The following is a 121,931-nucleotide window of genomic DNA, read 5'->3' as shown; positions in this document are numbered from 1 at the left end:
CATCTACCGCCCCAGGAACCAGCTTTCTTCCCACCACCGTTTTGCATCTATTGAGCCAGTTTGAATCCTCCCATCTGTTCGAACTAGAGCTTTTGGAGCTGATTATTCCAAATAAGTTTAAAGCTTTCAGAACGGGAACCAGAGCGATCTCTCCTACTCAGCCGTTAAAGCCTGCCTTGATTACTTTGATGTAACAACACTTGAAAGCTCCTATTCTTTGAAACTAATTTAAACACATTGAATTGTTGAAAGATTAAAAACCGCAGTCAGCTAATTACACTCACTCTCATCTCTTATTCAGCAAATGAATCACTTTTCATTACCACTTAGCTGAAGTACATGAATTTCTGCCTAATTAGAAATGTTGTAGATGGAGCATTAGCAAGGCTGGAGCGGGTCAGGATATCTTGCCTGCTTCATTTTTAATTCCTAACAGTAGAGCCAGATAGGAAAGGCTTCAGATAAGAAGTCATTAAACAATTTTAAATTATTTATAAAAATTACTTTGCCCAAATTATAATTATTTTTTTTCCCAAATGCTCTCATAAACGTCAAATGGGATGAAAGGAAAAGCAGCCCAACATTGATTTTAATGAACAGTTTAATGTTATGTATAACAGAACATTATGAATACAATGGAAACAAAGTTTTATCAATTTAATAATAAAAAAGAAATCCAACATAAGAAAAGGGAGGCAATAAATTTCATACCTATAGTATAGTGCTTGTTCTTAAGAATATTCCCAGCTTGTGAACAGAACAATGTCTTTGTATTCCAGATTCTAGAATCATGATTCATGTGAACTTAAATGCAGAATTACAGAAGGAAAAACAAAAAAAAAAACCCCAAAAACCTTAATTCGTTCTTTTGTTTTCAGTAAATCAGTAAAATCTTTGACTGCTACAGGTTTCCTTTATTAATATATATATATTTTTTACTCTATTGGATTCCACAGCTGCTAATGCCATATTTACACAAAAGAATCACCAAGTGTTGTATAAAAGCTAAGATCCAATGCTGTTGGATTAGGCAGAGTTATAGATTTAACATAATTTAAGTGTAATTCACCTTGTTATTTTTTGTAAAGATGCAAAAAATAAATATTTTTGCCTTCTGACTGCTGCCGATGCCATAAACCAGTGGCTCCGTAGGGATACTGGTGGTACAAAGGACGCTAACTGCCACTGTAAAAGAACTGCAGGAAAGTGCATTTTCTGGAGTTTTCTGAAAGGAAACCTTCCAGCAGTCTTGGCTAAAGCTTCTCCCAGACTTGCACTGGCTATCAGTTCTAACAACAGAAGCATGGAAAGACCCCAAAAATCTGTTGATCACCAAATTGCTGAGAGAGGATTTTTACAATAAAAATTTGAGCAATATAGCAGTGTGGCTGGAACATTAGCAAAAGTATATATACATTCCAGGTCCCTTTGAATTAGCCATAATCACATATGTAAGCCATTTTTGGACAAAAATATATATTCTTATAAAAAACTGATCATAGTACTTGAGTGACTTCAATTGTGGACTCAGTGGTAGTAAAAGGAATGATCCAATTATGACAAAGCGATCAGGGAGAGGGGGAAAAGAAAGTCAAGCTCTTCAAGAAAAAAGAAAAGTATAAAATTAGATTCAAACATTTTTACCCAACCCCCATTCCAGTCTTCCATCAAGTCTCAAAGTTAAAATTGATTCTTCTACGTAGGAAAGGTTTTTGGATGGTCTCAGTACAAATTATTTTGCAAAATCATCTAACGCATTCCTTAGAAGAACCTTTCACCTCTCCAGAATTTGAACACTAGTTATTTCAACATTTAGAAAATAGCTTTTGGTTCTTTATGTAGACAGTTTAACTGATAAAGAAAAAAAAAAAAGTATTGATCAGTGTTTTCCATCCCTTCCCCAGCTATATTTGTGCAGCTAAAAATCCTTCATTCAGTCTGCCCATTTATTTAATTTTTATTTCATTTTATTTATTTATTTTACAATCTTTATTTGCTAAAATTGGCAAAATTTGCAAAGGCATCTTGCTTGGGTTGTACAGTCCCAGGAGTCAGAGAGGTCATAGCGATATTGGGTACCCCCATTCCTATTGTGCCCGTCAAACCCATTCCTGTAGCTGGCACTCCCATGTTCATGTTCATTCCCATCATTCCCTGGTTCATCATAGGCGTGGGTCCCATGGAGGTCATTCCCATCGTACCTGACATCACACTGGGCATTCCCATCCCCACAGGAATGGGCCCTCCCATCAGCGGGCTTGTCTGGGGTCGAACAGGCATCATGTTCGGCTGAGGATTGAGGTTCACGGCTGCAAAGTTTTGAGTCATGACATTCACAGGTTGTTGCATATCTGCAAAAGAGAGACCAGGATGCAAATCATTAATCAGAATCTGATGCTGAAGGTGCTCATGTATTTTAAGAAACTTATGTGGTAACTGCTGTGAACAAAGAGATGATGGCCAAAACCAACTATTTCGCTCGTTTTCCTATTTTCTGTGTGAAGCCTCAAAAACTTGTATAGGTTTTAAATAGCATTTTATAGCAACACATGCTACTATGCACATTACAGAGATGTTCTAGAGATCAGGAAGCCTGAAATCAAGACACAGCAATGGTGCAAACTCTACAGTACAACCATGCACAGATACCAGCCTTCTACCACTTGTGTCAGCAACATTGCAGTAGTTTAAGAGACAATTACGACTAAACGTAGGAAAACAGTAACTGGCAGAATACTCCATCTCAAGGACAACCTACAAACATGTACAGGGCTCCGCGTGCGTGCTAAACAGTGCAATAATCACTTACTTTGTTGCTGCATCATAGTATTAAGTGATGGCTGCTGGGGTTTGGAAGGCTGCATCCCAGGTACTAAATTGTCCAAACTGATATTTACACTGGGATCTGACCAAGTTGAGGGTAGAGTTTTGCTTGCGTTCTTCTGGGCCATCTCTGTGCTTGCATTATAAAGAGGGTTAGGCTTCGGCATCATAGTGTTCAAGCTTTGCAGAGGCTAAAAAAGAAAAGTTTGTTGGGATTCACTTGAAACAATTTACCAAGACTAAACAAGAAGTGTAAATTTTTCAACAGAATGCAACGAAAAGGCAATGAGATTTTTAGCCGTGAACTTCCAAAGCAGTGTTGCCACGTGCCATTATGGGTTAAAAGAGTATTTTGTAAGCTAGCATCAAGCTCCCATATCAATATGTGGAATGACAGTGATCATCTGCAGTCAAGTTTTGAACTTAAAAATATCAACTTTTTTTCCTCCTAACTCCAAGTTAACCTGTTAAGGTTTCCAAAAACACTCTCCACTGAAGCGGGCACTTCTGTGTTTTGGAGAACATACCAGTCCTCATCCTCTATCTACTTGAGGCTGGAAACCTATAACATTCTGTGGAGGATGGCTTTAAGGTTTAAAATATCATCAACCTTGTCTTCCCCAACAAAGCAGCAACACTTCATAGAGCAATGGAGATCACCTCAGAGAAGACTAGCTTATAAAAGGAGGCTTTTCAAGAAAATTTGACACCTTTTCTTTTTAGGAGGCTATGCAAAATATTTTTGTACAAAACTTTCCCACAAAATGCTGAACACAGCATCAGAGTGACTAGGTATGAGCTCCAGGAGTGGAATGGATTAATTTTCAAAGTTGTGATTAAGGAGAAGGCAAAAGATTAATTGAGGAAGGTCATTAGCAAACTGTACAAATAGCAGCATACCTGTGACCTTGACATGGGTAAACTGATGCCCACGGCATTGGAGCTCATCATAGAGAAATTCATACTTTGTGAAGAGGTCATGGTTGCCTGAGAGGGGCCCATCAAATCAAAAAGATCAGTAGAATTTGAAGCAGTTGGAGGCTGGCCAGAAGCTGGCTGTGAGCTACTGAAGAGCTCTATAGCTGGCTGCTGTGCCGTGCTGCTGAAGAGGTCTCCAGGTGAAGCACTGGGACAAGGAGAAGCTTGGTTGAAGGCACTCCAGTCACCAAAGTCTCCATTTCCACTTGTTGCGGTACCTGAAGGAAAGGCAACAGTGCGTGAGGAAGGAAGACAGGGACAAGAAAGGCAGAAGACTTGGAGAAAGGCACTGAGCAAATGCCATATTCCATGAACTGAAACAAATGAGAGCTGATCTGTGTCCGTCCAGATTAACATCTGCAGGTAGAACCTCCATCTGGACATCATTCCCACTCATGAATATTCCAACAATTTTAACAAGGTAGCAAAGGAAATATGAAACACCCATGCACGGAAAGAAGGAGGATGTTTGATAACGTCACCTGTGGATGTGAGACAAGTAGGGACAGGTTTTCCTCAGTTGAAATATGACCGAAAGATAACTTAGGGGTAGATTGGAGGCTCTAGTCAAAACAACACCTAGAACTTTGATAACATTTATCAACTTTATATCTCAGTGCTCTGGTATTTGCTGAGAGAACAGTTGTCAAGAATGAGCCACTTGATAAAGCAAATTCCATCATGATAAAACAAAGACAACTACTTAAAAATTCGTTTATATACAATTAGTAGCTCTTAGTATAAAACAATGCTGAGGGGAATAAAAACCAGAACTCTGAAAGCAGGTTGCCAGGGAATTCTTATTTGAGGTGATAAGGAATAATTTCTTCCCATTCCATGAAATGCTCACATAAAACACATTAAGTTTTCTAAATTTGATTCCTGAACTAAATGCCTTGGCTTGAAGCAGAAATTCTATCTTGGATCTAACAATTCTCTCAGCAGAAGCTTTGTTGAACTCTTAGTTCATCACTTAAACTTTCTTTCACTTCAATATACCAGGGTTTTTGTAGACAAGCCTTTAAATCAAAACACAGCAACTTACAGCTCGCTCTGTATCTTACTGTGAAGAGCCTAACAGTATAAGCTGTTTGTAGCCAACTGCAAGGGTACCTATTTTGGGAGCACAGATGTCCAGAGACACAAACCAGTGAACTGAGAACATGTCATAACCTTTGAGTCAAATGGGAGATGTTATCTCCCTTAAAAACACATGTTTTTCTATTAACAAGAAAAGGGTTACTTCACAGGAGTGATAGGGGAAGAAAAGCTTACAAAAACATCTACAGGAGATGCTAAAAATAAAGCAACGCCATTTAAGCAGCTCTCGTTGTTACACAGTGACTCTTGGTCCAAGTCTGGGCCACCGTACAGGTCAGCTTTTTGATTACAGCACTGATGTACTTTCGGTACTTCACCTAAGTCCCAAGCAACGTCACTGCCATATGAAATGAACTTTCCGTTCTCATGAACAGCTAAAATCAACCCTTAAATTTCTTAAGATGAGCAAATGAAGACTCGAACATGTAAAGCTGGGGAAGATGAATCTAGTGCCAGTTTCCAATTGCTAACTTTTACCATGGCTAGTTCTCAAAAGGTAACTGCAGTAGTCTTTAACACTCTGTGTAAATATTTATCAACACGCACCTTCAGCCTTTGGTCATCCTCATCTTCACCAATGCATTAGAATTTAAGAATAGTAGGAGAGTAAATCTGTTCACAAAATCCAAGTATTGCCAACAACTTCAGTGCACAAAGTGGACAAATATTCATTAGCTTAGGGCCTTACTAGAACATTTGCTTTGATCTCCCTCACAAAGAGGGGCTATATTAGAATGTTTCAATTAGCATTACATATTAAAAATTAAAACCTACTTTAAATATTCCTGATAGATAAGTAAATGCTGAGTGTGCTGCTTCTATGTTCAGACCTGTGCACTGAGCACCAATAATGGAAGTGGGGGTAAAAGGGATAAGGTTTTGCTCCTTCAGTAGAACTTCAAAGATGATTAATCAAGAAGGAAAAGATTTCTAGAGGGGCTTACGCTGTTCAGGAATGATTAATCATTTCACAGGACTCCTTGTCCCTTGCATAATGGTGATTGGAATAGATTAATCATGTTAATGCAGATAAAGGGTTGTATCAATTTAGACTGTATTAACACACAAATTATTTGCATAGTAGGCGGCTTTGTGTTTGCAAAACAACTTGGTTTTGACTAAGAAAGCCTGTAAAAAAATTAGAGCAGTTCTTTCCTGCCAAGCAAATTAAAGGTGTATTAACTAATCCATGCCCAGCACAGTTTTCCCAACACAGCAAAATAAAGGAAGAGATATAAACACGCTGACTAAAAGCTGGCTCGCAGGTTGGTTTGCTGATCAACCTCTTTGCTATTGTTTTCTCATTCTGGACTTAATCCTAGACCCTTGTGAGAACCCCTCGTCACAAACACCGCTACTGCCCAAATTAACTTCGCAAGAGATGGCCAGCCAGCTCCCTCCACTCCATGTTTGTTTGCAGCACTGTCCTGTCTGGGTACCACTGTAGGCTCCCCAAAACACTCTACCAGAAGGAATTTGATTGCTTTAGGTGGCTTCCCAGCATATTTTTTTTTTTTTCCAGTCCAATTTTAAGGGAAACGTTTTTCAGGCCGTGGCCATGCCTATGGAATAGCTAGTATGTTTGCATGCAAAATGACTGCACGTGCACTGCGCCAACCGTATGGGCACACGGCAGCTCTAATGGCATGCCACGCAACCAGGCAGGAGCAAAACCAAGCGCTGTCCCAACAAGCATTGCTAAAATCTTGGCCTTGTGATTGGCAGGGACTTGTTCAGGCCTGACTTCAGTAAGATCTAGATATCTTTTATTTAATAGGCTTCTCCTAAAAGGGAAAAAGACTGTAACAAATTGTTATTTAGCCAAGCTAAAATAAAGCGTTGGTCAGCTTCATCCCACAAATGCATATATGCAACTTCAAAAGCCATCAGCGAGGTTATAACTCTGTATGGAAGACAAAACTTGACTAAATTCCCCTCCAACGTACAAGGCCTTCCAGTAGTAACCCAGACATCACTGGAAGCTTTGGAAAGAGCCTGTCTCAGGCTCCCCTCGTTACGCCATCTGACAAGGCCAACATAATTGTGTCTCTCTAAACAATTACAACTTTTTTTTCCCCCAAAAAAATCTTAGGAGACAGGTGAGAGCTGAGGACATCTTTAGGGACTCATTTTTCTAGCACAAGTGGGCTGCTATTTTCCATTGAGCATGGTCCAATCTTTTGGTTTTGTTCAACTTACCCATTTAATTTACTGTTCTGCCCATATTATTAAAGTTCTTAAGACCGATCTGAACCCTCTGCACATGTCTGGAAACTATAAACAGCAGCCTAAAACCCTTCTAACAACTTTTCAGTTCACAGCATTATCACGAGCAAGCAAACTAGACTATCGAGCACTTCATGCAAGTCTTTTTATCCCACCAGAGCAGCTAAGTTTTTTTTTTATTATAATTAATACCTACCTGTATCTGAAAAACTTGCAAACTGTTAGTTGAAATGTTAGAAAAATGACTGCTTTTTATTGCAAAGAAAATAGTTGAATAACCTTACGTAAGCCTCTGGGAAGACCATGATGATTAATAGTCTGAATGGTCCTATCACTACAGCCAATTTTCCAATCATTTTGGAAACAAACCCCGTCATCTTGAAGCATTCATCATTGTAGAACTCCAATTAAAATAGCTCCTTGCTCACAACTGCAGAAGTGGGATGTGCTGGGCTCTTTTTTTAATTGGTTAGTGAGCACTCTTCAGCCAGCATTCAGACCCAACACTTGGTTATTTCAGGTTTTACTTTTCCACTCCAGAAGTCACATCTTATTTCAGTGCATTTCAAAATTAGAGCTATGTTTTAAGTCTTATTATATGCTTATATTCTATTATTAGATGAACAGGGATATATTTGTAACTCCTACTACCATTTTTCTGAAATAAAGTTCATGAAAAGTTTCAGGTCCAATGAGACACGTGCTGTGCCAGACAGTCGCTGTCTTCTTCCTCACTCAGTATAGCACTCGTGGTCCAGTTAAATAAACAGTTTGCCCTGGAAAGGCAAGTGACTTTCAGTAATGCCACGTGGCCCCTCTTCTCCTCTTTCTGCCCTTAAACAGCATTTTAATCTGTAAATTAATCCTACCTTGCGATGATGGGAAACTTGCTGAAGCAGCAGCTGAACTAAAATCAGCAAATCCTCCAAACGGGTCGGTTGATCCACCTAGAAACAGAAGGAAGCCAACTGCCGTTACAGGATTGTGCAAAGATCCATTGCAACAACTGCACGCGGGATTTATGAAGAAAAGCTGTTCTGTATGTGGCAAGATGGATTTATTGATTCTGCTCCCTAAGTTGGCACCGGTTTTGCTGTTCATCACCATACTATATTTATACAAGCCTGAGCAACAATAAACTGGATTATTTCCAACTGCCTTGCAGAGCTTGCAATTTTGTTTTCCTAGGGAAGAGCTAAAAGACACAAGTTTTCACCATCTCTAAAAATAAATTTAGAGAGATTTAAAAGGTTAACAAGGTTTTAACTAGTGAGGGATGCTACTAGTTTGGCGGTTTGTACAATTAAAACTTTGGAAGTATAATATATAAAAGCCAAACATTCTTACTGTAAAAAAGTTAATTTATTATGCTTACTATGAAAAATTACACGTCGCCTTATATTTAGTTTTTGTGTTACTTAAAGCATGAATGATTCTGCAATGATCTTGAATTGGGGTTTCAAGGACAGAGCTTGCATTTGTGTTCATTTTTTTATAAGTTTGCTTCCTTTCTACCGCAGGAACATTAAGTTTCCCAACCAGACATTTGTATACAGCACATAAATTATTAACTTCTGAATACAGCATAGTAACAATTTTTCACTAAAAAAAATACAGCCAAGATATAAAACCAGAAGATTTAAGAACCATAATGGAAAGCTGCCTTTTTTTTTTTTTTTAATTAAAAAAAAAACCAGTTTATAAAAAAACCCATCAAATTATCCTTGCTATTGCTTTTAAGTAGGTATTCCACTGACCTCAGAAAGCTAAGAAGTTGACCTTATTTGTTTGTCCTCAAAGATTTCACCTCCAAGCAGTCCCACCCTTAGAAGAAGCTGCAGCGGTTCAATTATTTTGCTTTTAGTGTTATGCGTACATTATATAGGTTACATCACAGCTGCTTAGCCTGCAGTGCTTAGAAACTAGCCAGGTGGGACTGGAACATCTGTGCTGCACTCAAACACCACCAGGGACAGCTTCCAACATCTGGTGCCATTTCTGAATTGTCTTATCGCTGCAAGACATTCTGCCCCATCTGCTGCTCTCAACTGGGTTAATTAAACTAGAACCATCTCCTTTTTAATAAATGGCTAGCAGTAATAAAAGGAACCATTCACTTTCTAATACATGTGTACTTGTATTTCTTTTTAATGTTATTTTACTGTAGACATTGCCAGGAAGGCGACTGTTATTCCAAGGGGAAATGTCTTTTCTTGCCAAGTGTGTAGCGTATGATATAAAGCATGAGAAGGGAATGCAAGGATGGCCTCTCTGAATTTTCAGAAATACAGCACTACTGAAATCCTTTTACCACCTTTTCAAGAGGGAGAAGATTTCACACACAGTGAAGAAATTTCTCCAACGCAAATTCTGAAGTGATCTAATAAGCATCTTGCATATGTTTATGTACAAGTTTTATACTGACTGCAACCTGAGAATGACAAAAGGTAAGATGACCCAGTGAAGTATCAAGCTAAAAAACTGTTCTGAGCATGTTTACTCTGCCTACTGCAATGAACGTTTTCCAATCATTGTTTTCATCACGTGTCCTTAGAGAGTTCAGAGCAGGTTAATGGTTTGAGGGTTTATATCAGTATGAGCAACACAGATGGCGTACTCTTGACCACCTCCTCAAAAAAAAAAAAAAAATTAATGCTCTCATGCTACACCTATTATCCCTGGGCTGTTTGACAACGCACCTAGGGATTAATTTAATTTTAACAACAGAACTAGGTTCAAACCCAAAATAACCCCTTAACATTTTCAGTCAACTTTTTCTCCACCTCTATTGCCTGTTTTCAAATGAAACAGTTCCAGGGAGGCGGCAGAGCTTAAGCTGAATGCAGTAACTCTCTAAAGAAAGGTACCACCACCTAAGATTAAAGAACCTCATCTCCAGTAACACCAAAAAATTACTTCCAGCAGGTCTAACCGCAGATTCTACGTCTTCTCAAACAGATTGCTCCTTTATGGCAACCAACCACCCTCCTCACATACAAATTGTGTTGCTTTAGTAATGCGTAACCCCCCAAGCCTCACCAACCTTCTTCCACATCTCTGCACCTGAAAATACATAGATAAGCAAATTCCGAGTTCTCTGAATTCACGTGACTTCCCTGCCAGTTCCTTCACAGGACAGATCAAAGGCTGCATTTGACCCTTTCCCGGTGTCTTGCCTGACACTGGGAATGTTCCCACACCCTGTGCTGCAAGGAACAGTGGCCATAACAAGTGACCTGCACGTGAAGGACAGTGCTAATCTTCTCAACATGAGCTATCCTCAAAGATTCCCATGCGAGATCTGTCACTACAAATGAACCCTTTCCATCTGCCTTCCCAGGTCAGCAAAGAGGTTATTTAGCAGGACCAGCTGGTAATACGCCTCTTCTCAACACCGTTTCTAAATGCTGCTTTGGAAAAAAGAAGAAAAAAGGCGAAAAGAAAAAAGCCTTACTACAGCAAAGAACCAAACTGATGAAAGATTCAAACACACCTTAATATGGAAGCTGCCATAGTTCTGTTTGAAATACGGGAAGGCTCAATTAGAGGTGCAAACATCTAGTCTCAATGTGATTTTATGTTTATACATAAAAATAAAAACATACACATATGTACATAAATTAAACCAAAAAAGGCTCTAGTCTCTTTTCCCATAAGAACCGAATAGGAAAAGTTTCAGTATTGATTTGGGGTATTCATTCTGCTCCAGGATCTTAAAATTCCATGGAACTGTGGTGACTCCAATGCACACTGAACACCTTTGTATATGAAGTTAATAAAACAGAAAATAACACAAAATAAGTTGTTCCTTAAATTTGGGGGCATTGGTGCATAAAGGACCAGATGCATGAAACGAATTTTATTTCTTAACCATTAGGAATTAACACGTTTCAGAACATACATATAAACTTTATCTATTTTCCCAAAAATAAAAGTGTGCAAAGTTTCAAAGACCTACCAGAAATAAGGAAGAAGAGATTGAGATGGATCTCAGATACTAAATCACCATTACCATTTCCCTCTCCACCAATACAGTTTTGATGTATTTTATATTCTATTAAATACTTACAGAGCTAGCATTTTGGTAGCCCAGTGATGAAAAAGTGGGCCACACAGAGTGCTCATAATACTGGCTTTGCTCATGTATTATAATAAAAATACCTAATGTGCCATATTACAGGGGTTCCCGCTACGATACGCGCAGAAGCGGCCTAACTTCAGATAGAAGTGAGTAAAAGCAGTTGGCACACGTGCATGAATGCAGCCACCTTGTCCCACGCGTGGGCCTCCAGCCACTCTGGGCTGCCATTTTTGGGTAATTTCATGTGATTTTACACTGTCTTTAAAACAGACTGGAGCTGAGTATCTGTCATCCCCGAGATACACACATACACTTCTACAAACAATGTCAATATGACCCCATATATAATAAGAGAAGTTGCTTATCTGTAATGGAGATTAGTTACATGAAAGGTTTCTATCTACGAAAAGGCACATGCTCATATTTTATTTGCTATTCAAAGTGATCTTTAAACAAAAATTCTGCCCACAGTTAACTCTCTCCCAACTGTGCCATTAGACCACAAGTGCATGGAAATCCTTTTTCTATTCCATGCTAGCCATAATCAAAACTGTTGATATTAAGAACCTGTAAGCACCATAACAAGTCTTTAAAGTTTTAGATTTTGAAAAGCAAACCACCAAACCCCTGAGCTCCTCTATCAATCCTGAAATTTAACACACTCCTAAAAAGAAACTGCATTTTGAGAGCGGAAGGGTAAGTCCATATGAAGGTTAATGGAGTTAAAATTCAACTGCACATTTAGAGACTGAAGGGACGTGTTTTACAATGAATAATTTTACTTTTAGGCAGCCTTTTCTTTTTGGTGTTAGGGTTGGGATCAACCAAGTGCCAAGACAAAATAAGGAACAAGTTTGCCATATACTTTAGATGAAAGCCTAAATGAAGATCATCCATCTCCAGCTGCCTAGCCTTGAATTGCACTATGAGAAATGCTTGAATGTGAATGGATTGCACTGGCTTTTAGAGTTAATTATAAATAACTGCATTACAAACACAGTTTCTGACAGACTGATCTGGCAGTTAATGTTTGCGCTGCTAACATTTATTAGCCCCATGCAATAGCACATACAGTACCTTGCTGCAAAAGGCTCTAAGCAGCTCTAAATTTTTTGAGTATTCATTTTTCCATTTATCTACTACTCTATCTATATAACAACAAACAAGCTCATCTTCAGATATGGTTCAAAATATGCATTAATAAAACCAAAACGTGCCTACCTGTTGAGACTGGCTGGCTAGCTCCATCAAACAACAGATCAACCAGGTCATTAGACGACTTGCTGCCAGAGGGTACAGAAGCCTGAAGAAGAAATCACACAATAGATCTCATCTCATGATGTCATCACTCAAATGACACTGAGAAGTTCTCTGGGTTTTTTGGGTGCTTTGTTTTGTTTTGGAGAGATGGTAGATTTGTCTTTGAAGCCACCAATCACTGGAACCTGGCTAAATTTCAAGTCAAATAGTGAACAGCTAGTGGCTCAGGTTTTTTTTCTGATAACTGAAGAACTTGATAACTTGTCAATAAGTGTGCAGTTTCAGAGAATCCTTCACACTTCAGGCCAAGATTTTATCTTTGGCTTCCTGAAGAGAGTAAAACATGGTAATGACTACATTTAAAACAATTCTACATCTTAAAGCAATCACAGAAAAAGGCAGTCTGTAATCAAACTGTTCCATTGCCCTTGAAAACCCCCGTTAATCATTTTTGATAAAGCAGTTCCCTTGAAAGCTGCATAACAAAAATTCTACCCTAAACTAGAAATTGTCTCAGAGGTTAGAAGAAAACTGTTTCCAAAGTCACGTATTATCGTGTTCTGCTGTCTCACCTTTGCTGTTGGCTGTGCACTATGAGCAGCAACATTCTGTTCTGGACTTGCTTTCTCCCCTGTATAATGTGCTGCTGCTCCTAAGTCAATGGTTTTTGAAGGATTTGCTGTGCGTTTGTGTCTGGTGGTGGTAGTTGCTGTAGCTTCTGTAATATGAATGTGTTTCATTGTCACAGTCTCCTCTTCATCTTTAAATTCAGCTTTGGGAGATTTACCTCTTCTTGATTTTTCCTCATCACTGTCACTAGAAACACAAAAGCAATAGAATACCATTCGTCATGGACTTCTCAGTTACTTAAGTGGACATTTGGCTTCAGCCACAAGAGTTTTGGTTACTGTAGTTCCTTGCAGCGATGGTTCGTAACAAAAACACCACTTCTTCCAAGACTTGAGAAAGGAAATGTTTTACCCTTACATAATGCAACACAGCATTGCACCTATTGTACAAAAGCGATGAAGCAAGTTATTTTGTTAAACATTAACGTTGCAAGTCCACGGCAAAGGATAATAGGAAATCGGCATTTAAATCCAGTACATTTAATTACCTTCTGACAGGAACTCCCCCACACATTATGTAACACTTCAGCAACAAAAAGTTAAGTTGGCAGGTCTGCTCAGTACTTACACCAAGAGACAGAAAGCAGTGAACCAAATACAGGTACTATCTTTCAGATTTCAAGAATTCCATTCCTATTTCAACTCATTTCCCTTTCCAGAGAAACAGGCTTTTATATCCCTGAAAATGTGTGTGGAAAAAGAATGTTTACAGAAATATGCAATGCAACAATACTATTCGTTTTCTATCAGAGAACACACATTTATTCTTAAAATGTAAAAGAACAAAGGTGTCACCATTTTAGGCAAAAAGTTTAGATGTCACGGCCTAATATTTGTTTCATCTGTTACATTTTCTATTTTTCTATTTTAAGTCTCTCACAAACAAACCAATTGCCCCCCGACCAACGGTCACGTTGCCTGTTATCATCAAGGTAAGATTTGCACATAACAGGGAAAACCGCCATAGAGAAAGCTTAAATATATAGAAACATATTTTGAAATAATAATTCCCTTGTCAACATAGTTAAAAGTGGAAGGTTTTTGTATTTTAATAATGCATTAGAATACTAGAACTGCAAAATTTAAGAAAGGCTGCCCCTTTGTCAGTGGGAACATGACAGTAACTGCACTATACTCTGGAGGGTAGCCTTTGTTTTCTGTTAACAATAGTGGGCTTTTTGGAATACATTGCACGTGTCATTTCCTCGCTGCGTATTACCTGCTCACCACTGGGGATGGCTCAATTCGTTAACATCAGTGAATAGAAATCCTCACGTCCATTTTTTTTTAATTTTTTATTTTTAAAACAAAAATATTATAGGTGCTGGCCAACCTAGCGGCTACCGGCATTTGCTTGAGCCGGCCGTACACAGACAAGAGAGCTCAAATTGCATCACCTAACCTTATCCTTCCGAGGCACTGCCACCCTGCCCTGCAACAGCAGGCCCGCTGCTCCCGTCCTGGATTTCTGCAGCCAGCCCGCCTACATGCGCAAATACATCAGAGGGGACCACTAACCACATTTTCATTTGTGACACCAGGACTTTAATACAAGCCCCCAGAGAAGACTGATCTGCACATTAGCATGGTACACGTGGTACATCCATCCTAAAAGCCTTGGAGGAGCGTGGATGATGTTGCCTTTTAGAGGCATGTTAGAAGTATTTCAGACCAGGACCATCACAACTAAGGCTCAGTCTCTTAAAACCTGCTGCAGGGTACTTCTCATCACGACGGAGTCCGCCTAGTCCACGTGCACGTTCTGTGGGTTGAGCAAGTGACTGACAACCATCAAAGTCTGGTCAATGGAGCTATTGCTACAGAACTGGTAGAGATTAATCTCACTGATGTAAGAACGGAAAAAAGTGAGTCTTTGGTGATCTACAGCAAAAGAAGTGTCTAAAAGCTTTTGAAAAAATAAATTAAACATATATGCCAGAAAGCAGGACAAATATTACAATACTCAATTTTCTATGACAACCTGTACTGCTTCCAAACTGTCTCAGGAGATTTGTTTTTTATCTTTCTTTAATGGCCACATTAACAAAAAAAAGAAAAAACATTACAGATTAATGTTCCCTTTAAGTGTGTTTACTGTGCTCAGAATAGCAAAATTGCAGTGCTTCATCTGAGAATTCAGAATGAACTTACAAATAAAAACTGTAGCTAGCATTGTACCAAATAATTAAAAAAAACCAACCCAACTTCTGCAAAGGAAGGACATGGTTGCAACTTCCAGAAACCAAAGTATGGATACACATTCTTTTTCTTTGCCTTGAGGTCTTTGTGGTATGGGGTTTTTCGAACAACATTCTTTAACGCAATAAAACAGTTTACTGATAGTTTGAGACTATCTGAATTATACCCTATTACGAAAGTAATCCTTTACATGGAAGTTGCCTTTAAACGTGACGGTTGCATCCTTTTATAGGAGTACTAAAAGTTTTGCTTCCTTTCCACTGTTACCTGCATCGACCTTTCTGAATACTGGAGAAACAAGGATTGACAGAGTTTAAGAATTCTTATGAAAGAAGTGTCATGCTTCAGAAGAACATCTGTATATCGGCAGGTAATTTAGAAAATCAAACTTGGGCATACAACGCTAGACTCAGGGCGGCAACTGGTTTATTCGCCTAAGAGCTAACAAGCACTATGAAAGAAAACCGGAGGTTTTCCCACCCCATGGGGTATTGTTTCTGGTTTTCTCTACTTCCAAGGGGATATATTACTGGAAAAAAAAAAAACCAATTCCCCCACAGCAGTACTAACATTTTTCTTCTAAAGAAAAAAAAAAACAGACTAGGCTTCTCTGGAGTTAGCTGCGTGAACTGCAGTTTCACCGAAATCCACTGTAAACTCAAGCCAGCTATGTCACAGCTTAAAGTTCTTAGTTACTTCAAGCATTTTTTTTTTCTTCTATGCAAACTACAAGCTTTGCAAGTAGAGTCAGAAATCCAGAAGTTTGGCCAAGTTCTTCTGGTGCGTATATTGGCGGTAAAGACTGTGTCATCCAAATTCCATTAACCACTGAAGACGTGTAAGTCACGTGTAGTCTTTGTGCTTTAAGACCTTTATTGGCTTTGCAGTACTGAAGTAATAATGATTTATAAAGCTATTAAGATAGACACAATAGAACATACAACAGCAGATTTGCCAGCTGAGCGAGTATCACCATTTAGTCACTTTTCCAAGGGAAATGGCAATTTAATGCAATGTTGTGATATAGCAGGAGGCTACAAATAAGCTAGCAGATTTTTGGAGGCTTCTTTTTTGGTTTTAGAAAAAAATTTCCTGAAGTGTGAAAACACAGCAATGCATGGATTTCATGCAGCATTTACAAAAGAATGTTATGTTGTTGTGAGCTTAAGTCACATGATAATTAAAATTTCATGTTTCTATTCAGTTTCAATGTTTAACTTCCTACAGAATATAGCATTCTGTTAATATAACGTAAGGTTTGTATTTACAGTATCTTTAAGTATAAATAGACAGACATTGTATAACCTTGAGTTCAATCTTCTTAGACCCTTTGATGCCTTCTGTAGAAAAAAAATCCCTTCATATCAACACTCTGATAAAATACCTTCCAAAAGGAAATTTCAGGCTGGGAGCCGAAGCAACGTTCTAGAAGCCGTACTGCTGCAATCCGGATTCCTTCTTATGGCAGGATAACCAGCAACTACCAAATTGGTTTTGCTCATGTACATCACCCCCCAAAAATCCTCCTTTTATTTTGAGTCCCAAGTTTACTACTTTCATAAATTTCAAGACAAATATCACACCTGACATTTACCAAAAAATGGAAGAAAAATAAGAAAGGGACAAGGGTTAAAAGACCAAAACAAAAATGAAAAATGTAATACTAGCCAGAGAAAGAGATCAGTGTAACTTGGGGTAGAGATATACAGTGAAGTCCTCAAAATAAGCTGCTTTTTATAAAGATTAGACTGCAGAAAGGACTGTCTAAAACACTGGAAGGTGCAAGACTTTGTATCAACACAAGCAAGAGACCAGGGGCCATTCAGAAATAAAGCAGAGGAAATAAGATTTAAAAAAGCAGCTTAGTGTACATCCTCTACGTTAAATGTGGATAGTGAGCTTTACAGACATCCTGTGACAAGTTGCTTTTGAAAGGTAAGGACAGAAAAGCAGACAGCAATATACCACTGTTAAATTTGCAATTGTTTACTTTTCTTGTGATCCCTTCTCTTTGTAGTCTACTGATAGTAAGGTCTAAGAGGGAACCTTGATGTGTGCAAAGAATACCAATTTTTATGATTTATTAATGCCTTAGCAAGAGGACCATACTGCCTTTTTCTCAGAAATGCTACCATTATAATTATTTGTTTCTGTGCAAAATTGCTTGAATTTTGTAATATATACAAGTGTGTGCGTGTGCATGTGTATTTTTATACACACGTATTAAAAATGTGTGTGAATGTATCTGAAGATATTCTTGTAAAAAATATTAATCAAATCTCAGTGCAAATTTGAATTTTAAGTTGTTTCCCAAAAGGGAATTAATTCAATATACTTGAGCACTTTCTCCACAGCAATTTCAGATTCTGTTAAGTACGAATTTGATCTCCAGATAATAAAATTCAATGCCCCTGTTGAAGTGTGATGTATTTAAAGTTCTTTCTGCAGGCAAGAAGCAGGGTAGGGTTTTTTTTTCTTATTGGAAAAATTTAATGGCCAGATGTAAAATACAACAACAATTTTCTTGAGAAGGTTCAACTGAAATAGAATTATTTTTTTTTTTTTTAAATACTGGAATAAGTCACCTGCAGTCTGTTCTTCCTGACATCAGCTCAAAGAAGCAGCACTGCGTCAAGGCAGGTCTAAGCAATTTTACATCTCCTCCTTCTTTGGTACTTCAGCATTCAGAGTAACTAGCATTAAATGGCAGCCTCCAGTACACCGGCGCAAGGAAGACCACTGAATTGCTGAGACAAGGAAAAGCTTAGGAAATCTCAGCCAAATTCCCTGCTTTGCTAGCAGCTATCTAAGCTAGGGGCAGCAACGGAAGGCACCCAAGAGCAGTTAACCATTGGCAGAGCTAGATTCTTCCCCAAGACCAGTAAGAGCTGTGTAAGAAGTCCAGGAAGCAGGTATTGAACCCAAACGTGCCTCCATACAGACAAAAAAATGGCAGAGTGTCGTAACTAATAATCAGCAATGTCAAAGAGCTTTATAATAGCAATTTCACAGAATAAATTTGTGTTACAATAACTCTAGTACCTGCACCTCTCTGGAGAGTCTTCTCTATCTTTCCTTCGGAACTTGCTGATGGTATCATCAATCGTGCTTCCAATTTTGTCGCTTAGCTCACCTAACTTATCGCTGAATGGAAAAGCTGGTTTTTTATCCCATTCTTCATCCCATTTTGACTTGGGCTCAGGATCGTATCTTTCACCTGTGTAAGGCATTAAGATAAGAAATACTAAAGATAACAGGAAAAAAAAAATAAACGCCTGTGGTCTTTTTGGAATCACTCTCAAGCCCCCCTGCCCTACATACATAAACCTTACAAGTTTTCAAAGCAAACCGAAAGCTCCCACAGTGCTGAATCAACACTATTACAGCAAGGCACAGCACGTAACGCCAATCATTAAGTGGCAGGACTGCAGATTCAAAGACTTTTGTTTATGACAATGACAAAATCTTAATGCGCTGCACAGCACAGCACATCAGGACGCTGTTGGACTCCGCTGGAGAAGCACAAGAGGCACAATCAGTCCTGGCTGCATAAGCAGCTTATCAGAAATGGGATATGCCAGTTTTGTAAGTCACTCAGAATCATAGAATCGTCAAGGTTGGAAAAGACCCTGAAGATCATCGAGTCCATCCGTTAACCTAGCCCTGCCAAGTCCATCTATACCATGTCCTCGAGCACCACATCTACCCGTCTTTTAAATACCTCCAGGGATGGAGACTCAACCACTTCCCTGGGCAGCCTGTTCCAATGCTTGACCACCCTTTTGGTGAAGAAGTTTTTCCTGATATCTAACCTAAACCTCCCCTGGCGTAGCTTGAGGCCGTTTCCTCTCGTCCTATCACTCGTTACTAGGGAGAAGAGACCAACCCCCACCTCGCTACAACCTCCTTTCAGGCAGTTGTAGAGAGCAATAAGGTCTCCCCTCAGCCTCCTCTTCTCCAGACTAAACAACCCCAGCTCCCTCAGCCGCTCCTCATAAGACTAGGGCTCTAGACCCTTCACCGACTTCATTGCCCTCCTCTGGACACGCTCCAGCATGATATTCCATCCTTGGCCAAGCTGTGTGCTCAGAGGTAAATCAATGGTTTTTTTATACATTGACATTCATGAACACATAAAACCGTAGTACCAAAATACTGAAAGACACAAGTGTGCAATGCATGATAACCTTCTGTTCCTTCTTTTCCACACTCGGCGATTAAAAAAAACCTTTTAAAGAGATGAAAAAAGAAGAGGCAGTAAAGCAACTCACCTTTTCAGCAGCCACTGAGTACCTGAACATCTTTACTAAATACTAGTATCAAGAAATCAAAACTTTTTTTTTCCCCCTAGTCAAGTATTCAAGACCTTCATACTGGTATCTTAGCTTACAAACAGCTGACAGTTTTACTTGAAATAAGTACGTTTGCTGTACAATCTCATTAAGAAAGTTCAAAAAACTTAAGTCTGGGTTTATTTATACACACCCAGCCAACATGAGTTTAATTTAAAAGAAAAACCGACACTTACATTTTAACAAAGACTTAACTATCAGAAGCACAGCACGCTTTACTAACTTGTGATCTTGTATCAGACCTTCTGCTGAAAATATAGGTATATAAAACACCTCAATATAGCTCAGTTTCTAGACAAGACTTTTACACAAACATTTCATATTTTGGGTCATCACACACATGAAACAAGGCATTTTTTGGTACTGTTGAAAAATGTGAAAAACTAGTTAAATTTTTTTACTTAAGCCGAGTAAAATTGAGTAGCAGAAAGGAAGAATGGTGAAAAATTCATTACTTCCAGTTACATACAAATTATATTGTAGCTCAGGTAATGTTCAAGATGTATTCAATTAAGCCATTTTTAATAAAAAGAAAACGAGGGATTCCAGCACTACAAGGTGCAAAATTTGAGTTATATCTGTCCGATAATATCATATACCAGAGGATGTGTTTTCTTATTGAAGAGATAAGTGCAAGTCTCCAATGATATTTGTTTAGATCCACAAAGGATAGACAAAGTTTTTCAAAGTAGAGAACCTGTCATAAATCAGCAAGACAGTGAGATCTTTATCACCGAAAAAGGAGAAATTGCTAAGAAACGTCCTACTGTTAAATTTTGCAGGAGAATGAAATGGCCTTATTTCAGTTTATGTCAGACTCTCAAGCATTTTAACGTCGATTCCATTAGAAGGTTTCCTTGTGCGACAGGAATTTTAAAATAAATAACACACACACCCCCGAGAGCTTGGTATTTTCAGGACAAAAAGAACTAAGGAAAACTCTGAAAATGCATTTTATATTTAAATAACTAATAACTAGAATCTTTTAGGCTAGGAGTCTGATCTGGGATAAAGTTTGTTTGGTGCTGCTAGAAAGATTTTTTTTTTTTTTTTACTTTACTCAGCAAATGAAGGGATAATTAAAAATTCTGCACCATAAAAATGAAACAGAAGACAAAGGAAATAGTCCTTTAAGTTAAAAAACTTGAATGATAACTGAAGAGCATATGGAGAAAGACTTCTACCCAGCATACAGGGATAGATCACGACTCTGTACAGAGCAAGTCAAAAGATACGCTCGGTGAAAGAACAGAGGGACAGGTACTTTAAGCACAAATGCAGTGACTCATAAGTATTTCCTAAGTAGAGAATCACCAGAATTCCAAGCAGGTAGCAAGAGCCTAAAAGAATATAATAAACCAACTACATTTTTCAACTACACTGCATGTGAGGAAAAGGGAGAACAGAGGAACACAGAGGAGTAACCTGTCAAAACCAAAAGAGAGCAAATCTAAGTTTAAGGCTCACAGTGAAGAAGAGTAAAAAACATACATAGCACCAGAGAGGGACAGGTGAAGTTTAAGTCCTGCACAGTTACTACTCAGATCTTACACCAAACCTTCTCTCAAAGAAGTCACTGACTCCAGCAAACCAGAGCCTTGTGCCACTGTGACTTGGGGACTCATCCCCTAATAAAAGCAGCCAAGGATTTACTCAGGCCAAAGGAAACACACATAAACATCTCAAGACTGACAGCTGGATCATGGCCGGCACGCTGGGATACCTCAGGCTTAAAAGCCAGTTCACGCTCAGATCCCTGCTACACATTATGGCAGGGACTGGGGAGCAAGGAGGAAGGAAAACATCCTACTGGTCGTGTGCCTTTCTCTAACCAAGGCTGTCAGAGAAAACCGCGTCCTCCCTCAACGAAGACAAGCCGATGGCATTACATCCTCTAAGGCCAGGATCTTACAAACACACTGTGCTGAAGATGCAAATAGTCTGACAGAACTCATTGCGCACATGAAGAACATCAGTCGCCTCAGCAAAACGGGTGAATTTTTTTCCAGAAGCAAGGGTCCATCAGACTACCTGGCAACAGCATTCAGATGAGTTTTTTTACTGTGTGTTTTTTTGTTTGTTTGTTTGTTTTGTGTGTATATGTTTTTAAATAAAGGACCTTAGTAATGATGTCCTAGTGCAAGTACCAGACCCAAGCTGGATATAGGACTGGCACCCTGTGCAATGATGGCCGAGATTTGTGATGGCTGGATGCTTTAATTTTCAGAATTTTCATTTTTGAAAATCTGATGGCAGGTTTTCTCATTTTTTTATGAGGGAGCAGATGACCAAGTGAACTTTCACACACATCTTTTTAAAATATATAGTATACACATTTTAAATATATTATATATATATATATATATATTATTTTTTAAAAGATAAGCTTAGAATTTCCTTTCTGGTGTTAACTATGACATCTTCACTGGCAACTGCAATTCCCTAGGATTTAGGGATGAGCACTGGTACACCAAATTTCCAGCCTGCATACGGGTCTGCTGTGCCGTGCAACCAACATCCAGCTGCAAGCTTAGCATGTCTACACAAAGTAAATCTGGTATGACCCCTGGGAGCCCTCCTTCAAAAGGCACATGGGACCTAGAGCACTAATCAAACAAGATTTTAAAAAACACACAAACTGAGACAGTAACAACTGTATTGGTAAGCTCCCGACATACAAACTCCATCACTTACAAGGTACTTAGTGCATACATTCAAAGTCGGATCTGAGAGACATCAGAATCCATACAGATAATGCACGGATATCTTTCAAGTGTCCAAACGATATTATTTGGGAAACCAAGAAGTTTAATGGCATATAATATCTACATGGTTTCACCCACACAGTATTACTGCCCTAAAAGCCCTAACCCAAATTAACCACTGGTTCTAAAGGAGGTTGGCAGGAGTAGGTGAAGCAATTCTTGTGCTGTGGTGGGTGGAAAGTATCATCACTTTTTTTTTTTATTAAAGGCTAAGAAATTCTGACTTACAAGGGTATTTATTTATCTACTTCTGCTACAGCAGCATTCATTTCACAATGAGACTCTGCCCATGGATAAAAACAAGACAGGTAAGTTTTGGCTAAGCCAATGCATTAATGTCATCGTGTAAGTTTCTAGTTAGTTTACTAGCTAAAAAAGATTAACTTAAAGATTCTTGAAGTAAGTAATTTAAGTTTGTATCTGAGGGAAAATGTGCAAGATTTCTTTTAAAATAGTAACACTGGCAGTTAAAGAAATACAAAGAAAAAGCATCTAAAGGAGCATCTTAGAAATTCCTTAAATTATCTGTGTTATCTAAGCCAAGTTAAAAGTCGAGATAGTCAATCCTTGACCAAGAAAGCCTAGTACTCACTGTATCTGAACCCTCCAACACTGTCCGAAGAAACCCCAATGTATTTGTCTTTGTTCTTCTTTGCTTTCTTCCTCTCTTCCCGAAGCCGATCATCATCTTGAGCAAATTCAACCATTTCTTTTACCTTCTGGCGTATGTTTATACCTTGGTCTTTGCCATTTTCATCTGTACAAGTAATGCAGGATAGAGACGATGGATGGAAGAAGGGGGAAAAGGGAAGAAAAAATAAATCAAAGGCAGCAATACTGAACATGAAACTGATAAGAAAATTTAAATTATGAACACAGCAGTCAGAGAAAGATCTTATGACTACTAAGGTCCACTGCATTTGTTTAAAAGGGACCAGATATTTTGTTTCAACATAAATCTTCATCCTTAGGAAAACGACAGTTTTCACTGAATGGTGTATTTAGAAACATCTAACTGCTGCTGAAACATTGAAAAGATTAACAAAGACTGAGACAGAAATTATTATGTTCTCCATTTGGACAATTTTAACCCTTCAAAATAGAACCCCTCTTCCTCAGTCTTTTTAGTATAGTTTTTGCAAGTTTAATTGCAAGAACTCAGTCTTATTGCAAAACTGAATTTTTGAAAAATTGCTTTCAGTTGGGATGTACTACAAGCTAAATGTGCTCCTTTCCCAGCCTTTTTCACATTCAAAACACACACTGGCCTTGCTGCCTTTGCACTGTAAATATTATTTGGTGGGAGGAAAAAACCTCAGCTTCAAACAGATGTGTGTGTTTTGGAGCTCTAACCTTTTCTTCCCATATGATTAAAGCTATTCCTTTACGGACACCGCAGGGGACCAGTCTCTAGTGCATATTTTAATATAAACCCGAACACTCATGTTGTGTTGGTTCTGTTGTTATTAGCCAGTCTTTTCTGCAAGTTCTTGTCTTCACTAATTAATACTCTAGGGTCCCACGTCTTGGATTCTGCACTCTTCACACAACTGGCAACAGTCACATTCTAATTAGACTGGGGAAGCTTCTAAGCTGGTTCAGGTGACTGACAACTCCAACTACTGTTTTAATTTGCTTATAAGATTTTTCTATTGCTCACCTACAAAGTGGTAATTTTCCAGGGATCGCAAATCATAAATGTGTTCTCTGGCACTTGTAACAACACGCTCTGATCCATTCCTTATGAGGTAAGCTAGGAGCAGCAAAGACTATAAAAATACAAAGCACCTTATGATTGCATGAACAAAAGCTCTATCTTTTTTTTTTCTTTTTTTTTTTTAAAGAAAGCAACAGAAAACCAAACCTATCCCCTTCCCCAAATTAGTAAGTAGTAAGATTTTCCCCTTTTAAATAAATGCTTAGTATATGGGTTCACATAGAAAAAGCACAACGTTTTCCCCACATGCACCTTTTAGTCTTTAGAATATCAAAACTCTATTTGTGAATTTCTAATTTATTATTACTACATCACAAGTAGTTATCTTCATCAGCTACTGCTTATTTTAAATGATAGCACTAGCAATTTAAGAGAAAAAGTTAACTCTGCTAAATGAAGCATTTTCTTTTGCCTCTTTTGTTCACAATTTTCCAATGGTTTCCACTGAAAAGCAACTCCTACAGAAATGTAAGCCACCTTCTGCAGGATGCAATGGATATACAAAACTGCATTTCAGGACAATTTTAAGTAAGCAACAAAACAAATGAAGTTTAAATAGTACTTTTATTGCAATTTTTTATGTTGAAGATTTCTATCTAGAAAAAAAAAATTAATGCACTTTCTCCAAAGTAGTGCCTTTATCAGCTAAAACTATCATTATATTTCAACCTATCCAAACCTGGTAAGCAATTCCAAGCAGTCTTTATAACATTAAGTAGTTATGTGTGATAGCATTAAATATTAATTTATATTATACTTCAGGGAAAACAATTACTATGAATACAAAACATCAAGCACCTGTGAAAAGCACAAACCATGCCTTAGAATTAATTCTGTCTTGTTACAACCCTGGCATCAAGAAAAACAAAATATAAGCTAGTCTAATTCATCAATTCTAAAAAATGAGGTTATATTTGCATAATTCAGTGAACATTGAACACCACTTTAAGTGCAGCATGATATAATCTTAAGCAAAAAGTTTCTGTACCATGCTAATTAGCCAGAGACAAGAAAAATGCAAATGATTCCGTTCTTTTTCCAAAATGCAAGTAGGACATAAAAGCCTCATATGATAAGATCTGCAAGAAAATTTGGTCCACTCAAAGCTAAACTAAAATTTTTAGAGAATTATGAATTGGCAGAAAATTAAGATTAGTTCCCATTTTACTTCAGGTATTCTTGAATTCCTTCAAAAACATTTTCTTGATAGCACAATAACTTACGATCTACTTCTCACGGAGCACTGTAACAGCTCCTTTGGGTAGATTCAAAATGTGAATGCTACTCCAATACTTGAATATCAGCAAAATGTAATTGCTCTGTTATGTTCGTTAACCAGCATCTTAGACACACTTCTAAAACCAGAAATTTTGTTTTTTTTCATATACAGCATTTGAAAGACATCTTTGACTTCAGCAGCAGACTTATAAAAGACTATAGTTAGGAAAGAAATTGCAGGTTGCTAGTGGAGTAAGTGATATAGCAGTATCTAAACAAGACACTACATCAGGACACCACACTAGCAACAAGCATTAAGTCCGTCGTAGGCGAACACAGAGTCTTGAATCCTTCCAGTTCATATACATACACACCTTATAAACTCTCCTCCAGTTCTTTTTATTGTCTTTCAGCATTCGAGTCCAAAGCATGTTCATAAGTTCTGGAAACTGTTCATACATAAACGTAGCTCTAAAGAATTAGACAAAAGGAGTCAAGAAATTTTATTCTCTGTGGTTTGCCACAGTAGCTTGTTAAGACTGTGGGCTGACAGTAGATGGCAGGATTGATCTAAGCCCATTCACATTTGATGACATTACAAGGGAAAAAGATATCCCTGTTTAAGAAACTCATCTAGAAGTAATTTACATACCAGTACTACAAAAGAAAAAAAGTAATTCTAAATCTGAGGCAGTAAAAGAACCTTCAGTAATTTATAAAGAAGATAACGTTTAACATGAATACCCTAATAACCACTGCAACTAGTCAAACATGCAACTTCCAAACTCATTTTAACAAAGTTCAAAGAAGAATTTGACGTTTTGCTCTATTTGGAAAAGCCACAAGAAAGCAGCTTGAAATTGAATACTCAAAAAAGTCAGATATATTGAAAGAATTATGAGGCTACAGAAAAAAAATCAAGAATTTCAAAAGTACCTTGACTTCATTTTTTGTTTGACAGTTTTCAATACATAAGATTATGCATTAAAAAAATAAGACTTGATTTACAGCAACTTCCCAGCATTATCAGTCAGCATACCACAGAGTTGATTTAGCAGCAAATTTCACATTCCCATATAAAATGCACCTTTCTTTTCTTCATCACTGAGCCAAATTATCACTTACTTGGCAATCTCTCCCATGAGTTGCCCCGAAGGTCCCCATGGATCATCATTGGTTGCTTCTCGAACCTTAGACTCTATTTCTGAATAATTCATAACCACATTGGTGCTGCAAAGGAAAAAAAAATTAACACACATGAAGATTAGCATCAAAACTGAGAAACACATGAAAACTTAATAATGACACTACTGCGTATCTCACTTAATGAGATACCTCTACAGGGTGGGAAAGAAAACATCTTTAGTGCAGAAGTTACCCTGAGGACACTATACAACACATTTAAGTTATCTTTAAGAAGGTTTTACTATTCTATTAATCTTCAAGAATACAGATGAGAAAATAGGGATTACATTATAGCTGGATTCAGTCCAGTAAGAATGGCTTTTGGTCAAATTAAAATCCAAACCAAACCACTAAGGTCAAAGCTGATAGCTTCCCCAACTAGACATGGTTTGCTTACAGGTTTGTATGGTGTACAGTTATTTGCAAGAAGCTTTATAACTCAATCAGAAGAAGATTTTTTTTTTTTTAATGATGAGCACTACAAGAGAAACTCAAGAATATCTGTATCAAACAGGTTTTAGTTTAAAAAAAAAAAAATCACACAGAAGACTGAAGTAAGGGAGATAAGATTCACTAGGAAGGCTGTTTCCTAGCTTGAATTTACTTAATAAGGGAAAACAGTAAAAGAAGAAAAGCTGCAGAGCACTCTGTATTACAATTAAAACAATGCAAATACTGTAAGGAGCTCAGGCTGTCTCTATGAGAGTTCACAGAAAAACATAACTTAGAAAAAGGAAGCAATTTTTCCATATCAGTTATATTAAAGTAGTCAATATGTGATTTTTTTTTTTTAAATGAATCTCTCAAACTGGTAACATTCAACTATAAGCCCAGCAACCTTCTCTGTGCCCCTAAAAGCATCCAGATACATTTGATAACACAATGATTTTTCCTTATATTTTAAGGTGAGCAAGCAGGCCCAAATCATCATTTATACAGAGAATGTTTGAAAAGCAGCTCCCTAGTTACGGAGCAATATAGCACACAACAGTAATGAAACATCAGCAAATGGAAACCTGGGGGCCTCGGCCTTCCCTACATACTTTGCGATGTATTTGAAGCAACTTAGAAATTACATGTTTACACCTATTGTATCAGAAGTTTGAAAATTTACTTAACTGTTAACAGTACCTCATACAACTGGTTTCAGAAGCCAAAACAACCCCTGTAAGATGACTGCATTCAACATACAAACCATGCTGTACAGCCAAATCGATTAAACTGTAGGAGAGATGTAATGATCTTACAGTACAATGTGGAGAAGGTGTTTGCTGCTTAAAAACCTCCTCTGAACCCGAAAGGACTAGAAGAAAAATCAAGATGCTTAATAGTCATCCCTCTGGCCATGCAGGAGTTGGCACAAAGCAACGTTCAAGCAAGGCCTGTTCCATTTTATTTGGCATAAGAATAGCAAAGATCTTGAAACTGGGAGTTATAAACAGCAGAAACAAGAATGAGATCTAAAGTCTGAAAGGGGACACAGAAGGTAATTGTTAAAACAGAATAAAATTCCTGGACTTAATCTTGGATTCTCAGCATGAGAATTCCTGCTGTCAGATTCTGATGTACGATTTTATTCAACTTTGTGTCTAAGGAGAGCATAAGCTACACGACTGAATAAATAATAAGCAAGCTAACAGAACCTATCTATATAAAAAAAGCATGGAGGAACACAGCAGTAGCTAGGAACAACAGCAATTAAGGTTTTTACAAATTCGTTTATGCTAAATGCACCTCAAGCTTCTGTTTCTGACATTTTCTTTACCATACATACAAACGTAAACTAATACCATCTTTATGTCCCATATGCATGGGACATTAAAAAAAAACCCCAAGCCCCAAGCCCACAGCTACGGGCTTCAGCGCTTTGCGGCTTTCGGCACACACTGGTGCCCTTGTCCGGAGCAAGGAAAGGCAGGGAGCGGAATGGAAAGGTTCTGTTTGTTTTTATAACCCCTCCTCAAGCGCTTGTTTGAGAGACTTGACGGGGAGGCTGGGGGGGAAGCATAAAATGAAGCATTTCCTTCATTTCTTAGAGCAAAGAATTTAAGATTGGAAAAATGCTTGAAAAGATGCAAACTGACCGTAAAAAAAAAAATAAAAAATGCCAGCATTACCTATGGAAGAACTCAAAGCGCACAGCTAAAGCGGCATCGGGGTTGGAAGGGGGAAATGGAAGGAAAACAAGGGCAATTAAGTAATGCCAAAAGAAAGAAGAAGGTGCAGTTAAACCCCTCTGGGTACAGAAACACGCTCTGTTTCTAAAACCCTCCTGCAGTAAAGTTACTGTTCTCAGCAACTAGGAGAAAGCTCTTTTATAAATGCCAAGATGAGATCTAATAGGCACAAAGCATTCCAAAACAAAGTATCTTTAAGCCACATTTAATTCAGCAACAAATGTAAACTTCAAGGAAAAAAAAAAAAAAAACCAACAACTGTTGTATAGTTTGGCATCATTCCAGGTCACTTAAAAATAACCATTTCTAAAAAGGTGGAAATAGAGTTTTATTCTTCCTTTCCCATGTTTTCTATGGCCCTCATTCCATGCCCTACCCATGATTCCTGTGACCTTTGCAACAAAAAAAAATAATTTACGTCCAGATGTGAAGGGAAAAAGTGACTAGCTTGATTGCCAAGACTTCCTGTGATTGATATAAATTTAATATCCGAGGACACTTTCAGACACCAGGGGGGGCTCTCTGATTAGTTTATACTGGGCAGCTTCCAGGGAATTGTGCTGGATTGCACGGACGCAGTCTGCTTGGCAAACAAATGGACATACAACAGTCAAGACTGACAGAAAGTATCTTCGCAGTCAGTGTTTAAAACACCCTATTATGTGTGAGACTGCATTTGGATTTACCCCAAATCATTAACTGAAACCCTGCACAACTGGAATCTTGCGACAAGCCCATTTACAGAAACTTCTGACACGGACAAAGACATTAAACACCCGAAGCACATTTTGAAAGTTACATCCAAACTAAAGGCACACCAAATAAATACATAAATGGGTTGACATTAACATTACAAACTGTTGCATTCTTTTCTGTTTGTGTCTTGCATTTCTTTTCAGTCTATTAAATCATAGACTAGTGTCAACAGATGATTTTTAGTCTTTATTGTCCCCCTTAAAAATTATTTCAGTGTTGTTTCTTTTAAAAAGAACGAACTGTTCAGAAAAGCCAAGAGAGGGCACTGTCACATCTCTGTGAAACAATAAGCGCAGTGACGGTGAGCGAAATGCTAGCTTTTAATTTCTTGCAAGAGAACGCTCAGCGTTAAATGTTTGCATCTACAATTTATAGCAACACTGAATGCGCAGCTCAAGTCTGAGACTAAATTCCTCCACGTGAATAAATGGACATTGCTAGTGAAAAGCCAGTGGGTAATAGCTATAAATATCTGATCACCTCCGACTGCAGCAGCCAATAACATACACTTCCTCTTAAAATATATATATATATATATAGTTAAAAGTTTTGCATGCATTTCATAAACTACATTTTAACATATTTTGAAACTGAATAGATGTACCATAGATGAAATACCCCAAAAATACTACTTTGTCCACAATTGTGGCTGCATTTTTCAAAGAAAAATCTTACAAAGGATTCAACCAATTGTAAATAGCTTCAAATTTTGTTCTAAGTTACATTTTGAGATTTGTAGATTGAGATAAAGCTGTCATCTGGATCCAGGTGCTGTATCCTCTAGTGTGCTAAAACCCCAGAAAATAAGCAAGAGGGGGAGAGGAGAGGTATGAGAGGGGTGAGAAGAAGTATTGCACATACCTCAAATTATACATTTGAGGTAAAAATCATGTTTAGATGGTGTTAGGCAGAGCAAGCAGACAAGCAAGAGGGTACAAGAAGTTCTCTACCTACCCATACAAAGCTAAGGGGATCAGAGAAGCTACCAAGGTCCAGCTAAAAAGTTTACCAAGTATCTGCCACTTCAACCTTCACAGTTGCAACAGTCTAAAAAGCTCTTTAGCTTTCAGGCATAAGAGGATAAAAATCGTACAGGTCTGAGATCGTCCTCTGAGCGCTGTTCTTTGAAACATGGAAATGATAGATAGCTTGTGGATGGCCTGCTTGAAAATAAAGCCTTACAGACTGAAGGAAGCCTTCACAGGATGGCACACCTGAAGGCATGCTCTGCGAGGGGTCCCGTCCTCCCCTCCGTATCAGTGGATGCTGAACGTATCCCACAACGCGGACATCAATACACACAAACACTAGTGAGCAACAAATACATCTGCACAAAACTTCTATTTGTGTTTGATTTCAACATGCTCCACTACAAGGCTCTGACAGATGCATTTTGGCTACTCTGCTCTGGCTTCTGATCTTACATAGTAATACACGAATCAAGCTACTAATGCTCAGAAGGACAATGTTAGCGAGGATGAGGTGCACTCTGCTCTCACTAACGCATCAGCACTTCTTCAGTGTTTTTTCCATAAAATAGCCACAAAATAAATACTGAAAAAGAAAGCTTTCCTCTTCCAGACTAAGAAAAAATTTAAAAAAAAAAAATCACTTTTAAGCCAGGAAAGTAAAATCATTGTATTTCCACCCAACATCCTATTAAAAAATTAAATAATCACAACATCATAAATTGAAATGTTTGTTTCAGAGTGAAGATTTTTCATTTTTCAGGACCACAAGGTGTTCCCCACCGATTCATAGGCTGTAACTGAAGTCAGCTCAATTATCCGTTAGGAGATTATCATCACTTATAAAATATTACAGAACTTTAACTATACTGCTTATAGTAATAGCTTCCAATTGGTAACATCACAACCAGTTTTGTTGCGCCTGAACTAATTATCCTACATCAATCACTGCTGGTTCCACACTGAAAAAAACTAAACCCAACCCTAAATCTCTCTGTATTGTATCCCTTGAACCAGAACACTTTGGAAACATGGATGCAGAAACAAGAGGCTCTGAACGTAGTCCGCAACAGAAATGGAAGGAGTCTATCTTCTCAGCTAATCTCTACTCTAAAATTAAGCACCAAACTCTAAGGTTAACCCTCAAATAACATTTCATAACAATGATTTACATATACTACCAGCAAACCTGCTAAAGAAAAAGGTGCAACACTTTGTTCACTTGAATCAACACTTTGGTTCGAACCTTGGATGCAGCATATAGCGCTAGTAATAGCAAACAGTTCAACGCCCACGGTCTTCCCAAAAGAACGCCACGCAGTTAGATATTTCTACGTCGTGCTCCTCAGCATCTCTTGTAACTTCCAGACTTTTTCCACCGTCAATGGTGCTCTGTGCCCTCATCACCCTGACAAGACATTCAAGCGCATGAAACCACAACTCACAGGGAGCTACAGTTCACTGCTAGATTTTGGGAGCAATGTGCTTTTGAAGGAAGTAGTCCTAAGATAAGTGTTCATCAGGAAAGGAGTAGAGAGCTGTATCTCACAAAGTTTCAGATCTGCAAATGACATGTAAACTTAGCATTTTGTACTAATGCTCAAATAGCAGCAGAGTCTTAAACATGCAGAAACCTTTAAATAGCATGTGCATGGGAAACCTGCAATAGAGAAAACAAGTGGCATGAGAAAAGAAGGCATTCACCCATTACAGGTAATGAAAGACTAATAAATATCTATCCATCCATCCATCCAGAATGGAACTTACTTTAAAACATATTAAGGAATCAGAAAGCCTAACAGATCTTAGTCAATGTTTCTGCACAAACTTAAAAGCCTTGAATACGCCCTGGGGCAAGAGTCAGACCACTGCATTAAAAGCACCATTAGGATTAGAGCTGCTATTGATGTGGGTGGTGTCACTGAGGACACAAGTACAATTCTGGACATTAGATCCACAAAAGATTTGTGAAATGCCACATCTAATCTTGTGAAAACTAAACCAAACAGAAGTCACAGAGAAGGTACATTACAACAGTTTCTTTATAGCGATGATAAAGGTATTGGATCGGACAGGGTAAGCCTAATTAGAAACACTTCGCAAACCTCTGGGAAGCTGCCCACTGTGCTGAGGGACTGAGCAGCAGGAACAAGAAACCTGGTTACACAGTTAATTTTTTTTTTCAATGTATATTTCAAACCAATTACAATATCATGTATACATGGGACTCCTATGTGCATAATATTATGCCTTTAACTATTACTCCAAGGACATCGCTGGATTATGCACCTTCTGTTTTCCTTTTTTTAATTTTACAACTGGGAACACTAAAATACTAAAAGCTGAGATGAGAAACTTTCTACATTTTACCACCATTAACAGTTTCCAATGAGAGACCATTCTGCAAATATCTATTTAAAGACTAAGTGCAGAAGAAAAAAAAAATTCAAGCGTTACACACATGTATGTCTATCATACATCTAGTTTGAACATTAATGCTATTCAAACAGCAACACTAAAGAATTTCTACTTTTTAAAGAAAAAAATTAGTCTCTTAGAGGGGGAGGGATCTGGATGAACAGAGGACAAGAGAAGCTCTGTTACTGTACAGCACTATGTGGTGTGCTACCAGAGTCTTGAAAGAAACAAAAATTTTAACCTGTTGTTATTTAAGGTGCCAAAACAGACACAACATAATTTCATCTTTTAAATAATTATGTGTTTAGCATTACCCTTTCAACAGGCAGTCTCATACACTAGTACTTCAATCTCGTTCTTTCTGTAATTTTGTTAGCAGCTTCTTTATTTTCAGAAAGTCTTCTCCATGTTTCCTATGACTTTCACAGCGAATAAAAGCAAAGCAAACTTTAAATTTGGTCCACGACAGAACAGATGTTACTGACACAGATTAAAATCTCATCGCCTCGCTGGTGACATAGCAAAGGAGATCTTTACAGTAACAGTCTCTAAAGTCCACATGGACAAAACCCAGTAAGAACACACTCGCACAGCTCTCTGCTGTGCTGCTTGGATTTAAAAATGAATAGATTGCATTGCCCAACCAGAAAGGACCATAAATGGTATCTGAAAAATAAATAGTTAAGAAACCATTAAATTACAGCATAAGGAAAGTTTGCTTTAACTCTAACTGAATAAGGAAAAACATACCCAGCTGGTTCATTTATTCATCTTGCATATCTCCATCTAAACATCGCTACGGTTTTTATGGAAAGACACACGGATAAGGACAGGAGTGCTTTCTCATACGGATGGATTGTTACCAGCATGGTGGTAGCTTCAACGTAAACCTCTGAACAAAGGCAGCAGTAACTTACATCTGGAGGCTGAGCTAATGCTCTGCTCCTATAGCTGAAGTGCTGGCTTTGTCTTCCAGCAGCTTAATTCCTCCTAACAGTTGGGGTGCCTGCTCCCTTTCAGCTGAGAAGCTAGCAGTCTGCCACAACAAGACAGGGACCCACTAGCTATTGTTCATCTGATCCATGGTGCGTGTTTTAGGAATACTATCCAAACACAACAGCAGTGATTTATTTTCAAATTTCCCAGAAAACAGTACAGGACTTGACAACTTAATGCAAAAAAAAAAAAAAATGTATAATGTAGCTTTGCTTTTAGATGTTCGAGACTGCATCCATATTTGCTTTTTTAAAAAAGAATGAACAAATGCACTATAAAATGGTATAAGCAAAGTGAACATTCAACATCTGGAGAAGAGATAAGGCAGACCCCAGTAACATTTTCACAATACAGTTACCCAGAAGACCCCCACCCACAGATACGCATGCATTTAAGATGAAGCCTTTGGAGCAGAGGGAACCCGCCACCTTATCCCCACCATTCATCTTTGATGAGCCACACATCTAAACTATTTTTAGTATCTAGATTAAAAGGTTCCTGTAAAGCAGGAGTGGAAATAGATGGAAAGCTTTCTGAGAATGCTAAAAAGTTATTTTAATATGAAATGATCCATTTTTAAACTGTGTGCAGAAGTTAGTTTCAACTACTGAGAGTACACAGCAAATAAAAGAGCTATGCAACTCGTCCGAGTACAGGATACGTCTCCCCCACTCCCAGGTGTGGGAATCTTGGCATCTATTAAATTGTTAATTAGTTTCCAGAAACATTTTTTCCCATTAAAAAAATCATTTAATACTTATCCATCTGGGCATGAAACACTTTCAACAGAGCATTTGAATTGGTGAGCTAAAAAAGAAACGATCCCGATCCACACAGCACCACCTCCCAAAGCACTTGGGGCCAGCACACCGTGCAAGAAGCACCTCGCGAAAAGGAACATCGTGTATTAACTCCACTTATTTCTGTTAGCATCGCCTCCTTCAAGCTCTGAGGGATTAAAGCTGATCACTGGTCCAAAGTTGGGTTTCAAGAAACTGAAAGGACTTAAGACAAAGTCAAACTGAAGGATGCATTTCAGCACCAGATTTCACTGCCCCGTGACAGTCTGTCACTCCCTTAGAAAGCTCAACGTGCAGACTGGTTCACAGGCAGAGGACAGAAAGATAAGACACCATTTATCCACCTGTTGTCCCAGACAATATAATGGACATTGAGGAATTTATGTACCTAATGTTACTAACAGTTATTCAGAGATAAATATATTAATCGCCTTCAAACTAAAGATGGTGCTACTCTTCCCCTCAGTGAGCTCATATATTCAATCTCAGCCAGCATCTTTCTCCTTGCTTGGTGAAGACAAACTAACTAAAAAACATGTAACAAACTTAATGCATTTTCATTTTGCTCCTGTCAGTAATGTCACTTTTGTTATAAAACACGCCGCTTAGATTTAGAGCCTTACAGATGAAACATATGGATACCAAATATGAAGCCAGCAGTCCACATTCAACGAAGAAACAGATGGGTACCCATCTGCCAAAATGCCTGGTGAAATACCTCAGGTTACACAGAGGTAACAGCGCAACATTAGCTGACACTTGACCGTTTGAAGTTACTTATTTTTAAGTCACTCCTCAGAAGCATTACAAATATGACCCCAGTCAATTTAGTACATGAATACCAGGTATTATTACCGACCCACTATGCACGTTGCAATTATGCTCTTTCTGACCAACGCTACCATTTCATTACGGTACAGTAGGATCTGAAATACATTTTCAGCTTTTCAAGTTAACAGTTTCATAATTTATGTGGCAGATGTGCAAGGCAGACTGCACAGAAAGAGATAAGCCAAGAAAAACATCCTGATGGTCACAAATTAATTACGACTTGTGGGAGGAAGGAACTATAAAGCTATTTCCTCTGCCTTACAACTTCTAATCACAAAAGACTACCAAATAAACAAGATAACGCCAAAATCCACCACGCACACTTTCAAAAAGAAGAGTGACTTCAAGAATTAAATTGAAGCCTGTTAGAGAACTCAGAAGATCTCTCACTCATAGAAACCACCACTGCACACCGCTGAACTCTTCCCTTTCAAAGTTTCCCCCCCTCTCAAAAGTTACCCAATTGCAGCTTGCTGTATTCTTAATGTTTTTGTAATTGCTATGCTACAGCTGAAGTGGTTTTTACAGATGTTGGGAACATGAGGCGACTCATTACATGGTAGTTTTAAAGCATATTTGTACAAGGAACAAACGCTTCCCCCCCAAGTTGATTTAAGATTGATTACATCTCTCCTACTGCAGATTCCCTGCAGTATGTAAGTGTTAATACTTTCATATTCTTATATAAAACCATCCCTTGTGGTTTACACCAACAGATACACGGCTGCTTTAAATATCTTAATTGTGAACAATTGTAGAGCAGCAATATGTGGTGGTAAATAACTTCTCAAACTCACTGAGGATTTGCCATGTTAATACTATTGATTGTGGCTTTGTACCACCTTTCTAGAAAGTATTTCTTCCTCTAAAGCCCAGGCCCATTTCTTTATTTGCCCATTCTTTATGGGATGTTTTGGTTCCAAACATCCAGCCTAACGTTCTTCAGTTAGAATCCTCTAATCTTCAATGATTAGACTATCTTCACTTCAAATACACATTTCCACAGTTCCATTTTTAAAGGCTTAGTAAGTGTTGTCATTTTGCTTATTATACTTCATTCAAAAAACCTTCTTTAAAAGGTGACTTACCAAAATAAATGTTATACTCCAGGCAAGTAGAATGAATCAAAATGCTTCCTTTTAACTTACATTGTAAGAACACCACAATAGTATTACCATTGCTTTTCAGTATTAGTTTTTAGGTCACATTTTTTAGTTCAAATTTTAGCTGAAATTAGAGTTATTACACCTAAACCATTCTTGTGACAAATCCGATTAATCTTAAGCATGAAAACCGATTTTACAAACAAGTGGAAAAAAGCTGCCTTTCAGGCAACATGTGGCACTTTGGTGGGCTAGTTACACACTAGCAGAGCAGCTCTGGTTTTGATTCAGACAGAAAGGCGATGCTGTTACTGCCCTTTGCAAGTTTGCAGTCTCCTTGCACTCATGTGAGCAGACATCTGGCTTATCAGATTGAAGGCACTGCTTCGTAGCTCCTACTCCCGTGCATTTAGTTGCTTTCAAAGCTCAACACACCATGTTTAAACAATAGCAGCCATACAGTCAAAAAAGCAGTGGAATTGCAAAACTTGGATAACCTTTTGTAACTGCAGAACTAAAGAGATTTCCATATGTATGCTGTAATCACATGACTAGAGTTATTTTTGCTCAGTCCTCGGACTTGCTTTGCTACTCTGCTCCTTACACCTCGGATGTTTTCCTTCTGTAACAAAAAAGCTGCAACAATTTCAAAAATATTTTTGAGAGTGAACTACATGTCTTTACAGAATTCATTCAGGTTGCACTTCCTCCTTCAAGACTCAGCAAGAGCCTCTACGTATTTTCCGTCAAGGGCTGCATCTTTAATTTTTCCATATTTGTGATCCAGTCAGGTAATATGACTTATTCGGAAAATGAATGTTTAAACAAGTAGGACAAAGAGCAAGAGATCTAATTAAGAACACACTTTCTGTAGAGTGCTTTTGATATGAACAAAATACCAGCACAAAAAAGTCAATCCCCATAAACACTGCTAGACAATTATAACACAAAACTAAAATTTAAATACATTATTTTGGGAGAGAGAGACTGAAACACTCTGTACCATAGCTCACACCCTCCAATCAACTGCATTTCTCTGTACTTTGTTGCATTCATATAACTTCAAGAGTAACTTTCCCTGAAAACAAAAAGCTCGTTTCAGGTGTTCATGATGTGTTGCATAAACCGCCTTCTGAATAAGGGATCTGGTGCTACTTACTTCTTTGTATGCACAGGGTATTAAGATAGCGTATTCAAGGCCACAGCTCACGTATTTTAAGTGTGTACAGAAACCTTCAACAGGCAGAGACTCACAAGTACTCCCAGTCAGCTTTCAGGATGGGGACATAATACTTCAATGTTGCGAAAGAAGTAATTACAAGAAGAATGAGGTCTTACCCTTCTTTCAAAACAAGAAATAAAAGGGATAAAAGTTTTCAGAGGACAAGCAAGTTGTAGTTACACTCAACATGAGGCAACAGTAAGCTCTGAAGCTGTGTAACTTCAACCCACCTGTGTACCTCAGATTTCCTATTTTTTGACCATAAAAAAAAAATGTTGAGAATGACCTTGGATGGAGGAGGAAGATGGGGGTGGGGTGGGGTGGAGGGTAGGACACCAAAAAAACAACCTCACAGTAAAAAGAATACTCTGTCAGTAGCTATGGCGCTCCAAACCCTCCAGAAAGTTGCATAATGACCTCTTGTCCAGGATTCGGCTGGGACAGAGTTAATTTTCTTCCTAGTAGCTGGTATAGTGCTGTGTTTTGGATTTAGTATGAGAATAATGTTGAAAATACACAGATGTTTCAGTTGTTGCTAAGTCGTGCTTACACCAGTCAAGGGCTTTTTCAGCTTCCCATGCTCTGCCCGGTGCACAGGGAGCTGGGAGGGGGCACAGCCAGGACAGCTGACCCAGACTGGCCCAAGGGCTATTCCATACCGTATGGCATCATGCCCAGTATATAAACTGGGAGGAGTTGGCCACGGGATAGTGATCGCTGCTCTGGGACGGGCAGGGCGTCACCTGGCAGGTGGCGAGTGGTTGCATCACTTGTTTTTCCTGGGTTTTGTTCCTCTCTCTCTCGTGCGCGTTGTTTTCCTTCTCATTACAATTTATTATTATTATATTTCAATTATTAAACTGTCTCAACCCATGAGTTTTCTTACTTTTGCCCTTCTGATTCTCCCCCCCATCCCACCGGGGGGGCAAGGGAGTGACGAGCTTGTGTGGCTGTGTGGTGCTTGGCTGCCAGCCGACTGGGGCTAAACCACCACACCTCTCTACCTAAGACAACGTGTCTCCTACTCCCAGAACAAACCTCAAGTTTCCAGAGTGTCAGAAGAGCTGTGCCGTTAGTGCTTCAACACGATCCTCAAAAGATGCCACTCCTTTGATGAGCCCGCCCCACCTCTAAAGCTTCTGCAATTCTGCTCTCTCGCTATTCACGTGAAATGTGTTCACCAGAAAACTTCGTACTAGGGCTTTCTGACAGCATGAAGAGCATGTAACAGTTTTAAGTTCACAGTAATGCAACAACTGATCAAGGAAACCTCCTGATGCTATATATGCTTGAAGTATATTAGCTGAATAGTTACAGGTAAGAGATTTTACTCTGAAAAGCAGGGACACTGCCCGGTAGTTACTACACCTATGAATGGTGCAGATCTATTCAGTGTTACTAATCACACTGAATTCTAAATAATCCAAACCTTCCTTACGCAAAGAACGGTTTCAAATATTTGTCAACTGACAGAGTATTTGGTGTGGACAGAAGAATGCACATGCAATAATATGGAGTTTAATATTGCCAAAAACCACCCTCCCCCCAACATTAATGGACCAGATTTAATGATCCTTGTAGTTTCACCTAGCCCTTCATCGCAAGCCGAGTACCATTAGAACATGGCTCTAATTCCAAATTTATTACAAATTAAGCATTACTCTAAACACATGCTAGCTCTTCCACCAGGGAGGGCTGATTGAAGTTTAAACAATGCAGGCACTGAAGCTTTTAAGACACAAACTGATCATTCCCTGCTACTATATAATCACTGTGGCACTGTGACATCCCATGCACCCCTGTACTTTGCAATATCAGTCACCTTCTGCAGTCCTTTTGAGAGGAATAAACCTGAGTACAAGAACTCCTCTAAGCCAACAGTAAGCACCTGGTAGAAGCTCTTTGACCAGATCCACAGGCGAGGTACTGGTGAGGTTACCAGATCTGTCTGCCCTTGTTCCCTCCAGCCTGTCCGAGGGCTCTAATTCCTGCCAGCTCCTCTCCCTGCCCCTTCAGGCTCAAGGCACCCAGAGTCAGACAACAGCATCCCAACTGCACGTGTCAAGCACCCAACTTTTACAACACAAGCTGCACTCTCTCCGTAACACCCAGACCAGCTCTGAAGGGCTTGCTGCTTCCTTCTACCTTCAACTACAGAGCTATGACTCTGTACAGCTTCATCTTTCAGCTGTGACGTAGCAAAGTATTAACACCACATTACCTAAGAAAGCCCAAGACGTGTACCTCATCAACAACAGAATCTAGAAGTATGGTCCAAGTAGCAGGTGAAGCAACTAAACAAGAAAACCTTCAACTACTGTTTTAATCCAGCCTTGTGTCCTGGAAAATGTCTTAAGGCTGAGGCAGAAGCTGCACTGCGCTTCTCAGAGCAGGAGAAAGGAAGAGGAAGCAACAGTTTATGCAAAGTTAGCAAATTGCAGGCTCATAACCAGTTGTTTTCCTTCATTTGTTCAAGTGTCTTTCAGTGGAATGGCTACGCAGGAGGCACTCAGTAGGAGAGACGCACACTTGAGACCACTATCTTCATCTTTGTTTTTCTGAACTGCATTATCATTTACTGCTCTTATTTCTAAACACACTGGAATTAATTCTATAGTTGCTGTTGTTTGCAAAAACCCTACCACCTCAACATCAGATTTCAGGCCTTTTATTTCCTGAAAATAAGTAAAATAAAATCAGAAAATGAATACTGATATCACTACAGAGAAGCTGATCAGCTTCTCCTCACCTGCTAACAAGTAAGAACAAGAAATTCAACATCTTATAAATTAAAGTGCAATTAAGACTCCGCAGTCTCCCACTGAGTACTTTGTACTTCTTTAACATAAGCAGGGCTGTGCAAGGGGAAACCTTCTCAAAATTGATTCCTTACAGTCTGCTTCCTTACTCTTTGAAGCTGAAAGCAAGAACTATTCCACTATCCTATGCAGTGCTACAATACCTGCTACACTCAATAGCTCTAACGTGCCCGCAGCGTTTCCTTTCATATCCAATACTGAAATCAAATCCAGAAAAGACCATTACATCTGTCAGACAATTTAAGGAAAAGGCTGTCTTTAAGTAAGACTACATGGAGTATGTCTGGATGCAAGAACCTTCTTTCTTGACTCCACTATACACAGCCATAAGAGGAACACAATCAAGGCCCTTTAAACTTAGGTTTCAGTGTCTCCAAGAGCATCTCCCTTCTCCTAGGAAGGAAGCTATTAAAAAATTAAGCCTTTCCCTGCACCTCACCTTGCTAAGAAGTAAGAACAAGAAATTCAACATCTTATAAATTGCAATTAAGGCTGTGCAGTCTCCCAGTACTCTCTTCGTACTTCTTTAGCATAAGCAGGGCTGTGCAAGGGGAAACCTGTTCAGTATCCATCTCTGACTGTGTGAAAAGATGCCTATTATATCATATAAAAAAAAGTAAAGGCAAGTATGCAGTGATAATTCTGCAAAATAAGATGTGAGCATCCAACAGTTTAGGGTTAGAGGCAAAGAATTCAGGCGGATTTCCTGCTACGCCTTCACCTTTTGCCAGCGCTGCTTCAGCATCCAGTGGCCCTAAAGGTGCTCTCTGACTTCTTGCTTCCAATTTGTTTTCAACTAGGTTGTGTGCCTTTCACAAGTTGTTCTTCAAACGTGCTCTTGTCTGTCTGTTTTTACATGAGAATGGCCAGCAACTCTAAACTTTGCATTTTCTCCAAATGGACATTTCAGCTTTCTGAAACACATTTTTGCTTTGAATTATTGGCTTAACCCTCCTCTTCACCAATGTTTCTTTTTCATCACTGTCTTTGAGAAGTGATAACAGTTTCATTATGTGCCACCAATATAGCATTTTCATTATCTCCACATCACCTGCAAGGATTCCATTCGTGCCCTTGAAAGCTATTTTATTTTTTAAAACATCCTGGTTTTTATGTAAGCAACCTTTTTGAAAAATGCACCCATTTTTTTCTTTATGCTTCTATTGCTCACAAAGACTTTTAATCCAAGCGCTTTATGTTCACTATTACAGAATGGCTCTGAAAGTAATATCCTAAACCAGAATCAATGCGCAGCTCAGGACCAAGTCAAGGCTTCCCACTTCTGCCTTTTCCACTAGCTCTTCGGTGAACCAGTCGCGGATCATCTCAGCGTGTGTTGTTCTCGGTGCGAGATGCTGACGCAATGTCTATCTAACCCACATAGGATACATGAAGTCACCCATCGCTATCACGTTTCCTGCCCACATCGCCTCTCCGCCGTCCACGCGGGGTGGGAGGACATCAAGCAATACAGTCCTCTTCCTGTTCTCGCTCTGCCCTCGTGCCTTCGGTCCTGAATTTTCCGTTCATTGGGACTGACTGACTGACACAATTTGCTTGTTAATCTGGTCTGGAAAAGCTTTCTTCAGCATGTTGCTCATCTGTTCAGCCGTGCCTGTGTTATTTTGTGCTTGGCCTATAATGGAGTCCTGCTAACCACACTGTTTTAAAATGGGACACTGACAGAACAGATTTATCCAAAATTTTTTGGAAGAAAAATATTCCAGGTTCCACCTTATTCTTCAGTCTTCTAAAAATCGGTCTGAAGCGGAGACAGATATGCTTTGTAACCGATGTACATCTCGTACATTAGACCTATAAGAACTATTTTCCCTTCACCACCTGGAGGCCTTCCTCCCATTAAATTAGTTGGCATCTCCCGATCAAAATAATTTATTACAATCATAATAAAGTTATGCTGACAACCAGTTCTGACAATCGGATGTTTCCCCACTATTTCTTCTATAACATCTTATTACATGGGATAGGTACACCATATATAATGAAAAGCACATCAAAATAGTTCAGCTGATACAAGAATTACAGATGAGGCTCAGGGCACATGAAACAATAATGAAATACTACACAAGTGCTGCACAATGCACTTTGTGTCACTCATGGTACTTCCACTGGCAGAAAGAGCAAAGTTTTTTCACCCCAAAACCGCGTGTTAGGAAATACAAGGGCTGTTGTACCTTCTCAGTACACTTTCACTTGATGTATTCTGGCTGATCTTTATTTTAGTATTCTGTAAAGAGCTCTTACAGTTGCAGAGAGCTGAGTCAGAACCAGGGAACGGCGGAGGCTGGGAGGCAGCTCTTGTGATGCCCTAGCCCACCCACCCGGCTCCAGCAGGCTCGGCAGGAGCAGGTTGCCCAGGTCCATGTCCAGACAGGTTCTGAAGATCACCAAGGACGGAGCCCCCACAGCGCTTCTGGGCAACCTGCTCTGGTGTTTGACCACCCTCACGGCAAAAAAGTGTTTTCTTCTGTCCAGATGCAATTTGATGTGTTTTAATTTGTGCCCAGTGCCTCTTGCCCTGTCAAGTTTTATTACTATTTACTGTATCTTCTAGAACTATTACTGGGATATGATGCTTTAGTCTTGTTTGCCATAAACAAGTCTTTGATTTCAGGCGATTATTTAGAAAGACAAAACTGAAGTTTCTCACTAAACTATGTCAGAATAATTACCACAAGGAAAAGGAAAAATGTGCATAAGGAAAGCAAACATCACTGTTCCAAGAACACATTGGGAAAAAATACTTGCACAGAATTTAAATCAATTCAAATGCAGTTCCCAGGAATGGCACAATTACTTAATTTTCAGCTTCTTATACTGCAGCCAGTAAATTAACCAAAAAAATTGTTTAAAAAAAAAATCTAATCTTTTCCTACTTCGGACTGTTCATCCTTTAATAACCCTGAATTACTATGTTTCTATCCTGCTACAAGTGTATCTAAGAATAAAAAGCAGTCACCATAATCCTAAATAGACTAAATTAGCTTAATACCTATTTTCTTTTGTCATTCAATTTTCTATGAAGGTAGGTCACAACCTAGAAATCCTTCTACTGCCGTATTAAGCAGTTGGACAAAGTAACTTTGGCCAATAGCTAAAGGCAGAGTGTCCTTCTACAGCTATTCACAGCAGAGTATCCAAAAATGGGCACAAGCAGTAAGAACACACCATTCAGAATAAGTATTAGGATATCAGTGTTATGATATTAACATTCATTATTTCATTAAGATTTTCAGATTGGTATCTCACATTAAATAAAAAGGGTAGCTTGGCAAACTAAAAACCCACAAGTTCACAAACACGCATTTTTACTCGAAGCAAGCGTTCTTTTGCGGAACGAGTCTGGCAAATTACATACAAATTAACTTTCAAAATGCCAAGCCATGTTTATTTGTGGAGGATAATGATGTTTCCTCTCCTTTCATAGGTATCATTTGTTAAACCGGTTCCTGCAGGAGATCAAGTATCTCTTATGTCCTAAAAAGGTAACAAGAGCTGTTTCATTTGCCTCGGAGCCCCAGTTTCTAGTTCCTGTCCACATACAGATGATAATTTCAAGTTACACCGTGTATTTACAACAAAGCAATTTCACTATGGTTCAATACAGGAACTATTTATTTATTTACTCACTCATGGTAAGATTACTGGATTTTTATGATATGTCTGCAGCTACAGAAGAAAGTCACAGTTACCTTATCATTAACAAAAACCTGACACTGGCAGTTAAAAGGCTAAGAGACTCCAATTTCCAATTAGACGTCTGTTAGCACTAAGTTTTCAAGCTGTCTCAAGAAACGAAATCAACTGTTTGGTAGCAAGGAGAGATAAACCACTGTAATAGAAGTTGACTCATTTAGACAATAAACACCTTTGAACAGAGGGTTGTTTTTTTTTACTCCCACCTCCCTTTGTATGATCATATGGAAGAATGGTTAAAATAATTAAATAATCATCAAATCAAGAAATAATTAAAAGTGACAGCAATCATTAAAGTATCAGCTCTATTCGCAGATATAAGTTACCAGGAGGGTAATTTATTTTTCAGAAGATGCATCCACGCACTGCAACTCCAATAAAATTACCTAAGCTTATCAAAAGCCTTTTTCTTCTCTTTATATTCAAAACAGACTTAGAGAAACCTTCAACTGAGAAGTCTCATAGAACACAAACCACACACCTCCCAAGAATCACATAGGGACGTTAACTAAATATAAAGTCACGTCTTGAGAGGGAACACTGAACAGTCTGTAATGTACATTAGGATGCTTCCAAACAGCTTGACAGGATGGGGAGAGCAACCAACAAGAAAAACATTTAGTGTTATGACTCAGAATGGAGTGAACAAAAAAACCCATACTCCCTGACTCCCAACAGGCCTCATTATTATTACAACAGGTTAAAAAAACCACAGGTCAGTCTCATTAAACAAGTTGAATATACACTAATATTTCTCACTGTATCCCAAATGAACCAGTAAATATCTATTAAGCATGCAGTTAATATTTAAATGGTTAGGATAGGACACACGATTTGGATGAGGGGAGGGAAGAATACAACAGCTTTGAGGTAGTTTCTTTAAAACACCCAAATACACACTAACAATGCTGATTTTGTCACATTAGTTTCTTTTTTAGTGGCAAACCAAACACATCCAAAAAGATTTAATCTATTTAAAATAACAGTCTACAGAGAATACCACTCTCACCGCTCTATAATAACTGAAATATATACCACCAGTATTTTTAATATAATTATCTTCACTTTTAAATTGAATTGAAAGTGTCTCTCATATGAAGATCTCTTGGATCCCGAGATCACTTCCAGCCTGAATCATTTAAAGCAGCACCGTACGAGAGACACATCTATTCCAATCTATATCCTTTCTCCCAAATTTGGACCTGAAAGTGGAACCAGAAATATTAATGCATATCCCCCAGCACAACAGGGATACAAACGTAGAAAGGTTAGCTCAGGAGCTTGAAGTAGCGATATACAAAATAGAAGAGCGACCTTAAGAAATTTAAACTTAGGACTTAAATTTGTGAGCTTTTAGAGCAGTTTTGCAGCTAACAAACCACTAACAGTGCAGTTTCAAATAATAAAGTTAGGCAAAAATGTATCATCGTCGAAAAAGGGTCCCAGCCATCTTCCTGTCCTTTCACCTATCAACACAAGTGCTTGTGGTGCCATAAGCAGCTGCTTATGCAGCACGCTGCCAAACCAGTTATGAACCCTCAAAGCTTGGGGTTTTTGGGTTTTTTAGCTATATCAGCAAGATAGCACAAGCAAATACTGAACTACACAGCAGCAGCATAAGGAAGGCAAAGGCAGCAAACGGTCAGGTGCAAAAGTGAGACATTCTCTTTTAGTGGAAGAATAATTTTAGAGCTCCGCAACCTGTTTGTGAAACCACATGCGAAGGGTGTACTTCAAGCACTAAACCCGTACCTTGCCCTCCTTTGCCCCCAGCCACTTATTCTTCCCCACATACCATTCCTTTCTTTATGGTAGTACAAATATTTGTGTGACCATGGAGTTAACTATACCAGGGAACTGATCCAGTGGAGAATTACATTGGCAAAAACAACTGGTTAGTCTGAGAGAGAGATTCTCTCATCAAGCAGAAAGTATGCTAGTGCCAGCAAAAAGGAGAAAGAAGTCTGCAGTCTGTAGCAGACGGAAGGCTGTGAAACCTCTTTTACCATCAGCCTACGCTTACGCTGACTGTGAAACTACAACCCAAGATTTCATGGCTTAGGTTATGTTTTCATATGAGACCAAGGCAACTACAAGGGGAGACTCAGCCATGTGTTCCCGTGTCCTCTGCTTACGCTAGCTTTAACTGTCTCTCTCCTCTCCCCTTCCCTCCCGTCCCCTCTCAACACTGCGTCCTCAGAGGTGCGACACAAACGCTTGTGCAGTTGTATGGCAAACGAGTCTAAGGAACTAACCTAACTTAAAACGAAATAACCTACAAAGTCCTTTTGGGAGAGAGACAAAGGAAGAGAGAAAGCTTCCCGTTGGATCTGTTCCTCTATCCAGTTCACTGCACCGCAACCCAAACCACCATACTTACACAGCACACAACACGGGAATAAATAAGTAATGAATACTTTTTCTAACGCTGTTATTGAAAAAAATACTCAGAGAACCATAGCCTACACAGCTTTCTGTAAAGATGTGAACTACTTGTAACAATTTCACATGACCTTAACAGACACTTGTACCTCAAAAAATAAAGTGCACCCCAGTTAGAATCAGATCTTATTTTTCAGAGAGGCAGACGAGTGGGACTCTTTTGTCATGAGGGAGTTACGCTCTCCTACACAAGTGCTCTTTCTAAAGAGACTACCAAACATCCTTAAAAAAAAGTGTTAGCTATACTACAGCTGTTTATTCCAAATGGAACAGGTAAATAAAGCTCATGCTCCAAAGTGAAAGATGAGAGCAGCTGTCAATCCTTATCTATAACTGGGCCCTTATTTGTCCCATGCCAGTAAGATCCAGCACACTGTAAGGAGCTGGAAAAAGACCAATCGCAAAACTGAATACTTTATTCATTTGGTACATTTGCGACTAATTTAGTTTTTTGTTTTCTTGCCCTGTGTTACTTTTGCCTTATGAATAAAAAAAAATTTGAGATAAGCATTTAAACAGTCTGTAAAACAGTCAACTTTAAACAGGAATTTATGCTATTGTACATCTTTGGTTTAGTAATAAGCAATTAAAGGGAGTAGCTCTCCTACTTCTTCCAAAACCAAGGAGTCTCAATTTCCCCCCCCCTTCCTAAAATACTGTCTTAATATTAGTTCGGAGCACACGGGGTAGTTTGGAAGTTGAAGTTTCACATCAAGCACATGGCAAAGTATTTGAAACATACTTGAAGCAATAGGTCGTGTTCTGCATGTCAGAGATGAGTCTCCCAGCTTCAAATGGAACTTCTTGTATTATGACTCGAGGACACGCTGTATCCCAAACTTCGGAATAAACCAATGAGAGAAATTCCAAAAGCTCCAAGACAAAGCATACAACTCAAGATCAACACATTTTTGTGTTCTGAATCTACCATCCTACGAGATAATGCTTCGCTCATTCTCCAACATCTCGTCTTTCTGTTTTTACAAAAGCTTATCATTTTCACATAAATACAGAAATTCATTTAAAATTTGAAATTAATGGAGGCAGATAGGAGATACAAGATTGCATTTTAGGACCACTGCAATCTTTAGAGTTGCACCTTGAAATAGGCAAGCCTGAAGAAAGAAAGCAGTAGTGTGTTCCACATTTGCACAATACTTTGGAATTAATTATACCTTGTATATGAAATAATTACGCAAACCAGCTAATATTTTATAATACACTAGCAACACAACCAAGAGGAATTAGCACAGAACTGAGTTAAGCACCTTGATCCTTTTGACCACAGTTGCACACAGTGATGTAGGTAAGGCTCTTATCTTTGACCAGCTTCATTTACCTCCCAAGCAGAAGCCTACTCTTATTTCTGGCAAGGCGATGCAAAGCCATGTTTTAAAAATACTTCAAGGACCCACAAGCTGTCACACATACACACATCATTTAGATTCCCTGAAAATACATAAGGCCAACACATTAGCTAGCCTTATGCAGCGTAATACAAACGCTTGTTAGCTTCCATAGGGTGTAAAATGGCAACAATACATTTGAAAGAGCACTAACAAAAGCACCGCTTGAAGGTGTGTGTTGATTCAACTTGTGTGTTTGGTCACAACCACCTTTCGCTAACTTTTAATATATACTTCAGCTTGTGATATTTGCCTACTTTTCATTACTCCACTAGTTGAATAGTCAAACAGGAGAATGACATATCTATGTACGTAAGATAACAGAGCATACTACTTTCCAAGATGCTTATCGCCAAAACTAAATTACATGGCCCAAAGACTATGACCATTTCTATTCCTTATTAAAAACAGCAACTCTTTGGAAGTTTTTAAAGGAAAGAGGAAAGCACTAGGAAATAAGTGCTGTGACAAGTGCTTGGCAGACACAGCCACACACAGCTGCAGAGCCAAATGATACTTTCACACACAGTCTTCCTTTGCATTGCCAAGACTCTCACACTCTGGTAACCAGGCAGAGGACAAGTCCTTATAGGGCTGGAGATAATAATCATCACCTTGCTTGTAATAATGATACAAAATGCTGTTTTTAAAGCAGTTATCAGCAGGACATCTCTTAAGCAGCAATAGGAGGATAACTCATGCAGTGAGGGTTAACTGTCCCTTACATAAAACGATGGAAGCGTTCACTGCTCTGAAGATCTTGCTTATCCAAACCAAAATAAATCTTAAATATAAAGAAAACTAAATGATCCTGGAACAGGAGCAAGGGAGTTTACGGGAAGGTCAGATAGCAATGGACTAGTATTAGACAGTTATTTACCCTTTCACTGGACGTATCATATGATGGATCATTTACCGTAATACCCGCTATTACTAAACCAGCAAATGGCACTTCATTACAGAAGAGCTCAGTAGTCTGGGTGGACAAATCCATGAACCATACGAAAATCGCCTGTAAACAAGAACAATTACAGGCACATTAAAAAAAAAGAAAGTAGCTAGGCAAGAGGATTTAAAACCCCCAGCTGAGTATAAGCAGGATCCTGCTTATATGTTGGTCAAACGTGAGCATACTACAGGCAATAAGCAACTGAAAGTTAATGGTAAGCCATGTAATTGTAGAGTAAATTACTGGTATGCATTTACCACATTAATAAAGTATAATGCAGACATAGCATGAGCTAGCGGACAACAACACGAGACTGGAAGTCAGCAAATCCAGAGTGTTGACTGTTATCAACTCATTGTGACTTGGTTTACTTGACACAACTATCTTTTTAGTTTTCCTCATCTGTGAAGTGGGGGTAATCCAGAAACCTCTACTCCTCAGCTGAAGTACAAGGTTTAATTTACATGCCATGCTTTAGGCTACAACAGCTAGGAACTGCAATGACAATCGAAACAGTAATTCACTCCACCAATAATTTACCCTTCTCTTTACAGCTTATATAATTAGAAGTACTAAAGAAAACACGCTGTTTATTAACTAAAAGAACTTCTCCCCTACCTAACTCTACAAATAAATTCTCAAGTGTTATAAATGCTTCCAGCATTTAGCATCCGTACAAGCACTACAGTCAGTTCGAAACAAGACAATTTGCTGTCCATCTAAAAACAGCTTAAAATATTACATACTTGGGCAATTCCTCAAGCTTGCAAAACATATGAAGATAGCTCTGCAAGGCTTCAAATCCCACTCTCCAACATGAGGAGGTGCAAATACATTCCTGCTGGGTCACTAGAAAGGTGTGGTAAGAGCAGTACTAGCAAGGCAGTTAGGACTCAGCTAGGTGCACAAACAACTGAACTGGAAAGGGGATGGAAAAAACAGGAGGATGGCGGCTGTCATATTCCTAATACTGGCAAGAAATTCACAGGCTTTCTCCTCTTCTTTTTAAGGATACATTCAGGAAGCTCAAAGACTCAGTGACAACTATCTCGCCCACCTTAACTAATTCAAATGAACATCTGGATTATACCGTCCTTACTACACGCAGATCTGTCACCTTCACCAAATTTTTAATTAGACTGTTTCTCACCCTTTGATGTGTGAAAGGTGCTTAAAATGAGCTCTCTCACATTCTGGTCATGCACATAGAAGATCACAAAAGCTAAGAATGGTAATGAAATTTTCAAGAAAGTGGCTGTAAAGTCTCATCACATTGTGCCACAGGCAGCAATCTAATCTCAGTGGGTCCAAAGGTCTTCCATCCTGCTTACTGCATGTCCTGCATGTCCGTGACAGAAACTAGTTAGCAAAAATGTTAAGTTACAATGACATCTTATATTAAGAGATGAATTATTGCCATGAGGAGTCTAACTAGCCTTGCTAAATACATATGCACAAATGCTGTCTTCTGCTTTAAGCAGAAGAACCTTGTGCTAGGTTAACAACGTAGAGTAACATTTCAGGAAAATAAGAATCAGCAGATTCTGCTTCAAGAAAAGAGAATTCAACAAAACTAGAGAGAGAGATGTGATGGCCTGGCTTTTGAACTTGGCCACAAGGCCAAGCTAATACCTTCCTGCTTCTGCCAAGCTAAAAATTGTTTTAACTGGATTTCTTAATATTTCTTGTTTTCTTTCGAAAAAGCCATGGGGTTTTCTTTGTAGAACTCCCCCAGAAACTTCACAGGAAAGACAAAGCACAACATATACTTGTCCAATGAGATTAAAAAAGGAAGTTAGTTACCAAGTTGCATAATACTCTAAATTTCCATAGCCAGGACTCCAGAACTGTATGTCAGGGACTACAATACCTTTTGCCAGTTCTGTTATCACACAGTAGGGAGATACTTGGTTGGGGCCTTTGATGGTTTGATTATCAAAGTACAGACGCACCTATACCAATAAAAATATGACATTTCTCAAATAAGCTGCTTCTACACAGTACTGGCCAGCCTGCAGATCCTTCGTTTCACGCAGCTCACAAGCAGTTCAAATGCAACGCTTACCCTCAAGTTTCATCACAGCTACAGGGCTGTTTCGGAGCAGGCATGGGGCAACCTGAAGCCCCTGCTATGGGAGCCACAGAACACCTGGGACTGCTGTCACCAGGTCATCCAGAGACAAAGCTGCAAAACCCATCACGTGGCAGAGCAGCGGGATGGCCGGTGACCAGCATACTTCCCACCTGCCAAATGTTCTTAGAGTTCACACTCCCACCAGCCATCTAAAGTACGCGATGCGTGCCTCTGCACTCGGTCATGTTAAGATGTTGGTATGCAGCTCGTTAGGTCAGAAAAATTGGCCACCTCTTGCATATAATGCATAGGCTACATACTTCTACCACAGACCTTACCTAAGTCTATGACAAAACAGAATCAAGTCTACTACGTTACTTAAGGAGTGACTCGGAAATGCCACCTGACTCACTTAACTTAGCATCAGACACCACCCTGGACTTGAGTCATCAGAAACCTCTGCCATTTAAACTGAGTTTACTGTTATAGAGCAAACAAATTGAGCACAGAGGGCTGCATTTATACGGTTTACTTTCCAATTCAGTTGTGACCTACTGGGGAAAAAGAACCCATACAAGTGAACATCCAAAAAAAGTGAAAAGCTGCCTTCTGAAGTTAATTTATTCACATAATAAAATAATGTGAAATAGAATTTATTCCAGAAGAAATAAGAAAATTTAGACCTACCCCTTCTAAACTGCAAGCTAACCAGAAACTCAACAGAAACTCAACGTAATTCCACACATCTGAAGAACTCACACACATTGCAGTACCTGGGAAGAAACTGGAGGGTGAAAGAAGTTTGGCGTTTATTTAGAAACTGCAAAAACAAAGCTTAGGACAAGCAAGTTTTGCTACGCACAGGCAGGCTTTATTAGTTATTTGGTTTAAGCCCCAAACTTTTTCACAATGCCCAGTTAGAAACAAGGTATTACTGTTCAATCATAACTAATCAAGGCACTTAAATTTAAGATGGGGCAGTTACATTAGCAACTAAGAACAATGAGGTTAACAAAAAGGAGAACAAGACACAAAGTATATTGTCACATCTTAGAAGGGTCTAAATCTAACACTCTATCACAGTCTTCCTAAATTTCATATATAATAGGACCACCATTCAGTGTCAAAAATCACTGTCTTACACACAAAAGGATGCAGATCCATACTTTTGAGTTTCTAGAAAACACTACAATACAAATAATAGAGGTAATTCTAGCGTGAAGAAAACTACAAAGCAAAATCGACCTAATGAACCGGATTGCTCAAATTTCTACCACACTGAAGAAAACATAAATACCAAATACTTCAATAATACTAAATACAGAGTTGAATTTTTACTGTGTATTTTGCAGTTGTTAACTTATTTTTTGGCTCTAAAACTTTGAAGAATTTTAATAGGTTACTGTTTTTACTTAGGTTTTCTGTTGTTAAAGTACCCTGCAGACATTGAAAAAAAAATTAATAGTAGCTTAACTATGTATCATCGCTTACTGAACTTTCACACACTGAAAAATCTGAAAATTGTTTAACACAAGTCCTCCACCTTGAAATATCTCTGACCTAACCAAACTCTCAGCCACCTGAAGCCCAAATAAGGATAAAAAAACCAGATAAGCAAGTTGAAATTCTAAGATGATAAATATCAGCTGAATATAGAACCAAGATGTAGAGTTAACAACCACTACAAAACTGTCAAAGTTTGAACCAGCAAAATTTCAAGCTATTTGCGCATTTTTCAAAGTCCCCATATAATCATATTCCTCTTTTAAGGGAAGAGACTTTCTTGTTAAAGTTCAGTATGTTCCTGCCACAGCATCAGCGGTTATTTATGAGGCAGATGATATCGCTTAGCCTCTTCTGCAGAGAATTTTGTAAGTCATGGCATTAAGACAGAAGACATTATGACAAATCTGCACCACACACAATGGGACTATTGATTTTTGATGTCTCTCTTTTTTTTTTTTAAATACACAATCTGCTTTATTTGGATAACGTGATTCCCAGAAACTGAAGTTTATTCGAAAAACATTTCTGATTATTTGAAATATCTACTTCTTGCACCTGGTTTGGAAATCAAATGTCTTTTCTGAACTAAATTTTGATGTACTGCTTGGCTTAATAACTTATGAAATATCCTTAAAAGTAAACATTTTAAAAACAGTGACAATGTTACAATGCTATAGCGATCGTTAATCCTACACAAATAAAAGTACACAAGGAAAACTTAGAAAAACTTGATTTCCCTGAAAGTGTCCTCTAGGGTCCTGGAACTCGACACAGGCCTATTTGGATTGTCCTACTATATACCTCATTCATCACATTATTAAAACTACTTTAGCAAGGGCTGACTTTGCATGCAAAGAGCTATAAAAAGTAAACAAACTCCTCAGGAGAACTCTTATTCACAGTGGTTTTTAAATCTCATCTGTTTCTTGGCCTAGAAAAGTCTCAGTCTGGTATACAGCACCATAAGCAAAACACTTCATTATCATGAATAAGCTGCCATTTCTCTTCAATTTGCTCCCTTTAAGCCTATATGTAAAGCCGGCCAGTTTAAGAACTGCTTGGATAAACAAAAGTAAAAAATGTTCAAAATGGAACCTCAATTTTGAAAGACTCACCCTTTGACTTCTAAGGTTAGACACAACTATTAGTTCATTTAATCTCATTTGGTATATACTAATCTACAGACCTTCAGCCAGTTATTCCTCTAAGTAGTCCACAATTCATGGAAAAGCGCTCCAAGTTCGCCCCTAAAGATTTGTTATTTAAGGAGGCAAAACATAACCTTTGTAAAATTCTCTACCGTATCAAATTTTTCTCATGCCAAAAATAAAGGAGCGTCTGAGAAACTAACAATAACGTCACGTTCTCAAGCTGCAACACGGTGATCACGATATCCAAGACCACTGCCAAGTTTGCAGCGGGAGGAGGTTCCAGTCAAGGAAATAAACTTGCAAATATCTGAGTTATTCAAACGGTTAAGGGGTGGGATAAAACGCTTCGCTCCTCTACCATGCTCCACCCGGAAAGGCCCAGGAGTGGCGAGGCAATGGCAATGGCAGCAGGGACCTGTCCTTAGGGAGGACGAGAACACTTAGAGAGCATGCGGTGACTTTGGAAGCACTCTGAAAATTTACTGCTGTACAGGTGGTTCTTCGCTCCCCTCCTTCTTTGAGTGACTTGTCCCTTTCTGCCTAAGGGGCCTAGGGGCCATGGCAGGAGCCAGTCCAGCAGAGACAGATTTTAAGGGCTCATGGACCAAAACGGGCACACAGCCCTGGGACCCCGGCAGAGAGGGGGGTACCCAAAGAAGCAGCGCAGCTCGCCATGGGCTGGAAGGGCCCAGATGAGCCCAAGAGGGGCGGGAAAGCGGCCAGCCATTATGGAAAGGCCACGGACTACCTGGAAAGCAGCCCCTGCCCGTCGGAGGGGCCACAGCGGCGCCGGGAGGAGGGGCAGGGGGCCGCAGCGGGCAGTCACCCGGGGACCCGGGACGGAGGCGGGGAGGGGGAGCGGGAAGGGGTCAGCTGGGCGCGGAGTGGGTGTGAGGCAGCCACCTCAGCAGGGGAGGGGCAGCGGCCATGTTGTGAGGGGGGCGAGGGGAGCACGGGCCCAGCTGAGGGGCCACGACCGAGCCGCCCCCGGCCCCCCGCCCCGCCCGCCCGCGCCCCGCCGTACTCACGCCTTGTCCACCAGCTCCCGCACTTTCCACATATTGAGCATGGCGCCGACCGCCTGGAGACCTCCCCGGCCTCGCTGCCCTCCTCCTCCACCGCCGGCCCCAGGAGGCCCCGCTCGCCGCGCTCCGGGCAGCCGCCGCCGCGCCGCCGAGCCAGGCCCGCTCCGGCTCAGCCGCCGCCTCAGCCGAGCGAGGGGACGCGGCGCCGCTCCCGGAAATGGAGAGTCCTGCGGCCGCGCGGCCTGCTGGGAGATGTAGTCTTCCCGCCGGCGGGGAGGCCGGGCCGCCCCGCGAAGCCTGCTGGGAGCCGAGCGCGGAGCCTGCTGGGAGTTTTAGTCTCCGGTGCGGAAGGCCTGCTGGGAGTTGTAGTGCCGCGGCTTTCCCTGAGGGGGCGGGCGGGCAGCGCACCGGACCTCGCCTCGCCTCGCCTGGCCTGGCCTGGCCGCGTCGTGAGGGCTCCGTAGGCACTGTCACACAGCGCTGGAACCGAGGCTTTGTGCCCTTCTTGGCTTGGGGTGCAGGTACAGCCCGGCTCTGATCCCCCCCTCACGCCGCTGCAGCATCTAGCCTGTGGTGAACGTCTTGACCCACAGCCAGGCGAGGCGCAGGAGGGAGAAAGGTCTATGCAAATATCTGGTTAAAGCACAAAACACAGGTGTAAAACTCATGTCTGACTAGAATATGGTTTTATACCCTGCTTTTATTGCGAGGAACTCATTTAAGAGCAGTATTCTGTCTTTATGACTGCCTGTGATCATGGTATACGGACTGCAGTGAAGTTCGGGTGGACTTTCCGGATTCCTCCTGCAGGCCCAGACTGGGATTTCCGCGAGCGATGCGACACAGGAAAGCGGCTGAAAGGGTGCAGCGTGTGCACTACGGCAGCACAGTCCGTCGGGGCACAGCGCATGCAGGAACCTTGTCTCCACTTCTCAAGAAAGACGAAGTCAATTGACAAAAAGCCAAGGAACGATCACATCCATTAAAGCTGCCTCAGGAGAATATTAACTGTTTTAACATACCTGTCGACAAGCATTGCGAGACCATCTTCAAATATTGCCTATGCAGGGTATTGAACAGGCATCACAGCTCCCTGGGTGTAATGAAAACAGTGAAGTCAGTGAAGTGATGTTATAATCAGGATTGTCAAACAGTTTCATTACATACGTTTACTTCTGTTCTCTATCAACTTGTTTTCAATATGAGTTTTGAATGACCAGTCACAATGGGGGGATTTTCTTCTCCAGAGAAGTGGAAGTCTGTTGGCTATTTCTTTGCAAGTTACAGGACATGAACAGAGTGCCTAGGTATTATAGTTACTCAGTAATATATTCTTGATGTATGTTTCTTGTTTGTGTGCTTGTGTCATAAATGAACATATTTTGTCTAAAGACAATATATGTTTGCAAACTTTTACCCAAGGGCAACATACATCTGTAAACTTTTTGCCTTTTAATTGTTCAGTCAGAGCAAGCAAACAAAGGCATGAGAAAGACCAGTTGCAACTGCACTTACTGATCAAATTAACAGTCACCTCTTTTAAAAGTTAGTGATTCTTTGAGCTATTCAGGAAAGCTAAACAGCTGGTCACCTGCCTGTTTTCTGACATCCCATTATATCTTTTTACATAGGTACTTCTGTGGCTTCTGTCTCCTGGACATCTCAGTGAAATCTATTTGAATATAAGAACACGCTGAACAGATCATCACATCCAGCATCCTCTCACTAACAGCAGTAAGTATTAGATGTTCATGTAAAGAATGTAAGAACTCGTGAATGTGGATGGATCAATCCCCAGGCACATCTTTCTCATCTTCATTTTTCTGTGGCTTAGGGACTTGGTTCTGGAGTATTGGTGCTAAAGCTTTCTGTTCAGGAGCACTGGATGGACTTTTGTTTTATGAATTTAACTGATTGCTTTTTGAATCCTTTTAGAATAGCTTACACAACACCTTGTGGCAACGAATTCTGTGTTATAACTGTTGCATAAAAAAATAGTTCCTTTTGTATGTTTTGTCTGCTTAATAGTATTACTAGTTCCAGTATTATGAGAATTAGACTATAACAATTCCCTATTGCTCCTTTCCTTGTCAGCTGCGAATTTAGAAATCTGTAGATTTCTTACTGCACTGTTTACTTCACTGTGCCTAAGACCTGCAGTATACTTAGTTTCTCCTTGTTCAGAAGTTGTGCCATACCTTTTCAATTCTACTGTATCGTTTTGAAACTGCAGGGAAAGAACCAGCACAGCATGCAGTAGTGAAGACACTGAAGAGCCTAGTGATGTGTTACGTTGTTTTTTCCTCCGTTCCCTTCATAAGAGTTCTTAACACAGTTTGCCTTTTTGAATGCTACTGAACACTGAGATGATATTTTAATCTGCAACACAACATCTCTGGTGACTGTTTGTGGTTGGTGTTTAACTGAAATCAGCACCGGTTTTGTTGTCCACACAAACGTGGGGCATATTGCCCTGTGCCTTTCCATCATGGACTGGGAGGGGCGAGATCCTTAATTTCATATTCTGACACCTCGCAAAGCAAGCTGGGTGAGGACTCTTGCTCTTTGATATCGGCTCTTCATTTTTTTCTGTGAATAAACTGAGGACGTTGGTCTTCAGGAGTAGACGACATTTATGATCTCTGTTTAAAGAAGAAATAAGGTATAACTGGAACTTGCAGAAAGACAACTTTTCTGATTTGCTAGAAGTGTTGTTATTTTTAAATTTGGCTTCAGTCCATATTGGATCAAAATAAAATTTCTAAATACGTTTCTGATGAACTGCAAGTTCCCCAGATTCTGCTGCGGTGCAATGAAACTGATGTTCTCGTTAGCGCTGGTTTCCTTGAGCAGCTGCAGGCGGCTCCCAGAGTTCTGAGTGCTGGAGCAGACCTGCCAACTCGTGACGGGCTGCCAGAGGCAGTTTCCAGGGTCCAGACTATAGCTACACCTGAAGGTGCACATACCCACAAAGACAAATCCACCCATTCCTCCCTACTTTCCCATCAGGGATGACATTTGAACTGAAACAGTTAGGGGTCAATAAGCCATCAAGATTTGGTTGATTTCATTGTTTGTTTTTTACAAATCTTTGTTTCCATGTGAAAAAAATCACGACCCACTGTAATCATACACTTCAGAAAAAGACAATAGTAAAGAGAGAGTATTTTAGACGCAGACATAGGAGAATAACAGTATACGCAGAAGAAAGAGAGAACGAAGCTGAAATTTAAAAGCAGTTAAGATGAAGGTGCGTATCTTTCAAGCATTACTAGCTATGTCTGGATGCAGTAATGGGGCAAGGAGAGACGACTGGCATTTATTGTCAATTTTAAGGTATAGTAAAAAGCAGGTCTTTATGTGAGATTGAATGCAACATGACTGACAGTAATTTTGCCATCCCTGTTCTGTCAGCTACTGATAAAGTGCATGAGCATATGTATAATTTCTGAATGATGTGAAGACACTTTCTGGTTCATAAGTAGTTCCTTTAAAAGGAAGATCTGATCGGTGTACGTAGAGGGTAATGCAGTTTCAAAGCAATGCAATATTCAGCATAACAGCTAGTAGTTGTAACATATATCATGCAGAGGAAATGTACTTTATTATAATTTGAGCCATCAATTACAGGAGAAGCAGTTAGAGAAATTGAACTAATTTGAACACTGCAATAGAGTTTGCACCTGGCTATTCCAGAAGTTACTATGGGCCATTTGGTGCACAAAAAGTCTTGCACATTCCAAATGCCTGGAGAGCAATATTGTTGTTAATATCAACCATATTAATGCACAGTAGAGGGATGTCCAAGTCAGTGATTAATTTACAATTAAAATGTAGGTGAAAAAAAGAGGAATGTCAAGGAAAATCACATTGCGGCAGGGGAGGGAGGCAGTGGCACAGACCGAGACAAACTTTTTATTTAAAGCAGTATTTGTTTTCATGATTTCACAAAGCTCCACTTTTTACCCACTTACACAGCTGAAGTCTGAATTTCGTAAAGTCTGTTTGTTCTAAGAATTAGTCAGTAGGGCAGAAGTAACATTGAAATAATGTTCTCTGTTTGTAGGCTGGTTAGCGTCCCAGGCTTTTCTGAACAATTGCAGCTTCTCCAAATCCAAATCTGTCTTTCTGTAACACATCCCATACACACAAACATATCATGTTACAAACAGAAGGTCGCTAGGTGGGCTGTTTCAGAAACTGTGTTCCTACCCTGCCACAGAATGGTTCTGCCTCGGGTAAAAATGGCAAAATCCTCCAGTCGCTTCCATGGTCATAAAACTGCCTGTAAAGCTTCCACCACTCGGCACCTGAGCCCATATCGCACTCATATCAGAAGGAGAGAGTCTTGGGGTGCAGGGAATATTGGCAGTGAATACTCCCTGTGGAAAGTGTGGGGAGAGTGAAAAGGAGCCTCTGGCAGTGAGGTATGCTGTTGCAACTTCATTCTTCCTAACACTGCCCTCTTTCCCCCTACGCTGAGGTGCTACACCCGTTTACTAACAGCATTTGCATGTCCAGGACCTGTCTGATTCACTAGAAAGGAATGTAGGTAGCAAACTTCTCTTAAAATGATCCTATTTTAAGCTTTAGAGCCAAGACTAAAACTGCATATGTTATGCTTGTGGAAGACTGGGAGTGCCGGGCAGAGGTGGTGACTTATCTCAGAAGTTGGGAGGACAACTCTGCCACTCAGACAGCTTCTGCCAAGATAACACCAGCAGGTTTTTTGCAGGAAGTCCCCGCAGGGAGGCTGTATTGGATGTTAACATCAGTCTGCATTCAGCCCTAGTGCTGCTTTATTTTCTAGCCTGAAGAAATGAAGGTTGATTCCATACTGTGGTCATACTGTGGATTTCACTCTGTCTCCTCACAATCTTTTGAAGCAGTTGAACCATTTCACTTAGATGAGGTAGAGGTGTTTAGTTCTCAAAGAGAATGACAAATTTATGCAAAATTCTTACAGGTTTCCTGAAAATAAATGACAGAATAGGAGAGACCTTATTGTTACCGCTCCTGAAAAAGTAGGCAAGCTGAGCTCAGCCTTTAATGTAAAGCATTTAAGGTCAAGGTTCTCTTCTCGGGGTTCTCCATTGTCCAGTAAGCAGTAAATTCTGGCTTTTCCTGTGCCTTGGGCATTCACAATGTTGCTCTTTGTTGTGGATTCCCTGATGTCTAGAAAGGGGTGAATTCCCGCTGCCAAAATATTACCATTTAATTATCAAACCAATCAACTGTGAGACAAATATCCCCAGGGAAGCAGTCTTCATTAGTTCTACTTTTTACAGAGCTACTTGGGGTTTTTTTGGTTTCTTATTTTCTCCCACATTAGCAATTGGCAGTGTGTGCGTGGCTCCAAATTAGGATGAAAATGCGGGGTTTGGGGATTGCCAGCTAATGGGTGATATTAGATGTTCTGAGCTTTCCTTCAGGCTGATGATGTGGCATTATTCGACACTTTTCTTGGGGAGGCTTTGGAGCCATATTTTTTACAATGATGTTCCCCCTGTTAGAAGTGTAAAATATGCGGAAAACCCCTCTGAATTATGTCCTGATGTCACAGCTATCTCTGTCATGCCCTTAGCCACCTCCTTTAAGTGGCTGTGGTACTTTCCAAGGGAAATTTAGGAGTTTGCATTCGAGAAGTGATCCTCAGAGTAGAATTCTCTTCTCTCATATCAGTCATGTATGATCTTTATTCTTCTCACAGAAAGTCATCTCCAAATTCCTCAGTCTTTTGTTTTAGCTCCAGTATATTCTAAGAATCTAGAGCCTGGATTGTTGCTGGTATTTGCTATTATGCAGCTGTTCCAGTAAGTTCTTTTGTCCACTGACAACAATCCATCTCCCTCTAGCAGTTAAACTATACAGGAGGAGGAGAAAAGGGCAGGCCACCGTCTGCTTTTTGTAACAGTCAGCCCTTGACAGGTTTGTCTTGGTTAGCAGTCTGCGTTTCAAGTTCCAAAATTCCTGCGACAGCGGCCAGAGTTAGAAAACTGGTAGCAGAACAGGGCTGAACCAGAAGCACATGCCAGACTAGTGAGGTCAGAATTCTTGGGTATGGTTGCAGCCCGTAAGTGTTCCCATTTGTTATGTTGTCAGTTTGACTGTAGTCCAAGTCACTCAGCTTTGTGCCAGATCCCAAGCCAGAAAGGTCTCGTTTGCCTGATTTCCTAAGGATACAAAGCTTATGAGATCTTGCAGTCTCTGTATTTGTGTGGATCAGTCCCCTTGCAATTAATGTTGGGCCAGTTTCAAGCGAATTAGATACAGGGGTGGCAGGCTTAAGGATATGAAGTTATGTTTTGTGAAAATGCACAGCTGTATGGAGAGAGATACCATAGGAATGCCCCTATAAGCATGTAGAGGAGTAGAAAGGCTGCAGTAGGAGTTCAGTTGAATAACTAGGAATCCCCTTGGAGAGCACTGTTACCAGTATTCCTGCTTCTGAGGGAGTTTGTTCATTCTTACACACAGGAGAATCCAACCATGAGACACAAAACTATAGGAAAACAGATCTCCTTTATTGCTGACTGAAGACCTTGTTTCTCTTTGGTCTGGCTACTCTCATATATATTAACTAGTATCATAAAGGTCTTACATGGCCCATCAGATAAAGCCCTGCTATGGCTTTCCATCAGCTGTGAACAATGAGAGGACAGACTTGTAGTCATGCTTCCCTCTTGACACTACTAAATAGCGCCCTAAACAGGTGAAAGAAATGGCAAATCAAAATCATCTTCAAGCTATGGTCCAGGGCAGTAAAACATGGTCAATGAAATCACTGCAACTTTTTCTCTTAAAGGTCGTACATACGTATTTTCATGGATGCAAGCTAACAAACAAAAAATAGGGAGATATGAAAGCAGTGTTTGAACAGCCAAAAATCAGTCTCATTTTTATTTGGCTGCAAATTAAAACTGCCATGGCAACACTTCACAAGATGGTCTTCAAATTCCTTTTTCAGAATGTTTAGCTGGACTTGGATCGAAACACAGTAGATGGAGACATTTTCACAGACTGGCAGGCTGGGACTCTCCAGCCTGGAATTATCCAGCCAGTTTTAGTCAGAGAAACTGGCTTTCTATCTCAAACTGGGAGACAATGCTTTAAAATGCTGCTTTTTTTTTTCCCCACCACAATTTTTAATTAGATCATGTTCCAAAGAAAAGAATGGAAGAAAGTGTTGCTGATTTTTCTACATTCAAATAAAAAAAGCTGTTTAATGAGTTTCTTTTCTCTCTATCAGTTCACATAATAATTTATACGCATCAACAGGAAAACAGTGCAAATACAAGTCCTGTAATGAAGGGTTCCCACCTGAGTACCTTCTGTTAGGGGGAGGAAATGGTGCTTTAGCAACTTTTACTTCCATGCTTCCCTCATCCTTCTTTTCTATTTCAGTTGCTTGCATGGAATGTGGTTGTTTTGGTTCATGTTGTTTTACAAAAATAAGGCTTTAAAAGCTGCTGTTGACTATTGGTATTTTACAAAAGCAAACTGCAAGCACCAGCATAAAAGCTACTGAGGTTTTAATGAATTAAAAGGGAAGTCGAAAGAGCAAAATCAATCTCAAAGGTGAAAGTGATGAGGTTTATTGTCAAGTTGAGAGGAATGTCAGATGGAAAAAAACCCCATAAATTAACAGCATGTATTTCTTGTGCTGTCTACAAGAACCAGATTTGACCCACTGGGATTTAAGTGGACATTTTCTTGCAGCATTGAGTAACCTTATCCACAGTCATTTACTACAGCTTCTTTCTCAGGATTACTTGGTACTGGCCACCATCAGGTGAAAGTCAGTGAATTAAACAGATGATTGATCATCTCCACTTCCAAAGTTCTTCTGTGAGGTTCTTGACGGTTCGTTCAGTAGTGAATTTACTGTGTCTGGGACCTTCAGTTCTTAGATCCTGACAAAGAAAGTGAGAGCTACCATCTACTCTCCCTCTGATCTTCAGGATAGCTTTGGGAACAAAGCTATGCTCATTTCCAACTCCTGTCTCTTCCTTCTGGAATAATTGCCAGACAGATCTAAAATTTTGCTTTGCACACAGTACCACCCAGTAAAACAAGTATATTGCACAAGACCATAAGGCAGTGGCCTGTTTAATTTTATACCAGTTGTTCCACTGCTTTCTTCATTTGCAATAGTTTCAATTCCTCTCTTGTTCCCATTGGTGTGGCTTTTATTTACCATCTCCCCCTGTGTCAGGAACTTAATGCTTACCTTTGGATGAAGGCTGAGTTGAGAGAGAAAATACTAGCAGCCCTTAAGCTTCGAGGTGCTTGTTCATTAGAGTTCATCAGTTTGGGAACTGCTTGCTGTTTTGGGAGACAGGAACAGAAAAAGAGAGTGTAAATGCTGCTAGCCTGAATAAAAGGTTCTGTTATCGGGAAGAGAAAAAAAAAAAGACACAACAAAAACAAAGAGGTAAGAGCTCTGGAGAGGCAGGAGTTGTCAAAAAGCCTTCCCCATCAAACAGACTTCAGAGAACCATAGCAGACGGATTTTCAGTACCAGTCAAATGTAAGAGTGTCGGAAGTTGACATGCTGTCCCTTGGAGAGCTGAGGTATTGACAAAAGACATGCAAACTTGAAAACTGTACATTTGTGGAAAAATCCATCTTGACAAGTGACTGCACTTAAGTCGCCAAATGGACTTCACCCATGGGATGAAACTCAATTATTGTTGCACATCCAATGAATCCATCCATGGAGAAAGCACATGGCCAATAAAAGGGAACCATTCAGTAATCAGATCTTTCAAAAACTATTTAGCTCTTTGCCACTGAGTACCTGCTGTAAGTGACGTGTGCTTCCCTGCAAACCTGCTTGGCTCCTCCACTAGCTGGTTAGAAGTGCTGAGCCGTTCTGAGCTGTTCTGGAGCACAAACACATCCTGCACAAGCCATTCACAAGAATTTCTCAAATCCTGAGGAGGAGACATCCGACACCGTAGCTTTTTCAATTGCAGTTTGTTTTTAGTATGCACGAAGGATGCTTTTGTGTTTGGAGATATTTTTATGATACTGGCAGTAGGAGCTATTTAATGCTAAAAGGATTGTGTTAAATGGTTTAGCCCAGAGAGTCCCAGTCAAGGCTCCATTAAGTAAGTAGCTTGCAAGCTCTAAGTCATTAAGACAGTCTTCCATTTTGAGTGAGGAAGTGTCTAGTGTGCAGCTGCTGCTCAGAGTTTATCTTTCCATACCAATATTTACTAGGTGCCATCTCTCTTCTTTCGAGATTACATTATGGTTTGCACAATCTGTGTGCTTTTTATTTGCCATCTTCTTGTTTTCAGCATGGCCACAGTTATGATCATGATTAAATCCTTCTAAGTGAAAGATCTATTTTGGCTCATTTTTATTTTCTGCTTCATAAATGAAAGCCAGCCTCACTAATGACATCTCGGCCATTTGTTTTAGGATGCACCTGCACACATATTTGTTTCGTAACAAAAACATCTTTGTGAAACTGAAACACTGCAACTGTTGCTTGTGAAAAACAGGCAAGAGTGGCTGGCAACAGATGCTTTTAAGAACATGGATATGAGGTGCAAGTGTTTCATAAGTCCACTTAGTTGCTATGGCCAAATTTGAAACCTTTGCTTCTTTTACCAGCCATCTAGTTCTCTGTTGTACCTGTCTGTTTTCATAGATATGTCATTGTGCTTTTCAGAAGATGTCATTCTCTAGAATAAATTGAATATCCATTTTTTCATGCCAATTCAGAATGCAGTTTACCTCAGATACGTGGAATTCCAGTTTGAGCACTCTGTACACACACATATGTGGACATGCACGCAGACATCTGCCCTTCCACCCATCAATAAAAGGAAAAATGTCCTGGGGACTAAGCTGTACTTTTTTTTTTACTTTATTTCTTTTTTACTCCCATTGTTTCAACCAAGCTTTTTTAATAATCTGTCTGCCTTTCTCTTTCTCTTTACAAGCTGGCAATTTGGTCTGGGCTGCCAAGCAACAAGCTTTTCCTTATTCAGATTTTCAGGGAAAAATGTAGCACATCCGTTTACACTGTCACCCTGACATAAGTTTAAACCCACTCTCAAGACGAGAGTTATCAGGCACTATCAAGTCAAGCAACAGTGATGAAGGATCAAGCATCAACCATCAAGTCTGCACCATCCCAGCCTCAGAGCTGAGAGCTGGAGAAAACGATTCAGCAGTTTTATTCGTATGGTGTGAGTGGATATGAGCAGGGTGCTGGATTTAACTCTTGTTTCAGCAGCAGGTGTCCAGAACTTGACTGTTCTGAAGCATTATATGAGTACTTTGATCTCAATCCATAGCTAGCAATGCAAATGGAAATGCAGAGGGCACATGGCCTAGCAAGCTTAAGTCCACTCACAAGCCTACTCTTCATTTCTTGATATGGTAAGAGCCAAAGACTGTTTAACATTTCTAGCGATTACATTAGCAATTTTATCTCAACAAAATAAAATTCCACATTCTTTGAAGAATCTCCTTGGGGAACTGAAAAAACTGCCTTCGAACCCAGTAACACATTTTCATAAAAACACTCTGTCTTTGCTTCATATTTATGACGAATCTTCATCACACTCAAAGTCTATCTAGCAAAGTTGTTTCTCTCTCTAACATTCTTTTCAGCATTTGTCTTCACAGATACAGTGACTCAGCACAACAAGAATATAGTATGCGAGTCTACCATTAAGCAAATATTTTTCATTGTTTGCAGAATCCCTAGAATTCAGCAGAGCAACAGACTGGTATTTGAGCCAAGAAACATCTGAATGTCATGTAAAGTTCAGTTAATTATTTTCTAAATAGTCACCAGCACTACTCTAGCTTAGAATAGGGTTCAACTGGTATTGTTGTGATCACACTGGAACCTTTTGCAGGAGGGGAATGTTTGCTTTCACTTCGGCCTGCTTAGTTTCACATTGTGACAAAGCCATTTCAGTAAAAGATGCATTCTCAAAGACTTAGAAAAACCATGGCTGTGATCTTTTAAAAATTGCACCATCGTGCTTCCAGGGAATCGGCTTAGTCCGATTAGTACTCTGCAGATCCTCCTCGTGCCTTTCAGCCAGAAGCACACAAACCAGCTGTGGCCACAGCAAAATTCAAGTGAACCACGTCTTCATTGTAATCTCCTGTATCTATGTTTATGGTAGCATAAAATAAAGAGGAAGCACTTTTGGGTGTTTAGGTTCAACACCACAAGGCTTGAGCTTTCTGGCTCTGCTCTGGGCTCCCTGACCTGTTCCACCCGTGCTGAGGGGATGGGCAGCTGATTATAAAAGAGTTGCTCTAGCAGCAATGAGTCAACACTAGTGAGCAACCTCTGAACACACCTCAGCAGGTCTACAGCGCTGACGTCAGAGGTTCCAAAGGTGGCAAAGAATCACCTGATTTGTTGTTCATACTCCAAATCTTGAGATCTGCAAAACAAGCTAGAAGGCCTGACTTTGTTCTGTTACCAAAACCTGGAAAAGCAACCTCCGGAGCATGGGAGCACACCCTTGCCCAGGTTTCCAGAGGTATTTAAGCACACAGAGGTGCAGACAGACACCTAATAGGATTTATAAAAGTGCCTGAGGGAGTTTGGGACCTAATTCCCATTGGCTGTCAATGGGAATTAGATGTGTAATCTACTTAGGCAATTTGAAAATCCCACTGGCTGCATCTTTTCATGGCTAAGTACCATTACAAGCCTTAGCCTTAATGAATAGAATTATTATTATACTTGGTTTCATTTCCTAAAACTCTGATCTTGGTATGAGGGCTCAGTGAAAAACTGCTTGACTCCAAGCACAGATGGGTGCCGTGGATATGAAGTGTCAGGAAGGAATAACTGAGCTGCTGCAACAGCCTTCATATCACCGTTGTGTCTGCAGCTAGCCCAGAGAGCTCCCAGGGGTTTTGTGTATTGGTCAGCTTGGCTTTAATGTCTGTCATGTAAAAAATGCAAGTGACTTGGTGAAGGAAAATTCTGCTCACTCACAGCAAAGTAATAAAGAAAACAAAATCCTAAGTGCCCAGAGGCTGTAACTAGCCAGTTGAAAGGGTTTCATTTTTCCTGCAAAGAACAGTGTTGGAATCTTCTCACCACTCCATGGACTGAATTAAGTCCCATCTGGCGCTGGAGAGAATTCACAGCTTTGGGCAGTACAAGGACTCTTTGGTTACCCTCTTTTGCTCAGGCAACCCAGACACAGGCTGCAGTGCAGAGTTTAACTAAACAACAGTCTATTCCTTTCCCTTTTTCTTCTCAAGCTTGGACTCAAACAATAACCAAAATTCCCCTATCCATACAACTTTTCAAAAGCTGTGAAAAGCTTGATTTCCCTCGATTTCTAGAGGATGCAGTTTTCATTTAGCCCAACTTGAACCTCTCATAATTGTTTATCCACTTAACTTCACATGCTTAGAGTTATGTTGTGAGAGTCGGGTCAGCATAAAAAAGGGTCTGAATGAGTAATTCGGCTAGGAAATAGCTGGGATGGATTTCTACATTGTCTGAAGCTGCAAGAAGGTACTAATTATTGATAGAGCCTCCATAAATGTGTATGAATAAAAAAAGGTGGTTGAAATGCTTTTTGAGCTTGGTGGAATTTGAAAAGTACCATTTGTGTTCAGTAAGGATATTTTGACACTGAAAATTCTAACAGTCAACAACTCTTCTAAAATGTTCCGTGTATTGCTGGGTGCGAACCTTGCTTAGAGTCAGTGGAGTCCTTGACCAGGCAGCATGCTGTATACATGTAGCTAGTGGATATTACATACAGTGACTTAAATTGGCTGAAAATCTGGCCAAAGTCTTTAAGCACATGATTATGAACTTTTTGTCACGTCTCGCCGAGGGTGTAGAGTGGGTACAGAGGAAACCTGAGGACTGCTAGAAGAGACAGTAGGTTCTTGTATGGGAAAGTGAGTCAGCACTTCAGAGCACTTGACAGTAATTTTGCAAATGCTGCTTTTTACTGCGCAACTGTTTACGTTTCCTATAGAGAGTGGTTATAACAAGCTAGTATATGACTGTATGCCAGCCTGGCACTTAAAATGCAGTTTTCCAGTGTATCATACCAGAGAACATGTCCCATAGCAGGATTTCTCGATCTCCTGGCCAGAACTCCTACCATTTCAGCATCTGCACACGCACAGAGCTGAACACAGCCAGTCTGCCGTACAGGACGGTATCACTTGAGGTTCAGTATAGTTTTTTAATCAGAAAGAAAAGGGTACACACTGAATGTGGCTTCCACTGACAGACCTCAAGGCAAAGAAAGAGCTGAATGTCCTGTGAAAATGGGCAAGCGCCTAGGTGCAGTCAGCAGTGGGGACCGCGACTGTCTGAACAGTCACTAGGAACCCACATAAGGCTTGGCTGTAGCCAAATGAATTCAGTTTTACTGCAGACTGCAACTGCCTGCTGAAATCTTGCCACAGCTAGAATTTCTTCCCAGCACACCCATTGCTGAGCAACAATGTGTGTCCTTTTCCAGAGAATGGGATCAGCCCAGTCTGGCTCTTGAGAAACACACCAGCTGCACTTGAGAGGATGATGGGATGAATGTTAAGGGAGCTCTGCAGACCCGGCAGAATGCTAGGTTTCCATAGCTCACGGCAATTAGGCAGCGTAATCCCTCATGTGAAGGAGACACCCTTGCCAGAGGTGATGGCATTTCGGTGCAAGGGGGATACACCGTTACAGGGAGGTGCGGGGATATGTATGTACAGAAGCCAATTGATCTGTAGGAATAAGGACAGCCAGCTTCTTTTCTTTTTTTTTTTTCCTTTTCTTTTTTTCTTGTAAGTCTATTTGATGCTAATGAACTGGAGGGGTATTAGGACTAACTGCTTCCTGGCACAGAGTACACAGACATTGTGCAAGAGTCCTTTCAGCTCAGCTTTGCTGACATGCTTGGTTCTGACCTCAAATATCTCAAGTTTTTCCAGTTCTGAGTTCCTCTACAAGTGAAAAGGCCTGTGTCAGTGAAATTGTGCCAAAATACCTGGGGAGCTGGGGCAGACTGGAAAGACTGGGTTGTTCTCCCTGTGATCTCAGGCAGGGGGTTGAGTTGCACTACAGCTCTGGGAGGCCAGTCTTCAGTAGAGGCGAAGAGGCATCAGGTGGGATATGGAGGGTTAGTTCGAGTGGGATAAGTGAGCACACTATCTGCCAGCAGGCAAATGGCTCAGTTCCTTTATTTCCAGTGGAAAATATTTCAAATTACATTTTTTTTTTCTTTTCATCAACATTTTTCTTAGATCCTTTTACATTTTCTGAATAAAAGGAAATCATCCTTGGCATAATAATGGGTGAATACTGCCATGAAAAAGCCAGCTCCCACTAAATACCCCCTGCTCCTTCAGTAGACATTTTCCAACAAAAGGCTCTGGAATTTCAGCTGTCCCTGTGTGTGCTCCAGATGAGTTTTACTTGGGGTGGTTCATGTTCCTTCCAGTCTCTGCATATTTTTTTTTTTTCACTTTTAGTCTGATTCAGCATCCCCTGAAAAGAATGGACATCTTCCTGGTGACTCCATCAAGACTGACTGATCTGTATTCAGAACACAGAGCAGGCACAGGTTCCCTTCCCCTCCTGATTATGACCACAGCAATAATTTTCACTCTACCTGGCTTTTGTCTGTTTTGATTGGCAGGCTACAGAACTAACTATCCTGCCTCACAGAGGGTTTATAACCCTGCCTCTGAATATACATCTTAAACTTCAGACTTGGGATATTTCCTAAATTATTTTCTTTTCCTTTCTTTTCATCCACTTCCTTCTTTAATTAGTGAGAAAAAGTTAGCTGACAGCTGGGAAAACCTCCCCGTACAGTTTTATTTCCCTGTGTTTTCTCTGTTCTGAGTTTTTCTTCATTATTTTATTTGGAAAATGTCCTTGAAAAACTGTTTATTTGCCCATCCAGTCCCAGAGCAGGACCTGTGTCTGTGTGTGAATGTGGGCATGTACATGTATGCGCAGCTAGTAGTATCTCCGTGAAAGATCTCTCTTTCTTGGCTCTGCTGTTTGAACTGCACATCACAGCACATTGACCGACAACTGCAAAGACATTAGTTACTGTATATGGGGGAAAAATCTGTCATTTAATTGACATGATCATTATTTTATAAACTTGCTCACCTGTAGCTGTAAAGAGTAGTTTACTTATCCAGAGGTCTTAAAGGAGCCACTGCTGGGGAGGCTGAGGGAGAGTTTAATAACATGACTTGTTTATGCCGCTTGAGAGTTCTGCTTTGTCTTTGATCTGTGTGTGGGCATCTGTATTTATCAACTTTACTCACTGTTTATTGATCATGTTAGCTCTCTTAAAGCTCTGCAACCGTTTTATGCTTTTTACTCAAATTGCTCTGAGAGAGGTGTTAGTTCTGTTTGAAGAAGGGAGCACTGAGACTGAAAGCTTTACAAGGCCTGATACCCCCTACTCCCTCGTTGCATGTTCAGTAGTTTTTAACTGCTGGAGCTCTTCCCAGCAGCTAAAGGGCTGTGTGACAAAGAAGAGACTTCACTCAACTTGAGCTCAAGGGGTCTGGAATTGATTTGAAAGTCTATTTTTGACTAGCTGGATTTAGCTAGTCAAAGTTTACACAGCTGTAGACAAATCCAGCTGTGCTGGTAGAAGATGTTGCTATTCCCAGGAGATCATCATCATCTACCTTGCCAGAGGTTACTGCCCCAGCCCTTCTGCCAATGAAACATCCCCTGAGTGATCCTGAATTCAAGCAATACCAGGTGGATGGATGGATGAGCTGTTCTAAATGATTTTGCAGGAAGCAAACTACAGCACACTCACACGAGCCTGCTCCATGAGCATGTCTAAAGAGGGAAAGGTGGTATACTCTGGTAGGCAGGTCGGTGTCACATAGCTGGGGACAGGGTCTCACGCTGGCACAACTACATGGAGAAGAGGACCTCTCTCCCTGGCTTAAGTCATAAAATAACCTTCCTCAGTTTCTGCTTCACTCCCCTCCCTGTGTCATCAGGGCTGGTTAGAGTAGAACTTGTGAAAGTGTCTCTCGCTCTGTGCACACTGTGCAAACAAAGTGTTTAGCATTCATCACACCCAACAGAGTACTATGGAAGTACAAATGCTAGAGATAAGAAAAATTTACATCTTTTGAGAATGAGTGAAAGTGGCAGAGTCTGACCAAAGGTCAGAGAGTGACATGGAAACCAGCCAGAACTAGAACTGATGATTTTAGCAGGCAGCTCCGTTCTCAAACATTGCTCTGTCTGGCTTGCTGTAGCCTTGGATCCACTCCTCCTAACTGCATACAGTGAAGATTGCTCTTTGAAGAATGAGGGTGGAAAGGGATTAATCAGTGCTCCCAACAAATATAACGTGGTACAGAAGAGAGGAAAGATTTGTCAGGCTTTAAAGTAGCCAAAAATTGGCAGCAGTAACAAAAAAGCCTTAAACTGATGGGCAAATATGGAAAGCAAACATATTTGTGCTGCTGAGCAGGGACAAATATATCTGGATAAACTAAGAGAAAGATTTCCCTTTTGCCTAATCCTCATGGCATTTCCAGCCCACAGGTTTCTGGGAAACTGGTGGAGACCAAATCGCATGACATTTCTAGCCAGATTTGCTGACCAAGGACTTTGGGATCAGCCCTGAACTTTGGACGATTAGTCAAAATGAAATGTTTTGGGCTTAGTTATTAACAGAGCGTCTGGAGCTCTGTGCTGTGAGAGCTGAGCACCCATCAGCTCAGCGCAAAGCCAGGAAGGCTGACTGATTCCTAACAGCCTTGCCCTTGTCTCTTGTAGACTCAGGCTAGACTATCAGACCCAAACTCTAGGTGTCTGCTTTGTGTTTTACCTAGCTCTCCTAGGGTAAAGGGGGCTAGTGAAAGAAGCTACCAAATATATCATACCCCGAAACAGTACTACAGAGGTACCTGTTGTCATCTGCTCCTCACCCTTGGATTTACCAACTTCTGCCTCCTCTTTTCTTGCTCCACACTTTCAAAGTTGCTCCTTCTTCCCTCGTTCCCAACCCTGAGGAGTGAAAGCTGTGGCTTCATTTTGTCTTCTTCCTAATTTGGGACTGCAGCTATTGCCTCCGGTTGCAGGGCCACCGCTGAGCCTGGGCATGGTGAGGGCTGTTGCGATCCAGAGCTGCCCCACTGTTCCTGTGTTAGGCTTTCCAGCACCACGGGCTCTCGTCACGCAGCATAGAGCCACCCTGCTTCGACCTGCAGGAGCTGGCTCGTGTCCGGCAGGACTTCTGCATTCCGGCTCCATGTTGGGCAAATGCAGCTGCAGCACCGGAGCCCGACTGTCCTTGGAAGTGCTGTAGCCACATGGAAACAGTGCTGCATTTTAGCAAATATCTATGGCTCAGGTAATGTGCAGTAATCTTGGACATCTTGGAGTCTACTGCGCTTGTCGGGGCACCTGTCACAGATACGCAGAAGGGATCTTGATGGGAGTTGCCAGAGTGGTATGGTTCAGCCATGCAACCTTCAGCAGGCTTGAGCGAACTTGGCATGGGGTCAAGGCTCTCACAACAGCTGTGCCCGTTTGCTAATGGTTTGACAAATATGAGCATTTTTGCATTTGTCACAAAATCCCCAGGCCTGTCACTTTCATGTTTCCCAGTGCTTTAATTCCATGCCAGTATATTGGGCTGGGGGGAGAGAGGGAGAAGCAATGCTCCACAGATGGCCAAGGCTGGAATATCCTGGGAAGCATTAATCCTCTGAAGACAAGTATTCCTTGAAGAGAGAGATTTTAAATATGTGCCGCATTTCTACAAACACTGTAAGCTGGCATAAGCCAGCCCTGCAACAACCTCCTTCCGAGGGAGGTCCGCCATTCCCGTTCCTCTGCCTCCTCCTTCCTGGCCCAGGGCTGCTCCGTTCCCCATGCTGGCACCAGCACACACATGGCTGTGCAGTGAACCAGGCCAGGGAACTCTGCCAGGTTAAAACTAAACAATTTCCTTTTCCCCACGTTAGTTTCAACCTGGATGAGTTCCCTGACCTGGTTCATTGCGGGGCCACAAGAACACTTGTGTTGGTGCAAGGCAGGGAGTAGCAGAGGGAGAGAAGGGGAATGTGGGCTGGGGGTGAGGGGAAGGAAGGGCCGTTTCCTTTAGCAGCGGTGCTGGTTTATGCTGGCTTAGAGACTTGGTGTATCTGTGGTGTTAATTGCTGAACATGATGTGCTCCAAACTGTGTGTCACAGCTGAGAGATTTTCAGGAATAAAAGCCTCTCTCCCTTTTAAAACGGGGCCTTATTTCTTAGGTTCTTATTAAAGTTTGGCGGGTCAGAGTCAAAACTGAGTCCCACATGTTATTACGCCAAATAATTGACGGTGTACCTAGGCATGATAAAAGGGGAGATGGAGGCACAGGAAAGGGAAAAACTGCTTCTAAAATTATACAGCAGATTAGGAGCAGAGCCACAATGACCTGGGACGTCTCCTTGCATCTTGGTCCCCACCAGTGGCTTCCTTGTGTCTCTGCATGGCAAGGAGAAGACTGAGTCAGTTGTCTGCCACGCTGCCCTCAGCTCCCATGTGCGCTGATGGTGCATACTTACTATGTATTTATTTAAATATCAAGGAGAATAAATCTTCTGAGTGGCAGCTTGGTGAATGATTTGTCAAAAGTTGGCTCGTTTACCCTAATAAAATGTGAACTAATTCCATTTATTCCTGTCCTGAAAGCAGGATCAGCCCCACTGGCCCTATAGCAATATCAGCAAGCATTCTGCTGTCCCAATCATACTGCTGGTGTTGTACTAAGTTCATCTGAGGCATCCATTACATTCTGGAGCACAAACGCTGCCTTTCATTTATAGCTGTAGCCAACAAGAAGATATCAGAATCTGACCCGTTAATGGAAAAATGGATATCAGCAAAAGTTTCCAGTATTTGCTCCTCTGCAGCCACTCTCCACTGAGCGAGAGACTTATTTCAGTCATGCTGGGCAGTCCCGAGGTCAGCGCGGCTGTTCTGGCTTTACATGCTTTTCTCTAACATGAAGATATGACGTGTTCATTATGCTTGTTGTGTATGTAATTCAGGCTGAATCAGCCCCAGTCTGTTGTATTTCTAAGGTGAGGTTCTTATGCGCTGATTGTGACCAAAGGCATAAGAAATTCCCCTTTTTAAGAACAAAAAAAAAGTTAATTTTAGTTACTTTCTTCCTCTTTTCTTTGGTTCCTTAGAGTGTTATTGGTTTCCACTGAGAAGATGATTTAAAGTGATATTTGCCCAGATTCCCATACCTTTTCCCACCTGAGGAGAGATGTACTTGAACTGATTTGCATATTTATTGAATATATGTTTCTAGGATGGCCACACTGCAATGCCGTATCTCATTTACAGCATGTTCCTGCTGGCTCTGTACCTTGTTAAAAGAAAGACACTGTAAAAAGAAAAAAACATGCAATGCATTATATGTGGACTACAAACACAGAAGTGACTGAAGTATGGAGGGAAGGGGATAGATTGGCAGCCTGAAGGTATAATAAGCCATTAAACCATTTAAGGGAGGCCTGCTGAGTTTGTTGTTCAATTACTGTTACTGATGAAGAATGTCAATAATTATGATTTTCAACCCTGTATGACATTTACATTTGTAAAAGTTTCAGAGACTGGCTTTACAGAAACCTAGTAAGGCTACTGTTAAGGAGCTAAGATGAGGTTCACAGTGCTTCTTTTTACAAAAAGAATGTATTACGCATACGTGCTCAGCTTATTCGAAGCCCACAGCCTTTAGGCAACTCTGGCAAGCCCGAGCCAGTGGAAGCAATAGGATGGTTTGGTCTCACATGTACGTCAGAGTCTGAGATGAACAGAAGAAATGGGAATGTTTACTCTTCACTGAGCTAGACACATGGTGGAGTACTTCTGTGTAATATAACTCCATGAAAACTTTGCTTAGGAATGATAGGAGAGTGCTGATTTCACCCATCCATCATCATCACCATGACCATAACTTGAATTCTTTGAAGAGAACCTTATGCATCTTTTCTATTTTATGAAAGTGACTGTTATCTGATACAAGTAGATAGAACGCTATATCTTTGCTAATAGACAGGAGCGGTAGTTTTTCCTGTAATAAAACGTCTGTGTAGGACTTTTGCCAGTGGCTGAATTTCAGTCTCTGAGAGGCAGATCAGGTCAATTCTGTATTTGCCAATTGCTAGCAATATGGCACTATTTTGTATGCTCCTACCCAACATTCTTATTCATTTATTTATCTTCTAGATTTAGAAAGTAGACGTGTTAGATAGATAAAACAAAAAGAATTTAGATTAACCCTTCAAATAGCGGTTATGTGGGAGTGCCATTGGCATCTCTTGTTTTACAGGTATATCACTAATGAGAATTAAAGTGGCCCTAGATGTTTGCAGTGATAGAGTTACTTGTATAAGAAAAGGTTAAAAGATTAATAAATTCTGGGTTTCTAGCGTTTTCTGGGACAAGTTCACGTAATCCCACAAACCAACTTTTCTATAGCCCTTTTTACCCAATGGAGATGACAAAACAATTAAGATGATCAAAAAAAGAGAAATGAAGGTAATTTTAAAATGCCATGTGGTAATTTATCTGAAGGGTCTCATCATTCCAGATTCATTTCCTATGCGCTGTAATAGCATTGGTCCTTAGAATTGTCTTTGGTATTCAGATGGATATTACAGCTGAAATCTGTAAGTACTGGATAAATTTTAGCATAAGTTATTGGAACCTATAAATAAGATCTTATGGATTATAAACCTTCAATGAAATATAAAATAATAATCTAAAAAAATCATGGCTTAATTATAATATCAAGATTAATTTATAACAACAGTGATACTTACACTGTTTTGTTTTAGTATCAGACAAAATGTCTACACTTAATGAAAGGATGATGGCCAGGTGGTTTTTCATACATACCAATGTAACTTAGCTATTATTCCTGATTTATGCTGGTACAGGTGAGAGAAGACCCTGATCCCAAATTCTGAAAGGCTTACTGTACATTATCATCTCATAAAAATATTTTCATGAAAAAATATAATTTTTGAAGACCTTCAGAGAGTTTGAAAATATTTTTTTTGTGTCTTATACACCTCCACAAATATTATTTTTCAAATTTTTAACCAGAATGCTGATGAAGACATTATCCTTATTTTGTTTCCTCAATGCCCGTATAATAAGTACTGTTGTAGAGACAGGGAGATTTTTTTTTTTTTACAAAAATGTTAAAAAAATATTTTTAAAAGGCATAAGATGTTTTGTGTTAAATGTTGCCAATGCTGAAAGATGCTGAAGGTTTCATTTGAACAGTTTGGTGCAAGGTTCCCTCTTTCAACAATTCTGTGTCTCAAACCCGGTTGTGTAATAACTCTAGCTGCCAACTATTTTGAAAAATAAACTGCCTAAGTTGGATTCCTGTTAAGCAATCAGCTTTAATCCTCTGAAGAAAGGGTGAGCAGCTTTGTTCCTCTTCCTTGAAGTCTGGGTTAACCTCCTTCATTTCTTTGTCTATAATCATTTTTGTTCATAGAGGAAGCCTTCCTTGTGCTAAAAGCTCTGCTTGGACACAGGGCGCTTCCCAGCTCCTAGTGCAGTTGGCTTGTGTGTTCGTATACCTCTTTAACCAACCAACCCTGATCTTTATGAAGGATTCTGAATACCATAGAATAGTGGTTATACTTGGAGAGTGGTTTCACAGTTACCTTGAACTGATCTGAATCAGCACAATGCCGAGAGCGCTAGCCTTGCCCTCCTATCTGCTGGAGACAGGTCTTCTGGAAAAGTAAGGGTCACTTGGGGCATGGTTTCACAACAGCCGAAGCTGGTCTATGCTGGGACGGGCACAGCTTCCAGTTGTGTGTTCCCTCCGTGCTTGCTATTGGATCACAGTTCAACTTAGCAGAAACGAATGACTGTTCTTGTAGTGTTAGTCTTCTGCCACCTTAGTGAGCTGGACTGGGTCACGCAGGAGGGAGCCCAAAGAGCACCTTTTCCTGTGCCAAGAAAGAAATGGAACGTACGCTAGAGTTCACTGTCTACTAGGATAGACCTTGACAAAGAGGGTGTGAGACTGTCAGCACCAGAAACACATCTGACCCTTGGACTTTCCTGTTTTGGTTACCCAATACATTTGCAAACACACTTATATTTGCTTTTTTGTTTAACCACCTATCTTTCTGGTCTGGGACACTTCTGCTCCCTGGTCTGGCAGCTGACAATGCATTTCCTTCTGCTGAGAGTCATCACAGACTCCCCAGGGTTGCCACTACACAGAGAAGAGGGTTGCTAGAGGGGCTTTCACACCTACTAATGGAAGAATCATCAAAACAGGTCACTGGGGGAAATGATTTTTTCTTGGAAGTGAAAAGAGTTAAATCATGGTGGGTGCTTCCTGGCATGAAATGCAGCCCATGAGAAGAGACTGCTGCAGGGGAGGGGGTGTCTCTTTTTAGGAGTATTCCCACCTTCTAAGGACTATATTGCTGCTTGCTTCTGTCTTACAAAAGTATGCAAAAGATGACAAGTATCTTTTGCAAGAACTGCAGCTGTTTACTACAGGATTTATAGAGGAAAGTAATACAGCTTCCCTGTTTCCCCTCCAAAACCAGGACTGTGAGGCTATTGCTCCAGGAAAAGAATAAGGCCCTTGCTGAAAGAGAACAACTCATTCCCTTGCATGGGAGTTACAGGCAGGACTTGGGTAAAGGGCTCATACCCGTCAACACATTTTTGATGTCACTGTGCTGTTCCCCTGTATTTGAGCTGACAGCTGATGCCAGGACTTGGCTGCATCTCCCCTGCATTGAGAGGAGTTTGGATGTCAGATGCAGGGAGATGGAGCAAGCTTGGGCAGCCAGCCGTGAGCAGAGCGAAACAGTGAGGAATGACTCTTTGCTCCGGGGCGTGAGGTGCCATTGCTAGTCTGACCTTTTGAATACAAAGCATTTGTCAGAAATCCAGAGAAAAGCGAGCCTAACCAGTCAGGGTGGCTCTGCCTTTCTTTTAAAGAGAAGCTCATGTATTCAAGCAGATACACCTACCCCCAGGCCTGACCCAGACATTGTAGGCAAGTATCTCTGATGAAAGTGGGGGCCTTGTGTTCCCTCCCATTAGCAGGAGAAACGAACCTCGCACCCTTGCCTGAGCTCTTCGCTCATTCCAGTTGGGAGCCCGGTAACTCCCAGTCCAGCCAGGGGAAGCTGTTAAAGGCTAACATGATGTTAAAGGTGCCATGAGATGGGCGCGGGCAGCTCTAGTGAGACCTGTGTGCATCTTTCCTGTGGTTCATTCTTTAGATGTCCTGTCCTGCACCTTGGAGGTTCAGTGCCCAGGGTCTGACACCCAGCCAGCCTTTCTTCACAGGGTGTCTCCCAGCCCCTCTCTGACTCCCTGAGCCACTGCTCTCCAATGCAGATCTCCCAAAGTCTCACACCTTCAGCTCTGGACTCACACGACTGAATCCCCTGCCATGCTCTCCCACAGGCAGGCCACTGCCCCGCTGTCTCGTTGTCACGTATGTTCTCAGCCTCACACCTTGGTGGTCACGGCGGGAAGCTGAGGACGTGCGTGGCAGCTCAGGGTCAGGATAAGGGAGGTGAAGTCTAAATCCTTGTCAGGGGTACTTTTCTGCACCGCAGCTGAGAGCTCTGTCCGTTCCCCATCTGGAGATCTGATACACAACATGTATTGTCCCATGTGTGACAGGTCACAGGCTGCTCTGTATGGCAGAGTCAGGAGGATGAACCATCCTTACGCTCCGTTATGCCAAGTATGCTTTTTCCAGGAGCTTTTCCTCCTTCCTCCTTTGGATCTGCTTTAAGCTGCTGCAGAGCTGCACCCTCAGTAACCTCCCGGGAACCCTTGGAAACATTCGCAGGTTGCACACCACGGAGTAATACATCGGCACATTCCAGTCTCACTTTTAACTCTGCTTCATCCACTAAACCAATCAAGCACGCAAATCTCCTCTGCAGATTAAGGAAGGCCGGACACCGACCGGGAAGGTTCCTGTTTCCTGCGCCTTTCTTCAGCAGCATGCAGAACAACTTGCCTTCCAAGCTGACCCTCAAGGCCACCCAGAGCTGCCTGGGAGTGGTGTGGCGATGAAGAAGAGCAGTTGTTCTACAAGACCGGCCGAACACGGAGCTGGGTCTTGTCTGGTCTCTGCATGCTCGGCCCTGACATCTAGTGGAACAATTGCACTAAAGCATTTAAGAAGCTGAGCAGAAAAGATCAGGGTTTGCTTCACTGTAAGGCTCAATGGAGCAATCATTTCCTCTGTATGCCGGTTTATTTTATTGCACTTGATACTGCCAAAGAATTTGCTGTGGGAGAAAGGAGGAGGCCCCAACATGAACAAAGATCAAACCCTTCAGGTAGTCGTTTTTTTCCTTTTCCTCCGAATATGAACTTCTTTTTGCTGCCAGGTAAATGGTCTTCTAGCTGCAGCAGTGACAAACATCAGTTTCACAGTTACTTCTTGATTAACACCATTAAATGAAAACAACTGTGACACGATCCCAAGAGACCATAGGGTAAAACTGTCAAAGAGCTCATAATAAACCCTGTGAAAAATGCAAAATTGCTATGGGCTAAATTTTCCACCCGGCTTCTCAGAACACAGCTGTGCCACTTGTACGTACAACTGTTTGCACATGCGACCCATTCACAGGTGAGAAAGGAGCTCTCAGTGCATGGAAACATTTGTGTATATAAAGCAGATTTTTCAACTGCTTGGCTGGAAGTGATGCACGTAATTGTCTTTCATAAGGAAATGTATAAATGCCTCATCTCAGCTGAGAGGACAAACATGCGGTTTTGTGCTCTTGGAAGGTTGTTGAATGTTTGCCATGCCCTTTGTGTAGGAGCTGAAAGCATCACGATGACAACGACAACAAAGATGAGCAGCTGCTGTTGAGGTACAACAGGAATCTTTATTTGTAACGTTTAGAGACTGTGCTTGATCACCAGCACAGACAAACTGAGCTTCCCGTGGCCAGACAGCCCTGCCAGGGGTTGGGTCTGCGGGGTTCATGCCTGCTCAGGCACAGGCTGGCAGTGGCCCTCCCACACGCAAGTCAGATCTTTACAAAGGCCAAAACTCATTCTTTTATAGCTCCTGCTTGCGGGTTAGGGGCTTCCAACAGGGGCACAGAGCAAGGGGCAGGAATGCCTTAAATGGCCCCAGGAACGTCCAGCCCAGGGCTGGAGTACTCCTCAGAGACACGCTTCAAAGCGCCTGGTCAAGCAACGGACTAACCGTGGTAGCAAGTTCCCGCCTATCGGCTGACTCTGCTTGTGAGGCACATCTTACTTCATCGCTGATGCCAACAGAGTTGACTACCGTGGCTGTGCTGGTTGTTGGCAAGTTACTAAACTGCTTTTGGCTGTGTGTCTAGACCCTACGAGTCTGATCTGAGACAGCTGAAGTGGAATCGGAGCCAAAGCTTTTGTGCTCTTTGAGGCTGCTACTTGATTCTCCATCAAATGGGGCAGTGACATTCAGTGCCAGGGGACATGCCGAGTGCTCTTTGTGTAGGGGCAGAGGCAGTGTCAGAGAGCTCCTGCAGAACGGTGGCATCTCTGCTGCTAATGTGTTGGGCAGTGCTGCTGTCTCGGGGCCATGGCTTCTCCTGGTGGGTTTATTTAGGATTTGCACAGTTTGATCACTGCACAAGTCTTAAACAAGGAATTAATTGAGATTTTAATAAATGGTCACTGCATGCTAATTGAATATCCACTTGATTATTTAAAAATATTATGTGAAGTTTGTGTAATTGGTTACATTGGTATTAAATTAGCATATAAAATCTCCTGCAACTCTCATATGATTTAATGAGGCTGTTATCGTGCGTGAATAAAACGGTGATTGATGAGTGAAAACCTCTTTTCCAAGCACGGAGATTCTTTAATAAGGTCAGGAATATTTCTGACACGTACTGAGTTACTCATGTTATGCAGGTCACTTTTTGACGACAGAGTGACCCATGTGTATAATGAGGACTTTGGGATTGAAATGGATTCCTAACTAACCCAGCATGTGACTGGATTTGGACCTGCAGTCGCACAGCAGCCCGTGAAAAAAGAGAGGTCACTACTCTGTCCTGGCTGAACTCCTCTCTTTTTAATTGTCAAGCACTGAAATGGACTGAGCTGTAATTCAGGGCGCAAAAGAACAGGAAATATAAAAGGCAAATCAGTAATCTGGAAAAGGAGGATTTGAAGCTCTTCCTCACATTAATCCTGGTGCCGCTTCCATCTGGCAGGTCAGGGCTGCCTGGTGCGTGGTCTGCCTTGGGTGTGCTGAGGAGCCCGCCTCAGCCCAGGGACAGCCCAGCCAAACCTTCCCTCCGGCTGTAACTCCCATCTCCTGCTGTTCTGGCAGGAGAAGGGTGGAGTGTCTTAAGAGATAATTTGATGGCCATTACAGGAATTGGCCTTGTAGTGCGTTGAACTGACTTGGGGCCAGAGTGTGTGGATGAAATGGAGCAAGGAGATAGATGCATTAGACCGCAGCCACTCGAGCAGTGTGGGGGGGGAGAAGGGACATTACCCTGCAATGAACCCCCCTGCTAGAATGCATGAGGGTTCACTGGCAGTTGGTGTAAGGAAGAACAGCCACATGGGCAGGAACTGTGTGATGTGGAGTCCCTTACACTCCAGCCTTCCTAAGCTGTGCTGATGGCAGTGTAGTCAGCCGCGTAAGATTAAAATATGAATGCTAGGATTTGATGTAACTGAGCTCTGCTTTGCCCGTGTGGAAAGCAGATGTTCTCAGGTTTCCAGGTGCTGAGAAATGCTGTGTCAAGTTCATGGAAGAGCTTGCCAGGTAGTCTGAAGATAGCCAGTTTTCTCATCTCCTGGGCACGCTCCCAAGCCAGTGTTCAATGCCTGATACAAGGCAGACAAACATCTGTCAAGACTGATGTAGGCAGAGCTGCTCCTGCCTTGGGGCAGGCAGATAGTCTAGGGGATCTCTCGAGGTCCTTTCCAGCCCTCATCTGAGACTGATTTCCTGAGGAAATGGTGCTTGTGCAGCCACTCTGCTTACCTAGCCTCCCCTCCCCAACAGTTTTGGAGCCAGTTGGCCAATTTCAAGCACGTTTGAACTCGGAGATACTAAATTCCCATAGCTTTGTGAATATCGGCAGCTGGGTAGAGAAGACCCAAATTAGTGCCCCCACTGAGAAATGCAGTTATAGCTCATCTTATTCATTCAGGGAGGCAGCAGCCAGCTGGCCAGTCATCATATGTAATGGCCAACCTCTGGGCACAAATGGAGCCATGAAACACCCACAGCTCGTGCTGCCTCGTGCTCAGCTAACAGGGGATGGAGGAGGCAACCGTGGAAGTTACTGCGTGGGACAGGAGGGAGAGCGTCATAGCAAGGCCTTAGGGGATGTGGAACACAAAGCTGGAGGGAACTGAGCTTCGTTAGCTCTTTTGCTCCTCTAACAAGTTGTTTATGATTCCGTGGTTGTCTTGCCCACCCTCTACGCTGTCTGTTAACAGTCCTGTTCTTTAGTTGCTTGGCAGAAGTTCTAACTTAAGAGAGATCAAGCGGCAGCAACACGTTGTCCAAAGTTGTCCAGCTTCCTCCATCTGGTGATTTCTGGTCTAGCCCTACACTCACTGTGAGTTAGGAAATGTTGTGAAGGTGTCCAGGAGCGTATGAGCATGTAGCAGGGATAATTGCTATATGGGGGGAAAAAGTGAAGGAGAATATATACCTAAGGTTGTGCGACTGTGCATGTACGTGATTCCTGAGAATCATACTACCTGTGCTTAGTGTGGGAAAGAAGCAGAAAATGTACCTAGCTTGATATTTTTTGTTGTCACGCGTCTCTGTTCCGCTGGTGTGGGCTCTGCAGTAGGATGAGTATGCAGGTTCCTGGCGTCTGTGTGTGAACAGACTGCCCAGGCCTTCCACTGCTCTATAGATACGGGGACAAATTTTGAAAACACAGTTTCATTGCATTCCTTCTAGATGTCCGATTCCTTATCTCTTTCCCTCCTGCCCACTGGCTTGATTTTACATGCTTATCTGTTACATCCTTTTCCTGCCCAATAAAACCCAGTTTTGGAGCCGGATGTGCATATGTGCCTGACTGCTGACCTCTACAAAGCTTTTTAAATATCCCTAGCTGTAAGCACAAAATTAACTGACTGTTGTTTGAATTAGTATTCTTATTTATTTGCACTTACGGCAGAACCCTGCCACTCGGCAGACCTAATGAAGCTGGATATCACAAGTAATGGGGTAGCCAGTTTGCTTCTGATTGTGGTGCGAGTGTGGGGTGCAGCCAGATCATACTCCTCTGCACCATAGAGCCTTCAGGCAGGTTCTTGTCTGCGACTTGTACCCATGTCTGCTCAAACATGTAAGGGTCAAAACACAAGCTGTGCTTTTGATGGTGCCAAAGCTCTTTCCAGGGAGGAGCAAACTTGATATTTCCTCAAAACCTCTCCCTCAGTTTGCCACCATAGCTCTCCTGCCAGCATCGGAGAAGTAATCCCAAAGTGTGTCAGCCCAGAGAGCCATAGGGAATACCAGGCACCAGTGGCTACAGAGTGAGGACCCAGAGCATTGTAAGGGAGGACCAGCTGTCCCTGGGCGCACGTGCAGAGCCTGCAGACAGGGCAGTATGTGTCCCGGAGGGCACCCCATTTACCCGAGCACCTCCACAGTCTCTCTGCTAGGCCACCATGTGCAGGGGCGGCAGACAAGCAACCTGGAAACCACCTCCTCCTAGGCAAAGCTGAGGGTGAAGCTAAGATGAGCACTAAGACCAAAGTCTAACTGTGCAGTGAAAAAACGCTCCAGGCTGGGGGTGGTTGTTGCTGCAAAGAGAGAAAACAAAGAAGGGAAGAAATAAGGTAGAAAGCCTCAAAGCGATAATGTGGCTTTCTTAGGGTCACACAACAGGATAGTGACAGAAGTTGAACTGAGCTTTCTTAATGCCTGGTTTAGTGTTATTTCAGCTCAGCTGCCTGGCTTACAGGATGTTGTGACTGCAGAGCTTACAGTCACTTACGCCTATTGTTATTTGTACTTCAGTTGAACTAGGTTTCTGGATTTCACCCATGCTGGTCTATCCTCCTGGGAAGTCAAATGGAAATGCTATAGTCTATAACGATCTCATTCCCCTGGCAATGCACTGGAATCACAAGCGTTTATGTTAGCTAAATATAGCAAAGAGGGACCTGTGGTTGATCAGTATTTCTCCCATTAGTGCTGTAGGTGGAACTGCACTTAATAGGAATTACACTAAATGGATATAGGAGACATGGGGATAATTGACCAAACTTGTCTTAAATGTGTTTGTGGAGAGAAAGAAGCCGCAAAATGACAGGCATTTTCCCCATTAGCCTCTATAGAGAAGTTAGCAGGCACTGTGGGCCAGATTCTCAGCTAGAGGGACTTGCCATTGCCTTTTTGTCTTCACTGGAATCAAGCTGATTTACCCCAGATGCAACCAGCGCATTGGTGTCGCCTGCAATATTAAATGTCTTAGGCTCATGGAAAAGTGAGGAAAAGACGTAACTACTACAACCACAGGTTTATTGTCATGAGTTTGAGCTTTTTAAATAGGAATAACTGAGCCTGCTGAATAGTAGAATTACGGCCAACATGCCCACTGGTGTAAATGAGCATGCAGCTGTATGGCCAGCCATAGAATTCCACATATTATGCCAGGAAGTAATTTAACACTGAATATATTATTTCCTTAATATACAATGTATGCAAGCTGACAGGCTCATTTTCCAGAAGGTATTTTTTAGTACCAGTATACCTGAAACTGCAAAATAGATGTGTCTTTTCAGTCTTTCCTCTTTACAAACACAAAGCTGTTCATTTAAATGAAAGGGAACTTACTGCACCATTTATAGCTGTGCGTTTTGCACTGGTATTTGCATTCAACATTGATTCCCTTTTATTTCAAAGGAGGTAGTGACAGGATTTGTAAATTATTCCCAGCCACTATCCACATCAGTCTAAACATGAGAGGTTGTGTTTTTTTCACTATCACCATTGGGGATTGTGCTAAACAGTAACCTCCATGTAATGGTTCTGGTCTCTGACCCCACCTCCAGTGAAGTCTTCTACAAACATCTCTTTATACCACCGCATTCATCTTCTGATGACACATATGTTTCTCAGGTCTCAGAAAGATCTTCCTTTGAGGGGAGATTATACTGCAATGCACCGACATAGTGCTTCATGTCTCTAATTAAAAAAAAAAAAATCTTGAAGTTAAGCTTGCTCTTAAGATTGAAGGAAGGCGCGTTATTTTTAAGAAACTTTCTAGCCATCATAGTGACAGGGAAAAAATAACATCTAGGTACGCTTTTTTTCCCCAGTGTCATGCCAGTCTAATGATGCTAGGACCTGAGTCATGATTTTGGAATGCTCCATTGACTCCATTGGAAATTAAGCACTTCAGGTTGAAGTGCTTGTATAAGTCTTGTCTTGAGTAAGATTAGATTTATACTTGTGCTTAAGTGCTTTGCTGAACAAGGGCCCAATTAAGTTAAATATGATTATTTTGTTTCCAGAGCCAATCGCCTTTCACAAGTCTGCAGCAACCAACTCCTGCAAATGCATTCATCCTTAGGAATGAACACAAATACCTTTACCAAGACTCAAATAAAAGTAGAGCAGTTTATTTTAAAGAGAAGCTGGATTTTCATCTTTTCTAATAAAAAAAGGAAACCTGATTAAACTCTTTCCACTTATAAGTGCCCTACTTTCAAATCAGACCTGACACTAAGTAGGTTAGTGGGAGGGGAGCTTTAACAAATTTCCTTTAACAGAACTTGATGTGATCCTCTGACCTGAATTTTCAGACTTAATCTGCTCTAAAGAACATGCTCGAGCCTTAACCGACAGCAAAATTCACAAAAGAGCTAAGCTGTTAATTTAAAACAACACCACCACAACAGGAACCCCTCCCACCCCAAACAAACACAAAACCCAACACAGTCAGCCTGGTACGATACTACTTGTGCGTGTGTCTGTATGAGTGTGCTGGTGTGTCCGCTTTTTTCCCTCATTTTTTTAAAGGAAGAAAAGTTGCTATTGAAAGTGTTAAAGAAGCAAACCTGGGACTAAGCCCAATGCTACTGAAAGGGGCTTTTGATGATACATACCCTGAAAAACTACAGTCCTCCCATAAGTCATCAGATATGGTATTGCAAAGGCATTTAAATGTGAGGTCCTGTCAAGTTATGCGAAAGCCCCATGATGTATGGCCCAAAGGAGTTTATCTTGCTCTGGGAAAAAAAGACCTTGGAACTGACACTTTACATTCCGAAGCCAATAAAAACATCTTAAAATAACGCCCCCTCCCTTCCTCAAAGAGTAACTGACAGTGAGAGAGAGAGCAGGGGTGGGAGAGCAGTGATCAGCAATGATTCAGTTTCTGGGTCTGAGAACTTTGTTGTGGGCAGTGCAACTCCAATGATTTATAATTAACTCCAACATGAAGAAGAAAATGCCAGGCTTTCATAACAGCACTACAAAAATAACCACATTCTCAGTGTTTGCAAAATTGGAAACAAATGTCCCAAGGAAAACAAGAGCTCTTTACAGCCCTATCCATGCTTTAGAGCAAGGAAAATACTGGAATTCAATCATGACCACAGATGATGAGCCAATATCATTTGTCATGGGAAATTCAGCTGGGTAAAACAGGATTGCTCCATTACCCTTCCATCACTCTAACAAATAACTGGATTGAAATCTCTTAAATTAAAAGCAGTTAAGACCTTTTCTTCTTTTTGGCAGAGAAATGTTGTCATCTTCTGTACCCCAAGGACCTGAAAGTGAAAAGCGATAGACTTAAATATACACATTTCTTGCACCCAACTAGTGATAGAAGATTGCTGGGTTCTGGCTGATCATATGAGTGATCTTAGACGGTAGTTATGCAAAGACACCTGATGGTTTTGGGGTCTGGGCCCAGCAGATTCTGGTTTATGTGACTTTAAGTAGGGCATGTTATTTCAATTTGGCAAGATAGTACTTTTAAACATGGGAGTAATCCCAGTACAGCTAGTGGGGCTACTAGGCAGAGATGTAAGTATCTTGCTGACTCAGGACCTGAATTAGACAAGCAGCAGTGGCGTAAAGGCCACCAGAGAATAACAGTGAAAATCCTGAACTGGGTCATGAGGAAGTAGTAAAGATGAAAAGTTTCTCTAAGGAGGTTTCATAAGGGAAGCCCCGAACAGATCATTGCTGGCTTCCATTGTGTTAGTAGCAGTCTTGTGCTAATGGATCTTTTTTCTTAAAATTAATCTCTGGGGTCCTGGGATTTTAGAAACCTCTCTATTTCTGCATCTGTCTCTATCTCCATCTCTATCTTTGTCTCTATTTCCATCTCCATGTTTAAAAACCTTCCAATTCTTAGAGCTGAAGATTAAATAAAAGCTGATATAATCATGTAGGGCCCGACTTCTTTTTCCCAAATGCCAGTGCCTGTCCATGCTGCACAGAGGAGCAGAGACATTCAGAAAGGAACACGCAGCAAAATGTTCTTTTTGAATTCCTTTGTGAATCCTTGTTTTGTGGATCCTGAGGTGAGATGTGTCAGGGACATGCTCAGCACTCCACAGCTGCATCCTCTGGGGGCTTCACCATTTTTATTGATATATTTCATGCTAAGTACTATACAGAATGTAGTCATGCCAGACAACGATGACAGCCTCTGACCAGGAGCATTTACAGTATAAAAAACACAAATCAATAAAAGTCATGGCTACTACACAACAGAGCAAATGCAACACTAACCTGACAAAGGAAGACAAAAGCAAATGTATAATGAAAACATCCTCTCGATGTGTTTTTTATACTCCAGTGACCCTATAGCTAGCATTTATAACTACAGCTACCTATATAGCTGTCATTCCATTTCTGATAAGACATATCCCTGTTTAAGATGACAGTTTCTTTGGAGATACTTGAAAGGAGAGCGCTGTGATTCTCCGTCATTATTATTTTGGTCCAGACCTAACATTTTTCTTTTTTCTTCTCCTTCTCTGCTCCAGTTGAACTCCTGTCAAATGCACCCATTGGAAACAATAAGATAAACCACCTCTGTCATTTACTTCCAATGCAGGAAGTCTTAACTGTGCTCTCTGTTCATTAGCACCCCTGGCTTTCAGAGCAGCCATCCGCAGAGCTGCTGCAGGAGTCAGTGACTACGAGCCTGTGAAACCTAATTTTGATTCATGAGCTGAAATCTCTCTAGCACAGCCCTTGTGGAGCTTGAAACCTAGCTGTTTTTTACCTGGGCTTGTGCATACAGAGTCAATATTTGGCCATATTTGGAAGATTTTGCAGAAGCAGCCTAGAAATCTCTTGTTGATGGGTACCCTCTCTAAAGTGGCTTTGCAGTAAGGGAGCCTGACAAGCGATTTCTGCGTGGCTGTTTGGAGGTTGCTGTTAGATTTCTGCAAAGTCTCACTACTTCTCTGTTTTGCTGTCTAGTGCAGAGTTTGTTCTTTTGCCGAATATCATCAAATCTCTCTCAAATGAAGAATTAACAGAGGCACTGGATACTTTTTACTTTTATAAAAGCAGAAGAACTTTAAAATACCTGGTTTGCTTTGCAAAATATTTATTTGTGGCAAGTACACTAGAATTAGTTCACTGGAAAATATCCATTTAACAAAACTGTAATATTTTCACAAATATACCAGTTCCATCAGCATTTTCGTGGGAAGATACTTCAAAATTCCTTTTGATAAGACTGAAATGCTTCACTTTGGTAAGAACAGAACCTTTAATTCCAAGAGGGTCAAAATCTTCCATTTTACTTTCAATATAATTTCTTATAATATATGAATGAAATTAAAATGAAATCCAGTGTGAAAACATATTTACCTTTCTGATGGAAAACATTGTTATGCAGCATAAATTAAGAATATTTCAACAGAAAGTTTGGAGGTTTTTAGTTTTCTTCCACATTCAGAATGAAACACAGCTTCAAAATGTTGATTTTCCTTGTGACATTTTTATGTTTTGAACAATTTAAATTTTCTCCAAGAGCTGCAAATGTTTATTATATTGACATTTAAGTGGTCAAGATGTTACTACTTGAGTTTTTCCTAGTGATTGGGACCACGATTGTCTTTAAAATAATATTCATATTGCATTTACTGGCCTGTAACCATACCTGGAAATACTTGAGAAGGCTCCATTTTAACAAATGGATTTTAACATTGATCTGGGATAGCGAAGGTCTCCATAAACACTGGCTGGCTAACAGTCATAACATGTCTGTGAGGCAAGCAAGCATTATTATATTCATTTAATGGATAGATAATCTGTTGTACAAAAAGGTCTTGTGTCAGTCCAGTATCTGTGCCAGTATTAAGAGTCCCGACTATGTGAAATTGGAGTCGCTATGTCGCAATGAAGGAACCAATGGTGGAATCTACCTACCCAGCCAGCCTTTCCTTCACCATTTCCTTAGAATTTAGACATCAGCACTTGGCAAATTCTTGCATCTTTCCCAGTTTTTTCTCGAGTATGGTGTTGTGCAACACACTGGCAGCTTCCAGTCCTTCTTCAACTACACATCGATGGGAGAATTTTTCTCTGGGAGGAATTTGCTAGGTTGAGGGAACCGTTAAGGAGACTGCATCCCCTCTTCCTTTAGGAAGAGTGCATGGCGTGTTTCTGGTTGTGGGATGGAGGATGGTCCACATCGCTGCAAAGTCCTCTCATGCACATGACTTCCAGTCCTGCTCCCTGTGGTGTCACTAATTTATCTCTGTGTTCTCCTAAGCTGGTTAGAGCAGCGCCCTCCTGCTGCGCATCTCTCTGCTGAGCTCTGCTAAGGATGCCGGTCCTAAGGTGGGGCATCGTGATGGAGAAACCTGCCTCCTGGCACTTGTGCGATTTAACAAGCTATAAGCCCTGGACAACTAGATGTATTTGGCCATATAGTGCTAATGTGAACTGTGCTATAAACAAATGTAACCTCCTGTTGTGTTTGCTATGAATTTCTACCTGGTTTTCCTAGATGAGAATTGGCCCATTTTTTATTTCCCTATGCAAAATGAGTTCTTCTGTTTTAGACCTTAGAGATGCTCGTATTGAAGCAACTAAGGAGGAGCTTGGCAGTGAAAGAGTATCCCAAATATGCCAAATAAAACTGGCCTTTGTTTTGTGCCATTTCCGGACTCTGCAACATTATAATAACAAATCCTGAAACCATATGACAGTAATACAGAGCATCTTTTTATGATAAACATAAGTAATGATCCTTGTCAAAGAGACACGGGAATGAGTAATACATAGCAATCTCCATTCAAAGGAAAAGAAAGAACAACTGTTGGAAAAAAAAATTGACATTTTCCTAAATCTCTGCATATCGGTGCCCATAAAGCAATAAAATTCCAGGACACTGTAAGCTTAGGCACACAGAGAAGTAAATGGGAAAAAATGTTTGGGAAGACAATGTAACATTGTCTCATAATTTACAAACCCCTAATGATTTCCAAAGCTGGTATGCGAGATTTACCCTCCTTTTTTGGCATTCAAATTGACGCAGGGGCTTTTTCTTGCCAACTAGAACATTCTTTAGGTGTTTTTTTTCTTTGCATGAAGTTCGTTGTGATCCCATGCTTGCTATTATTCATAAATTAATTTCTGGCATCGCAATAAATTCTAGGAAAACCAATAAACCACAAACGTACAGCTAATTCTTTGTCATTTTTCTTTCTTTCTTTTTTTTAAAAAAACATTCTGTGGGAAAGAAAAAAAAAAAGAAGCAGTAAATGTTTGCCGAGGTGCTGGATCCACAGCATGAATTTATGTTTCCAATTGTTCTTCCTAACTTGTCAAGGAAGTTTTATTGCAGTCGACAATCTTTATTGGGTCTGTTGGGCAGGGCCAGCTTCAGAACGTATCGTAGAGTCAGCCTGTGTAATACATGGAAACACGTTTCCAGTGACTGGTAAAACTGGGGCAGATCCCAAAACTCTGACTCAGTTTCTGTTCAGTCCTTACTATGAGATCAACAGGTTTTCTGTGTGAAAAAACTCACCTCTGAGAAAGTCACGGGGTCCTTAACTATTGCATGAAGTAAATGTTCACATCTGCATTTAATTGAAATTTCAGCCCACCAGACGTTTTCATTTCAGAAGCAGAAGGGGTTGGTCACCGAGGCGTGCATTTGCGCGTGCATATTGCACACCGCGTGCACCAACGTGTGCACAAACCGCTTTGGGGGATAAAGTGGTACTTCTTATAGCAACTGCACCTAGCAGGCTGTCATGGGCCAGGCAAGAGAAGAAAGCATCATTAACAACCAGGGGAGAGCCTGTCACTTACAGCTCATTCCCCAAGACAGAGGAAAATGTGTGTCTAGTCCATTAGGCAACTGAGATGTGAAAATAGCTCCATTTTTCTTGGTGCGATAATACAGATTTAGAGCCTCATTTCCATTAAAATTACTGGGTTGAAATGTCCACACCGGATCCTTATTATGATTAATCTATATACAGGCAGGTACGTACATATAGTAGCTCTAGCTCATCTATCTGTCTCTTTTGGCAGAGCTTGGTTCAGATTCAAATTTGCTTTGGGAAACAACAGGCAGGGACTGTAAAGTCCTTCCCCGCTTGGAGATTTTGCTCCAGAACTCAATGGTATTTAGGCACCAAATTCCCACTGAAATACTAGATCAAGAGTATCTTAAGTGCCCTGAGGAGCTGGGCATTTCAGCTTCAGTTCTAATGAAGCTTCAAGTAGTTTAGCTACTTAGAGTGCTACTTGACTAGAGATCAGAGGAGTTTTCCTGGCCATCTGGAAGCTGAGCTTATCCTCCTGCAAGTTTTTGTCTTTGAGGCTTTCATGCTACAGCTTGGGAAAGCTTGCATGAACTGCCATGTCCTGCCCTTGAAAACACGGAGGCTCCTTCAGGCTTGATGGGCATTGTCGGCAGAAAGAACAGATTTCCTGACAGAAGGGATGAATGAACTTTCAGTATCCTTCTTAATGAGGAATAGCCCCGCCTGAAGTTTTCTTATGTGAGCTGACTAGTTTCAGTTCAAGCATTACAGCAATTAGGAAAATCCTGCTTTTTGCCAAAAGGGAAAGATTAACAGAAAGTTTTCTTTTTTTTTTTAATGCTCTTCTTTCTGACTGAGTCCCGTCAAGACTCAACCAGGCCTGCAACAGCACTTGGAATTACTGGCGTGCCAGGGGTAACACTAATCCAGAGGTAAAACTCCTGCAAAAAGTGTTTTTCTTGGAATTCCTCACCTTGCTCACAAGAGTCAAGTGCATACAGGCGGCGGATTATCCCCAGGCAGGACGTTTGCACAGGTCTGTAGATTCCTTTCAGCTGATGACAAGGATAGTAAATAATATGTACTATATGTACATATACGTCAACCACAGTCCTCTGGGGTGAAACGGGGCAGGGTACTGCTGGGAGGAACTGCAACACAGATCAAGTAGAAGCTGCAGTTTTTTTCAGCGTTCTAGTCCTGTGTTGCTGGTGGGCATGCTTGGGCTTTGCTCTGATCCGATTTGCTTTGTGATAGCTACCGCCTTCACCCGCAGAATCTGTGGATTCAGTGATGTGCCGGGATTATGGTGACTTAACAAGGTATAGCCCATCAGCTCAGCTCTAGCAACGTCCACGCATGCGCTTCTAGCACGCTCCAGCCGCAAAGTAGTGCAGTTTAGTGTCAGTGCCTTTGCCTAAAGTTCGGTGGAATCGAATTATGTCACAGACGATGTTGGCTGTGAGCTTGCATGTACTGAGCTCGTACTTCAGCAGAACGCAGTAATTTGTGGCATGAATGTGTGTCTGAGCCTCTGGTCTGTCTTGTCTTTCGGGGATAACTGTCAAAGCTTTCAGAAGGAAGCCCCATCTATGAATGGCTCTTAGGGTAGCGTGGAAGAAGTGGGTGTGAATGTGACACCAGGAAGACCATGGAAAAAACACGCAATTGCGGATGGTGGAGAGTGGGCAGCCACCTATCTCATCACCAGGATGACATGGATATATGCTCCTTATTCTGGAAAAGACTCCCTCCTTTCCCAGGCTTCTTCCAGTCCATTTCTAGCGGTCCTCCGCCTAAACAGAACAAAACGTGATGGTATCCAGTTCCCTACAGGACTGAGAGCAGTGGACAGTCAGCTGTGGGTTAGTAAGAAATGATTAATTTTTCCAGAACACTGCACCGCTCTTTTATAAAACATATTAGTGTTGTTATAAATCAATGAACATGGTTTATAATAGCAATGATGCCCTTGAAATCTGTTAATACTGCAGTCAGTAGTGGTTTGCCAGAGCATTTAGTGCCCTTGGTTTCACCTTGGGCTATTAACTAACAAATCGGTTATTAGCCAGTGGTAATGACCAATTTTCTAGGGATGATTGCTTAAATATTGCCCACCTTGAAAAGAGAATTATTGCTCAACTGAAAACTGAACCCTTATTTTCAACTCGACAGAGCTAATGATCTTATCTGATTTCTTTATCTTCCTCCACCTACTCAAAGGTGGTCCGAGATGGTATTACTAGAGAACAGCTTCGCCTTCTGCCTTCTGTGACTTGAATCCAGGAAAATTTCCATATTTAATATTTATTCCCTAAGCATTGGTGGATGAAGACAGATGGTAATGAAACCAGCGTTGCTGAAAGTGACCACAATGATAATAGATTCTTTATGATGTCCAGGAATTCTGGACTCTCAGTCTCAGCTTAAATGTAGCATGGCGCCAAGCCCGTCACCTTAAGCTTAGTATTCCTGTCATCTCCCTGACCTGCCTTTAGACCTGATGAGTGCAGGCTGCACTAAAGGCATCAATCTGTCTTTCTCCCCCTATAAATGTTTTAAACACCCAACGCTGGTCACAGATGACACATTCTGCAAGAAAACCTTTGTGGGGTGGGGGCTTGGAGGCAAAATATCTAGGGTAAAAAAAAAAAAAGAGAATATTTACTCTGGAGCTCATTGGATGTATATGTTTGTTAACATGTTATACATTGGAGGTATATGCCCGTATTTGTGCTTTCTGCTTCTTTCTGCTTCTTTCTTACCATCTTCTCCCCAAAGCAGCAAGTGTTAAATGTTTTTGGAATCATGAACCTCTCCATTTTTTCAGGAGAAATGCAAACAACTATGTTTTGAATTTAGTATATGGACAGTGGTATTTTGGTTGTTAACTTTTGAGGATCCCCTAGGAACCACCCAGGTCTGAGGACCACAGGATGAATGAAAGGGTTTTGAGTAGAAGCTGAATTTCCTTCTCTTCTCAGGCTAAATCTGCTGCTAAATAAAAACTCTGCATTTCAGAAATGAAAAAAACTAAATGTGGTTGTAACCAGCAGTAGTTTGGACCTTGTGTGGATGGGGTGAGCTTGGAACAAGAAGTCAGAGGAAGAATTTGGGCAGCACGTTTGGGTCCTTGAGCTGCTGTGGCCCCCGATGCTCTCTTGCAGCTCACACATGTGCTGCCTGCAGGGTGCAGTTTCTGCACGATGGCTTCCTGCCCAGCCGCAGGGCCAGGCCCACCCTTACTAAGGTTAAAAAAGAAGTCCCTGATATCCACAGGCATGGAGGGTTTTGTATGCTTACCTCTCTCTTCCTCCATCAGGAATGTGTAAATGAGAGTTTAAACCTCTGTTACGGCACCAAATGGTTCTGGGAGGGCTTCTCCCTCCCCAGAAGTCTCTGGCTTACAGAGACAGCAGTAGCTTAGGAAAAAAAAAAAACAAACCCAGAAAACAAACAACAGTGTTCTGTGGATAAGCAACTTCTTTTTTTTATACCTTCTTCTACTTTTCTTTTATTTCATTTCATTTATCTTTTCCTTGAAGGCTGTGCAGTTTGTGCTGTGGTAATGGGAGCTGTATATGCAACTGAACTCAGTAAAAACAATGGCAAAAGTCCCCGTGAGTCCTCGCAGGTCGAGATGTATATGTCAAATATTTGAGGAGAGGTGGAGATGACTTCTTAGCTAAAAGTGGAAAAGCTCATATGCCCATGCAGGAATCAGATGTCTTTGATCTGGTGAATATTACACCGCTTCATTTTTTACAGTTGGACTCGATGATCTTAAAGCTCTTTTCCAACCTAAATGATTCTATGATTCTGTTTTATAAAATAACAGCATTTAAATCACTACAAAAAGAGCGCATCATGGGTGTAAGAAACTATATCTTACAGGGCAGCAACAGAAAATCAGACCCACTGAGCAGGGAATGAATCTTCTAAGATGCTGCTGGATAAATAAATAAATAGACTTTCTTTTTTCTTACTTTCCAAACAAGAGCAACACACAGTGCTCTTCATCTGGCTGAGACAGCAGCAACAGTCTGCTGGGGACATTGGGGAGCATCTTTCTTGCCTCCGCTCTCTACGCTGCCAGTGTCAGGTCACTGGTGCTGGGTCTTGTTGAGATTCCCAGTCCAACAGGAGTAAATAATGGATGTTGCACCAGCTGGCTGGTTGGCCTGTAAAATTCTGTTTCTAAATGCAAGATAAAAGGAGAGAAAAAAATACATGCTCTCCTGTCCATATTCCTAATACTGCTTCACTCTAAAGTATATAACGTAACTTTTACCCAGCAATGTTTTTAGAAGACTTTCTTAGTGCATTAGGCCAAAGCATAGCCGTTCTGTATGGTAGGGCCATGGAATTATCTGTTTTCTGTAGTTAAATTAGGTATGCCACTGTTTTATGCAAGCTAAACCACTTGCAGCCTGGTAACAATCAGCAGTGCTCTAAAAATCCAGTACTAACAAACCAGAAGACTTTGCTGGGCTGGGCGCAGCCAGAATAGGAAGGGGAAAGGGGCTGTACAATTGCGTTGCTGCTGCTTTATCACAGGAGCCAAGGTATCTGTTCAGTGCACGCACCTTTTCAAAATCAAACTGCCTTTGTTCTGCCCTCACTGAAAGCTGAGAATGATTCCCACAGAGGGTAGCTTTATGCCGATACCAACCGACTTGGAACCACCCCTCCTTGAACTAAATATCTTGAGGACAGACACTTAAGGAGAGATATCCACAGTGACTTCCTTGTCCAGCTGGAAATACTTGAAAAATGCCTGCATTTCAAAAAGTGGATGCTGGACTCTGCTTGAAAACTAAGTGGTTTGAGCCGTCAGAATAGAAGTCCTCATAATCGCTAGGCATTTTGGAAAGCCTGGAGATTGTTACCCTGTCAAACTTTTGAGTAACTATATGAAGCAGGTAAAGCTCAACAGTAATTAGGTCCTTCCTCTCAAGGCAAAACATGAAGTCTCAGGAGAGGCACTAAAATTTGGCATGACGAAGTGCAAAACAAATTAATTCATGGTCATGCACTTGAAGTTCCCTCCTTTCAGTAATCCACAGTACACACAAATGCACCTTAACTTGCGAAATTTATTGCCACCAGCAGCATAGCCTCAAGAAACAGTGATTTTCTTCCTGCTTTCAACTGACTTCTTGCAAGTCTTTATGGCACTTTCTGTGTGCCCCAAACCCAAAAGAATAAATGAGCCCAATAGGTCAGTAGAGAAAGGGTTCACACCATGCCTTTGGGTAGACAGTCTGCTCACAGCTGAGCGGAGGGACGCGGCAGTGGTAGCGCATTATCTGCCCAATGCAGATGAGAGCCTTTGTGAGAGAAACAGCTTAAAAAAAAGAAGGAAAGAGGTCAGGGGCTTTGTCAGAATTCCTTTACCATGGTGAGGGTTTTCTTTCCGCTTTTACTTGCCTTTCTTCACCGTCTCTCTAAGATGCTTTTAACAGGTAGGACAATTGCCTTTTAGAAGCAGTAGGGGCTGTGATTAGGGTACTGTGCACCTCTGTTCTTCTGAGGGTCCTCTGCATAGCAGAGGAAGGGAATTCACCCTGATTCTTTTTGATCTGAGGGTTGGCTGCATTTGTCTAGAGCTTCTAGGTAGGTGGGAGCTCTCATCCAAAGGCAGGCTGAGCTCTCAAGAGGCATGGGCTGCAGTAACTCCTGCCTGGGAACGGCAGGCTGGAAGCTTTTTGAAAGTTTCTGACTTGCTGTATGGGGTGTAAACAGCACACATGCAGTGAGGTTGTCCAAGAAATCCTGGACATATGGCATTCTGTGATGTGGTATGTTCTCCATTACTGGAAACTTTTCTATTGCAATTGGATGTCTTTCTAAAAGATACTTAAATTCAGCTGCAGCTATTGAACTTGATGTGGAATTTAATTTAGAGAAGCCCTATGGCCTGTGTTGTGCAGGAGACAAGATCAGGTGATCAGTAGTACCTTCTGGCCTAAAATCACAACTTATCTAGTTAAAAGCTGGTTTTGGCTTTTACAATGGCCAGGTTGCCCCTGCAGTGTGATTTTTCTAAACCTTACCCTAGAAAAGGCTGCCAAAAACTTCTGCTACAAGGAGCACAGGCAAATACGCAGCGTGCTGTACGTCTGCTCTGTATATTCGTGGTGAGCAAAATATAAATCTTGCCAGTAAAAGAACTCAGAAGAAGTCTGTTTGCCAAGTTACTTTCCTCCTTGGCTGGGAGTTTAAGGGAACTTTTTTTTCGTCATTCAAGTGAGAAAGCAATTGAATAGATTCTCTAGTTCTGACCCCTGTTCTCCAAGGCACATGCTCCCACCACCCCGGGTTTCGCACAGCTTCACAGGGAAAATGAGGAGCAAAAAGTTCAACTCTTAGGGCTTATCTGAGCAGGACATTAGTACAGAAGAAGTTTGGGGCTATGTTTTAGGCACTGTAACGGGTCTGTGTTAACTCCCAGAGCGGATGCTCTTCCGTACTAAAGCGCCTTTGTGCAACTTGGGTTGATCCATTTTACAAGTGGATTGATTTAAACTACAGAAAAGGTACTGGTGGTTCAGGAGTTTGTGAAATGGCTGCTGTGTTTTAAATTTTCATCCTCCTTTATTTTGTGCTCCTTTGCTATATAGTCAAGTCCTTACTAGCACAGCATTGACACTTGCTTAGAGTAGCTGCAGAGAACCATATTGCATTTTTTCCTCTTTTAAAAGGCCAGAATAAAGTCGATACGTTCCTCTCTTTTAGTAAAACAGACAGCGAGGTATTTCAGTGTCCTAGGGCAGTCTCCTGTGGTTCAAAAAACCCTGCCTCACAGGCAGTGTCTACTGCAAACCTGTTGCCAAAGTAGTTTGGCAATACCTTGGGAACTGGAAGGGTGAAGGCCCCACATGGCTGCTGAGCAAAGCAAGCCTGTTGAGATATCAATAGGAACGCGCACCTGAATGACACTTGCAGAAAATTTTCATAAGTCTGAGGAAACAAATTTGTAATTGTTCTGTTTTTAAACCCAGTAGATTTTAATTATAGCCATGTCAGGGTTTTGGCCTATCTTGGAGAAGCTCTGGCTTAAGCAGTGCACGTGCAAACTCAGGACGGATCCCTACAATACCATTATGTGGAATAACTTTGCGGATTGGAGCGTGGAAGTTGTAGGTGCAAGTGACCTATTAAATGACATTTTCTCCGACAAGTTGATAAAGTTGTTCCTTCTGGTATCTCATGTGTTGATTTATCTATATTTATTGGAAAACTGTTCCAAGCAATCGTCATCCCAGTAGTGATAACTGAGGTGTGCATTGAAAGTTGCCCAGTATTAAAGGCTGTCAGGAGACGGGGTGATACACCCCATAGATAGTTTAGCACATCTGGGGCTATCTGTGAGAGAGTTCTCCTTGCGTGCACACCAGTAATGAAGGCTCGAGTCATCCCTACCTGCTGCATGCTTTTATCTATTCATAAGATTCTTGTGCTCTCTGCTGTGCGGTGTGAAGTTTTGATGCACATGCAATGCCATGGCAGAGACACAGGAGATCAGAACTGAAAGAGCAGATCCAGAATGACACAAACACCAGAATGACACAAACATCTGGAAGCTCCATTAGGAGTGTGGATTCCCAGATGGTGTTGAGAGAGGGGGGAAAAGTTGGGCTGCAGACACCAGACGGTCTCACCTTGCCTTGGCGGCTTGGAGGGAAAGGAGGCGGAGGGGTCAGTAGCAACAGAAAAACAATGAGGAAGGAAGATCTACTGAAGCTTGTCTCCATTCTCTCATCTCTTTCCACTGCCTTCCACTGCCTTGGCCAAGTTGCCTGATGAATTTTCCTACTCTCAGCTCTTGGCTTTTTTCTTTGAAGTCATGCTGTGCTCTGCTCCCAGATGGCTTCTCCTATGCCCCTGTGCTTCCCCTCTGTCAAGCACATCATTAAAACTCATTCCTTCCAAAAGGTAATTTATAGACTCATAACACTCCACATTAAATATCTGGGGATTTTCAAAGGGAAACAGTAGAAATCATTTCCAAACATGCTAACTTTGCTGTCATTTCTAGTTCTACCATTCTCCCTCCGCTTCCCCCATGTTTCTATTGGTTTTACTCAGATTCAAGGATAACAGCCCCAAGGTGACACTTATTTCTTAAGAGCCTGGGAGACTGAAAAAGATTATCCTCAAGTAAATATGATACATTCCTCATTTACAACAGCTAATGAACAGATGAAACTGCCAGGTAGAGTTTTGTCTTGACAACCTGACATGAGAACAGATTTTGATCTCCTACTTCAATGCTGAAGGCTATTTTTTCCTCTTAGTAACCGTGCCGGTGCGTTCTGCAAAAGGCAGCACATCCTATGCTTTGTGTTAATGGGGAACCCACTGTTTCTGTAAAGAACTTCCTAAAAAGCCAGGAAGAGGTAAACAGTGAACTTGGCTTCCTCTGGTACTCCTTTCTTCTCCACCTGGCTATAGAGAGTCTAACGTGCTACTTGGATTATGTAGGGCATGAAAAATGAAGTGGTTTGGCTGGAACTAAACAAAGGCAACAGGTAGGAGGGTTAAGTTTGCTATTTCCTTTGCAGGCCAGACACTTGCATTTTTTTCACAGAACCGATGACCGACAAAAACATCAATACTCTTGCATGGCTCGGGTTGTGCCAAAGATCTTACAGTCTGTTTGCTATGTGGCTGTCCTGTTAGGATAAAATTTTCAGTGATGTCAGGATGAAAAAAACTTCACGCTGATGCATGATGTTGCTAGTTGTTATCGTTTATCATAAACTCAGTGATGATCTGCACCTTTGCACATTGCTTGAACTAACAGTAGGCCTTCTCCTTCCCACAGCCTAGGAAACCTCTGCTAGTTTACTTAATACTTTTCCCTCTAGTGTCCTTTTGTGGTGGTCTGAGCAAAGCCTTGAAGGTGAAGGTGAAACACATCAAATAAAATACTCTTGCAGCAGTGCTGGTTCAGCCAGGGAGAGAGCAGTAATGAAAATAGCATGAAAACACCTGATTATGTTTCCAGCTCTGTTTGGCAGGCCAAAAGACTGGAGAAAGCACAAAGAGACACCAAACACTGTAGTGAAGTTTGAGCTAAATAATAATAGAGTATTCATTAGTCATGAAAAGTAATTAATACTTTAAATAATAGCATGAAATGGCAAATAGTTCCAAAGTGGGCAGATTAGTAGCAGTTGCTTTACTTCCCTTAAAAACAGAAGACAAACCAACAAATACAATGTGTAACCAAGCAATAATATTCTATTTTATAGTCTCTGGCAATAAGTTAATAATGGCTCTGTGGTGTTAAGGGCTCAGGACAATTTTAAAGGAATTTGATATTTTGGTCATCCAGGGAACCATTTTTAAAGCGAGGCTGGGCTTATTCATGCAATGGAGCCCTGAAATCATAGAAGTTGACCTGCAACGAAAGCAAACAAAAAGAAGGCTTTTTGATTCTATCATAAACATTTGGCTCTAAATCACCACCAGCCCCAGAACCCACTTAAAAAATATGACGTTATTTGACATTTTCTTAGCAGTCAACTAGAAAGCTCCAGCTCCCAGATCATACAGATTTAGTTTAATGTAAAAGTACAGTAAGTTACCCAATGCCTTTCATGATTATATCAACAGCACTTTCTGTTGGCTGACACATCAGGCTTGTTTAAAATCACTAGACCAAAGCAGACATGCTTTCCTTCGCCTTTTTTTCTTTTCTCGTAATTTCTGAATTGATCAATTATAGGAGATTTTGAGAAAGTAGTAAAAAAAAAACAAACCAAAACCAGCAGAAGATGGACAGTTTGAGCACCAACTGTTAAATTATCATTATTAAGAACAAAACGGTGTTTTATGACTTTGGAAATAAACAGATTTACTAATCTGAAAACTGTCTCTCTTGCTCCTTTCTTCACAACTGCAATTTATAAGAAGAAGCTGTCCGGCTGCATTTCAGGGATACAAGAGGAAGCAGCTTCCGTGTGAAAATTAGAAATATATTTCAATTTTCTTGCTGCTGTTGTAACTAAACAGCCTGTTAACCTATTTAAATAGAAGAACATACTGTCTGCTCCTGGTCTAGAATACATCAAAAGTAATGTGATTATGTCTGTTTTGATACAACCCTATCTCACTGCTACCTAGATGCTCTTACATGAATGATACATGGAATTAGTTCCACGTTTCTTCTCTTACAATTAGCATATTAATGTACCAGACAGATAATGCTAAAAGCCTGGATGCTTGAGCACGCACAGTGCCTTCTTCGTTGAGCTCCAGCACTCGGCCCCTGTGAGTCCTCAGGAACGTATCTGTACATGCTGTCTGCCTCCTGCTTGTCCTGAGAGCAGCCCTGACCTATGGACCACAGCTGAGATACTTTAGGCGCTTATTTACTTTGTTGGCCTTGGAAATGCCATAAAAAAAAAGGGCTCAGCGTCAGGCTGCCCACAATGGGGCCTTTGCTTTTCTTATGTACGTGTGTTGATGTATGTATGTATGCGCATCACGGCTACACGCATTCCTGGATATATGTGGAGACAGTCTAAGGGATTTTTAAATACCCAGCTCTCGCATACACTTTTTTGATATATGCTTGTATGTATGTATGTTTAGAGCTATGTATACAGTATGCATGTACACGCATGCAGACCGTGTATTTTTGTGTTTGTATGTGTAATGTGGTTTAGACAGTCTCCCATGACTTTATATGTCAGGGATCTAGCATGGCTGGTGAAAGTTTCTAATCTTGAGTCTATCTTGGTGAAACTCTAATGAACTTGTAAAAACAGGAAGCAGTGGAAAACAAATGAATTTCAGCTGGTGTTTGAAGAGCTGTCAGATCCCCTCGCTGAAATGGTTCAGAGGAACATCTTTCTGATAAAACCTCTGAGAAAAGTGGAGGAGTTTCAGATGAGTGATTGGAAAAACAGGATGCCGACTGGCAGGCTTTGCTAATGCATTGCATCTGTAAAGACTCCAGCAACCGAACACAGCATTAGCTATGTGAGAGCCACGGAACTAGGGAAAGTTATTACATCTGAGCGTGATGGGAAGAAGGGGGAAGGGGAAAAGCAGGCTGCTCCCTTTATGCATCTTGAAGTTTGCAGTGTTTTTGAGCCTTTGACATTTTTCATTCCATCTACTTCGCTGTCAGCACGCAGACTTAATTCTAACACTAATGAACAATGCTACTTTGCTGTCCAATATCATCTTTCATCCGAGGCTTTCCAAACATTTCACAAACATTAAGGAAGCTTTGCAGTACCAGCGTGAGACAAAGCTAGGACTTGCTGGCTTCACACGGGATGCTGTAGTGTCTGCACCTCCTTGGCAGATGGTATCCTCATTTTACAGTGGTTTAAATCACGGAATTGCAGGATCCTTGAGTTTCTACTAATTTCCCCTTTTCTCCATTCCCGAGTTTCTCTGACTGCTAAACTAACTGACCTCTTGGTGCTGGCCACTGCTTTTGGGGGGCCGCTTCTTCCACTGCCTAGGTCAGGAGTCTGTTGCTTTGTGTCTTACTCCTGCTTGACCCATGCTCTTGAAAATCAGGGTACGGGAGGGAGACTGGAGCAGGGCCCACACGGATAAAGGAGCTCAAGGATATTCTTCATTCCTCCAGTCTAGACACAGTCGTGCTTCAGAAAGCTAGGAATTGCATCCTTATAAACAGAGGGGTGTTAAAAATGTAGAGTGACTTGGCAGGGAGTGTGAAGCAAATTGTAGCAGAACTATTGATTACGCAGAACCAGTCCTGGTTCCGTGGCCTTACCCACATCCTTTCAGTTCTGCTTTCACTGGAGTTGTCCCCCTGAGCTGAACCACCATCCCAGGGACATGCATGCGGGCAGGAGCCTGTCTGGAGGGTCTCGGTCATGCGAGACTCTAATACAACACATCAGCCTTGCAACGTAAAACTTTTTGTATTTTCCCTCCTGCAGTCAAGTTGATTCTTGGTTTTTTGCATTCAATCAATCCGCAATTCAGCAAAACGCTTACACATGAGCTTTCCTTACTCAGCAAAGCACTGAAACTTCGGTTTGCAAAAAATCTCACATGTATTCAGAGAATGACTCTGAGGATACGCACATGCCCTGTTTGAAGTCGGTGCGCCCAATGCGTCATGGTGGGGCTGAGAACCGCCTTGGGATGTCTTTCTCGGGCTGTCGCAACCCTCTTTGGGGGAGTGCCTCCGAAGGCTGTAGGCTTTGTTTATGCCTAAGCAGTTTCTAACATCCGAGTCGCAGCAGCAGAACGGCAATTCCAAACATCCTGATCTCCGCAAAAGGATCTAACAGTGGGCCCAGGAAAGCCAAGGACGAAGCGGCAACTGAAACAATGTAAACAGGAATACATCTTTAAAACAACAAGATGCAGAAAAATATTTAACAAAGCTGGTCTTCATTAAACCATTTCTCAGCTGTGTCTTTCAGCCGTTCCCACTGTTGCTTCAGTGCATCCTCGTTCCTTCTGCTCCAGCAGCCTTCCCCTGGAAGGCAGATGCTTTTGTGGGTCAAGCACCAGGCTGGGAGTTGGGAGACTTAGTTTTGCTACTGAGTTGGGCAAAAGCGGTGTCACGTTTTCCTTTTTGTCCCCTCTCCTGAGATTCTTGCCACCCCCAACTCCCAAAGGCCTGCGTCCATGCTTAGTTTTACGTACGCGAGTCACAGCAGCTGTAGTCGGTGGGTTTACACGTGTGTGGAAGGTGTTAGGAGGGCCCGTGGGCAGGCTGAGAGTGGCTCTTCCAGGCAGAAGCTCTCTTAGAGGAGACTATTCAGGGCATAGCTCAAAGTCGCTGCTCTCATTTCTGGATGTCAGGCAGTGTTTACATAGATATAAAAATATTTTTCAGTCACATAAAAATACCTACTTCTTAATTTCTGTATGCTGTGCTCCTTCCATAACTAATTAATCATCACGATGTCCTATGAAAAATGTAATTATCTCAGTTGTCGTTGTCCCATTTCACAGACAAGGAAAACCCTGGGGAAACCTCGCTGTGTTGTACCAGTGTTTTGTTGATCTCAGTAAGCCTGTGTGCCTCTTAAGCACAAGACAAGATATAAAAATCCTGCCTCGGTTCTGGAAGGAAATATATGATGAAATATGTGATGTGCTTTTACTTACAGAGAAAAAGAACTATTTTCATATTCCTAACATAACGCTTACTCGTCTGTCTGTTGCTTTGCTTTGATCTGCTTCATCATTTTGAGGCAACTGACTTCCTCGGGCACGGTCTGCCTTCTGTTAGCTGGTTACGCACCGTGTTCTAACACCCACTCTAACCCTGGCCGGCCCTTCACGTCCTGCAGTCGTTATCTATTATTTTTGACTGGATAAATGTTTTTGGGGTTTTCTTTGTTATTGTATTTGTATGATCGCTGGGTTGTTTGAAAGAATTATAATAATGATGAGTTGCATTTTTTTAAATTCAGATTGCTGATATTTTGATAGTAGAGGGTCCATTTCTATGAGACATACCTTGTTCATCTGCCAAAAATAAGGTAGAGTTCTAGGCCATGTTGTAGAAAGGTGATAGAGATGTCCAGTCACAGCTCTAGATAACGTGTGCTTCTAACAGTAGTCAATGCAAAAATAGGCATTCGGAACAATGTAAAATCTTATGTTTCTTGGTCTAAGACTCTAGACATCTGAGTTTAGAAAGAATTTTAATTTTGGAATCCGGTTATTCGATATCTGTCACACCCACCTGGCTTCACCCTGTCAGATTTGTTAGGGCTGGCTAATGCTGGCTTTGACGGGAGATCAGATACTGGATGAGAAGGACTTTGTTCTCGGGTGGTTGTGGGGTTGTGTCCCTTGATGTTGGCTTCAACCCCATTTTAACTGCTGGGCCTCGGTGAACTCAGACTCTTAGAAATGGCCATGGGATGTGTGACGTTAACGCTGCAAATCTGTTTTGCTGTGAAATCCTCTATTGTTCTAGGTTTGAGGCCTTGAGAATTCTCTCCATCAGAAAAAATCATTTGCCAGATGTCTTAATAAGCCCTGTGCATTGACGGTTCTATATAAGGAGGATTTTTTTAAAGCAGAGGATGTTTATTTTTGGCAGCTTCTGTCATTTAACGATTTTCCTGCTCCAGCTACCCTCCAGCAAACTGATAAGTGTATCCTTTTCCCATCTTTTAAATTAGAGATGAGCCTCAGTACTGGGTCCAGTCTATATATTTGGCCCGAGTCCAAACACTGTCCGAACATGGCAGATCTGGGGAAAGTTCCAGTCCACGTGTAAAACCACACAGGTTACAGAATCTTTGGGTCTGCTATTTTGCTTTTGTTCATGATGGATTTAAAGGTTTAGCCCAGATTTCTATTATTTAAAAAAGCATGTATGTGTGTACATAAAGGGAAAGAGAAATAGAACATCGACTTGAAAATCCTCCAGTTCTAATAAGGGAAACAGCTTTCTCATAGGTTCCCACATCATCAGTCAGCTCATCACATGCATGCTGCTGCAAGACATTTTTCTTGTAATGAATTGAATAATCACATCTGTTTCTCAAGCTTGAGAAAAGTTTAAAAAGTCATTAACGTTCTCCCGTTTCCATCATTGGCAGAATCTACTTATTTTTTCTTTTTTTTTAATCAGCATCTTGGCAGCGTAGACACGTGTGCATGCGAAAAAATGTCTGTGTGTGTGCACGGGTGCGCCTGCGGCTGAAGCGATGCGTGCGTATTTGTGTACGCTTCCACCTAGAGAGACGGCACCCATTTCTGTGCGTGCACACAGCCACCACTTGCAGGCATGGACACAGAGCTGGGCTCCGGGTACAGCAAAGCATAGGCACACCTGCTCTTCTCTGGTAATTCTGACTTTTTCTTTCCATCTTTCACTCCAAACTTTCTGTGTGGCTGTAAATCTGCTCCCAAGCACATGCAGGCAGAAGACACGAGAGGGCAGGCTTTCCCTCTCCTGCCTCCCTCTGCCTGGGAGCTCTGCTATTGTTATGTTTATGCAAACAGCCTTTGACATAATAGCTTTGAAACAGTTGAAAATTGGATTGTGCCTTTAGGCCAAACATTCAGACCACCACCTTGGCTATATTCATCTGCCACAGTAAATTGGGTTCAGCGTTGGCTCCACACTCTGTATTTCAGGGAAAGATTACAGCTTGGCAATAACTTTTGTGCAGGAAAGACAAATGCAAACTCCTGGCAGAAACATTGGAGCTGTTTAGTTGTGCAACCCCCTATCTGGAGGAATACAGATTGTGCTGAGAATTTCTTTGGACATCTGAAGAGCAAATAAAACAAATTCCCAGGCTGGAATCTCCGCTCCTTTCTTTTTCGGCTTCCTAATGCAATCTAATTATGGTTTAACCTCCTGAAATAAATACCTAATAAAGGATGAACCTATTAGGAGAGTAAATTTACTGCCCACTAGTTAGCAGAAATTCTTGCCGTGCTCCCTTTAAGCGATAATGTTATTGGGATTGAACATTGTTTGACTGGTTAATGGTCCCTCTAAGACAAGACAGATCATATGGAAAATAAAAGTCAAAGCAAAGCCAGTCACGGTATTAAAGCCCATGGTCAAAAACTCTTTTAACATAAAAAGATGTGTTGAAAAGAAGTGCTAGAGTAACAGCCCCTCCAACAGGGGTTCAGCAAGAATCTAAGCTGTGGTCTGAAAGGGAGACAACGTTCCCTGGATTCACTGTAGTCAGCGTCACAATTAATTTTCTACAGACTGTGTTACAATTTTATTGCACGTTTAAGAAAGTGAAGGTTTATTTGGGCCTGATCCCAGAGGCAATGTGCTAGTTTCAGCCTTTTCCAATTCATCCTAGCAGATGTGATGTGTCCATAAAATTTGGGACTATATTCTTCCTCCTATCTCTAAGAAGGGTGGAGATCCAGGTGAAAAGGAGGAGATGGTGGCAAGAGCGCTGAGGGCTGGCAGGAGGGATCTGAAGGTGAGTTTAGGGTGGGAGCAAGGTGAAGGCTGGGGAGAGAAGAAAAGCGGCAATTCCTCTGGCAATCTTCCCTGCTGCATCTCTAGTTTCCATCGTGGTGCTGGCCCATCAGCGGATTAATGAGGCCATTGACTTTGCCAGGGGTGGAGAATATAAATAAAAGCAATTTCCTGGCCTAGCTCCCACTGAAATCTAATCCAGTGGGAAGAGAAAGGCTCTCGTCCTAAGACAAGGGCTTTTTTAGCTCAGGTGGTAGCTGAGCTGCTGATAACTTTATTGTGAAAGTGAGATTTTTTTGCAAAATATATATTGGACTTTCTGAATTCATGCAGGCTTGCACACCAGCTACTTCTGGTGTGCAAATGAGGTGACACATGTATTGTTAGCAGGAATGAATAATAACAGGTACAGTAGAACCACATTTCTTGCATGAGTACCTAAATGTTTGCTGTGCTGGAATTTGCCCAGATCTCATTACGCTGTACCTGCGGAGGTCTCCCAGTCAGATGGCCTTAACTCTGCTTTATTCATTGCATATACCAATATCTCATCCCCTGCTTTTAAGGCTAACAGAATGCAGAAAGAATTTTACCTGCTTAACACACATTGTTCATGTTTCTGAATGAAGCAGTCCTTTTATGTTAGCACGGGAAGGTAGTAGTTAGGTTTAAACAAGAAGTAAAGCAGGCATGTGAAACTCTGCTCTGCCACATCGCCCATCAGCTATGATGGATGAAATTCTGGAGCAAAAAAACCCCTATGTCCACGTTTTAAACACAAACTCTGGCCACCTGCCCTGTGATAAGTAGCCTGCAGCACCTTCCACGGTCAGGAGACAGCAACGTAGTTGGAGTGGGACAGCAGGGACATCACACGTGCTCTGTTCCAAGAAAAAAATGTCAGAATTAGCCCACTTGACTTTTTTTTTTCATTTTTCTGTTCTAATCTGCTCATTCACACTTTCCTGTCTTAAGCAACTTGGTTTTGGCTGTGGGTAAAATATTTGGTACTGGACTCTGCCAGAAAACAGAAGTCACTAGCTGAAAATGGATAGGAAGTCACACATAACAGGAGAATCATATATTTCTGTGGTACTATGAGGAAGTTTTCCTGCTTGAAAAAATGCTTGTTTCACAAAAAAACAATTAATCTTTTTTTTCTGTCTCCAGCTGTTTCCCCCAGAAAGAAAAAAAGTATCTCACTAGATGTCTTCAGTATGGTTCCCCCCCCATTTATCAGGGCTCTCTCACTGAATAGAGCAGTATTTTTATGGACAAAACTGAGTGAGCTGGTTGAATTTTGCTGTAGCAGACTCTGATGTGGTAAGGCTCTTTGTCATATATCACAGTCAGAAGTCATTTATTATCCTGCTTTCCTTTGGGAAGAGACTGGGGCAAAAGATCCAAATTCTACCTTTCCTTTTCCTCAAGTGTGTGTTTTATAATCATCACTTATTAGCAGGATTATGGTAGCATCTAGGTAATCTTGCCAGGATCGGGGCATTATTATGATGAACAATGACAGAAGTCTATTCATTAGAGTCCAGAGAAACTGTTTTGCTTGACTGTAAAAGCACTTGGGCCAAGGAGGTCAGACAGCTTTATTCAAAGTCTTCTGCCCGTGTTACCAACTCTCGTGATACTATCAAAGTCTCCCGCCATTCTGGGCTTTTCAGCGAGCAGCACCTCCTGCTGTCATGTGAGTCCACAAGAAGCTCAGCCTTCATTAAACGAGAGAGATGATTCAAGCCCTGTTGATTTCAAGTGAAAAGACTGAAAAATATGGGAAGCAGAAGGCAAAGAATTATCCTCTTGAGATATATCTATGTAATATATATATATATATTAATTTTTTAAAATTTATTTTGAAGGTCAACTTTGTACTTTCTTGGAGCCTGACTCATTGGAGACAGGACAGGAAGGGGCCTTGGAAGTCCTCAGCCCCACGTTTCTCAGTCCGCGAGCCTGTGCTCCCTGCTGCCGGTGCAGCGCAGAAGGCGGGTGGGAAACACCTCTTTGTGTGACTCGGGGCCCTGCCAAGGCATGAAGGATTCCTCGTCATTTGAAGGAGGCAGAAAGAGTGTGGGCTAAATGTTCCATAGATATTTACTCCATAAAGTGAGGCTCTATTTTGGTTTAGTCTACCCATCCCAAAAGGATGGCTATTCCTTTTTCATTTAGAGGGTGAAAAGTTGGGAGCCAAGAGTAAGTAGAGGGAGAGGGGCTGTGATAAAAATACTTCTTTCCTCTTTCTCAAGATTGCCTTTACCACAGCCAAACACACATGAGTGCCACTAACTGTATCTCATTTATCCTTGGTTTCTCCTTTCCCCTGTCTAGCCCCTTTGTCTCCTGTCTCTATGGCGTGTCAGATATATTTACCCATCCAGGCTCCCAGGCTTTTGCCCAACTCTAGCAATGCTTATAAAGCTGGTTTTCAGGAGAACACTACTTACAGCAGACGGAAGAAGGATCTGAATTAAAATTAACCCAAAGAAAGCAATTCCCTTTACTGGACGTTTTTTGATAGCCCCAATTTCAGTTTTGTTCCACTTTGGGACACTCCAAATAGAATCTTTTCTGCCAATGTGATCCCCCAAATAGAGGAAACCTTGAATTCTCTTTTTTTTTGTCCCTTCAAGCCACAAATGCTGGGAGCCCTGAGGCCCTAACTGATGGGCAGAGCTTGCTGAAACCCAGATTGCCCCACTCACAGGAAACCAAAATTGTTGGAACAAATGCTGGAACAAAACTCAGGAATGAGAAGGCTTTCCGTGGATTGGAAACGCCAGTTTTCAGTTTGTTTTGTTCTCAGAAGACTTTGAAGCATTTGGGTTGATGTTTTTGGTTTTAGAAACAAACCAGCTGCCTGGTCTCCTGAGGCTACGCCAGGAGTCCCCCACTCCCAGGAACTCTTTTGTGCTGTCTCCACATTATTTTCCACCAGAAAACTATTTCACAGGAGAGTTTCCATCCAGTTCCACTGGGAACCTCTTCTCAGCCCTAACAAGCCTGGTACTACCAGGGGACTCCCGGATCCCATTTTGAGCTCTGCTTAGTTCTTCTTCCTTCTTGCTTGGACCTTTGCCTTGCCATCCCAAGCTACGTGTGAAGAAGGGCCTTGCTCTCTGAGTAAAAGCTTCCAGGTGCAGAGTCTGCCTTCCCATTCTGAGAGCCTACGAGAAGAACTTTCGTTTCTGTCCTTTCAGGCAAAGATTTTTTTTTTTCATCTTTCTTTCCCTTCCCTTTACAATTAATTAGCTAATAATTTTGCTACTGATCCATTCTTCATTAAAAAGCTGAATCCCTTTTGTTAGATCTGATCGGAACAAAGGTAGGAGAATTTATGTCTTAATTTTAGTTCATTATGGCAGAGAGCATCCCACCCCATCACTCTCCCTCTCCCCCTCCCCTTCCAAGCCCTCCCTCTTCCTTTAGAGGATCAGTTATCACTTTGCCCCTAAACTCCTCACACTCTGCAGAGGCATTGGAGGAGCCTTCACTGCCCTTTATCTTCCGCTGCCTCATTAAGAGAAATGAACCTGAGTCTGAGAGAAATGACACAAGGGAAATAAAAATGTAATCCCTTGGTGCCACCTATAATGAATTGTTATGAAAACCATGAAAATATCTGTCTGCAGATATTGTTCTTTGATTTGAAGTCAGTGTTGTAAGCGGTAATTTTTGTCATTAAAGCTGTTAATCTGCGCAGCGTTCCTCATAAGTTTTTATGAAGAAAAACAGCCCTGCTGCCTACATGCTCATGCAGGGAGCTTCTGAGCCGTGCTACATGAACAGGGTGCCTTTGAATAATTAGCTTTAATTATAGCCAAAGTGGTTGTCTGTCTCAGAGATGGGACTGTTTCATGGCAGCCTGCTGTCCACCGTCATGATGGGATGGAATGAACTCGTTCATCTGAACCTCACTGACTCGTTATTCCCCCACCTGGCTGGCGACGGGGTGTGGGAATGTCCCAAAGCACTGAGCCGTGTGTGTGTGCAATTAGCCACAGTGATTGCCCCAACCATATGCTTTTGCATTTGGGATGGGACTGGAAGGGATCGTTGCATCCAAAGCAAAGATGAGCTGTGGTGAGCAGAGGAGTGCTAGGAGTATTATTCTTTTTTGTCCCTCCCCAGCTGGCACAGATCTGACCTCTTTGCTGCAACCCATCTTCAGCTTTTCTTGAGTGGGGTCCTCTTTTGCCACATCTGAGTGCGTCCCTGAGATCCCAGGTAGTTGATTTTCAGGCTGTGCATGTCAAGACAGGGCTGCAGTCAAGACCATGTGAGTGCACTCCATTACCCCAAGGAGTGAGCACTCCGGGAGGAAAACACTGGTGTTGGGGAGGGAAGAAAGCATGGGAGTCTTCTGGATTCTTTAGATTGCTCTGGCTGAAAGGAATTACGGGCATAAATGTTTTCCTGAGTAACCTCCAGCTCTTATAGAAGTTGCATTCTGTGTCTCCAGAGCAATTAACTGCAGCAAAAGAAGGTGGAAGCGAGTGTGGCTCAGCAGGGAAAATGGAGAGAGATGGGGACATACAAAGCTCTGCAAACCAGGAATCTGCGCAGCCTCCCTTCTGTGGCCACAGCCCACCTCAATCTCTTCTCTGGCCTTCACGAGCAGGGAAGTCACTTCTACACAGCACAACTCAGAAGTGCTCTTCAGAGAAAACAGGCTGTAGGAGGGTGTGTAATGCAAACTCAAAACTTGGATGAGCTGGAGGGAGCACTAAATCTAGGGCTGGCACCTGAGGCTGTCGCACACTGTGAATTGGGAGAAAAGGGGGCAGGCGCTGACCGAAAAGAGGCCCCTCTGCCTGTGGGCTGGCCTCAGTTTGCCCCAGGGCTAAGGGCGATACCTGTGTGAGCAGTGCCCACATGTGCACCTCCTTGCCTGCTGTACTGGGAAGTCAGTTTTGCTGGAGACCTTGCTCCATTGCAGTTGAAGAAAGGAAATTCCGGTCAGATCATGAAGGTGTTAAGCCTTAAACCATAGCATTCAAAGCAGTCTCTAAACATTAAAGATTTCAGAGGAGAACTAGTATCAGAGGAAAATCAGCCTTTGGAAGGTTTTGTGCACCTCCCTTGACGAATTAGCTCCCTGCTGAAAATGGACTATATGAACCTGCAGTCTGATCTTGTAAGGACTTCCTTATTCCCCTCAGAAATTAGGTAAAGTCTCAGTGTTGATTTACACTATGCAAAGATCTGGCTCAATGACGTGGCTTCCTGCATCTTGGCACAACCACAGACACCCCTGTGCTCTGCAAACATTTAGGTTCCCGTTTGTGGAAAAGATGAAGGCTGAGACTGATCTCCGCTGACGTTGCAGAAAGGCCATTGTGAAGTGCATGAGAATAGAGGCAACATTAGAGACTTAAAAATAGAAATAAAAGACCAATAAAGAGAGCGAGTTAATAAAACTTTCAAGACACCAATTGATGGAGTAATGAAGACAACTAGCAGGACTTGCCATGGCCCCTGCCCCTTAAAGGAAGCCTCTTCCCCATTTGGTCTCTGCTTTAAAAACAGAAGGGATGTAAATAGCTTATGATTCAAGGTGTGAGACATTCATTGTCTTTTCTATCCTCATGCAACTGTCCATTCTGAAGTCCTGATATTTTACCCTTAAGCATCTGGAACTAGGCAGGGTCCAGTATAGACTCCTGTGCAAAAGAGGTCAGGCAAGATTGCTGTATATAATGCCCATAATCTCTGGAGAGAACGTTGATTATGTTTCCTGAAATCCTCAAGAGCATCACTAGCACCAGGTCTTTTATATAGGCAGCTTGGGGCTTTGTGAGTTCCTGAGAAGCAGCTATTTATCTGCTCTGCTTCAAGACAGAGAACTCCAAAATTGGGCAAATGACCCTTTATACTCCAGGCAGAGTACAGGACAGGCAATTCTTTCCTTGCTTCTGACATCCTACAGCTCAGCAAGTATTTTCCAGCATTTTGGGGGATGTAAGAACAAGATGATCAGAGAAGAGGGCTCTGCAGACACCATTAACATGGTAGGCTGAATCTGCTGACAATAAGTCAATGATTCTTTCTGACATGACTCTAAGAGTAGCAGAAGGACGTCTGTAGGGTGACTCATGTTAATGGAAGAATGGTATGTATGACTTGAGATTTAGGACAGATGTCAGGTTCAGAGAAGTGTGGTGTAAGGAAGATCATTTTTATTGGCATAGTAGCAGGAGACAACATGTCAGAGTGATGTTGACTCCTTTTTTTGTATTGTTTTGGAAGGTCCCTTGGGAAGCTGCCAAATGGAAAGGGCAGAGGAGGACCTGGCAACATCCCCAGCCAAATGGAAAAGGTTGCTTTCCTGCAGACCATGTAGTGGTGGTGATTCCATTACCTTCAGTTTGCAAAGGAGCAGCCTTGGAAGAGTTGGGAAGAGGGTCTCTATCGTCTCCAGCGTAGTCAGGGTGGTTCCTCCCTCTCAGACCTGCCTATATGTTGAGTTTGCACCAGTTCCCATGGGTTGACTTAAATAAGGGACCTCTTTAAAACATGCAGACCCCTATGCAGACATCCCTTCAGGGGTTAAGTGGTTCTCTTCCTGCCTTTCACAAGCATGCCCACCAACAGAAGTTAAATATTTGTAAGTCTAGGTTTAAAATATCAGAAAGCAATCCACCTAGTTAAATCAGGCTTCTAATGAGATCAGAAGATACGCAACTTTTGCTGGCACTGATTTCAAGCTCCTGGGCTTACTTTTCCTGCTTTTGAAGAAGGCTAAGTATTTCAGGACTGCTTCGTGGTCCAAGAGAGGCCCAGTGAAGACATTAAGCAAAACTGTGATACTTCCTTTTCTTTGTTCAAGAAGCGTATGTGGGTTGCATTCTTAACTGTATTCTGGTAACTATAACAGTAAGATCTACAGTAATGATTAAAAAAGCCTTTGAATGAATTCCAGTCTCTCCTCCCACCTCCTGAAAGCTGGGGTGAAGTTCCATCCAGCTTTCACAGGGAACAAGAAATGCAACCAGACACCTTTAGCAGTATTAGTCCTGTTTACATCAATTCGTAATTAATATTGATGTACAGTCTATAAGGCAAGGAGCAGGGCTGTCTGCTTCCACTTTCGCGTGTGACCTGCACCCTGTCTCAGACCTTGTTCTTTACTGGTTGCCTCTTTGGGCACATGACATCTATCGCGATCTCTGCTGCGTTTTGTCCCTCCTGTTCACAGAAATTATTGCAGCTGGAATTTGAGTGGAATTTCCTGCTCTCCCTGGTTTCCGTGTTCCCTCTTGCCACGGGGTCAGGAGAGGAAGTGGGATTTTGCAGAATATTTTGAATGCAGTGTGGGAGACTTAAGAAAAAAGTGAGCTTGAAATGGTATCCACTGCTACATCTGCCAGTGTTTGTTCCATTGTACTGCCGTTTATAGGGTCTTATGTTTTCTGTACACAAGGGGATCCTGATTCACGATAAGGCCTCCAGACAGTTCTGCCTTATACAGATAACATTATTAGGAATGCCCAGAATAATTTGCAAGTTATTAGCTAAGTAATAAATTTCACCAGGCTCCACTGAATAGGCAGAGTTGTAATTTGCAAGTAGAGAAGTGAAGACCTAAAACTGAGCATGAGTTGCTGACTTAGAGAGGGAGAACGCAGGACAAGGATCACACACCCTGACCTCCTGGCTGGTAGGCACCCAAGCATCTTTCTGTGCCTGCTTCAGGTACGTCTGTTAGTGCCCTAAAGAGACATGTTTCTTCCATGAGGTTATAAGAGTCCAGAGCCAGTGTGAGCTGAATAAATAGCTAACACGGTGTATTGTGTATTACCTCTGGTTGCCATAGCAGAAGGACTCCTACGGACAAAGCCTGCTGAACAGAAGACTCGGAGTTGCATTGTCTTTTTTGTGGATGGAAGAGGAGGGGCAAGATGATGTACAATAGAGGGAGCTGGATACAGTCTGGGACTTGAGAGCCGCAGGGTTATATTCCCTTTCTGCTGTCTCCATTGTGACCTTGTGTTTGTTCCCCATCTGGACAGTGAGGTTTCTCCTCTCCTCACACAGGCATTACAGGGATGAACGTGTTACAGGTTGTCAAGTGGCCAACATGCCAGGAGATTGGAGACCTTACAGTACTAACTGTTATGGAGGGCTGTTCTGTGTCACGTCTCTGTCCTCCGACGTCCACTCCAACGCTTGCAGCTCCAACACCCAGGGTCTGTAAGCTGTAAGGATGAACCAGCTTCCCGTACTTTCACAGCGAGAGTCAGGCTCTGAGCCGTGGCCAGCAGAATCTGGCTGAGAAGCGTGGGAAACTTAACAGTAAGAGAGAAAATCTGCTCTATCAAGGGCTGTTTTCCTGGGGCTGCAATTTCTGATGCATCCAGCACATTTTTTGGGTAATCTGTACTCCTGGCGCAGCATTTGAAAGAGTGGAAAGAAAAGTATTTTATCTTCAAAAAAACAATTCATCCAACAAATTGAGAGGGTCGTGTCAGTCACTAACAAAGTAAACTGAGCTCCTCAGGACTCAGCCTGCCACCTTTTGCTGAACCCATTAACCGTTTCCTTAATGGCAGAAAAGTGAAGTGGATTTTCCTCTCAATTACTTTTAGAGTAGGATATAGGTTTTTAAAGTGGATCCTTTCAGAAGGCAGGAATAAATTAATATTTTGGAGATCTTTCCAGGCTAATCTTTGTGTCAATGCAGGAGATGCGCTTCACCTTATTTTCTCTTCAACTCTCTATTTATTTAAGTTCAAAGTAGATAGTTTTCCTTCAATATCTCGTTGTAACCACCTCCTTTACCAGGACAGTTAAGGGATATTGATGTGATTGTTGTAGGCATGCTTTGCTCAGCTGTTTCTCCACTGTGAGTTGTTGTAGTTGTCCAACAATCATAATTTTGAAATGTTTTAGACTATAAGTCAGGCAGGACTGTACTTACGGAGAGGCATTCATTTAGGGTTGGTGCTTGTGCAAGACCTAGGAACAGCTCTTAAGGAGCAAATGGCTCTGACCCAGTGGAAGCACTTGGGACCTGCCTCTTGCAATCACTTATTCCAAAATTGTGATATTTGCTTATTTAGGCAATCAACACACCTTCAGTCCTACATTGGGACCCACTGGAAAATTACCCTAAGTACCAGATGCGCTTACAGGCTACTTTTGTCAGGCAGGTTCATGGGAACTCTACTGAATTTCTGCCCCTTGCTCCTGCCATTTTATCTCTTGGGCTGGGTCATGTCAAAGTGTGCTGGGCAATAGCAGGCATCCCATAAACGCATGCCTAGAAGTAGCTCATAAGCCTGTTTCTAAAAGAGCCCTACTTTGTAGGCAAGAAGCACCATGTGAATGATTTTGACAAAGGCTGTGAGCTATTCCGTAGACGAGGAATATGATCAAAGTGCACAAGGCTGGTGCAAGATGACCTCAAAGTTCGCTATAACCATTGGTGTAGACAAAACCCGAACGGCAGGAGAGCAGCCTGTTTGTCATGAATGAGTGTGAATGTTCGGTTTTCCCATACTGGATGTAGACTGTGTAGATGAAGACTGTCCAAACAAGCAAAACTATTCCTTGTCTCTGTTCAGTAGTGGTTCCCACTGCATAAACCCAATGACATGACCTTCCAGTTGGCTAATGGGGTCTGAGAGGCAAGATGTCATTTCCACTAAAATATCTATACAAGCATTGACCATTTTTCTTTAGTATTTGGAATTTTTTCAGTGGGATTTTGGACAATATTTGAGAGGGTTGACATACGGGAAAAAGTCTGCATGAAGTTTTTTTTAATAAACTTTCCAAGAAGAAACGTTGAAATATTTAATTTCTGACCAGCTGTGGATTTTACTTGGGGTAAATGGCATCCTTTGCTCCTTTGCTTGCTATAGCCAGGGCTGATACAACGTCATGGAAAAATTGAATACTGCCAACCGTGCAGCAGTCCTTATCAGCTGGGTTGCAACTGTTACCTGTGAATTACCCTGCTCTATGCCTAGGTGTTATTTCTCCTTCCTTCTCTTATGGTCCTGAATTAGGACTTCCTCCAACACTTCTGCAACAGAAACTCTACTACCTAGCTGTTTTCCACGTTGCTATATATGTGCTTCACAATTACTTTAAAATTCTTATTTTCAACCCATTCCAGTGAGATGAACTCCAGTATTCTTACTTAAGACATAGGGAATCAAGGCCACAGAAATAGTAAGGGCTACGCTCACAGCGGCATCCGATATCTAATTTCTATTTGGTTCCTAAAGAGAATTTACATGTTGGTATCTCTTTATGGACTGGGGTCTGAAAAACTATTTGCAGAGCCTAATTTTCAGGTGGAGATGCATATTGCCTTACCAAAAAGCCTATGAAATTTATGACCTGTATGAATTTTCCAAAATCCTTCAGGAAGCCTGCAACTAAGCAAGGCACCAGATTCACATCTCCTGACGCTGAGCCGCGCTACCTAATTGACGCGTTTCATACTTGTAGGAATGTAGCCAATTTTTAATCTTTGATCTTGGTGTGAACTTACTTGATGTTATAAATGTTGAATTTTTAGTGTATTTTTGTACTTTTACAATTATGAAATCAACTTCTCCTATTTATCTTCCTTCAGGAAACTGAGTAACATGATTATTGGAATCGGTCCTTTGAAGCCTGCAGTTCCGCAGTATTTTTTTTCTTTAGGCTGTCTCCAAGCAGTGACACCATGTCTAGGTCTCATCATAACAGCCCTAATGAAAAAGCAAACCGAACAACCCATCATTAGGTTCATATGTCCTTTAGGATTCACTAATACCGCAGTGAGTCAAGCTGCAGCGCTATCGCTTTGGCTGCAGTGTTTTATGGTCTCCCTGACCGAGTGAAGTCACACGGTCATCTGCGCCGAGGTGCGGGGTGAGCAGCATGCGGTCTCCTTGGAAACAGCAAAGTTGTGCGGGAGGCAGGAGTGCATGTCCCAGAAACGGCAGAGAGGAGAAGAGAGTCTGACAGGAGATCTCCAGCCGGAATTTCACCCGAGGAAAGCATGTCGGATAACTTGGCCTGCCAAGCCTTTCATCTGACCTGCTGCCGTCTCCCACCCCTCTAACCTCCCGTTAAAAATGCCAGCGTGTTTCCTCGCTGGCCGGACATCCTGCCAGCGAGCTTTGGTATCGCAGGGAGCCGAAACACACACGGATCCCTGCCGCCACAGCGTGCGCAGTGGGCTGTCACCCAAAAGCAGCACAAGCTGTGCGCGGACAGTCAGCAGTTCAGCCATCCGCTTCAGCGCCTCCTTTCAGAGGGGTCGTCTTCCCCGCATTACGTATGACTAAAGATACTGTGCTTACAGCTAAGGGGTTCCCAGGTGTAGCGGTGTCTTAAAATCAATGCCTGCCAACAATTAACTGCCACACCTGCAGTTAAAATTAACTGCCAATGCCAAATATTTTCCTTTTCTGTTGTGGTAACACCGTAATATTCTGTAGAAAGGCACCGCCAGCTTTGAAAATCAGAATATGAGTTGTCTCTGGTTTCTCTGCTAAAGCTCTCCATTGTCACCGATTCCCCCTCTTGAGCTGGCAGTTTGTTTGTTTGTTTGTTTGTTTGTTTCTTGGTATTACAAGAGCACCTGGGAAGCCCAGTTAAGACCTGCAGGCCTGTGGGGACAGGAGCTCCCTGGCCAGGTGCTGTAGAAGGCAGATCCAGCCCCAGAGCGCTCACAGGCTACGTGCAACGGCGCAGTGATGGATGAATCGGACAAATTGGGCAGATGTGGTTTGGAAAAAACTTACTGCAATGGGATACACCGAGTTTAGCAGAAAGGTCAACGGGCTGCTTGATTAATAGAAAGCAATGGGAACAATCTGTAAGCGCTAAGCACAAGTAAATGATAAGATATGGTTTACCAGAGGACAGGTAATTGGACAGGTTTTTGGCACAAACGGGTGGAGCAGCGTGGGAGAACACATGGCAATGCTTAAGGGAGAAGTTGGCTTGCAGCTTCTCAGACTTGTCTGGGACACAGAAAGCCCAGGAAGTTCCTAGGTTTTTTCCTGCAGAGAAAAAAATTAGCTTTTTTTTTCAAAACACTGAGATTTAGTCCTACCAGTTCCTTTTCACTGGTGCTCAGAAAAGTTTCCTAACTTTGTTTTTGTTTGTTTTATATTTCCTATGAACTTTACAGTGATCAAAATTTTAAAATGTATCTCTTGGTACAAGTTTTCAGACTTCTTACAAAGCCACATTTTGAAAAGCAAACATTGCATTTTTTAAGGGAAAACATTTCACCAAGAAACTCCTTGTTCATTTTCTTTGTCAGGTTTTCACAGGGAAAAACCTGTAAAAAGCGCTAACCATGTTGAATGCTTTGGCTAGCAAAAATTTCCATGTTTGTTGAAAAGGTATTTTTCCTGAGAAACATTCTGCTGAAAACACTTCAACCAACTCATGAAATTAGAAAGAAAGAATATTAAAAAAAATTTGCTAAAGTTTCCTAAAGGGAAACAAGTGTCAGCTAATTAAAAACCAGGAACTCAGCCTTTTCTCAAACTGAACAGAGCTTCCTTGAACTCATCTTGACTTTTCAATGCTGTGTCAGAGTATGGAGATTAGCGTTGGAAAACATGCTGGAGACGGGAGTGAATGCTGCACTGTTTAAGAATGAAAAAATTGCAGACCAAGCCCTTTTTTTTCCCCTCAGCTACAGCCCTTGCTTCGCGAGACAGGGTATGTCTCAATTACAGGAGTGCCTAGCGGCCGAAGTGCTGGATGGAGGCTCTCTGTGTAAGGAGGCAGTTGCTGCTCTGAAGAGCTTGCAGGCAACAAACAAAACAAATAGGATGGAAAGAATGAAGAGCTTCAAGGACAGCTTCTGCTGATAGTGGTAGGAAATCTGGATACAAACTCAGGCCAGAATAGATAGCTGAGATTTTAGAGAAGATGTTTGCCTAGAAGACAGTGTACTCTCACTACAGGAGGTGGTAAGGAACACTGAGCATCCAGGTCCAGGAAAGGAGCAGTATGCTGGAAAGAGGAGCTGCACTGGCAGAAGCCCGTACAGAAAAATTATGCTCTTTGTTCAGAGGAAAATTTTGGATTGGAATGCAGTTCACTGCCTTAACTATTGAGGAAAGTAACAGAAAGAGAGTGCTTCTGGGAGATTTCTGTTAGAAATTGCAAAATCTTTTTCCCCCCTTTCTCTGCCCAATGCAATTAAACAGTAATAGGAGTGCGTTGCACAGTTTATGAAGCAATAATCCAGTTCCCAAATGGCTAAACCGGGAGACTGATGGCCAAGTCATTTATCCCAATGAGGAAAATAGATTATTGCTCAGGAAAGCAGCAGGATGGCATTGTTACAATTATTCTGCTGTCTGAGTTTATCAGTTCAAAAATCTAGATAGGAATTCTTTCTCTGGGATCAGTTTCTGCTTTCCTTGCTTGCATTGCCAGTCCTGCGCGAGGAGTCCTGCTGACTTTGCCACGATTACCTGTGGAGCAAAGCATAGCTCTCAGTGAATAAGAGTGACAGGATGAGGGTTTCAAGGCTGCAACAAAACATGGTAGCTAGTGAAGTCAGTGCAATTTTGGCCGGGATATGTGGAGACATAACATTATGAAGTAGGAATGTAACAGCTCTCATGTGACTGCAGTGGGGATATTGTGCTTGGTTCTAAGCACCTCGTTAACAGAAACGTATTAACAAATTGGAGGGGATCCAGAGAAGAGAAAGTCAGTTGGGTATGTTGATTTACGAATTAAGATGGGCCTGAGTGGCTGCTGTCCCATCTGAATCCATATTGGAATGCCTCCAGATCTTGCAGATGTTTGTGGGTTCAGGACTTTATGATCCTGAGTCCGTTGGAGTCAGTAGAAAGACTCCCATTGGCTTCGCTGATCGCTAGATTTGGGTCTGCTTGAAGAAACCTTGGCTGAACAGTGATTAAGGCTAAGGATATATATATAACTTGGAAAAAGAGTAAATAAAGCGGAATGTGATGTAAGCTTGGAACTATTAGAAGAGTGCAAATGTGAGGACCACCGTCTTGGCTGACATACTGGGAAAATGAACTGGAGACCTTCAGACTTGGAAGCAAGCGCTTTTTAACATCTTGAGCCAAGGTGGCCAGACTGCAGTGTGTCCCCCTTCTCTGCATCTGGGAAGAGAGTGGAGGGCAGGGGGCCCTTGCGGATGGTATTACCCCAGTCTGGCAGGCATAAGGAACCCTTAGCGTTAATTGACAGAGCCATCGTTTTAGGAGCAGGATGATACATTTAAGGAAAAAAATGAGTTTTGCAGCCATTAACTGATGAACCAGAGTCACAATACCCCTATATATTTTTTTGCGTAAGCTTTCTGAATGAACGGGTTGGACAGCTACTTAGAGAGCAGATTGTTCTTGCTGATCATTTAGTTTTAGGTATCGTAGGACTATGATGTGACTCCTCTCTCCCTCACTGTACAAAATCAGCCCTTTCTTTGATCCTGAGATTGTGCATTAGGATATGGTCATAATTACCATTTCAGCCAGAGCTGAGTCTGCTACACAGGTGCTAGTCACTGCCCTGAAGCCATCTCCCTTAAATCTGCTGGAATAGCTGTGTGCTCCCTCCCTAACCCAGTTCTGGTGCAATGATCCTGACTACTCCTTCTCCACGCTATTATGAAAAGCGTAGCTCACCTGGATCGTTTTGACAGAGCCAGGTTGGAGAGTGCCAACACGTGCAGCCGAATCTGTAGGATGGCTTCCTCTGTTGGGAGGGCTGCCGGAGCAGTCAGATCATTTGCTTACCTGGAAGATGAGGAACTGCTCCCGCTACAGGGAGATACGTGCAATGGTGGC

The 121,931-nt window shown here is 41.5% G+C and overlaps 1 protein-coding gene and 1 long non-coding RNA gene across 5 annotated transcripts; one reads left to right on the top strand and one right to left on the bottom strand.

Moving 5' to 3' along the window:
* Positions 1 to 583: 583 nt before the first annotated feature.
* Positions 584 to 55,125, bottom strand: CLINT1 (clathrin interactor 1). Of its 2 annotated transcripts, none has more exons than XM_087753694.1 (12): positions 54,898 to 55,125; positions 26,475 to 26,579; positions 25,724 to 25,820; positions 24,075 to 24,183; positions 23,007 to 23,171; positions 18,340 to 18,514; positions 13,042 to 13,285; positions 12,431 to 12,512; positions 7,998 to 8,075; positions 3,724 to 4,019; positions 2,810 to 3,014; positions 584 to 2,351 (listed from the first exon to the last, which is right to left on the bottom strand). In XM_087753694.1, exons 1-12 carry the CDS (start codon positions 54,936 to 54,938, stop codon positions 1,990 to 1,992), a joined length of 1,959 nt encoding a protein of 652 aa, XP_087609820.1. In that variant the 5' UTR covers positions 54,939 to 55,125; the 3' UTR covers positions 584 to 1,989. The 2 variants fall into 2 exon arrangements, with proteins under 2 accessions (XP_087609820.1, XP_087609821.1); XM_087753695.1 differs by lacking the exon at positions 54,898 to 55,125 and adding an exon at positions 49,070 to 49,201.
* A 153-nt stretch (positions 55,126 to 55,278) lies between these two features.
* On the top strand, positions 55,279 to 72,943 carry LOC148056138 (uncharacterized). Of its 3 annotated transcripts, none has more exons than XR_015703842.1 (3): positions 55,279 to 56,201; positions 56,526 to 56,628; positions 71,986 to 72,943. It is a non-coding gene; the product is annotated as an uncharacterized LOC148056138 (long non-coding RNA). The 3 variants fall into 3 exon arrangements; XR_015703844.1 differs by lacking the exon at positions 71,986 to 72,943 and adding an exon at positions 69,379 to 69,511; XR_015703843.1 differs by lacking the exon at positions 71,986 to 72,943 and adding an exon at positions 57,128 to 57,561.
* Positions 72,944 to 121,931: the final 48,988 nt, after the last annotated feature.

This window comes from Nipponia nippon, unplaced genomic scaffold (genome assembly GCF_047370975.1).
Source record: "Nipponia nippon isolate SJK-2023a ecotype South Korea unplaced genomic scaffold, ASM4737097v1 scaffold_17, whole genome shotgun sequence".
Lineage (NCBI taxonomy): Eukaryota > Metazoa > Chordata > Aves > Pelecaniformes > Threskiornithidae > Nipponia > Nipponia nippon.
This window is presented reverse-complemented; position numbering and strand designations above follow the sequence as displayed.

Bases quoted from the DNA above. Each gene is read 5' to 3' on its own strand.
- CLINT1 (XM_087753694.1), bottom strand. From the start codon at position 54,938: ATGCTCAATATGTGGAAAGTGCGGGAGCTGGTGGACAAGGC. The intron at 18,515-23,006 runs GTGAGTACTAGG...TGCCTTACACAG, and splicing joins TGTTGGAGGGTTCAGATACA to GTGAAAGATACGATCCTGAG. The intron at 13,286-18,339 runs GTACTAGAGTTA...TTGTGTTTCTAG, and splicing joins GACTCTCCAGAGAGGTGCAG to TGACAGTGATGAGGAAAAAT.